The 144,179-nt window shown below is 33.5% G+C and overlaps 1 protein-coding gene across 3 annotated transcripts; it reads right to left on the bottom strand.

Moving 5' to 3' along the window:
* Positions 1 to 37,263: 37,263 nt before the first annotated feature.
* Positions 37,264 to 124,195, bottom strand: Pot1 (protection of telomeres 1). Of its 3 annotated transcripts, XM_005006051.4 has the most exons (18): positions 124,020 to 124,039; positions 121,907 to 122,018; positions 100,697 to 100,791; positions 99,043 to 99,088; positions 93,416 to 93,530; positions 77,165 to 77,295; positions 74,924 to 75,214; positions 71,668 to 71,823; positions 63,876 to 64,042; positions 62,616 to 62,704; positions 58,845 to 58,901; positions 55,478 to 55,634; positions 54,566 to 54,771; positions 50,027 to 50,162; positions 44,430 to 44,515; positions 40,255 to 40,346; positions 39,595 to 39,700; positions 37,264 to 37,679 (listed from the first exon to the last, which is right to left on the bottom strand). In XM_005006051.4, the coding sequence occupies exons 4-18, from the start codon at positions 99,049 to 99,051 to the stop codon at positions 37,567 to 37,569; spliced, it is 1,911 nt and encodes a 636-aa protein (XP_005006108.1). In that variant the 5' UTR covers positions 99,052 to 99,088; positions 100,697 to 100,791; positions 121,907 to 122,018; positions 124,020 to 124,039; the 3' UTR covers positions 37,264 to 37,566. The 3 variants fall into 3 exon arrangements, with proteins under 3 accessions (XP_005006108.1, XP_063097363.1, XP_063097374.1); XM_063241293.1 differs by lacking the exons at positions 99,043 to 99,088; positions 100,697 to 100,791 and having other exon boundaries at positions 124,020 to 124,191; XM_063241304.1 differs by lacking the exons at positions 37,264 to 37,679; positions 39,595 to 39,700; positions 40,255 to 40,346; positions 99,043 to 99,088; positions 100,697 to 100,791 and adding an exon at positions 40,697 to 42,962 and having other exon boundaries at positions 124,020 to 124,195.
* Positions 124,196 to 144,179: the final 19,984 nt, after the last annotated feature.

Below are 144,179 nucleotides of genomic sequence, written 5' to 3'. Positions count from 1 at the left end.
TTGGCTCAAAATGTGAGCCAAAATAATCCTTTCTTCCTTTAACTTATGGGTGCCAGGCATTCTGATCCAGCAACATGGAAAGTAACCAAGACAGTGTCAATGAAGATATAGGTATAGAAGTTTATGCACATACATATACTTTTTTATTTTTGTAATTACTTTATGTGTGAAAATTTATACCTCTGACTTTTATATCTATTATGTCCCATTCTGAACATTTGACAACTCTGTAGATTGAGACTCACAGTGATGAAGAGAAGCACTGTAGAACAGAGCCAATTCACAGTGGGCACACAGTTCAGTTTCCTGCTCTTAGCCTAAGATTTTAGTTGAATATTTTGATATGGTTTTGCCAACAAAGTATCACTTGAGTCTCAGTTTTCTAACTTTCCTTAAAACCATACATACTCCCATCAATTATTTTGTTAAGTATTAGAAACATACTGGAACATGTAATTTCAATAGAATTTATTTATGAGACCAAATTTAACATAAAGTATCAAAATTCATTATCTACATTGCTTTGATTTTTTTTGCATTACTGAAACTAAGAAAAGCCCAGTGATTTGCTAAAAGGAATAGCAAAAGGCTTGTACTTTTGGTATTAATGACAGTGACTGGGATAAGAAGAGCATCCCAAAGCCTGTCTAATACAGAACACATAATACTAATTGACTAGGACAGGACCAAAATGTTAGTTCTTTTAAAAATACATCCATTATGGTCACACTGTAGATACTTAAGGCTGGAGAACATGCAGTGTTCATATGACACTGTTAATTAAACAAATAAATTCTTCCATACAATAGACAATACTTTTAGTAAAGAGGAGAGGCTGACTGTAACCACAGTGTAAATTGTAGAAAAGAATGAGGTGAAATTTAACTACTGAGTTTCACAACCACACAGGCAAACACATCTTTAAGAAGTGCAGAGGCAGTTCAAAGCTTCAGACTTGCAGAGGTCATGCATTTTGATTTTGTGTTTCAGAATTCTTGAACGGTTTGTGAGACAAGGATTTCAGAATCCACAATCAATACCCATCTCTATCAGAGTTGTGGCATCTTCTACTTTAGGCCTTTCCCTAGAAGAAAAGTACCCTAACTCAGCAGCCGAAATTGCGCCCTGGGAACCTGTCAGGGGCCCCTATCCCACTCAGGGGCCCCTCTCCCGGTCAGTGTCATTTGGCCTTGATCATATTTGACACTGAAGGCTGGGAACTGACTTGCACAGATTTACTGAGCTGAAGTCCCTGCTTTTTCAGATATGATTGGACAGGATAACTTTGGTATTTCTCTAAAACTATCTGGAGTCCGATAATCTCTGTCAACTTGAGAAAAGACCTTTCCAGAGACAGAACTAATTGTGTTTCTCGAAGCCTCCAAACTGGCATTTGCCAAAATGCTGCTTGCACTTGCCTTGTGGTTTCTTCAACTGGACTAGATTCTCAAACTTGATTAGTCCAGGATACCGCAGGGAAGAGCTCCCTCGCCTGCCTGGCCTGAGGTACTGCGGGTGTGTACAGTTCCAAGATGCGTTCATTAACTGCTGCTGGCAGGCAAAGTGCTTAACTTGATTGCGTGAAGTTCCCACTTTAGTTTGGCTAGATCTTTTCTATATTTACAATCCTTGATCTGTAAATACAAGTTTCATGTATAAACAAACACACAGTCAAACACCCATTATAGATTACATGTTTAAACAAAAAGTATAATTTGCACATCAACTAGAAATTTTCTTTGGAAAAAGAACGGTTCTTTCTTACGAGCTTCTGGTATGAATAGAAATTTGTTTGATTGCTATTTACTTACACTTCCAGCGCTGACACTGTTACAGAGAAAACTGTGGCATTTAATCAACATGCAAATGTAATTTTTATGTATGATTTAAAGTGAATTTTGATAGATGTGTGAATATCAATTACTAAAATTTAAAGTGTGAGCCTTCCAATTAAAATGAAACTACAGAAAGATCTGCCTGACCAGTAAGAATAATACTTAAACAAAGAATTTTAATTTAATATTTGCCAGATTAATGCATTTTATTTGTTAATACACATTCACTTTATGATGCTATATAAAATATGAATATTCAAAGTACTGGAATATACTTTTCTCAAAAGCTCATTCATTACATTTCTCAACATTTTAATAAGTCCAGTAAATAGAGTCTTAAAACATATCTTCAGAATTAAAATTAGTATGTCTAGGTGGCCATTCTGAGAATTATTTTTTCTGTTCGCAAATATTCACAATTGTGCTATATTTTCTGAGTCTTAAACACAAAGTTCTTTGCACTTTGTTAAGAAATTTACAAGGTTTTGAATAAAAGAAAAGAATTACTATGAAAAACCATGAGATGAAAATACAAATACACTGGTAGTTAAAGAAATTTTCAGTAATGTCACTGGTACTTTATTTAATTCTCATCACTCATTTGTAAATTAATATGAATTAATGTTTATCTTAACATTTACCATGTGCTCTGCAAATGTTAGCTACTATTATGTATTCTGCATTATGCTGATTTTTTTTATACTTTTAATCCTTCTAAACTATGGGATTTCAAGGAAAAAAATAAGAAAAACTGAAGCTAAGGAATTAAATAACTTGATCAAACTCCACCTCCAGGAAGTGGTGGATCTGCTTTCAGTCCAGGTGTGGCTCTCGATCCTGTGACAATAACTACTGCACTGGACATACGAGACTAACTCATTTACTTATGTTTTCTGCCACAATTCTGTGCCAGGTTCTTAGTGCGCTGATAGGGGATTAATAAGGTGTGGAGCCTAAGTAACAGATCCAGGGTGACTCTGACAATGCCTACAAAATGAAAAAGGAAAAATACTACTTTTTGCTGGGAGAGATAACAGAAGTAGAGGGTAAGTAGAAGATCAGTGAATTTAGACAGATCTAGGAATTTGGACTGGTTTTTAGAAAGAACAGAGCTTTAGTGATACAGTACAATGTAAAGAATGGGATCAACATGAGAACATTTAGATGTATAATAAATGTATATTAGAAAATGTAGTTATGAAGTGAAGAAGAAAAATGAAACAGTATTTCTAAAGCAAAGACCCAAATAAGGAAAAGAAGGCAATGAATGAGATGAAGCAACAGAAACTAAAATGAGTTTAGATTGTCCCAAAAGACAGCATTTTTATACATGACACTCCACTTAATTTTCATATTTATAGCTCCAAAAATATAATATCTTAGAATATTTTTCTCATTTTTATAGATGAAAGTAGTAAACAATATTTTGGAGAACATTTAGCTTATATGGTTGGAGATCAAGCCTTAAATCCACATCCTTTGTTCCCACACTTTCTTATGTTTAAACATAAGGAGGGAGGGGGTCTAATAAAGAAATGTTTAAGTTAGTTTAGGAAATAGTGCTGAAAATTAACAAACAGGATCACAGCAAATTACTAAGCTTCTATGCTACAGCAGAACCAACTAACAGCATGAAAAGACAGTCTACAGAATGGGAACAGTTTTTGCCAACTATTCCTCAGACCGAGGACTAATATCTAAAATAAAGAACTCCCAAGTAAAAGATTGTCAGAATAAAATATACTTCACAGAAAAAGGACAAATGACCAGTAAGTTTGTGGGAACATGTTCAGTATCTCTGAACATTAAAGAAATGCAAGTTAAAACAACACTGAAATTCCATTTTAGCCCAAAAGGAATGGCTGTCACAAGAAATGAAATCATAATAAGTGTTGACAAAGCTGCAGGTAAAAAGGATCCTTCCACATTGTTGGTGGAAATGTAAACTAGTACAAGCACTATGGAAATCAATATGGAGATTACTCCAAAAACTAAAAATGCAAGTCCCATTTGAAGAACTATTCCCTTCTAGTTATCATTCTGAACAAGTTAAAGACATCATATATACTGCTGCATGCATACTGGTATTTATAGCAAAGCAACTCATAATAGCTGAATCTTCGAAGTGGCCTATATCATCATCAAGAGATGAATGCATAAAGAAAAAGTTGTATTTATACAAAGTAATACTACTCTTCCATAAAGAAAGATAAACTTAAGTCACTTATAGGAAAATGGATGTACTGTGAGACCACAGTGCTGGATGAAGTGAATTAGATACACAAACTTGAGTATCCTGTGGTTTCACTTGTATAAAAAGCCCAAAATAAGAATAAGATGGAAGATGGTTGGAAAAAGAAAGATGGATATTTTGCAGAGGGCAGAGGGAAAAGAGATGGAGGAAGTAGGGAGGGAGAAGAGGAGAAGGGATGACAAAACATTGAGACATGTTGTCTATCCACCAACTCCCCATGGGGGAGATAATCATGTACTTGCAAACATGCACTGTTCAAAGGACAAAAGCTGTAAAAAAATAAGTCAAAGGCAGGAAAATAAAATAAAATCATGGGCAATGCAAAAGAAATTTCAAAGAGAAATTCACTATATAATGAAAGCACAGCTGAAAGAGAATGATTACATGTGGAGGGAAAAGAAACTATGGAGAATACAAAAATAAGAGTAAAATAACTGAAAGACAGAGTAAGATAAATATGTAATCATTCAAAGTTCTAGAAAGAATACCAGAGCTACTAGGGACTAAAGATTTTCTAGAGCTAGTATGGGACACATTAATATTTAAATTCAGAAGTCTTTGTGAGTTGTAAATAACACTCAAAAGCATTATAATAATATATACAAAGGGTCCCTAAAGGCAGAGCGATAAGCTGTAGTTTTCACCGCCTGTGGACATGAAAAGCTCCTATTTTCTCCATTTTATGGTAGACTTTTGGAATTAAGAGATCCTTGTGGCACCTAATTCTTCTTCTTGTCCCTACCATTGTTAACAGAAAGATCGGTACCTGCAGACTTAAACTTTTAATCTGGATCCAGGGAAATCTTGAGGATCCAGAACAGCAAACATGGTAGATTCTTCAAAACGGAAGGAAGACACTTAACAGCTCCCTCGGTGTTTCTCTTTGTAGGACCCTAGCTTCCTGAGTTATTAATCACCAGTACTCATCAAAGTCCACAGCAGCATCACTTACTTGTGTGGACTTAGCTGACCTCTCTGCACATAACTCACTATTTTTCTCTGTTTTGGATTCAGAGAATCATCATTTCTTTGAGCCAAAAATGAAGCACAGATATCAAATAAGCACAACAACCATTAGCGTCTTTATTGTGCACATAAATACACACAAACACAAAGATACACAGACTCACATGCTTGCAACACATTTCCAAAGAGCTATTAGTGTTAGAGAAAGGAAACCTTTGGAGAAGGACACATGAGACCTGGAGTTCAAAGGCACCATATGACCTGAGCTTAAAAGAGGCCGCATAACCAGAATTCAAATGGGTTATATAACTGGAGTTCAAAGGGACCATGTACCGGTGAATCAGGAGATGCCTTCTGAGGCAGAGCCCTGTCAAGGATGCAGCTACAAAATAAGAGCAGCTACAATGCTAATGAGTTTCCCTGTGGGAGATCTGGCAGGCTGTAGGAAACTGTCACTGAAACAAACTTTCCTCTGCTTATTTCTATGAGTTATACTTACAGGTCCATTTACTATGATAGCATTTAGTTTCTACTAACCTCTCCTCCTTCCCTCTGTTACCACCTGACCTCAGAATTCCCTCTTATTCATTGAAGCCATCAGTATGTGACTTACATTTTCATCTCTGCCTCCATTTCCATTTTAAATTTTTAAAAAATGTAGAGGTCAATCCAATGCTTCACCTTCTGACTCTTTCTGTCTCTAGAGCTCTTCATCTCCATCAGCTCCTGGAGTTGCTTCCCCATGCAGTAGCTTGGGATTTATCACTACCTGACCCTTCTCCACCTCTGCAGTCTTAACTTCAAAGATGCATTTTTTGTGCACAAATTCTTATTCTTCTAGCTTTCTCACTATGTTACTTCCATTAAACATTAATTCTTACTTGAGAGTGATCTCATTCTCTTGAGTATACTTCTAGGGGCGCTTTTTGGTATTCAATTCATTTATACCTCTATTCCAGTCCCAAAGGAAGGAGCTTGTATTCTAAGTTTTATAATACTACCTCTTAAATAGTTCAGAAGCTATGCTCTTGTCTCTATCCTTATTTCCCCGCTTTAGTTTAAGCCTCAATTCTCTTTCACATGGCTTGTTTCTAAAATGTCCTCACTGGTCTTACTGATCCCAAACCCATCCACAATACATTCTGTCATTGCAATCAGAATGAACATTGTGTAATGCAAATCTTACCATGTCATTCTTTTAAAAATGATTCAATGCCTTTTAGTTGCTTTTTGTATAAACTACAAGTTTATAGGTATCATATGTATATTTTCTATGACCAACTATCTATTTTCTCAAAGCCTCTCTCTTAACCTTCTCATACTACCTGACTCTATATTTCAAAGGGGCTGAGTTACTTTGGGCTTATTAAATTTTTCATGTTCTCTGTCCCCTCCACATGTTGATGCTTCTTCCTGAAACATTTGTATGTCATTCTTCCTTTTCTCCCTTTACCTATCATTTGTCATAATTCACTTCTGAGGTCACATCTTTCAGAAAACTTTCCCTAATTCTTGTTTGAATTATTTCAAATATGGTTGAATTTCATGGTCTTAACACAATATGTCATAACTGTCTCTCTAATTGTGTGCAGCCTTCCTTCAAATGACATAGCAAGGACAGCCTGAAACACTGAAGGAGTGGAAAAGAAATCCCCACTCAGAGAGCATAATTCAGAAAAATTAGGCTTAACCTTACATCAGGGCACTAATTAAGAAACTGGAGTATTTTTATCAGATTATATACTTGGAGAATATGATGCTTCACCCAGTATAGAAGTTACCAGGAAATCATCAATGTTTTAAAAATTATTATAGTTTCTTATTCAGATTAAATTGACCATAAGAATTTATAATCTATATAAATCTATGCATTTTTTACATGCTGAGATTTGCACATGTAATCTCCACATTCACAACTTTAATTGTTTTCCTGATTTCAAGTCAGTGTATCTTTGGAATAGTTTCCCTTTGCTTTTTGTCTCAACATAGTGGAAGATGACTTTTTGAGACATAAGAAACACTTTTATATCAAGTCTCCCATAACTTGCTTGACAATGTATTACAAGTCCCATTGGTCTCTCCGGATTTTCTGACAGATCTTCCAGCTTTCACACAGCAGTGGCTTTTACAGTATCCATCACCGACTTCTCTTTAAAACCTCAATGCCAAATTTGCACAGCCCATAAATGTAAGTTGACAGAGACACTGAGATTCCCCTGCAAGCCTACTTTTCCCATACAAATGCAATGTCAGAGTATGATCATTCTGTCTCCATCAAGTGCCAGAGTAGGATCATTCTGTCTCCATCAAGCAGACAGAAGGGAAAGTTAGTGAAAGGTATGTAACAATAAAAGAAAATAGCAAGCTCTTAAACTCTCCAAGTTTCTCATAACTGCTGTCATTTTGATAATGTAGTTTTTGCAGATCATTTGGCCATATCCAGCTCCATCCGGCTGAGCAGTGGGTGTTCCAGCTACTCTTACAGCTGAGTGATGGATCTGGACAAAGGGGAGCATAGTCTCATGAAACATGTAACATGGGAACATTGGTGAGGCTCATCTCCGTCAGTAGTTTCAAACATGAGTGATAATAACAATAAGAGGATTATGTTATAAAATATAAATTCTTGATTCCCATTCTCAATATTCAAGTTCATTTAGTTCTATTTCATTTTGCTTCACATTTTTCTTGCATTTTACTAGGCTAAAGAAATACATGTGTCTCTTTTCTTGCTTTGTTTGGCATTTCCACTTAAGTCTTTAGGTTTTGACTAATAATTGACTAATGATTATTAGTTTTTGAATAATAATTTAGTTTTGACTAAATAATTTGTGGGTAACTACTACATGCATTTTACAGTTTATCACAGTATAGTATTTTCCCATTTGACCTTAATACCACGATTCTATTTACTCTGCTGTTATCACACATCTCAAATTTAAATGCATTTGTTGACAATACAACCCTACAACATTTGCATTAAAATGTAGTTGTCTTTCAGAGAAAGTAAAAAGAAGAGTATATTATTTTAGGTCCATCCACATATTTATCTTTTCTTTTTGCCCTGGAATGCTTCCTGGATATTTGAGTTCCCACATGTTAGCATTCTGAATTTTTAAAAAATCCTTCTGCATTCCTCTTGGCACAGGTTTTCTGGTAACAAACTAACAGCCTTTGTTTATTTGAAAAGTTATTTTGTCTTTCTTTTTGAAAAGTTGCTCTTTCTGGAGATAGAGAAATACGAGTTGAGGAAACTTTCAGAGCTATAAAATGTGTTTCCCTGCCCCTTCGCCCTCCACTATATTTGGTGAGAAATGAACTACCTCTGATCATTGTTTCACTATATATGAAACCTTCCATCACACCCTTCACCCAACACAAATAAGTACCTTCTGATTTTAATTTTTTATATTCTTGGTTATCAAAACTGTGATTTTTTATATTCTTGATTATCAAAAATGTGATTATGATATGTATAATTCTGGTTTTCTATGCATTAAATTCAACTAAAAAATCTTCTGAAGTTTTTGAATGTGAAACATATGATTTTTTGCCAATTTTAAGAATTTAAACTATTATATTATTAATTTATATTTCTCTAATTTAGAAAAAGGGGAGAAACTCTTCTTGTCAGCTGAGATTCCACATATTAGACCGGTGGATATGACCCCACATATCTCTGAATGTTCTGTGTCTGCATTTTTTTCCATGTTCTTCAAATTGGTTAACATTTTTTATTTACCTTTAAGTTCAACTTCAGTTGTCTCCAAAATACTGTTAAGACCATCATATGACATTTTAATTTCAGATATTTTAATTTTTAGCTCAATATTTTGTGATTTTTCTCTTTGATTTTTGAGAAAAGATCTCATTATGTAGTCTAGTCTGGCTTTGAACTCACTATGAAGCCCAAGCTACCTTTGAACTCATAGCAATCCTTTTGCCTCAGCCCCTGGAATGTATATGCCACCATGCTTGGCTCGAATTTTATTATTATTATTATTATTATTTTATTTTGTATTTCTTTGCTGAGGTTCTCTACTCATTTATCCAATCTGATGTTCTTTTCTTCTTGCCCTTAGTGTTATGGTTTGTGTTTGGATCCCCCACCCGCAAGCCTCATGTAGTCATGGAGATGGCTCAGTGTAGCATTTGTGATTGGTTCACTGTCTAGTGTTGGGATTGGTGCTGTCAGTTCTGCATCTGCCCAGGGGTGGGGAGCCAGCATACAACATAAGGGAGGGAAGGAGATGTGCTTTTTGCTCTTGTCACTTGCAGCCATCATGCATAGTTGCCCCTCAGCCATACCAACCTACCTCGAAGTCAGCTGAATATGAATGGACACCTCCAAAACATGTAAGCTAAATAAACCTTTCCTTTCTTCATTTTGGGTGTTAGGTGTTTTGTTCCAGCAATGAGAGAAAAGTAACCAAACAGGACAAAAGTCCATGTGCAAACCAAAAACACTCATTACTTGAAAAATGTTAGGGGGCTTCACCAATAAATGTATCAGCATGTTATCTATTAAGAACAAGAATATTTCCTTGCTTAACACAGCATTATTATCTGAGAAAAAAATTAAATGTTGAAATAGCATTATGTATTAATATATAATTAATTTTCAAATTTCTCATATTATCCTCAAATTTGGCTCTTTTAAGAGTTCCTTATAGAACATTCCCTCCTCATTTCATGACCTATACCCATGTTACTTTTTTCTCATCTGTAGTGTCATTGTCTTTGTCGAGATTCCTTCAAAACCTAGACTAGAGAAAAGGATTTGCATGCAGTGATCTTCTTCTTTGTCCTTTTCTTTTTGTTTGGGAGTATGGTATTACAGATTGCATCCATAGCCTCCTGTGCTGCATTACTGAGCTGCATCCTTAGTGTTTTTTGAAATTTCTGAGATTCTTTTAAAAATACTTTTTAAACAAGTGCTCATTAAACTGACCATGCTGGCCTTGAACCCACAATCCTGCCACCTCAGAATCCTGTATGGGAGTGACTAGACTGCACACAAGCTCACTTCGTCACTGCTTCAGCTCCTGTCCTCAGTGACGATGGTCCATAGCTTGCTGCTTTGATTCTTTGTTTTCCTTTGTGATGCCTATGTTTGGCTTTGGTGTCATAGTGATATGGATATCATTGAGTTCAGAAATGTTTCATTCTTCAGTTTCTCAAATAATTTTTGAAGAAATGCTATTAGTTTTCTTCCATCTTTAGTAAAATTTACAAGCAAAGCTTTCTTAACTGTGACTTTAATGTTTGAAAACTTTCAAACTAAATTCAATTTTAAACATTTTTTAGTAATATTCAGATTTTATAATTCTTGAGTCAATTTGGTAATCTGTACTCTCTAAAGGAATTTTCCTCTTTTACTTAAATTACAAAATTGTCAGAAAAAAAGTTATTTATGACATTCCCTTATGTGATAGTTAACTTTGAGTGCCTACTTGGCTGGGTAAACTCCATAACAGACACTCAGGTAGCTGATAAATACTATTTCTGAGGATATGTTCAAGAGTAGGATCTGAAAATATGAACAGTGAAAAAGAACTTAGATCTAATTGCTCATATGTATAAAGAAATGTTCTCAAATCACTCTGATTTGGAGAATAGATTATGTATTCTATTGGGTAGAGGGATGTAATGATTTCCCCCTAATTCTCCATAAATACATTTGAAATACAGAGGCAGCTACAAGATGTTATCTTGTTACATTGATGTTTCAAAGTATGGTCAAACAGCAGCATCTGCACCCACTTAAGTATCAGTCTCAGGCTTCAGCTCAGAAGTACTTCACCATAATTCTGTTTATGTTGTGTTGGAATTTCTGTTTCCAGCTAATACCTTACTACTTGTTTATGGCTATATCCATCAGAACAGGTTCTCAGGAAGATGCTTCGTTCTATTGATGCCATCCTCCACTTCTAATTTTTTCATCATTCCAGTTTCATAGAGACATATAGTATAAGTAGTCAACAGATGTCATCACATGTTCACTTTCTCCGTGAGTTTGAGATTACCTTTCATAAAAGAATCACAGAAGGTTTTTTTTGTTGTTGTTGTTGCTGTTGTTTGTTTGTTTGTTTTTGGTAACAACGATCAAACTCATGACCTTGAGCATGGCACGGCTGGTGCTTACACCACTGAGCTAAACCCTCAGCCCAGTCACAGAAGTTTTGTATGTATGTATGTATGTATGTATGTATGTATGTATGTGTGCAGTGGAGGGAAGATATGTCTTACTATTAATTGATACCGTGTGGTTCTTCACTATCTCTCCCCTTGCAAAGCCTCCCTCCCATGCCATCCTACCTACCTAGATTCATGTGCAAATCAAAAACAACTGTGGGTAATTTTTTTACTGTACAAGCTGTTTTGGCATTGGTCATTAATAAACTTAGAAGAAAATGTACCAACAGAAAGAAATAGTCCAGTATCTGATTTTAAGATGTATTTAAAAATGAATAATAATATAACTTATAGACATAGTAAATTGAAGACATTTATTTTCAAGAAATATTCTTCTTCCTTGACCCTCAGTGTTAAAATTGTTACTAATTTTCAATAAAGGTAATAAGACATTAACTTTCATGATTTCTTAGTAAAAATTAATAACCAATAAGTAACAAATAACTGTATTATTTGAAAATAAAAATTAGCATTCAATGACTGTAGTAAATATTTGGAAAAATATTTTAGATAACATATTTCTTAAAAAGTTGCCAGCAACTGATAATGTACTAATGTAGTTGTCTATTTCTCTCCTTCCTTCAAATTATTTAAAGCATGTCTTTAAAAACTAAAAATCATTCCAATGAAAGTAAAAATATACATAAGAAAACCAAAATATATCATTTAAATTATTAAAGAGCTACTCTTTAATATTATACCTTAATTTATAGATATTTCATCTGAGTAACTGATTTGTAAAAATTATAAAATGTACAAATAGTAGCAAGCTGAATTTCTGGAATGCTGTATAGTAAAATAATATAACCATCTTTTTATTCTATAACTGCATTTCAACAGAAACAGTTTAAGGATCTGCAGTTGAACTCATCTAATCTTCATATTCTCAAGTGCTCATTCCTGATGACCTGCAATAGTTCACAAATGCTCTCTCCAACTTTTAAGCCAATTGGTTCTTGCCCTCTTTTTGGGATTAGCTCTTTTCTCTGACTTACGTAGTACACAGTGCTTGCTCCCATGGCTCCATTTCATTAAACCAGTATGTATTGAGTGTCTATTATGCACTAATACTGTTAAGACAGATGGAGATTATTATATAGAAAGATATAATTATGCATTTCCTGTCTTTAAAGGAATTTATTGGAAGATACTCATCCATCAAAAATGATTGTCACCAGGTATACCAAGTAGCATGTACACAGTGTTGTTAAGAGAGAGAGGTACTGAGTCTACATTCATGGAGATTTGGTCATGGAAAGTGACCAAAAAAGTGTCATGTGCAATAATCTTTGGTGAGCAAACATTTGCTAAGAGACAGTGGGGTAGAAATGAGAGGCAGAGAGCATAGCATGCTGAGGCATGGCAGCTCAGAGATGGCATGTTGGAATTCAATAGACTGATAATTTTAATGCACAGTAAAGGTCACTGGGAGGGGGTGGATTCACTGTCAAAAACTCAGAAACATCATGTGGTCAGATATTGAAGTTCCTTGTACATTGTCTTACGGAGGCTGAGTTCAGAATCTTCCAATGAAAAATTTTTAGTGTAGAAGGTATGATCTGATTTGTGTTTTCACCTAAATGAGGAATTTCTACAGTATTTAGTGTTTTATACTATTTTTTAGTTACAAATTTCAGTGTTTAATACCTCCTTTCAAAAAATTATAGACATCTTAAGTGAACATTACGATCTTCTACCTACTTGAAGTATCTATACTTATTATAGGTCACTATGAATATTTCTTGGATATTGAATAATAGAGTCCAATACTTACTTAAACATCATATCTTTCTGTACTAAAAATTTTTTTTATTTCTTAGAAATCTAAATAACAAAGAATGTTACTTGATTACAAATCTGTTGTGCTGTGAATTTCTATGGGGTTTACGTGCAGAAAGTGGAAGAAAGTCAAAGAGAAAATATTTCAGGCCAACTCACAAAATGTTTTATGTAAGTGATATCTGCACCACATCCTTTCCCAGACAGTAGCCTTAAGACAGCAGGTCTGTATTATATCCTTGTTAGTATAATTATTGTGCATACTGTTTAGATTCATTTGAGTGTTATTATTCTCACATAGCCATGCAACAACTATAATTTACTGACTATTTTCCTTTGATTTATATCTCACTTTTCAAGTTCTTAACTTTTAGTACCATTAAAGTGCTCTCTACCATTTCACTTTAATTAGTTCAATAATTCTAAAAGCCTAGTATAAGAAAAACTATGCATAAAAGAGTAACTATAACGAGAAATAATAAATAGATAATCTGAATTGTGTTTTGTACAACCTTATAATCCCAAAGAATGAATTCCTCATGGCTATCACTAAAGTTCATAGGGGCGTGCAACACATGTTTTCTGCCAAAAATAAGACATGAAAAATACATAATCTTCTGTATAACCTGGTTTGTTTAAGAGCATGTAATAGTGGGTCAATTGTCATTGATTTAAACCTCTGAAGGCTCTGACATCGTCACTGTATGCCATGATCTTGATGTCTCACAGGAGGATGATATTGAGAGAACAGCTCAGAAATGACGAGATAAATAGGACGGTTCCATGCAAACCTATCACTGCCTCCAGAAACAACCTGAACTGCATGCTCTCATTGTCTTGTCTTTGTCCTCATTTGTTAGTTAGCCATGAGATGCCCTTTCACTATATATTTCCAGTTCCATATACCATCAGTTGTTAAAGAGTATAGGAGGAAAGGAAAAACCAAACTACCATAACTTTTGCATTTGGCAGTAGTTACCAACTCTTTAGAAAAACTCACTCAGAGCCAGGCGTGGTGGCATATCCCTGTAATCCCAGGGCTCAAGAAACTGAGCCAGGACATTGCAAGTTCAAGACCAGCCTGGGCTACAAAGTGAGCTCAAAACCAGCCTGAACTATAGAGCGAGACCCTGTCTCAAAAATACCAAAAGAAAAACAAAAATAACTGGGCTCCAAATGTCATGCAGAATTCCAATGTCATGGTTACTTCTGCTGTTTCTTTGTCATTTATTCTATCTACATGTGGTATGACCTTTTTGTTTTGCAAATTTTGGATAGCTCATTGTCCTATTTTTATTAGCGTCTGAACTTTCTCATTACCCCAAAACCCAATTCCTACATTAAATTCCTTGGTACTCTTTTTTTTTTCTGCATCCCCAAAAGTAACACCTTGCGAATATAGCATCTGTAGCACTGTTGATTAAGGTCAACATACATTGGTCTCCCTGATTTCTGCAACTAGACATATACAAGATGTTTATAAGAAAGTAAGTTGCGAAGTCAGAAACACTGCAGTTGAGAGATGGAATAGATCCAAAGCAAAAAACCAGTAGATGTTCTATAGATTCAAACAGCTCAAACAAACATTTTAGATCTATGGCCACATGCATTCACTTTAACATTAAAAAGGATTTAAATCACAACAAAGCATAACTGCTTCCTTAAGATGACTTGTATGATCCAGAAGTCTGAATACAATTCTTGAATGTTAAGCAGGTGGTTAGTTTACAAGTAATTAAGTACAAAATATCTCCAGAGACAAGCCATAGTTTTTTTCAGTGAATTGGCAATGGAATAATGAAGCATGAAATAACCACACAAACTCCACTCCCGTTTAAAAGAAAATGGGACCATTATATATAATACGGTTAGCCCTCTCCTTCCTAAAATATTATATCCTGTTTGCCTAGATGGATGATGAGATTATGTAGCATTAGCATTTTCATTGCTTTTTGTAATCTATCCCATAATGCTTTTTACGGAAGGATGCTAAAGTAAGCATCTACTACTACATGATTCAATAAATAAACTAATATGAAGTATTAGTTTTTGACTTTTGGCACACAGTAGTAAAAACCTACAATTTAAAAGAGGCAAGGCTTAGTTTGGCTGGAGTATTAGAGGTTTTCAGTCATGGCTGGCTAACTTCAAGCCAGGAACATCATGGTGGAAGAACACAGCAGAGCAAAGTGGTTTAATTCATGGTGTTTGGAAACTAAAGCAGGGACAGTGCCAAAGAGCAAAGGATGAGGAAGCAGATGGAAACCCCCAGGCCACACCACTATAACCCACTCAGACACAGCCAGACATGGCTCCACCGGCCTCTTACAGGCAGGTCCCAAAGCCAATCAAACTGCCACTCTGCCCTAACCACTATATCCCACCTCTTGTTAACTTCATACCAAACATAATTTTAAACCATAACAAAGCCTTTAAATAAAATCATGGAAGAACTATGCATTTCTGAGGCCTAAGAATGATATAAGTATGATAAGATAATGATGGATTATGAAATGTATTATTGATAACTGATTTGTAACTACAAAATGATTTTGTAGGACAAAAAGTAAAACAGTCATGCAGAATGAAAATGGCAACTGACATAAATCAAAGAGAGGATGAAGTTAGGTTCCACTCATAACCACAGAAATGCTTTAGTAGGAAAACGGGAAAGCATGTCACACTGACAATACATTTAAAAAGAATTTTAACCTCATAACAAATCAAATATAAATAAAAATGAACTTGTAATTCATGAAAATTTTCATCATTAAGTACTTTAATGTAACTGACATTATTTGAGTTAGTGTTTCTATTTTCCAGTTATACAAAACTAACATTAACATTTCTGAGCATCTGTTTCTCATTTTATTAATCCATTTAGTCACACAGAGACCCAAACTCCATCTACTGTGTACATCAATACGTTATTTATAATAAACTCTTTTTATGCACTTAATGGATTATATCATTCATATATGTAAAATATTTAGTATAGTCTGGAACAATTAAGCATTCAATTAATGGCAAATCACAAAACGTTTAAAGTTTTAAATTGATTCAGAATAGACTCAACTACAAATAAAAGACAACATAAATAAATATTTAATCCAAGAAGGGTTTATGTTTCATACGGAACAAAGAGCCCAGTGATGGAAGAGGAAGTTAGTTCAGCTCTGTAAAATCCTTAGTAATAAGATTCTCCACTATCTTCATGGTGAAGTTTTCTGTACCCATACATATTGCTTTCTCATGATAAATCGATTTTTAACTATCAGTAATCTGCATTCCAAGGAGGGCAAAAGAAGAAGGAACAATAGTCGTGAAATTTTGAACGAAGTACCAGGCCAGCTTTTTTTTTTCCTCAAGAAAACAAAACTCTTACACAGTGGTTTCAGTATTATAGCTTGTCTTGGTCACTTTTTTCTTGTTCTTGAGAAAAAATATCTGATGCCCAAAGTGATGTAAGAAAGCGTTCCTTTAACTTACAGATTTTTGGAGGTTTCAATTCATACTCAGCTGGTTCCAAGGCACGGCTGAAGAGTAGTTGTTCATGGTAGCCTCAAACAATATGAACCATAAAGACAAAAGAGGGAGAGTGTGCCTCCTCCCCTCCCCTATATTGTATGCTGGCTCCACCCCTGGGTAGGTGCAGCACTCACATGGCCAATCCCAGCGCTAGGCAACAAACCAATCAAATGTTATTCAGCAGCCTCCATGACTGCATGAGGCTTGGGGGACCACCTAGACACAAACCACGACCCAGATCATCACTAGCTGAATTATCACTACAGAGAAGGGAATTGTGGGTGGGTTTGGGGTCAGCCATCTTAAAGTGTTCCCAAGAAATAGTAACAATGAGACAAAATTTAAGAGAACTAGATGTGGCTTTGACATTTACATTCCTACTGAAACTCATTGATTTTTAACAGGAAAAGCTAATTCTTAGTGAAATAAAACTGATACACTGTACTACTCACCATTCTCCTATTTCTTCACATTCAGCTACAGAAGAGGGAGCATGAAGGGAATATGTTACTAGCATAATATCATTGTATAACTCATTTTGGCACTTGCATTCCATAAAATTTTAGTGTCTGTATTTCCTTTAGTGTCTTACTGTATGTGCGTGTAATAAGAAAATGAGAAATTACTACATTGTAACATGTATATTCATCTTTCTTTCCCTTATAAAATTCTACGAGAAAAAAGTAAAATAAATTGCACATTATCAACTGATTTTTTTTACTAAAGTTTCCCTCTTTTACAAATACCCATATAAAGGACAAAAATTTCACCACTAAACACAACAAGAATTGGAAAAGTTTATAGGACTCAGTTTCTCACTGAATATTAAATTGATTTGCTTAAATCAGATAACCTCTCCTGTTTAAGCAAAGATCATGACAGTAAAAAAATTACAGACAGGAGATAACCAGAGATTGAAAGTAAATGCAGTGAGGGACAGAAGAGATTTCTCTGCAAATGTCATCTGTGGTGAGAAAGAGAAACCAAACCAAACAAAAACAAAGACAAAAACAAAAACAGCAACACAGAAAAGAAGCATCAAACTACAATATTTCAGGATTTGCTTATTTAAAATAAAATATGTACCAAAGAAGCCAATCCTCTTGAAACAATTTTTTTATCTGATAGTACACATTCATAAAATATTTATTTTGATGAAATGGCTACTATGGAAGAAAAGCAAAGTTTGCTATTTAACAAAAAATTATAGATGATCATTACTATTGTGGAAGAAATTTAAAGGTCAAATTGTTAATAATGAGGCTTAGCTGTAGATCTGAGGAACAAATGGCATTCAAAATAGCATGCTTTACCAGTTACAGTTAAATGACAACACCAAGATTTTAGTGTATAGTACATTTATCATTATTTGTTAGATCTCAGAGCCAAAATGATCCCATGAGGCATGATGACATTTTAAGGTTTCTTATTATGCATGTTCATTATGCCACAGAGCTGTATATCTCCAGAACAAGCTACATAGCATAGTTGGTTGTCAGAGACTACGGCCCAGTGATGTCAGAAAGGAAACTTTCTTTAAAGACCCTCCCACTTTGGGCTGAGATCTGATTCAGCTTAGAACCATTTTTTTGTAAATATGTTTCCTAAATTTCTTACATGATTAAGGATCCTGTGGAAACACTGACCATCTGCAAAGAAGGAAGACAGTTTGCTATTTCAAAGTAACCACTAAGAAAAATGTTCCTAAGAATTTAGTATTTTTTAAATAAAAGATGATAATCATGGTAGTTACCTGAATCACTGGAGTAAGTCTTTATACATAAAAGATATCCAGATTCCCACTTGTACTTTCATGTGGCACTTCTCTCCTGTAAACTAAGCCTGAGATTGTTTTCCCTTTAAATAGAGTCGCAAATTCCACAGTTCACCACTCACAAGAGCACATAAAACACAAGCCCTGAACCATAATGCATAATGTGACTTTTATTGATTTATTTACTTAGAGACAGTTTCTCTGGGTAATTCAGGCTGGTCTTGAACTTGTGGCTATCCTCTTGCCTCAGTCTCCCTAGTGCTGAGATTATAGGTGTGTACTGTCACATCAGGCAATGTGCCTCTCTTGAGGGCCAGCAGTCTATATTTTCTTTGAGTGTGTACTCCTTTAATTCTTTCTAAATACACCTTGTGAAATGCATCTTACTAATATGTTCTGAAATTGTTTTCTGTGACGTAGTCAGTAAGCTTACAACCTACTCTGTGGGTGTTGTGAGCTGCGGTTCCCAACTCCTCTTTGGGAAATGTCCTTGGACCCAATACGGTTAACATTTTCTATTCTTATTCACAGAGTTGTGAGTATAATCTTGGTAATTATAGTGGCTTATGAGTTATTGTTACATAGAAGCTATTCATGTATGTATGTTGAATAAATGAACAGAAGATCTTCCTAAATGAGCAGTGTAAAGGATTCAGTAAAATCACTGCTGAACAAAATTTTCATGAAGTTTCAACTTTCAGATGAAATTTTCCTAACCTCATCTGAATTTATTTCTGGTTTTCTACTTTTAGAATAAAACTTTCATTGGCTTTCTAACAAATACAGATATTTTAGCCCACTTGTGCTATCAGAGAAAGTCAGGACAAAGACAATGTGGTTTGTATTGCAGGCAAGATTAATCTCATAGAATTTTACTTTTGATAACTACTTAGATTTATCTGATATCAAAAGCCATTGCTCTTTAAACTGATGTGAATTGCGCGCGCTCTCTCTCATAGACACACACACACACACACACACACACACACAAAAAAAAAAAAAAAACAAAAAAACAAAAAACTAGTTAGTTTTCTGAGCTTCCTCCATACAGACAAGACTTGAATGTTATGCACTGGAAACAAAGTCAATATTTTGAGCTGTTGAGGTGTAAAACACAACTTTGCAATAAATTCAGCAAGCTTTCTTAGCACTCACAATCTATTCTTCCTTTCAAAATGAATGTTTTTCCTATTGAGAAAAAATTTCAAATGAATTTCTGATGAAAGGAAAAACAAGTTCAAGTTCAACTACACAAATCAGTGTTGCTTAAAGTGAGTGAAATAGAAAAGTATTGCAGAGAAGATGTACGGATTATTTTCTATCAAATCCAAACTCACTTAGCTGAAGCAGATTCCATATATTAATTAATTTTATGCATCTTACGTGGCCTATTACCAGGAGAAATTTGAATTATCTTGGTTATTTGAAGTGTGTTATTTTTCTGCAGCATGATTTTCATATCGAATAAGGGTATAGATAAATTTGATCATTAAAATCATGGTCTAATTTACAGCTAAGAAAAAAACAGCATCAACTGTCAAATCTTTTAACATTAACTTAAAATTCTTAACATATAAGCTCTTGAAAATTAACCTCTCATCACTAGGGGTATGAGAAATAATGAATTCTGCTTAATATGAGGCTTTTAAAAGAACGTTTGTTGATGTTAATTTAAAATTGGCAATGGTTTTGGTTCTAACTTACGCATTACATCTGAAAAGTGGGTGAAATCAAAACTTTTTCCAATTTTAAATTAATACTTAAATTGCATAAGTGACATCTTTTATTGGAAATTATAGCACAATTAAAAGTGATAGGTTATACACAGTGTTTCCCTTTATTAAATAGGTACTGAATAAATTTGTACAAATTCTAAATAACAGAAGTTTTTATTTATTGTAGCTATAGAAGGAACCTTAAATTTTAGCTTTGAATTGTCCCTGGACACATTTGACTAAGGTGTTAAATTCTTAATTGTAAAATGGAAAGCTAGAAAAGTGTTTCCATTTTACAATTCTCACTTTTCCTCTTTACTCTAGAAACTAATAACTATTATGAGGCTATAACTATTATAAGGCAATTATCATAAATGTATGATACAATGAGATTGATTTTCATGAGCTTGCTTTAATATTTTTTTTCATTTTGATAGGACTTTCATCATCTATGAAGGAGGTGAAATGAGCGATGTACCATTATAAAATTCCACTTCTGCTGTGTCTGAATATCCTCTCAGTACAGTTCTGGAAAATACAGGTGAATCCAAGAGAAGAAGGGTACCAGAGTCTCATCAGTCAAGTCATCACTATCAGCAGTCTGATTGATTCTGTTTGCAAATTTGGTTTGCATGCTATCTTTGATGGAAAGAACTAAATTCTCATTTTAGTGTTCTGAACCAAGTAAAGAGTTCAATGATATCTGATTTTTGAAAGTGTTTTTAAAATCTGATTTTGGACATATGTAAAGACACATATGAAATAGAATCTCCTTGTTATTGTATTTCTTCCTTTTTCAGGTAACAATAAATATAAGAATGTCCCCAGTTCTTACATATTCTTCTAAAATAAGATCTTTGAAGGTTGTATTATATTTTTTTAAAAAATCAATAATTTATTAATCAGTATTTTGGGACAATATGATTATTTCTACTTTTTCTAAACAAGTGTTTGCTTTTTTGTTTGTTTTTCTATTGTGCTGGAGATTAAACCCAGGCAACCATGCTACCATTGAGCTGTGTATAAGTTCTTTCTTTATGAGGCACATCTTGCTATGTTACTCAGGCTGGCTTCAAACTTGGAATCACTCTGCCTCAGCCTTTCAGTTAACTGGTATTGTAGCCACGTGGTAAGAAGTATACTTTGGTATGAAATTATTCTCAATTTTCTCAGTTTGTAAATGAAAAAAATGACACAAAGACAAACAGGTTTTCTGTGGGTTTTTTTTTTTTTTTTGACAGTGTTTACTTGTGCCACTAAATAATTTTTCAGAATAAAAGGCTGCTTTTGTTTTTATTTTTTGTGTATGTTTGCCACATGCAGTGGTTGTAACCCTCTTGATGAATTAGTGCATATACATAATGAATCTGATCAGTTTTATTCCCCTGCCCCTGCCCTTTCTGCTTCCTAACTCCACAGATCCCAATCCCTTTTTCCCTTACCCCCTCCACAAAGTCTGTTTGCTTACACCTCTTTTCAAATTTTCTCATTAAATTGTAGTATTTGTATTTTGGATGTCTCAGATTAGGAAAAACTATATGATATTTAACCTTCCATGTTGATTTATTTCACTTAGCATTATGACTTTTTAAATTCTTTTTTAAATTTTTAAAATATTTTAAATTTAAAACTTGTCCTTATTTCATGTATAAAACAGTATTGTTTTCATTTACAATGGTTAATCATGAAATTGATCATTTGGATTTATTTTTTTGTGAATTATTTTGCTATAACCATTAGTATGTTTTATTAATTACAAAATTTTCATAATGGAGCATTTTCCTTATATTATTGGTATAATGATGTACAAAACATTTTAAATTTAAGAATTGAGCTAAATATAACTTCATCCTCGTATGGTGGCACATGCCTGTAATCCCAGCACTTGAGATGTTGAAGAAAGAAAATCACCTTGAATTCAAGGCCAGTGTGGGCTATGTAAACAACTTCAAGCCAGCCTGCACTACATAGTGACAACTTGCTTCAAAAATAAATAAATAAACTCTAATATATATAGATACATTGTATATAATATAATATACAATATATCTATATATATCTTCAAAAGGAATTTAGTGATTTTTCTGATTCTAAGATTCTGATTAACATTGCAGAATATTTGGTTAGAACAAAAGTATAAATAAAGTTTTTCAATATTACAAAACATAAAGGCACTACTAGTGAAATTCCTTTTAATTATTTTGGCATGCATTTTGAAATATATGAGAAGTTGATAACACATCTTAAATGATAATTATAAGATAGATTGTACTATATTAAAATTAGACATAAATGACATGTACATAAACCAAATAACCCTCGTTTATAACACATTTAAATCAAACCCTAATTTGCATGCTAACACCTCCCAAATGAAAAATCCAGTATTCTGTAGAACTTCTAATGCAGTGTAGACAATTTAAAGATTGGTTCCAACAGTGACATCTTCAAATTAAGAGATGAATTTTTTTATATATTTCTTTCTAAACACACAATAACTTATATTTTTGGAGAAATTCCCCAAGATTATGATGTCTGAAATATAATTCCAGGGTGACTTTACAGCTTAAGATGTTGTCAGGCTTCCCATTAGCTTAGAATAATGCACACCCAACCAAACAAGGTCTACTAGATCTATGCCACATGACCATCCTTTTCAGCCCAACCTAGTTAGAAAATGCATGCTACTATTAGACAGGATGTAGCATCTTTATGTTGAAACTGTAAAGTTTCTTCAGCTAGAAGGCCATGTGGTGACTGACACATGTTGCTTCTCTGGGTAACTGAAGACATCCTGTGTCATTGCTGGGGTATCCTGAGACGGTTCAGCTTTGTGCATTTTGGGACCATGATTGTTTGTAGACAGAAAGAAGTAGAAGGCAGAGGATACAAATAGTTCAATAGCTAAATGCCATTTATTAATTTATGTAAAATTTAAGGAAATGCATAGCTGATAAGTTATTTTAAAAATTAAGATGAACTTTGGGAGGCCTTGACATCATGGAAAATATCACTACCTTTTATCTTTTGCTTTTGATACCAAGAGAGCACATAGAATTTAACAGGGACTTATATTAGTTTAACACAGTAAGTAAATTCAAATGATTGTATTTATTTATTTTGTACCAGGAATTACACTCAGGACCTTGTGCTTACCAGGCAGGGGCTGTACCACTGAGCTATATTCCTGACCTCAAATAATTTTATATGGCTGGACTCAATTCATTTAATAAAACTTTAAGACACAAGCCTTAAGATTAGCCAAACTAGATCACAGATTACTCAGATGAAAGACTTCATATTAAAATGACTCTTTAAAATATAGAAAAATCAAGCTAACAGACTAGTCTTTGCTCTTTGCTCTACTCCATCCCTAATATATTTAATGTCACTACTGATTTTTACAACCAAGTTCATGTACCATTTTTGTGGCTTCATTTCTTTAACTGCTGATTTCTTCAGATTTTCAGTCCAAATACATTGAATACTTTGTTGTTCTTGTTGGAACAGATTTCAGTGACTTTTTATAGATACCAGACCTTTAATAATTTCATGAAAGATATACTAAATTACAATAGTTTTATGTCCCTAAAAATGTCCAGTGAAACAAATGCAAAATGAACAGTTAGTAACATACAATTATTTGTAGATTAGCGTCTGGTTACATCAAAGTTTCATCTTTCGATATATTAATGTGGTCAGGGGATGTGTCAGTCTGAGATTGTCATATATATGATTATTTGTCACATATATATGATTATATGTGATTTAATAGGTAGGCCTACATTGGCTGCCTACAGAACCCAGAGCGGAAGTCCAAAGTCGAAGATTTGGAGCTCAATGCAGATCCCAGGGCGAGTGTATGCCAGAAAGCCAAAGAGTCTGCATTGGAAGGCTGCAGAGTCTGCACGGTTAGCCTGAAGGAACTGGAGACAAAAAGGGATGGCAAAGACTGGAGCTTCCCTGAAGAAGCAAAAGGGCAAGTTTCCTTCTACGTTTAGTTCATCCACGCTGAAAGCTTGTTGGCTGATGCCTCTGGCATCTAGAATGGGCCTTCCCTCCTTATTTTCCTGTTTACCTGTCAATCACCCAGGCAAGCCTAGAATTGTGCCACACTCATCCCCTAAGCATTTCGTTCATGCTTACAATTAATAAGTAATTCATTCAAGTTCACAATTAAGAATTATACAGTTGAATGTGCTACAAATGCCTATGGAGGGTAAAAATCTTCACTCATCTTTCTGATTTTACTAAAAACACTGGAGTCTTCATTTAAAAGACTGTGGATGAGAAGACCACATTAATAATCAATAAAGGTGCTATTGTAAAGGCAGTGACTATTTTAATATGTATTACTAACTTATTTTTTGGTGTTTAAGATAGTTTCCTTAATTGACATTTTTAAATCATTAACAATCCATCTTTAGCCAAAAATATTACAATTCAAGTGTCTCACACAAAAATCTTTTTCTCCACCAATTGTTAGTGTTTTTCTTTTAACATATCAAGAATGAACAAAAGAGCACAGTAGTCTTCATGTACTGTCCTTGAAATGTAACTTAAAAGGTTTTCTCATGATAACCCTCACCAGAAAGCAATAACTTTAGTGTATGTGCTGCTGAAATGAGCAGTGGAGGTAGTAACTTTAAATACAGTGTGATACCATGCTGATCCATTTACCTAAATTCATGTTATACATACAGTCAGCCCTCTCTACCCACAGGTTAAGACATTCACAGGTTAAAACAGCACAGACAAAAAATATAGTATTGAAACATATCTGTACTGAATATATACACTTCTTTCTTGTCATTTACTAAATAGTGCTGTAAAAATACTTACACTGCATTATAGTCATCTAGATACGACTTATGATATGTGAGAATTTTTAGGTTTTATCTAAATACTGTACCACTTCATATGAGGGACTTGAACATGCATAGATGTTGGTATCCATAGGGGATCCTGGACCCAATCCTGAAGAGACACAAAGGAACGACTATATATGGAATTTGTGATCACTCTCTATAAAGATGAAAGTACTCTCTACAAAGATGCCCTATTTCTATCAACAACATAACACTCCTTTAACAGATTCTGAAAGATTTCAATATTAGAATAATTTGTTGGCTAGCACAAAATTGTATTTATTAATGATATTTAATCTTCACAGATTCTTTACGATTTTTCATTCAAAACTGAGTTGTGTGTGAGTATAGGTCAGAAAGTTGATAGTGCACTAAATAACAAGGTCACCTTCATTCAACTATTAAACTCTCCTATATGCATTTTCTATATTCACCTAGCATCATTCTAAAGTGTCTATCTCCAAGTTTATCTGACATTAACCTGGAATTTCTATAACTGTTCTTACATTGTGGGACATAGTCTGCCTTAAGATGATAATGTTAAGTGAAATAACTCAGACACACAAACTTAAATATTGCACGTTTCTTATATTTAAGAAACCCAAACTATAAAAAAATTAGGGAGTAAGATAAAAGACAGATAATAGGAAACAGGAAGATAGATTCTTTGCAAAAGGGGAAGAGACCAAGAGATGGGAGGAGGTGAAAAAAGAATTAAGATGTGTTATGGACATGTACCAACTCTCCACAATGAATGTGAGTGCCGCAAACATTCACTAATAAAAATAAAAATAAATAAGAAAGAGAAAATTAAAAATGAGCTTTGTTTCCCCAAGCAATACAATTTATATGAATATGTGATAGCTTGGAGCTTGAAATTTCGAATCTGTTCTCCTGGAGGAAGTTGAAGAAATATTAGAGGAATCACTGGAAAATCTTTAACACTATACATTAATTTGCACTCTCAACTACAGCAATACCTTGGTTCACAATAACTTTTGTTTGTAAGCAATTCAGTTCGCAGATAAAAGCATTCAGCAAAATTTTGCTTCCACTTGCAAATTCCACATAGGGTGAGAAACACAAGCACAGTGATCTTCCCCCACACACAAACTCAGTCATAAACCCATCACAGCCATTTTACTAAAAATCGTAAAACAAATTAAACTTGTGAACTGTGTACTTCAAGGTGAGAAAAAGAATGTAAGTATTCTAACCGACCCAGAATTTCCAAACTACAATAATAATTTTAAAGAGCCATTCAAATTTATAACCTTTCAGTGGAATTTTCTATTTAAAAATGTCATCTAATTCTTAAACTTCTAGAAATTTAAAGAATATTAATAGTTAATTTTTAAATGATTTATTTTTTTGCCAGTTTTTTAACTTGCTTTGATTTTTTTTTAATTAAAACATTAAGGTTAACATGGGCAATCTAAAGCTCCCTTAAATGAAACTGAAAGGGCTTCTTTCAGATACCAAAGAATTCTTACTTTTGGAAAAAGAAAGAAACCCAACAGGAATAAAATTGTGGGTAAAGGTCAGCAATGATTTTGGACTGGTGGTAGTATTTTGATTCCTTTTTATCTTTATTTTAGGTTGCTAAATTTTGCTTTCTAAAAAATGATATTCAAAAACAGTGTGTAACACAGCTTTCAATCATTTCTTTACTCTTTCCACTGAAAATACTCATTAAATTAAGCCTTTCAGTTACATGGTATAAGACAGTTTGTTACTGAACAACATGCTATTTTAAGGCCATCAATAACAGCTGGACATGAGGGAAATATCTCTGGGCCCAATTAAAGAACTGATCATTAAGTGAAAGTAACTTCAGAAGTAGGGATATTAATAGGTTCACTTGTATATACTCCAAATTTCTAAACTACTGGAGATTTTCAAGGGGTAGTGGGCAAATTCTTTTTAATATATCAACAAGAAAAAAATCAGACCTAACCCTTTCAACCTAATAAGTAGTAAGAACTTGGAGACAAATGATTGTGTTTTACAGGTGAAGGTCCAGATAAGTGACTGCTCAAGATAAACTCCTTTAGTGTGAAGGCTGGTAAAGGAACTGCCAGTAGTGAGGGCTGACACCAACAAACTCAGTTTCTAGCTAGCTTCTATTTCACTTCTTACAGGCTGGTGTCAATCACACTGTTGTCCATGAGGAGTGCTCCCCAGACCTGTGTGATGTAGCCTTCTCACAGGTGGTCCTTTACAGTCTTCAATTAAAAAAAATAATCACCTAAGACTTTATACTCATTTAGTTATTGGTATCAGCAAACATTCTGTATTCTTCCTCATTGATTTCTATTTTATGAAGGCAAAGTCTTAAATCACAGAACTGAATCTCTTGCAAGAGAGATTCACTGCCTCCCTACATGGTCTATAGGCAGGGAATTTGGGGCAGAGAACCAATGACTAGGACACGTATAGAATGGATTTTCTTAGGTCTGGAAAACAATACTGATCTATTTAGAGTGGATCTGGAGAAACTATGTCATAAATGCTTGCAGAGTCTGCTTATACTCTAAAGGAAGTAAAAACATTGTGCTATGTGTTTCAATCTTTTCTGCCATGATCCTGTGGATATGATATTAATCTGAAAGATTTGACCTATCACCATATTAAGATAACCATGTGTAGTATCCTAAAAAATGAGAAATACATTTAAACCAGTTTTCAGTGAATTTTAAATACCTAATATATGTTATTTTCTAAGAATTAAATCATATTTTCCGAAGCAAATGAATTATGATATGTTTCATCTTTTTTTGTGATTTTAGATATAAAGTAATTTAGTAATTATATAAACTCATTATTGGGAAATCAGTGCTTTCAAACAGATGACAGTTATGGTCTGTGGAATCAGCAAATAAGCATTAAAATATCTTACCATATCACAGCATAAAAATTACTCCTAATATGCATTTCAATTCAGATAAAACCATGCAGAAGTAGTAGTATCACATCACGATTCTCTGCAAAAATCTTTATGATAAGAAAAGACAAGTACATTGAATCATCTATGCCTGTTCTGTAATTAGCTCATACTAAATAAGCAGAAAAATAAAATTTCTGACTTTGAAAAAGAAATAGCTAGTCTGGCTTGTCACTGATTTTGCATATAAATGCTTGTGAATGATATAAGCATTTGGAATTCCATACTTATGGCAGGGGAGACTTTTATAAACTAGTTGCATTGCAAAAATAACTCCAAAATAAAACTTTAAATGATTTTCTTCCTTTCTACCATTTTTTCAGAGTTGCAGTTTTAATCAGAAAGCAGTATTTTCATTTTTAATCCTTGTAATCTTTCTTCAGATTCTCCCTTGTAAATTTCTCTAGTCTAACTCTCACCTATTATAAATATCAGCTCTATAAGCACATAATAATTGCTGGTTTTCTTGAGTTTTTCTTGGTTGTATTTTTTTTTCATGATAGGAATGAGATATTGAGAAAATAGAGTTTAAAATCATAAAGCTATCCAAGATAATCATTTCAGGAGCATGTTCTTTGCTCACTTAACCCAATGATATTCAGTTCATTTCACTCTCATTTTTGTAACAGTTTCACTAGATTGGGCCTGAAATGTCCTGAAGTATGTATTTATTTTTCTTTGTCACCAAAGCAGAAGAGCTTGCTAGGATTATAAAAATCAGTAAAATACAGAATGAAAAACATTTTAAATCTTCTATTGATGAAAATAGCAGTAAAAATGACTAGTGTTTGCCACCAAAATTTAATAACATCTGATTCTCTATGAGGTTTCCTTTGCACTAGATCCTAGCTTATTCCAACCTCCCTGCTCCTTGTACCAGTTGGAACTGGGCACTACTATGATTTCAAGTTTTTGTTTGTTTGTTTGGTACAGGGGATCAAACTCATGAGCTCTCGCTTGCCAGGCAGTCACTTGTGTCACTGAGCTAAACCCCTGGTCCAAATTTCAAGTTTTTAAGAGAGTTTAAACAACTTGTTTATTCACACAGTTAGCTATATAGTCAGCAAGTGAATTTGTGCAATTCTGAAGAACAGGGTGTTACCTCAGGATCTGATACTTTGAAAGCTCACGCTTCAGGTGATTGTAATGTGAAGACAAAGTTCAGAACAACTGACTCATCAAGATTCTAACTCAAGGTGCTTCAAATCCAATGTTTTCAGGATCTAGCAGTTCAAAGACGTGAATCAAAAATGAACTCCAAATTCTAATTGCGATGGTTAAGTTTGTCAACTTGATTGACTTGGGAGGCATCAGGAGGATTAGTAGAGCACATTTCTGGGTGTGTCTGGATGGGCCCTCTAAGCATGTGTTTGGGTACTATATATCTGATCATTGACGTCTTCCTCTCTGACCCTAGTCCCAGTTTTCCAAGTCACCATAAATTAAGCACTTTTGTTCCATTATGCTCTCTGCCATGTTCCTGCCTAGGAGCCAATTTGCCATGGACTAAATTCCCTTAAAACATGAGCCAAATTAAATCATTCCTCATTTAAATTGTATATGTTGGAAATGTGTCCCAGAATGGAAAAGCAAACACACTAACTTATAAAAGAGAGTGTCTTAGTCACTTTCTTGTTACAGAGACACAATACCTGACACAATTTAGAGGAGAGATTTATTTTGGCTTACAATCTATAGAGGTTTCAGTTCACAGATTACTGGCTCCAAAGCAGCATGGCAATGCACAGAGGCATGGCATTTGGGAAGCAGAGAGCCAAAGGAGGACCCAGGAATAGAGATACATCTTCCAGGCTGTCTCCAGTGCCCCATTTCCTAGATCCCACCTCCTAATAGCAAGGCGACTATAATGTAACACAACCCAATCACCTTCTAAAAGCGTTATGTGTTGACTGCATGATGCCTTTGAGGGACATGTAGATATAAGCCATAAAGTGGGCCTGAATCTTATACCAGAGGAGAAATCATTTGGGACATTGTTAAAAATGCAAATTACTGGGGGCTGGGGATTTAGCTCAGTGACATAAGCACCTGCTTTGCAAGCAGGCAGTCATGAGTTCGATCCCTGTACCGGTAAAAAGGAAAAAGACAAAAAAAAATGCAAATTACCAAGCATCAGACTTGTGGGATCGTGGTTTAATCTGCATCAAAATTACCAAGTTTTTATTCCTAAATATAGATTTCAGGTCTCAGAATTTGTTGCTCCAAAATGACTTTAGGCGCTAATAGATTCTAATGTTGTTAGATTTTGGAAAAGGGCTCTCAAATATGAGAGGATCATTTTATTCATTCTAGGAATATTTACTGAGCATGTATTATATATCAACAGCTTCAAGACACTAGGAAAGGAACAGCAAATGAAACAAAGTACCTGCCACTACAGAGCTAATGTTCCACTGAGAAAGGAAAACAGAAAGTATGAGCAAACAGATGTATCAGCTGTGGGGAAAGGAGAAAAAATCAGACAGGGGTGAGGAGATGAAGTGTGAGGTGGTAAGGTGACTTTTTATATGGTCCAGGAGATCTTTCCAGTGAAAGCCCTTTGGTAACAAAGATGTCAGGAGTTAATCAAAAACTTAGAAGTAACCAGGATATAATAACAATCTTAAGTACTAAGGCCCTGAGGGAGACTGACTTTATTTGCTTGGCATTTGAACAAAAAAGAGGCTCATGTCTGGAGAGGAGTGAGAGCTGTGGAAGTGACAGCAGAAGACACCAGAGACAGTGAGAGAACTGGACCCCAGTAGTAAGAGTAGAAAGCAGGAGAAATGGCATAACTGCCTTGAATTTTAACAGATCAGCTCTGGTACTGAGCATATAATGTAGGGGGGAATTGTGGAGGCAGGAAGGCATGGATGGTAGGACACAGAGTCCTGGCAAGAGAAGATGACAGAAAGAGCATAGAAATTGGCAAGAAGTAACGGAATTCCAGGCATATTTGCAAGAATAAATCATGATTATTTTTATAATGCATTCAGTATGGGCTACAAAAGAAAAACAGTAATAAGCATGACTAACCTAGGGTTTGGGCACTGAGAGATAAGTTTGATTAGATACAATTTGCAGGTGGGCACCAGTGTGATGCTTGCTTGACATGACCAACAGAACATCTTCTGGGAGAACTGAAGGTGAAAAACTGGAATGCACATCTGAAATGACCTTGACTCATTAAAGTTTGTATTCTTTCTGATATGAAACATGAGATACAAGACATTGATTTCTCTATCTGTAATCAGAAAAGGAAATGAGCTAGTTTTTCTCATTAACATCTGTTCCAGAATGGAATATTAGAAAATATTTAAGATTGCTAATTCATTTTTAATAATTTTTAATATCCAGATATTTTAGACCCTAAAATGAAACAAAACAGTTACTCACTTGAGCCAAAAGATGAATAACTGGGGGAAAATCCCCTGGCCTTATTTCTCCATCTTTAGAACTCATTATTTTGGATTGTTTCTGCATTTTACAAGAACTCCTACTGACTATATGAATAATCTGATAATTAGTGTTTAATATAAAATCTACCTTACTACTCTCCATATAGACAGAAATTTTGTATCTCTCAGAACATAATGCAAGCTTTTTTATGTAAAAGAGGAATATAACCTGTTATATATTCATGTATTTTATTCAAAATCTGTAACATTACTTGTTACAGATTTTTAATTGTTAGTATTTTCCTGTCCTTATTTGGCTTGTTTCCTTTCCTTAGTTGCAAAGATGTGTCCCATGTTTACCTTTTATTGAAAATCATTATCAAATGTTTACTTTTTACTGAAAATCATATCAAATCCTCATTAATATATCAATGATTATAAATTTAAGTTGACTTTTAAATATCCATTTTATACTTTACAGTTTTTATCTTAATTTCCATTTAAGCTTTGTTCTTTGTGCAGAACTATTTGTCAGTAATTTCAAAGTTTAACAATAAGTTTATTTTAAAACCTTACCTAAAAAAAGATTCCTACAAAAAATAAAATTACAAATATGCTTATCTTCTGGAGTTTTCATTTTACTTCTCAGGTAAACAATTTTGTTTTATAATGTCTTGTCTTCCCTCAGAACTATGTAAGAGCTATAGTGACTATGTATGTATGTATGAACTGTGATGGAGACTTGAAGCACTAACTCATTTATGAACCAGGTAAACTTGGCAACAAACTTTATTTTCTAGGAATTTGCCTTCTACTAGAAGACAAAAAATTTGCTGGGGATCAGAAGATTTAAAAAGACCAACTGTCTATTACTTGGGCATTTATATTTCTACAAAAGGAAAGACCACTCTAAAAGTGCAGAAGAAAATAGGGCTGTATATTAAAAGATAATTGCTTAGAAATTTCAACAATATTTGATGAGGTATTTTGTTAAAAGATAAGAAGGTTAAGGGTTTTAACAGACATATGCTCCAAAATTTCAAAATCTTATGGACAAGAGATAAAAGAGAATAAAAGTCAGGACACACACATACACACACACTCACCACACTATGACATTGTGGCTTAGATTTCAAGTGAAAAACAAAAAAGCAGAACAAAACAAAACAGAAACCAGACACTAAGATGTTACTGTAGTCTTGAAAGTAGCAGGGAGTCTCTGAACTATACAGGTTTCACAGCTGACCTTTGGGAGTAAGGGGGCCACAGACACTGATACACTATCCTTATCACGGTAATAGGAGTCTGATGCTTCTCACCCATCAAAAGCAGGGCTGAATGGAAGGCATATTTATCTCCATGTAAGAGGATCGCTTTGAAACTCTAACTGATCTCACATTTCCTAGCAGCTTAAATCACAATACTTCCAGGGAAAAATAATACATAGCATACATTACTATTTTTTTGATCTCCAAAAGAAGATACTACTTTTTAAATTAAGTTCACTGGTACAATTTAGGTACATACATCCATCATAGGGAATTTGCTTCTGCACATGATATGTCTGAATAACTTGCCAATTCCTGCTCTGTAGTTCTGATGCTACTCCTAAGTACTAGAGGAGAAAATCTAGATTTTACAGGCTGGCTAGGTCTCTCTCTCCTACAAGAGTGAAAAAACGAATTTAAAACTATCCAGGGATCCGGTCAGGAAGTAATTTTTTTTTTATTTCCCCTAAAATGATGTTTTAGAACTTCAGTGTGACTCACAGTCTTCAGAATTTGAATTTTCTAATGAAAAGCATTTTAGAATTTGTTTCTTCTATATTAACATTCATCACGAATTTGTCAAAGCATAAAAACAACTGCCAAGACTGGCACAACAAAGTATTTAGACAAAAACAATAGAAAGTGAAAAAACTGCAGAATTACCCAATAAAGTTACTTATACTAATTAAAAGCAATGAATTTGTTCTTCTATGCATACTGACATGAAAAATAACCAAATGCAGAATTATATTTAGAATATATACTCATGTGTGTGTGTATATATATATATATGTATTCATATATATATATATATATATATTTATGTTCATTCATGTTCATAGGAAACACGTGGAAACTTGCATGTCAAACTATTAAAAGTGGTTTTCTTCTGGGCTATGAGCTAGGGTAGGAATGAAACTTTATGTTTGTTTGTTTGTTTTGAGACAGATCTTGCTATGTAGTTTAGGCCGATCTTGGACTCACTATATAGTCTAGATTGGCCTCAAACTGGCAACAACCTTCCTGCCTCAGCCTCCTGAATGCTGAGATTACAGGCATGAGTCACCACACCTGGCTTAAATTTTACACATGCTACACTGGTTAAGATTTTATTGTTATGCATTACTTCTAATGATGAAATGCAAAGCCAAAACTTACAACACTGAAAATAATTTAAAAATTTGGCACTTTTTCCTAGATACAAGGAAAGTACAGAAGAGAGATGGTTAGATTTAGCCACAATTATCAACAAATTCATGGTTTGCCTCTGAAATAGAACTGTGTAGTTGGAAAGGCAGTGGGCAAGGAAGAAATTCTGGCTGGATCCTATGACCAGCAAGTAGCAGATCCATGCCAGCTAGAAACCTGGGATCCAATCCTCCTCTCCTGCATAAATTTGAAAAATGGCTGTTTCACGTGTTTGAGACAGAGTTTTGCTATGTTGTTCAGGCTGGTCTTAGAATTCAGTCTTCTCCCTGCCTTAGGCTTCTGAGTGGGAGATGCGAAGATGGTCTTCTAAGGTAAGTAAGAGATACCTTCAGAATCTTCTGTTACCTCAATATCTGTCTTTCTGGATTCATTAAGAAACAACTTCATTGTGCAGCACAACCAAAGGTAAAAGAAAAAAAAAAAAACAAAGAATATACACACACACAAAAAAAAAAACATTTGACGGGGAATACTGTGTCTTGGCATTTATAGTTCAAATAATGCAGTAAAATTGTGGGTGGCTACAAAAAGCACTTACGAGAAGTACACTTTTACTGTTGCACTTGAAGAATAGAGTGCTCCTGAGTTCTTAAAACCTACATTTTCTTTTTCATATTGAGGAATACAAAAGCAACAAGATAATCTAGCAGTGTCTAAAAACAGATGCTACAGAAATTACAAATTGATGTTTTATGTAATTCTAAATCTAACAGTAAGATTCTACCAGCATTCACTGACAAAGGATAGAGATCAAGTCTGGACATAATGAACTATCATTTTTTTGCTGCTCTAGAAGTAAGATTTTTTTAAATCTCTGGGTTCCTGATTAGCGTATGGTGCATACACTGTCACTGGATAAACACTAGGCGTTAACAGAACTCTTCTTTTTCAATACTGAAAATAAGGAAAGAAAAAAAAAAAACCTCCACAATAAATGAAATAAAATTATGCTGTGGGGATTTAAAACTAGAACAACAACAAAAAATGACCTAGTGCTATGGCTTTTATCTTGATATACCCGCAAAGCTTCAGATGCTCATAGTTGGGGCTTTGGGGAAGTGAACGGATCATGGAGACAAGGTACCTATCAGTGGACTGGTCCTCTGAGGAGTTTATGGTTAAGTATGACCTGTGAGGTGAAGCCTGGTTGGAGGAGATGGGTCACTGGAGGCATTCATTGTCTGCCATTGATGGGTCACTGGAGGCATTCATTGTCTGCCAGGTCTCTCTCCCTCCCTCCTCCTGAGATCTCTCTGCTTTCTCTGCTGTATCATGAACTCTTGCCCACCAAGCCCCTCTGCCATGCTTCATCTGCATTGGTGGCAGCCAACTATGGACAAAAATCTCTGAAATTCTGACCCAAAACAAAGCTTTCTTTTTTTAAGTTGTAGATGTCAGGCATACAGTTGCAGTGAAAAGAAAGTAACTAAAACACTTAGCAACATGAAGACCCACAGGAAGAATTTTTCTTTGAAATACAGAGAGCCTAGAGTGCCTGGTATGAATGCATGACCCTGTGACTATACCTAGACTTCATGCTTCATGAGGGCAGAGCAAATGTCAACCTCACCTTTTCAACTCTACCATATTGTTACTACTAAGGCACATCTGTTCAACTGTACAATTTTACATTTTTTCCCTGAAAATATTTTACTAGACTATTTTAGTTTTTATTTTTTTGGTACCAGGGGGATCGATGTCATGACCTTGTGCTTGCCAGGCAGGCGTTTTGAAACTCCCTGTCCCTCCTGCAAATGTTTTGAACCAAGACTTTATATTCCTGAAACAGCAGCATCAGTCTGTTTCAATCAAGCTGCTAGGTCAGTCAGTAACATGGAAGGTTGGTAGTTCACTGTTGGGATGTGTTACTGTATCCAGGAATTAACAGAAAATCCCATGCTATATTCTATTCCAGATATCCTGAATTCAAGTACCGACTACTATTTCTTATAAAAAAATGAGGTGTGAGGAACAAATACATGTTAAGTAATGAGCATAGAAACTGGTGTGTAGGTAGCCATAAAAATCTGTGTTACCACACTTGCTGTGATTATTTGTTGCACCGTATCACTCCACCACCCAACCTACGGTTCAAGAAGTAACCCTTAGAATCAACAGACGGGATTATAGGCGAGAAAGCCACGTAAAGTTCACCTCAGTGTCACTCAGGCATTGCATCTGTTTACATACGGACTATCTTTAGTGTCACCTGGGCAGTGTCATTTCAACCAGTTCATTGTCCAGTGAATAAACTTTATGAAATTGTCATTTTTCTATTTCCTGTTTATTGTGTAAAAATAAACTAAAACATTCGATTTGGTCATCCTGCATTTAAATAATTGGACTCGTATATTAAAAACTTTCTGCCCAGCAAAGGAAACAGACTATTAGTCTGTTTCATGACATGTCATGTCTCATGACAGTCTATAGAATATGAAAAAAAGTTTCATAGCTACTCCATGGGCAGTGGATTAATACGTAGAATATATAAGGAAATCAAGAAAAGTACACTTCTCAAAGTAAAAGATCCAATCAAAAAATGGGCTATGAAATTAATAGACACTTAGCAGAAGACACAGAAATAGCCAATAAAAACATGAAAAATGTTTAACATCTTTGGTCATTAGAAAAGCAAATGCTGGTGACGTTTTGGGGAAAGGAAACACTTTTTTATTGTAGTTGGGAATATAAACTAGTATAACCACTATGGAAATCAGTATGGAGGTTTCTCAAAAACAAAAAATTGAAATTCCAGTGGATGCAGCTAGAATGACTTCTGGCATCTTCTTGAAGGGGTTAAAAGGCATCATATTATAGAGCATTATGCCTCCCTATGTTTACAGCAGCAAAATTTATAATAACTAAATCTTGGAAATGGCATATATACCCATCAGTATATGAATAGATAAAGAAAGAATGGTAGTTATAAATGTGGTAGTTACAATGGAGTTCTAGTGTTATAAGTTTGAGTTACTTGTAATAAAAAAACACACACTTTCAGGACACAATGCTAAGTGAAAAAAATCAGACACAGAGAATTAATTTCTCTTATATGAGAAGGCAAAAATATAAATAATTTAAAAAGAAAAAACAAAGATGATAGGAAACAGGGAAGGGGGTACTTTGCGGATGAGATGGACATCTGGGATGTGGGGAGAGAGGACAGGCATGGGGAAGAAGAAGCATGAGGATGTGATGTGTGTGTGCACCAACTCTCTACATGAATGTATTCAGTATGTGTTGCAAACAGGTAATCACATAACGATTAAAAAAGGAAAACTAAACAAAATGGAGAGCCACTATTTACTGTGCTCTCAGGAAAAGCTGAGAGATTAAAGTAAGAACACTTTCCAATCCCATACCATGCTAACATCACCACCATGGTAGAGTAAAAATGGGCAGGAAAAAAAGCTCAACCAGGGCTGGTGGGTGACAGAAATCAGTGGCCAACAGATGGACCAACCCATACGACAAGTGACAGCAGTGCAGGATAATAAAATACCTTCTCAGGAAAGATCTCAAAAAGGAAATGAAAACACAATCCTTATTTATTCAATGTACCTTTTTAAAAAAACATTTCTTGAAGTCATCATCTTGGACATTTTGAGCAATCAGAACATTTTAAATGTATTTACAAAAAGGCATTAAAGTAACACAATCTGTTTATTAAAAAAAAACAAAACAAAATATCCTGAGATTGTGTTTAAAATGAAATTATTGGTTTAAAGTGACTGGTATTTAGCTATATCTCTTAGGTGCCTCATGATAATCTAATAGGAAGTAGTAAAATTTCTAAAATTATATTTTCTCATATGCTAAGTTGAATGGCAATATTAAATAACATCTTCTGCAATCATGGTGTCAAAAATCTGATAGCAAATTTGCTGCTCTGTTCCATTTGTGACATTATATGACCTGATAACACATTCCATCCATGGATATGCATCTACAAATCAAAAAGAAAATGGTATTTAGCCATTAAAACTGAATAGCTATTAATCATGACATATTTGAACTTTTCATCAACAATAGACAAACATGATTAGGATTTTCAAAATGCTGACAGCAAAGGTACTGTAACCATCTCATCTCTAACTTGCAGTTATTATTCCCTGTTCATTGCCCGGTACTCTATAGTGGTTCCTCACTTCACGAACTTATTTCTTTCTACATTACTGGTCACAAATCTAACTGGACAAGAACTGAATATAATTTCTCTGTAAGGTCAACATTGAACCTAACCACTGAATTTGATTTGGTTCTTAGAGCCCAAGCAAGCTGGTGGACATAAATGTCATTTCCAGGATTTGATTTTGATCACAGGAAACTTATTTGTTATTTCAAGAAAAGGCGCTTATTATTCTTCAATTCAAGACTGAAAAACATTTAATTTGGCAAAGGTAGAGCTTGATAGACACCTCTCCTACATTGCTGGTATAAGTATAAATAAGCAAAATATTTTTGGAAAAATTATCTGGGAGTACATATCAAAAGCTACCAGCCAAGGAGTTTTATCTCCAGAAATATGCCCCAAATAATTCATATTCCCAACGCAACAAACAACAAACTGACAACAAACAAAGGTATACAAGTAAAATTTGTCATAAAAATTGTTAAAAACAATTTGCAGAACTGTTAATTAAAATGCAGTGACCTAGAGGTTAAAGTAAAGCTCACTGAAAATAATCTATAAAAATTAAACAACAGTTAAACCTGTAGCAGGTAAAATTTGGCACTGATAAAAACTATGAGGAGAAAAACGTGACCTTATGATTAAGAACTGCAAGTCTGAATAGAAAAAGAAATAATGATCTTAGAAGGAAAAATGTGTGGCAGAATTTGATCTGATGAAAGCCTAGATTTTAATCAAATGTCTATACAGAAAACAGCTAAAATACATTAAAAATTATTAACTAAAAACTGTTTCTTGTAAATATTTCATGTCTTTTGGAATAATTCCATCTAAAATGTGCTCTTACATAAACAGTGCCAAACATGTCTGTGATCAAAAGTGCTTCTTTTATTATATAAGGTATTTTTGAAAGTACAGTGAATGATCAGATTTTTTTAAAAAAATACAGTAAAAAGCACAATGCCATTAATCTCTCTCACACTGAATACATCTATGCCATTATTATTGCTGCTCTCTGAAGCACCTTGAGAACTTCTTTCATGTCTTTAATAGCTCTGCTGTAGCTGCTTCCATGTCCCAAACTGATTAAAAATGTTTAACTTTTGTGGTTATATTTTTACTTTAGGGAAGACCCAGAAGTCACATGGTGTCAGATTCCATGATTAAGGCAGAAGAGGACACACTGCACTGTTTTTAATTGATGAACCTGCCCTAAAAATTTTGAATTAATTCAGGATACTGAGGCAGCTATGAAAGTACAACTAAAGACAGTCACAAAAAAGGACTTCCAGAATTGCAGCAGATGGTGGCAAGAACAGTGGGATAAATGTATTGAAAGAGAGCGGGAGTACGTCCAGGGGATCGATGGCAACGTGTCTTTTACTGTAATACACAGTTCCCACCCAAACTGGTACTCAAATTCAGGATCTCGCACTGCCAGGCAGGTGTCTTGTTGCTAAGCTATATCCCGGGCCCTATAATACTTATTTTTAACTTAATCACTCACTACATTTTTTATTATGTCTTCTATTTTGAAAGATTTGTAAAATCTTTTTACTTTTATACCTACTTTTATCTGTCACAGTCCCATCAAAAGGTTGGAAGATTCAATGGATCAATCACTTTGGAGTAAAGCATTTCAGAGTTCTAAAAGTCCACAGATTATATACCTATGCACTGCTATTTTGGGAAACATAGTGGTGGGTATTATTAAAATCAGACTGCCTACCAATTTTTGCTCCTGGAGGACAAAACATATCCATGATCAAATCCATACTTCTCTGAAGGTCATTATCAAGTAGGACTTCTGATGCTGGAATCTGGAAAAATTTGTCCTTCAAAAAATTATAGCAGAAAAAGAAAATGATATTAATTTTTTGAAACTACAATTAATGTAAAAATATTTTAAATCATCTAATTACTAAAATAATGTAGACTATTTTACTTGATTAAGACTGTAGAATCCATAAACTAAGAGTACTGGTGTGAACTCAACTGATTTATACCACTGCCCCAAAACTTTACACAGTATCTATTTGTGTAACAATAACTCTGCTTCTTTAACATGAAATATGGATGTTCTAGAAATTATTGTGAAACAATAATTATAAATAATGCTGACATAGTATAGGTACCTCTTTACTCTTTGGCCATGAAGTAGAATTTGTATCTGCGAGAAAGAATGACTCACTGATCCATTTGTATTTCTATTTTAATTTATAAGATAAAAAGAGATAATACCAAGACAATTTTTGATTTATGTGTTTGTAATTTATTTAGTTTTAAGCTGCTTAAGTTCTTTTAGGAATAAGGTAGGAAGGAGTATTAGTTTTTTAACATATTAATTTATAATTAGAACTATCTTTCACCAGTACTGTTTAAAACTTACAGAATCCATGAGATAAGCTTCTAGCACTCCTGTTCCATCATCAAAAGTAAATGTCATAAGAAACACATGTTGCAGGGGTACAATACCCAATACTAATGAAGAAAGAAAAATCAAACCACATGAGTCTTCATCAAGACAAATCAATTGTATGCACACACAAATTTTGGTTACTAAAAGAATTTAAGAAATAGATAATATCTTACACATATGACTTTTACTCTGTAATATGAGTTTGTTAAACTCATTTAATGGGTTCTTTTTACATAAGGATAATGTCACATGATATTATAAGCAATGGAAGTTTTTGATTAAATATTATTGTATCTTTCACATGAGGTAATATCTTGAAAGAGATCACAAAAGTGATTTATAAAATGCAATTTGCTATATGCTATTCATATGATAGATAAAATTAAGATGATACAATGTTCTAAAAAAAGGATTTTGGTAAATATTTCTTAACATACCTCCACATTGTAAGTATCAGTGATGCCCTATTAGTTTTAAGGGATATCATCTAGTTAAATGGACAAAAATGTCAGAAATAAGGATTTTTTAGTTTTACAAAATGAAGAAAAAAGGAGAAATTTGTTGATACTAAGAACAAAAGAATTCATAGGAGAAGAATACTTAGGAAAAAGATACATCAATAAGTTTATCGAATGCTTTATTAGCTTCCATCTAAGGAAAGTATATATGACCAGGATTAACTAAGCAGGTAAATAATAAATTAGGGCAAACTGACATGAATTTAAGCATACTACATACCACTAATATAAGGGAATTGATGTTTAGTCTTCAAAAGTTCTCAACAGGTTAAACAGTACACTGAAGCTCAGAAGGATAAACTTAAAGCTTATGCTGAGAGACCACACAAACAAACTATGACCAAAAAAATTCTCCTAAGAATATGATGGAAGCTGGATGTGGTGGTGTATTTCTGTAATCTCAGCACCTGGGAGGCTGACGCAGGAGGACCTTTGCAAGTTCAAGACCAGCCTGGGCTGCAAAGTGAGTCCAAGGCTAGCCTGACCTGCATAGTGAGACCCTGTCTCAAAAGGACAAAAAAAGAAAAAGAAAAAAATATGATGGGGAGACAAGCTTGGTATTATGAGGTTTATATAAAAGTTAACAGGAGATTTCACAGGGCCAAACAAAATAGGAGATAACAGAGTAACAGGATTTAACAAGAAGAAAGAAAATACAACAAAGTATACAAGTAATACCCACACAATGGTACTTCAGGCTACTAGAGTCTGATTGGCTAGTGTCAGAAAAATAATTTTCCCCATATTCTGAATTTATCAAACCTCATTGTCATGATTTATGTCTGTGTCCCCCAGGCCTCATGAGTTTGCATTGTGCATTTGTGATGGTTCATTGTCTAGTGCTTGGATTGATGGTGTCAGTGCTCCACCCACATAGGGGTGGAGCCAGGATGTGATGTAATGGCAGGAAGAAGGTGTGTCTTGCTCTTTGCCAGTTCCTCTTTGCTGTTTGCAGCAGCGTTAAAGGCGGGCCAGCCATGCCCGCCTGCCTGGGAGCCAACTGAGAGTAGACTGAAACCTCCAAAAACTGTAAGAAATAAACTTTTCCTTTCCCAACTTGGGCATCAGGTATATTGTCTCAGTGATGAGTAAAAAATAACCAAGACAGAATTTGGTACCCAGGAGTGGAGTCGTTTGCTGTGACTATACCTGACCATGTTTTTCGAGAGGCTTTGGAAATGGCTTGTGGCCAGAGTTTGGAAAGGTTTGGACATGCCACCTGGATGCATAGAGCTGGAGCAGCTTAGGCTGTTCTGTAGAGGAGATTCTGGTCAGAGCTCAGGAGATCAGAAGGCTGATAGAAAGCCTGATGGTAAAGACCAGGCTTGGGAGGTTTCTGCTGGGAAGAAGGACTGTATAGGTTGTTGGGCTCCACATGATGTGTGTTATGGCTTGGCAGAAAGTTTGTCTGCATTTTGCTCCTGCCCAGAGACTTTGCCGGAGACCGAGACAAAGGGCAATGGATTGATTAATCTTGAAAAAGAAATTTAAAAAGCAATCGAAAATTGAGGCTGTGGCATGGCTATTGTTGGGGGCTTTTAGCCAGCTGTATGTTTCAAATCAAGAGCAAAGAGCCCAGCAGGATAATTTAAAATGCTGTGAATTTGGCCAGAAGGAAAATTCCAGGAAGGCTGGAATTTTTAGAGACAGAGTTGAGATTTTGATTCCTGAAGAGAAACAGAGAGATAAGAAAGATGGGCCCAGGGCATCCCAGGAAGTGGGTCCCCACCCTGTGCAGCCTCACAGCAAAGGTAAAAAAAATTGCTCAGAGGGAAAAGCTGCAGAGCGCATAGTTCCAGAATGGCGACAGCAGCTACATGAGATTCCAGAATGGCAGCAACATAGCTTTTTCTCACAATCAAGAAAACAGAGCCCTGCGATCCAGGCAACTGACCCCTACAACCAAGAGAGAGAAAAGCCTGGCTACTGCTTCAGCTAGCAGCAAACCTTGGTGGCATCCACAAGGTGCTGATTTTAGGTGCAAAGAAAATGCACAAATTCTGAGGGTAAGACGGCTTCCACCTCAATTGTAAAGGGCCTGGCTGGCCAAGCAGTGTGCCCCTGAGAGGGCAATTTGTGAAGATGTAAGTGTGAAGCCGAAGGTGCAGTGGAGACCCCAGAAGTTTGGAAAAGCCAGGAATGTGGATGATCCAAGGGAAGCTGCAAAAAGAGAACAGAGAAGATTTAAGAGAAAAGCTGTGGGAATTGAAATCGCTAGAAGTGCCCTGGGGGTGGAATCACCCAAGCCTTTTGGAGCTTGCAACCGGATTGCTTCAGATGCTGAGTGTAGAACTCTAGGACTTAATGTTTGCATGCTGGATGTTGGACTTGCTTTGTTTCCAATACTTTATATTCCCCTGTTTGTAACTTTTGGAATGGTAATGTTTATCTTGTGCCTTTGCATTTCAGAAATGTTTAGCCTTATTTCATTTGTACAGGGGGTTACAGTTAAGAGTTTACCACAGATCTTGGAGGAGTTTTGGGACTTGGACTATTCGGCAATGCTGAAACTGTTAGGACTTTGGCAACTCTTGGAGGTGGACTAGATGTCCTTTGTATAAAGGATGTACATGAGTCCTGGGAGCCAGGGGTGGAATGTCATGGTTTACGTCTGTGTCCCCCAGGCCTCATGAGTTTACACTGTGCATTTGTGATGGTTCATTGTCTAGTGCTTGGATTGATGGTGTCAGTGCTCCACCCACATAGGGGTGGAGCCAGGATGTGATGTAATGGCAGGAAGAAGGTGTGTCTTGCTCTTTGCCAGTTCCTCTTTGCTGTTTGCAGCCGTCATGAAAGGGGGGCCAGCCATGCCCACCTGCCTGGGAGCCAACTGAGTGTGGACTGAAACCTCCAAAAACTGTAAGAAATAAACCTTTCCTTTCCCAACGTGGGCATCAGGTATTTTGTCTGAGAAATGAGTAAAAAGTAACCAAGACACTCATGTACAGCCCTATATTCAGTTTTGAATGCCAAATTTTAAAAACATTAGCAACCTGGAATGTTCACTGCAGAGGAGAAACAAAATAGGAATATGTTACAGTATCAAAGGAAGTCAGGGTACCTGTTTGAAGCAATAAAGATTTGATGGAGGCTGAATAAAAATATCTTCAAGTGAACAAAGTCTGATTGCCACACAGAAGAGGAAACATGTTGTCTGAATAATTAGCACACACTTATACTGAAGTTGCATGTAGGCAGACTTTGCCTCAGTAGTAAGCAACTAAAATTTAAGTGTATATACTACCTTTCAATACGACAAGTGCCAAACCACTGAGTTTTCACCAACGGCTGGGTGATTACAGTTAAAACTGCAATACAAAAAGACTCTTATGGCCCAAGATAGATGGATATTGGGAGAAAAGTGCAGCGGCTCTCAAGAAACTCTGAGCTGCAGAGATCTTTCAGAAACTATTTATGATGGTTAACAGGAAAATAAATGACTAAATACTAAACATCTATTCTAATTGAAAGTACTAGAAGATGAAAAGGAGAATTTGCAACTTTTTAAATATTTATTCTGTTTTTATTACAATCAGTGCAAATAGTTTTACATAAGAAGAGCTACACTTCAGCCTTGTATATCTACAAATCCTGAAACAGAAATCAGACAGAGGAAATTAAGCTTACCTTTTGCCACAGAAGAAGGAATCCATGTCTCACCAGCAAGGAAATTTAAATTTTGTATTGATTTCAAACTAGAACACTGCTTACACCTAAAATTAATAGAATAAATAAATATATGAATTAATTTATTTAAACATTATAACATTTTTGCTGTTTAGGCATCTTTGCTGTTTAAGCAAGTATAGTCATAAAAAGTGAATTATTATATAGAAGAACTCTACCTGTTATACTTGTTTAAAAAGAGAGTTATCAAAAAGTAGGCTTTTTACATAAAACCAATAGTAAGATAATATAGGGATGAAAATGAACAATTTTAAATTGAAAATGAGGGACTGGATTTCACATTTCAATTGAGTAATAAATTAGGGTCTAGTGAATTTCTTAATTTGTTAAAATAAAAACATTGATTTCTAAGAGTTTTTGATTATATGGTTTATGAATATTATCTAATAATCAAAACAGTATCGAGAAACGTAACTATTAGGAGAAAATACAGTCAGGATTAACAAATTTTCAGTAATTAATATGCTAAATAAGCATATAATAAGAGTTTATAGGTTATACTAATACTATAGTTATCATTTGACAAGTAAATATATCTAAAACTATACAACTATTAAAGCTGCACATTCCTGAGTACACATTATTTTATTTATATGACAATATATTTGAAGAATCAGCCATCTAGTTTTTATTATGCATCACCGATGTTTGCAACATGTGATATGTGATAAGAAAATGTTCCTGGAAAATATTATTGAATAAAATTATAAAAATTTAAATTTGAAAAATTTCCTTCATTTACACATTTGGGAAAACAGAGGGTTTAACTTCATCAGATTTAAACTTCATCACCTGATTATCAAGATGGTTTTTCTCTAACAAAAAGAAGAATGAAAGATTATTATTACCTAAAAAAGAACTATGATATAAACTAAAATGAAACACTAGTAAAACAAGTATACTGATTAAAAATTATAGGTAATAGGCCAAAATCAAATAATTTATTACTTTTAAATTAGTAAAAAGTATAAAACGATATATTAGAAAAATTAAATAAATCTAACATAAAGCTGGAAAGAAAAATGTAATTTTTTAAAGAAGGGCAAAATACAGTTAAGAAATGTGGTAAATAGAAAATGACAAAAATCTAGAAATGTATACTAACTAAATATGTCAATAATTAAAAAGTATATTTAAATTCAACTAGAAAAATAACTAAAATATAGCATCTTTTATTTATAAGTAACATTAAGATGACATAAAACCTTGAAAGACATAAGAATAAGATACCACACAATTATCATCATACAAACAAACACAGGCTCAAAAACAAGAAAAATATTAGTAAAAGTAAAGTTCAAGACAGGAAGTCACAATTAGGAATTCTGCCTTTATTTTTTAATTTTTTTTTGGCACCAGGAAGTGAACTCTCAACCTCACGTTTACCAAGCAGGCACTTATGCCGTCGAGCTAAAATCTCGGCCCAGGAATTCTGCCTTTAAATAAGATATACAGAACAATGAATTCACCAAAAGACAAGCAGTTCTGAACCTAAATGCACCAAAACGAATTTCAAAATACATAAAGCAAATGACAGAATAAAAGATTCCAAGCACAAAATCATCACTTATTTTTATTTACACATATTTCTTTAAGCAAGTGACTAATCACAAAAGAAACAGAAGATTTCATTGTGATTCACATGACTAGTCTAACAGCCTCTGTAAAAATTCCTATCTCAACTATTTTAGAATATATATTCCTTTTGTACAGACACGCAAGACACACAGATGTGAAAATGCACATTCCAGAAAAGCACAGTTGAATAAATCTCAAAGGATCATTTTGAGATGCTGCATAGTAATCTGCTAAAATGCAATCTAACTAAAGTAAAAATAAAACATAGTACCCAAAATACACACATGAAAAATTCTGAATACATATGTGAATGACTCATGGGTCAAAAAGGAATTATGAAACATTTAGAACTGAATGGTAGGAAAATGTACTAAACCTTGGAATAAAGCTATGGCAATATTGCTATGACAATTTTAGATTTTAAAAAAGCTAGATGCTTTGGTAAAGAAAAGGCAATGCTGTGTTTGTGGGGAAATGGCACAAAAATAATAAAAGAAACAGTATTAAATAAAATAGTTGAATTTTAAAAACAGAAAATACTATATATCAATAAATTTTAAAAATGCATAAAGTGAAGAGCTTTTAAGAAAAGTCTCAATAGTAAGATATAAAGTCTTAGAATATGTATAACCATTAAATGAACTGAACCATGAGCCTAGTTTTTTGAGACAGAGTCTCATTATGTAGTTCTGGCTAGCCTTGAACTCACTATGAACTTGGAAGCCTTAGCCTCTCAAGTGTTAGGATTACAAGTGTTTACTCTCATGCCCAGCATTTCAACAAAATTTACAGAAAAGATTTATGGTTTTAGAAAGTACTCTGGTAAACATGACTATATTAACAGTTAAAAAGCTATAAAACAAAAGGTGAAAAGGTACAGGATAAACTAGAATTATAGCTACAACTGATGAAAGACTAGTATCTCTAAGACAGCAAGAATTCTTACAATTGCTGATGTGCAAATCTGAACCAAAATAGATTAACCACAAAGAAAAGCAAGTAGATGATGTGCGCATGGAATTAATAGAACAGGATATCAATATAGTTTTTGAGTATGAATATTGCTTAAGTCTAATAATTATCTAGGAATTAAAATCTTCACGAACACTATTTTATGATCCTTAGCCTAAAAAAATTACAACTCAGACAAATCCCAAGTGTTGGTGAATTTGATAGAAAGTGAATTTTTATACACTGTTAAGGGAATCATGAATTGTTAAAACTACGAAAACAACTTTTTGTTTTTTTTCTCTCAAAAAGCAAAAATATTAATATAAAAATATTACTTTATGATTTAATAGTTTCAATTCCAGGTAAATACTGTGGGAGGAACTTTCAAACACTTTTGACAATGACATTAATTTATATCATGCCATAGTGCTTATAGGTAAACATACAAATGAAACAAACTTTCAGGAGTAACACTGAACTTTCTTAAGTAAAATATTCTGTATTACCCATTTTTTCTTGTACCATTTCATAATATAACAACATTGTGACACTGAAAAAAAATAGCGGCCCACTAAACTGACTTTATTATAAAGGAAGTACATAAATAAACAAATTATAGTCCTTTATCATTGTCATCTGTAAATGAAAGAAATTGAAATAATGGATTTGTTCATAAGAAAATGGATTAAAATTATGAGTAATTCATAAAATATCTTGTAGGTATCAAATTAATCTAAATCTAGATGTATCAATATACATTTTGAAAGAAACATTGAATGAAAAGGGAAAATTGCAAAAGAATTATGAGTTTATATAAAATTAGAAAACAAAACAATATGCTATGCTGCTTATGAATTCATATAATAGAAGCACAAAGACACTGATAAGAAGGGTCAACTTTGTGTTTTAGAGGTAGTTAATTCTGAGAATAAAGTGCTAGCAACGAGATGGTATAAAGATATGTTTCTTTTTTGCAAAATTCAATTTCTTAAACATAGAGGTCTGGAAATGTTAAAATATTAACATTTGTTAAATGTAAGCAGTGGATACATTAATTGTATGATGCTATTTTTGATACTTTTGTGTAAGTTAAAATTATTTCATAATTAAAAAGAAAAATTGATTAAGATATGTTAGCTTTTGTGATAAAATACCAGCAAATCAAAACGTATATTAAAAAAAGAAATACAAAATTTATGTCTCAGTTCATAATGAAACTGGTAAAAAGATTAATAACCTTAAAAGAACTTTTCCTTAACAAATTGTAGAAAATGAGTTAAGTTACATTTTGGAATTTATAATTAATATTTTCCTTTTTGCTTTAGACCAGCAAGGTATACTATCCTAGGAAAGTAAGGCAGAAAGAAGATAGAGAAAGCAGAAATAGTAAGACAGTGAAAGACTGAAGATGAGGGAGTTGTTTTTTTAAACGTTAGTGAATTTTTCCAAAGAAACAAACAGAATTGCTAGGTTTTTATTTTTAATTAATTGGTGGTTAAATCTCAAAGAAGATAACTCTGAAGTCATGAGCCCAAAGATATAAAGACACCAGGCATGCCAGAGCAAAAACAGTGATAAACCCAGGGATTCTACTTGGTGGAATATTAGTTCCACTTTTGACCAAAGCTTTTTGATGTGCTATATATGGACAGAACCCACAGCAATATCCACCTAAGGATTCTTAGAGGTCACAGTCAAGGAGACATAGTAATTGCAGTAAGTAATTTTCAATGTAAATTAAAATTTATACATTTTTATGCCTGAGAATTGCTACAAATGTAGGAGTAGGAAAAGGAGAGGGTTAGATAGGATGATATGATGTATCCATCTGTTACGGTTCATACTCAGATGTTCCCCTAAACCTTCAAGTGCTCCTAGATGGGGACTGGGGGTGATTGGATTACAGGGGTGTGTACTCACCAGTGGATTAGTTCGCTCATGAGTTTAAGCTAAATATGATGTTGGGAGGTAAATAATTGTTGGAAAAAGCAAGTCACTGGGCTCAGATTGGCTCCTTTCCTCCTCCTTGGTCACACTCTGCTTTCCGTCACCATGCCATGAACAAGCCTACTCTGCCATGCCACCCTACCTTGAAGCCAGTTAACTATGGACTGATACCTCTATGAACTCTTTGAGCTGAAATAAACATTTCCTATTTTAACTTATGGGTGTTGAGATTTTTTTTCCCAGTGATGAGAGAAGCAACTAAGACACCATCCTATAAGCCAAGTTTTTTTCAAAGCAGACCCCTTCTAGAGGGATTGTTTTATCAAGCAGAAGATGAAAATTTTTTGTACCCCTTTCTGTTCTTTCTACATCTAAAATCTCTTTGTAGGTCATGTTCTAATTTTCAGTGGCAGAAAATCTATAATTTAGTAAGTCAGAAATTCTAGAACTTAATTACTTGTTACTAGGTTTGCAGTTCGGAATTTAGCATCCAAAGTCTTGTCATGCAAGAAAACAAGTATCAGTCTATTTGAGGAACAAAATGATGGTAGTCTTATGTCTCACTCATAGTGTAAATGTGTATGTGATTATCAAAATAACAGATATATATCAGAGAAATGTAGTATAGTCGGTGTTACATCATTATAAACCCATGGTAAATTTAAGATACCTTAAATCAAAATGCATTCAATACACATAGCCCACAAAACATAATATAGCTCAGTAACACAATATACTATAGAACATTAACTCTTTACCCTCATGAGCCCTGGATCACTTAAGAATTTTGGCTTCTTTCTCATAGGAGGAGTATTATACCTCATATCACTAGGCCAGGAAAAGATCAAAAGTCAAAGCATGGTTTCTATAGAATGTGTATCATTTTTGTATCACTGTGACATCAAAAAGTCATAAATCCCATTGTTATAAGTTGGGAGCTGCCTGTACATGTAAGTAGTATTCAATAAATATGATACTATTTTATCTAACATAGTAATCAGTTGGATAAAATGTTAAACATACAGTTTTAATTCTAAAAAATCCCCAAAGTGAAAACATACCCATAGTGATGTAGTCTTCCTTGTATAAGGAATGGTACTGAAAGGTCTAGGAGCTCCAGGTCTTCAGGGCCAGATTTTACAGGAATTATACTGTGAAACTCACTTGAAAGTTTGTAGATTTCACCAAGTGTACCCCCTATGAAAAAAAACAAAACAAAACAAAAAAAAACAAATTCAAGTAGCAAATTTGATGTAGGTAAAATAGAGTACCTATACAGTACACCTGAGATATGGTAATTACTAACGAGATTGATAGATAAAAATAACAAAAGATATAAGCACAGAGATTCAATACACTGATTTTGAAAAATATTGATTTTTAAATTCAAGATACAACACATTAATTAAACAAATCACTGAACAAAAATTTCAAGGCTTGAATAAAATATAAAGTTTGTAAAATCTTAACCATTTCCTTAAATTTAAATAAACTGCTGCCAGGAACACTTTGATTAGAGTAACCAAAAGAGAATAAAATTAAAAGGCAAAGTATAGTGAGATTTTGACTATTAAATTTGCTTTACTGCTAATGCCAAAATAAATTAGGTTTTGACAATGTAATAAATCTTTTAAAGTTTTAGGTTTACATTAAAAACATACAAAGAACACTTCATGTTAATATATATTCATTTGTAGTGTTATTACTCTTGGGAAAGCTTGAACATTCTCCTAAATCTATGATAGAGGAAGCATTAAAATAACCAAGTCAGCTAATAAACAGCATCCCCAAAGGTGTTCCCTTATTAGAAAGTTTGTATGTCTCATTACACTATCACAAACAGCTTCTTTATTGTCCTAAAAACCCTGTACTCTCCCTATTCACCTCTCCTTATCATCTAACATCTGCAACCATATATCTTTTTATTTTCAACAGTTTTAGCTTTCTAAAATGTCACATAGTAGGAATTATTCAGTAGTTAGCCTTTTTAAATTGGCTACTTTCAATTTAATAATATAAATTTAAGTTTTTATCATGTCTTTTCATGACTTTGTTATCCACTTTATAGTGCTGAATATTCAATTGTCTGGATAAATCATAGTTTTTCTGGTGATGTACAAAAGGGCATCTCGTATGCTTTCATGTTTTGGTAATTATATGAATAAAGCTGCTGTAAATATATATCTTTATTCAGATATGGACATGCATTTTTACCTTTTTTCGTGAAAAATATAAAGGAACATGGTTCCTGAACCATATGGAAGAGCATGGCTAACTTTACAAAAACTCCAGATCTGTACCATTCTGCATTCCCATTAGCAATGACTTGACAGTTTCTGTTTTGACCAACATTTGGTGTTGTCAGGGTTTTGGATATCAGCTTTTGTAATAGGCATGTAGTAGTATCTCTCATTATTTTACTTTGCCATCCTCTATTGACACCTAATTACCACCTTTTAAAATCCTTCATTATCATTTGTATGTTGACTCTGGTGAGGTGCCTGTTTAGATCTGTCGCCTGTGTTTTTTTTTGTTTTGTTTTGTTTTGTTTTAATTGGGTTGTATGTTTTCTAACTGTTGAATTTGAAGAGTTTTCTGTATATGCTGCATAAAAGCAACTTATATGCTACTTTTCTTGCAAATACTTTCTCTCAGACAGTGGCTTGTCATCACATTTCCTTAACAGCTGTACTACTCAGAGCAGAAATTTCTGATTTTAACAAAATCTAGTTTATGAATTATTTCTTTGATGGATTATGCCCTGATGCTAAATCTTAAAGCACTGCGATAGCCAAGATCATTCAGATTTTCATGGATACTGTATTACAGGATGTGGGAAACCCTGCAATTGGCCATCATCTTATGTTAAAAAGACAACAGACATCTTAATGTTAAGTTTCTATTTAGTAGTTAAGTTTCTATCTTTCCTCACCCAGCCTGTCACATCTCCCTATGGTAGGCCCCTACAGGGAACATGCTAATGAGCCTAATTTATGGGCCCTTGCACAGGATACTCAAATTACCCTATAGCACGCCCCCCCAGCCCGCCTCATTAAAACTTCCTGCTGTTACTAAATTACCTGCTGACGTGTCAGAACCCAGCCCCTTCCCCAATACACTATATATTTGTAACTTTTTCCTTGAATAAACGAGACTTGATTAGACTCCTGTCTTGTCTCTATTCTTTGTGTCTCTTGTCCCCTCTCATCCCCACTCTCCCTCTAGGGTCTCCATGGACTTATCCGCAGGCCGAGACAATAGGAGTTTCATGTAAATTTTCAATTGATTTTCATTAAGAGTTCTGTAACGTAAGTTGTTACTCTAGATGTACTGATTTAAAATATTTACTGAGAATTAGGTATATAGTATATGCAGATTAAAGTAAATATGTATCCTGCACTTATGGAATTACAATTGAAACAAAATTCTTTTGTTTTATATTTGTTTTATAAAACAAATATAAAACAAAAGAAGTGTGACAGCTGGTAGTTTATAAAATGTGTACTAAGAACACAGAGTAGCAGAATCATTTACATCTGCCTTGTAGGTCAGAAAAGTACTTGTAAACATACATATTTAATGCATATTTGACATGAATTACTAAATAAAGAGAATTACTGAATTTACTTCTGAAGCATTACTACATCTTCTAAGGAAGAGAACAGCAATGGAACAAAAAACAGGCGCAGGTAAATCTACTGGGTTTAGGAAAGTGATAACAAAATGTTGTCTAGAGGGAAGGAAAAGAATGGACAAGACTGCAAGCTTATTTAAGGACAGAACCTGTGCTAAGGAGATTTCCTTTCTCAAACGTGCTACGGACCCCGAAGGACAGCTTGGCTGCTACACAGAATTCTGGTAAAGGAAGTAGAACAGAACAGGCCCCCTAAGGCCTACCTGACATAGTTGTAATTGGTATTGTGAGGAAAGCTCCTGTAGAATCTAAGAGAATCACCATGTATTCCATATTTTAAGGGTATACACAGTCTTATTCTTTCTAGGAGGCACTCTATGTTTTTCTTTTTCCTTTTATATTTATCTCCTAATACAGATTAAAATATTGCTTCGAAAATAAGATACTACCTTTCATCTACCAAGGTGGTTAAGTGTGACAGTTAATTTTATATTTTATGACTGGGCTATTGGGTGTGCTTTCCTTTTTTCTTTTGTACCTGAAATCAAACTCAGGGCCTGAAAATAGTCAAGAAGGTGCTGTGCCACTGAGCTATGTGCTGGGCCCTGGGCCGTGGGGTATCCACATACCTATCTGATAAAACATTATTCTGAGCCCGTCTGTCAGCATTCTTTTGAATGAGACAAAGGAAGAATGAGCAAGGTAGGCTGCCCTCCCTAAAGTTATTGGGTCACATCCAATCAATGGCATATCTATCATAAAAGCCAGTCCTCTGTGTGAGGCAGAATCCCTCCTGCCTGACTGCACCTGATCTGGACATCAGTTCTCTCCGGGTCTCTGGCTAGCCAGTTTTTAGACTAATTATACCACTGAATTGTCAGGGTCGCCAGAGTGCCAAATCAGCCTGCCTATCTCGGGAATTATCAGCTTCTATTATCATGTGATCCAAAAGAATGAAAAGAAATTTCATTCTTTTAAAATTTTAGTAATAAATCTGTTCTACTGGCTCTCTCTTCTTAAAAAAAAAAACTTGATGATCCACTAAGTTTTTAAAAATGCTATAATATGTTGGTAAAGGTAGGGAAATAAGAACTTTTAGAATCTGCTAAAAGTGTGTTTACACTAGAATAATTTTACTCAAATATAATACAGCAACATTTGATGTGATGACTAAATTAACACAGAGTAGTTTCTGACATGCTCATTTAAAGAAAAGGCACATGAAAATGATACCACTGTTTAAGACACCGATCATATGTATTGATATATATATGTGTGTGTGTGTGTGTGTGTGTGTGATTATGTATTCTATGAATAAAAATGTCAGCAATAAAAACAATACAAAAGATAAGCTCATTTATGAAATGAAAGCAAGTATTTGTCTGATACACATTAACATTTTTTTAATTAAGAAAGTTACATAGGAGGAAAAGTTTGAGTAAAAAATATTAAAACTTCAAATTTGTCCTAAGAAAAATGTGTGACATATGTATGTGTGAATATATTAGATGAAAATTAGAAAAAATAGAAACAAAAAAAGAATACATAATCAAATTTCATTCTTTTAAAATTTGTCAAGTAATCTTGTTTGGATAGTCTCTTTCTTGATTTAGATTTCAATATGACTTTCATCCTGGTTCTATGAAACAACAGTGACATCCAGAGGCCAAGACAATAGCAGCTGTACGTAAGCAATCATCACCTCTATTTTTAATAAACATGGACACAACAAGATTATATGCAGAGATCCAAAAATGTGAATAAATGTAAACATTTGAATTTAATGTATAAATTAAAAACATAATTCAGATAAATACGTATGTGTATATATTTGAATATTCACATATTCCACTTTATGAAAATTTTTTATATGCATTAGGTCACCTATAAAAATAAACTATACAGCAATATATTCGAAAAATGTGAAAAACAGAATTCTAAAAAGATGATAACTTAAGTATCTCACCTTCTATCAAAATTAGACATTCATTTGAAAGTGGGAGAATACCATTATGTTTTACAAAATGAATAACTACTTTTCGTCCTCCTTGATCTTCAGTGGTCCAGCACTCTGAATCATATAAGGGTGTATTTTGTAATCTGGTGTCTGGGGTTTTAGTTGCTCCGTCTCTTAAAATTGCATCCAAATTGTTCTCATGTGGAACTTCTTGCCTAAAGTCATTGACATGACATAATACACAATGAATTCCATGTAATATAGAAAATTCCAATTTAGTAAATTATCCAATTTAGAAATATCTGTTATTTTACTTTTTATAAACTAAGGAGATACTTTTGCAAATTCTCTGTAACTAATGAAATTTATCTATTGTAGTTTTTAAGCAGGAAAAAGTATTTCCAACAAGGTTGCTGCATCATTTAATGAGAACACTCAAATACTTAGGATTATTTTCTAAGAAGGCATTTTTGTGACAAGGAAGAAAGTCCCCTCATAAATATTCATACTTCACCATTCCGCATTTGTACTTATTAGATTTACTAACTGAAATTTCAGATCTGAACATACTGTTTTTATTATTATTAAGAATGAATTTATTATTACTAAGATTTATTTATTATTAATTATAATAATAATTTATTATTACTACTACTATTATTAATTTATCATTACTATTATTAATTTATTATTACTATTATTAATTTATTAATTTATTATTACTATAATAATAATAATAATTTATTATTACTAAGATTTACTAAGAATTTAATACTTTTAAAATGTTACCAATCTTCTAAATTATTATACACATGTCACAATTTATTCATTTTTAGGACTTAACACTTTACATATGTAGGTAAATACACAAATACTGTAATATGAAATGAAAACTTCAGTTTTACTTTGAAAAATACTTACAGCGAATGACATTTAGGACAATAAAGTTTAACAGACTGAAAAAGTCTTTTGGGCTTATATGATCTTAGTTTTGCCCGGATTCGGTATTGCTGCGGAGCTTTTTGTTTCAGAACGGCACATAATGGTGTCTTCTTCAAATACTCATGGTCAGTAAGTACTGCAAAGAATTTTTATATTAAATTAGAATAATGTCTACAAGTTTTAAGTATAATCATGACTCATCCCTGTTAACGAAATATATACTACAAATTCTAATTAAGTCCTACTAACTGTTAATTCCACAAAAGCAAAGGTTACATAAGCAAGGCTCACAAATACAAGGTGATGCACACAGTGGGTACCCAACAAATCTACTGAGTACAAGTTGAATAATTTGGGCAAGAAAGAATTAACTGCCTAATTAATGTACAATAAGTATTTTTATATGTGGTGAATAGATATATTTCCTGGCTAACTCAGGGAGTACAGCAAGGTTACTCTCACCAAGTAAACATATGGGTTACTCAAGAAGTATTTTCAAATATTCACTTAGATGCTGATCTCTGAGATATGTCTGTTATGTGCCAGCCTAAATTCTAACCACAATGTGTCCAAAAGAATATAAGAAAATATACTTGCTAACTATTTACCAGCTGACCTATTCTCCCTGATAGTTCAAATGACAGACTTTATTAACTATACATATAATAAACAAACTTTAGAGTGGAATGGGACATTCAGGGTAACCCTAACTGTCATGGTGATGGTACTATAGTATGTGGAGGAAGAAGACTTTTGGGGGAGGAAGCAAAAGAGTTAAAAAGAGGAAACACAGAAGGGGAGAGTGAGAAAGAAGGGGAGGAATTAAACCCCCATCAAAAATACAAGTCAGATAAAAGCACTAAAGGCAACTACTTGGCAAGCAGTTTAGAAGTTTTATTTTGTAGTGGTCACTTATTACTCAGGTTAGTACAAAATCACTGGTAACTTTTAGCTTAAAGTAAGAAACCTACTTTGCTCGTGTAACACTCTTACCATACACAAACTTATGAACCTAAAGTGACCAGGCTGATTCCTTTCTATACCTGGTTTTAATCTAACTACTGAATAAATTTTCCTTTAAGGTAGCAAGTACTCAAGAATTTACAATGCAATTGTAAGAAGAAAATTCTTTTCTTTCCTTTTTTTTTAAATCAAGAGTGCCACATCAGACCCTGTCTGTTTTGTGTAGAATGCAGCACTTGTTTCAACTCAGATTTTAAGATGACCTTTTTACCTCTTATTTTAAAATACTTTCAAACTTACAGAAAAATTGTAAGAATAATAAAAGTAACTCGTACACCTTACCAAGACATGCCAATTGTTAAATTCTGGCACATTTACTCTCAAACCTGGGTGTAGATTTCTCCATACATATCTTTATTATTGAATTACTTAAGAAGCATATTTTCAGACATCGGAGCCCCCTTTTCTTGAGATACTTCACTGTATTTCACAATACAACACATTTCATTGAAATAATTACAATATAATTTTCAATACAAATGTTGATTTAATACTATCATCAGATCAAGAGATATTATTCACATTACAGTTGTCTCAAAATGTTGCTTTTAGCATTTTATTTTTGGATCGGGATCCAACCCTAAACCACAGGTAACATTTACCTTTCATGTCTGTTTGAACTTCATTAACATAGAATGTTTTTTCTTTTTGTTCATATTGTTTGTTTGGTTTTTCTACAACATTGATTTAAGGAGTGTAGGTCATTTATCTTGAACAAACATCAAGCTGGGTGAATGTGTTGTTTCTCCATGTTCAGATTCAAGACATCTATTTTTGGCAAGAGGACTGCAAACATGACCCTGTATGCTTCACAGGACATCACATCAAAAGGCACACATCAGTGCTTCTACTAATGTAGATGGTTAAGGTGGTATCTAACAGCTTTTGTTATTATAAACTCTTTTTCCCCAAGTACTAGGGAGTGAGCTAGGGCCTTCACACAGTTACATCCCTTGCCCTTGTTTTTTTATTTTGAGACAAAGTTACATTAAATTTCTAAGTTTCCCAGGCTAGGCTCAAACTTGCCATCCTCCTGCCTCAGCCTATAGAGTGCTGGGATTCCAAACATGCACCCAAACACCATGATTCTACTTTAAAATGTCTGTTTCCTGCCTTGTAGTTAGTTAGGAGGTACTTGGAAAATGTAAATATCCTATTCTTCATCAAAGACTTAGGATACCAACAGGATAGGCCCCACTGATTCACAACTAAATCAATAATTATGATGATATCAATAGATGATCCATAGATTCACAACCAAATTAAATTAAATACTATCATGGTTGCAAAATGATGATATTGGTCTAATTTCATACACATGGTTACTTTCATACATTAGTTGTCATTCTAATAAGGAAGTTTCCCATTGAACCTAATTAATTTGCTTTTATTTTTAACATGAACTCATATATTCCTATTTTATTCAATAAGTTCTAATCTGTCACTAATATTATTTATTTTGATGCTCAAATGGTCTCAAACTTAATACATTCTATTATTAACTGTGAATTTCCTTACTTTCTGAATGTTACAGATTCATTTTGCAATTCTGCTGTCATAGTCTAAGAATCTGCTATTTCCCCAAGAAATCCTAGGGTGTTATTTGTAAAGCAAGAACTGTGAACCAAGTAGGCTTATTGTTATTAGAGTGGGATTGGGTCTGTGTATTGGCACTGTCATATACAGGTAGGGATATGCACATAGGGGTTTATACTATACATACCTACATATCTGCTCTTACATGTGTATTGATGTGTATGTGTGAATATATAAATATACACATGGGCACATAGTAACTTTAGTTCTAACAGAGGTTTTCATTTACTTTTCTTTCACCTTATACTTACATCTCTTTTGCCAATGTGAAAAACTCACATTGTTACAGTAGTATAATTATTTTAATTAGCTTGTGCTTAAAAATATTTTTCTGAAAAAATGCTTTTAGCTGAAGTAACAATCACTGCTCAGAGTTCTGAGGTGCACACCATTCAATGCATAGTATGAACTGGTTATAAACAATATCATAAGAGTATTTTATATACCCCAACTAAAGATAAGCCCCAAAATACTGTTAAATAGTACAATGCTAATTTTTATAAATCTTAGAGGCACATAACTTGGAGCATGTGTGCAGAACAGACACCTGTATGGGTGTACTTAAGCCAGTACAGGATGAAAGCCAGTGCAGGATGACATAGAGTAATATAAACTAAATGCAGACATATTTTTGCCCTCCTGGGATTAGTTGTTAAGTGTAAAGCACAAACCTTAATAAGTTTATTACTGTACTACGTCTTATCTCAAAAATGATATATGGCCTTACCTGTAGCTGACAGTTGTTGACATCTTTCTACCTCATATAGTGATATTGACCCAGAGCCTAGAGGAAAAAGAAAAAAAAAAAATACACTGTTTTAAAGTCTACCAAAAATTTAACATGGTACTGAGAATGATAAAACACTGAAGAAACCAGATAAAATCTAAATAAACATTGAGATACATGCTATCTTCATGAGTTGGAAGGCCTAACATTGTTAATATGTTCCCCAAAATTAATCTGTTCTGTCATAAAATCATAAGCAAAATAGCATAGGCATTATTACAGAAACCGGCATGTATATTTTATCACATAAGTAAAAATACAAAGAATCTAGAATACTGATAAAAATCTTGAAAAAGAACACCCCAGGAAGACATTACATGACTTACTGTAAAACTACAGTGATCAAAACAATATAGTACTGGTAAAAAGGCTGATTCATAAATCAACAGATTTAAGTAGAGATTCCAGAAATAATCTGGCACTTCATATAGTCTTTTGGTTTCTGAACACAGGCATACAGACAATTCACAAGGAAAACGAACTTCTTTTCAAGTTCTGTAGTTACTGGAAATTAGGTTGAGAAACTGCATAATTTACACTACACTAATCAGTAACAAATGGGAAAACACAGAAAAAAAACATTATTTATATCTACTTGACATTTGAAAAGACACCAAAACAATCTACCTATATCTATGTATCTATCGATCCATCCAGCTTTTATATAGTGCTACAAAACTGGAAATTCTTATCTAAAAGAAAAATATCTTAAAAAAATAGAAAAATTCTACTTTATATTATGTCATGAAACATTAAAAGAAAATAAACTACTGATGTATACAAAAGTACAGATCAATATCAGAAATATAGTCTGTACAAAAGAGAATATATGATTCCATTTATTTGAAATTATGAAACAAGAAAACCTCAAGGGTTCTAGATTACACAAGTTAACGTATTGGCCGAAAGCCATGGAGTGATACATAATATGTAACTTAGTGGTCATTTTACTGCATGTAATTTCACTGTACTTAATTACAGCCATACTATTTAGGAGATGTACTAACATCTTCAACATTTTTGAAATGCAATACAAAGTAATATGGGTTGATGAATGAAAAGAGAAATACAGAGACGGATTTATAAGAAGCTAAACAAAAAGAAAAATCTGAACTGGAGAATCTAGGTGATGCGTATTAGTGTTAAGTGAGCAACTGCTTTTACCTTTTCTGCATGTTTCAACCTTATAATGCTGCAAAAATATACTGTGAATGAACTGAATGCAGAAGAGGAAGCATACTAAGCTTATTAAAAGCAATATAATGACTCAAAGAACAGCGGAATTTTACCTAAGAAAGTAAAAGAGGAAATCAATCATAGCAAAAATTTGCTTTGTAACTTACAAAGTGAAGAATTTAAAACTTAAAAAAAGTGTGTTTTCCATCTGTTTTAGCTTATATTCTATTAAGTATACTAATATATTATTTATATAATTATTTTATGAGATATTATACACACAATGCATGCATCATTAGTTCTTCAGTATCCAGTCACAAATGGTATAAGAGCCCAAAGTAAGAGAACTTGAAAGGAAATCTCAAGCCAAACTAATATGGTACAATTTCAATGAATCTGACTTATTAATAACTATCAACCAATCATGAGGTAGAATCAATATGAAAAGGTAAAGAGTCTAACATAAAATTAGATAAAGGTTTATAGCACATAATTCAAACCAAAAAGAATAAAAATGCTATTAAACATGTAAGATTTTCAAATGTCCAAGTAATACGGAAAATTTGATAAGAAAATACAGTTTAACTGTCAAAAATCTCAAAGTTACACACATTGGTAATCTTGAATTTTACAAGGGTGTCAGTAAAGGTTAATTTACTCTGCTATTCAGAAATAAATTCCTATGGCCTTTTGTTGAAATAATCTGAAAAACACCTATTGAAAGAAAATATATGCCTATACTTGCTACATCAACCCTACTTCTGAGGTTTTTTTAGAAAAATAAAAGCACGGAAATATACAGGTCCAATGATTATTAAAATATTACTCATAAAAGGAACATACTGCTAACAACCTAAATGGTTATTAGTTGGACAATGTCTGAATAATGGTTTGCCTATATTACAAAATATTAAGAAATTTTTTTTTTTTTTTTTAATTTGAGACAGGGTCTTAGTATATAAGTAGTGCAGGCTGGCCTTCAACTCACAATGTAGCTCAGGATGGCCTCTAACTCACGGCAATCTTCTTGCCTCAGCCTCCTGAGTGCTGAGATTACAGGCATGCACCACCATGCCCGGCAAGGAAATATTAAAATCAGGAGTTTGGGCCATATCAATCAGCCTAGAAAGAGGCTTATAATATATTATTAAGGAAAACAACTATTATAATATAATTCCATTTTGTTAAAGAGGAAAAATGTATTTCTATATTTATAGATTATGTCTATAGAAACATGAAGATTTTGAATCACCTTAAACAATTTACCTCACTTCCAAGAATAAGCTGGAGAGTAATATAGGCATAGAGAAAGCTGCTCCATTTGATATAAATTATGACATGGATTATTTTGCAATTTAATGATAAAATAATATTTTTAAAAGGAGAAAACAAATTTTGGAAAACATAATTACAAATTACCATGTCTGGAAATGTCTATTAATTGGACTAAGTTGCTATTCTAGTAGTAATACAAGTCCACATGTTCTATCATCAAGCTATTGTGAAGTGGGAACAGTTTCATGATAGAATGAAGAAATAAATTAAAAATATATATGAAAAGTACCTATATCTGAATTTGACTTGCTTTGTCATCAGTTAGCAGCTAAGTAACCATGGGCAATGAAATGATGCCCATGACTCAAAGTCTGTTTCCTTGCAGTAAAAGGAAGAAAAATAATACATCTTGGGGCTCGGGATTTAACTCAGCGGCATAAGTACCTGCCTTGAAAACAGGTGGTCGTGAGTTCGCTCCTCGGTACCGATTAAAAAAAAAAAAAAAAAACCAGACAAAAAAATAATACATGTTATTGGGACTGTTATTAGAATTAATAGCACATGTAGCCATTTACTGAGTGAGACACATGTTAATTTTTGTGTTTATATTACTGCTATTAGAGAAAAAACCCTAAAAAATAGTTTTTTGGATCACAGAAATGCACAAGTTAAATTGTAAAAAAAAATGAGATTAAAAACATACTTAGATTTAAGGATTCAGAATGTGCAATGAGATTTTAAAATAAGTGTAAAAAGGAAAAAACATTGCAAATTGAGAGTTTTAAAGTTTAGATTTGAATTTCCACTCAAATAAAAATGTATACATGGCACTGTTTGCTAATATCTTTCAATTAGATAGTTTATTAATTCAATAGCTGGGAACTATGTGTCCCTCTCAGCAGTATATGAGTAAATAATACCTGCAATGTTTGAAATATCATGGCACAGACTTTCTCTCTCTTAGAAGCTAATAGAATAGTTATCTAGGATATTAAGAGATTTTTTATGAATATATATGCATTCTATATAATTATAAATGAAGTAAAACTATCATTTTAATTTGAAAATGCAATACATATTTAGAGAGGTACCATGCTCACTTTTGCATAAAATACAGATAAATATTTAAGGCTTTTCTTTACAACATATAGACATAAATTAAAATAGTAAGATTGAAGAAGACATTCAAAAAAGAATTATGCTGAGAAAGACATTTTATTTAGCAGGAACTATACATTCAATTATAGAAACTGTCTTTACTTGAAAGGCTGAGATAGCTGTCCTCCTGGTCTGACTGGCAGGTAACATCTGAATGCTGAGCAGCTGTCAAATCTGCAGCTTCTAAATCTCTAAAAGGGAAAGAAAACAATTTAAAATCATTCAACACTAAGTCAGTACAGTAAGTATCCCCAAATTCAGAAGTTCACTGAAATTGCTGATAAAATTTTCTGTGTATTCTTTAGTATATAATCTATAGTGTTTACCAGATTACATAATAGTTCCAAGGCCCTTATGTTAAAGACTTGAGGTTAAAAGCATACAAGACAATAAAATATTGCAAATAAGAATAAGCTGTGATTTTAATGGGTGAAATTCTGAGTCAGAACAATCTCACAGTAGAAACAAGAAATGAAGTACTCTGTTGCTAAATGTTGCACTGTAAGAAATCAGTAAAAGGAAGCTTCTTTAGTTATTTCATTTCAATTTATGGAAGAGTATTTTATCTGAAGATAATTCAGACACCTCAAGAAAAACAAAGTTAAATATCTAGCAAGTTTTTTTTGTTTTTGTTTTTTGAGACAAGGTCTCACTCTGTAGTTAAGGCTGGCCTTGAATTTGCAGCGATTCCCTTATTCAGTCTCCTGAGTGCTGAGATTATTGATGTGAGCTACCACACCTGTCTCAAGATTTAAGCTATTTAACTTTTAAACACATCTGAAAACTTAAAACATATTGTATAAAAGTTTAATGAAAGTGACATCTTAAAAATATTGCCATTATCTATTTAATCAGAGGCATTTTATAAAATGCTTTTTTTTTTTCATGGTAGGATTAACCATTTTTTGGAATTCAAGGTAGAATTCAAGTTTTCCAAACTTTGGCTAAAATCTAATTACCACTGTGTGTCGGCTATATTTACTGTAACAGTTGATAGAAGACTGGCATGAGTGTGTAAGATTTTAACTGTCGAAAACTGACAAACTTAACAATAGTATGGTTTCATTATGGTTATCTATTACAAAATAATGGTGGGTCAGAGATTTAGTTCATCTGTATAAGTGCCTGTCTGGCAAGCATGAGAGTTTAATCCCCAGTACAAAAACAAAACAAAACAAAACAAAACAAAACAAAACAAACAATCAGAAAAAAACACACAAAAAAAGAACAAACAAGAAAAGGAGAATGGCATAGAAAGCTACTTAGATCAAACAAGAAACTTATTACGGACCTCCAGAACACTATTATCTTGGAAATTAGCTTGGTGAATGCTTTATACAGAAATAGGTTATAAAAGCTTACTTCTTCAGTAGATTCACATCAGAATTACTTTCTGGTAACACTGTGATTCCCCTGCCATAACTGGTACCTCCATGGAGATGAAACTCTAGACTTAATGATGCCTGGATTTCAGAAGACACTGACTGTAGTTTGGTATGAAGGCTGTAGATTCTAAGAAAGCTTCCAATCTGAAAACAGACAATTCATGATTTAGAAAAAAGAAGAAAAGAACAAATTTCTGATATTTGAAATTTACAACCGGGCTGGGGATTTAGCTCAGCGGCATAAGCACCTGCCTTGTAAGCAGGTGGTCGTGAGTTTGATCCCTGGTACTGATAAAAAGTTAAAAAAAAAAAAAAAAAAGAAAGAAATTTACAAGCAATATGGAGCAACGGCCAATTAGGGACACTATCAGAAAAAGATACTAGGATACACCCGTGTGACTGAACAGCAGCTGCAATGATTCTATATCAAAATCAAAACACATGTGTATGTGCACATGCACACACTTATACATACATGCACAGACTGTGAAACACTGTCCAATTTCAGACATATTAAAATGTGCAAATAGCCTTGTCATAGCATAAATTAAATATAGCTGTTGAGAAACCCAATTACTCAAGTGAAATCTAATATTAACTTCTTATAGTTTAAAGTATGGTTAATGAAATATACTCACTAACATACTATAATACAAAGCAAAAAACTTAAATGAATAACTTACCAAAATTATAAATATCTTACAAGTTCATGAAGGAAGCATTAAAAAATTAAAGTACTGAAGCATTTATAGGATGGCACCACACCTGTAATCCCAGCACTGAGAGTGGCTGAGACAGGAAGATCACAAACCCAACTCCTACTTTGACAAACAGCAAGATCATGTCTCCAAATCCAAACATGGAAGAATGACAGTCTCTTTAATAAATGATGTTGGAAAAACTGGCTCTCCATATGCCAAAAACTAAAACTAGACCCATGTCTATCACCATGTACTAAATTAAAATCTAAATGGATCAAAGATCGGAATATTAAAACAGAAACACTAAATCTATTGGAAGACAAATTGGGTGAAAACCGTGAAGAAATAAGGGTAAGTAGAGAATTCATGAACAAGAATCAAACTGCACAGGAAATACTTCCCAGAATCAATAACTGGGATTACATCTTATTAAACAGTTTCTGCATGTCAAAAGAAGTCTCCAGCATAGTGAAAAGAAAACCCACAAACTGGGAAAAAATTTTAGTGAACTGTCCCTCAGACCAAGGACTTCTATCTAAAATATGTAAAGAATTTAAAAAAATCAAACCCTCAAAATTCAAAGATCCAATCCAAAAATGGGATGAATACACAGTTCTCAGATGAAGAAATACAAATGGCAAATAAATACATGAAAAAAATGTTCATCATCATTACTCATTAGAGAAATGCAAATTAAAACCACACTGAGATTCCATCTCACTCTTGAAAGAATGGCCAGGATCAAGAAAACCACCAACAACAAATGCTGGAGAGCCTGTGGGGAAAAGGAACACTCTTCCACTATTGGTGGGAGTGTAGACTGGTGCAACCATTGTGGAGGTCAGTCTAGAGATTTCTCAAAAAGTTGGGATTGGAAGTCCCATTTGTTTCAGCTATTCTACTTCTAGGCATATTCCCAGAACTGAAAAATCATACCACAGTGATAGATGTGCACCCATATTTATAGCAGCACAATTTGTAATAGCCAGATCTTGGAAACAATCTAAGTGTCAATCAACTGAGGAATAGATAAAAAAGTGGTATTTTTATACAATGGAGTACTACTCAGCTATAAAGAATGATCACATTGAGATATTCATAAATAAATGGGAGCAGCTTGAGACCATACTCATAAGTGAAATAAATCAAACTCACATGTATAAATACCGAATAGTTTCCCTAGTGTAAGAAACGGTAAGAATACATAAAAGCATATGGTAATCATGATTCCCCATTATATTGCTTTGAAGTCTTATAATGTTTTCATTCATTAATTGGAATGGTTTTATTCTGGGGTGTTTGATTTTATTGTCTGTGATGGTATGAACAGTTATTTTGAAGAAAACAAGACACTATAATAGCTAGTGCTGACTTAACATCAGCTTGTTTTGAAGTCCCATCAAGCTTTTGTTCTTCTGTCTCCATCAGTTTTATCATGTTATATCTTATTGGATTTTATTATATGTGATAATATAAACAAAAATTTTTATAGACAGGGCCATAATATAGAAACCATTGTTCATTTTCTGTTAGTTGGTTCTAAATACCCTGTAATACTTTCATCCTCTTGAATGGTTTTACACTGTCTTGTTATGTTTGATGCTATCGTATACGAAGGTATACTCAAATATTTTAAGGAAGGAAACACTATAGTTACTAGTGTTATGTCAGGTTATCTTGTGGTGAAACACTATGTTGCTTAAATTGTTCTGTTCTGACCTGTATTGTTATCCTCTTTTATCTTAATCTCCTTTATTTTTTTAAATAAAAAAAAAAGAAATAAAACTAAAAAAAAAAAAAGATTTGGTATTTTTATACAATGAAGTACTACTCAGCTATAAAAATGATCACATTGAGATATTTATAAATAAATGGACACACCCTGAGACCATACTCAGTAAGTGAAATAAATCAAACTCACATGTATAAATACCATATAGTCTCCCTAGTATAAGAAATGGTAAGAGTACATAATAGTTTATGGTAATCATGACTCCTCATTACATTGCTCTGAAGCCTTATAATGTTTACATTCATTGGTTGGGATGGTTTTATCCTGGTTTGTTTGATTTTATTATCTGTGATACCATGAACAGCTATTTTGAAGAAAACAAGACATTATAATAGCCAGTGCTGATTTAATATCATCTTACTTTGAGGTTGTACCATGCTTTTGTTCTTCTGTTTCCATTGGTTCTATCGTATTGTATCTTACTAGGTTTTATTATGTGTGATAGTATAAACAAATTTTCTATGGAAAATGAGATAATACAGTAGCCATTGTTCATTCTCTGTTATTTAGTTCTGAATGCCCTGTAATACTTTCATTTTCTTGAATGGTTTTATACTACTTTGTTATGTTTGATACTGTTGTATATGAAGTTATGCTCAACTATTTCAAAGAAAGAGACATTATGGTAGTTACTGTTAATTAAGGGTTGTCTTGTGAAATACAGTATTGCTTACATTGTTCTGTTCTGATGTCCTCTTTTGTCTTAATCTCTTTAAAATAAAAAAAAAATATGAAAGAATGACCATAAAGAAGGATAAACTTGAGTCATTTGTAGGTAAATAGTATCTACAAGTACCTAAAGACCATAATGTTAATTATAATAAATTGGATACAGAAGCTTAAATATTGCCTGGTTTCTCTTACAGTGAGAAACCTAAATAAAGGAGGAAAATACAAGGCAGAGAAGAGACACAAATGTTTTTGCAAAAGGAAAAGAGACCAAGATATGGAGGGAGGGGGGAGAGAGAAAAGGAGAATGGAATGAAAAAGAATTAAGATGTGTTATGCACATGAACCAACTCCCCAGTGGGATGGAATCAATATATACTGTAAACATGTACTAATAGAAAAATATAAATTGAAAAACAACTAGGCTGGAGCTTTAGCTCAGTGATAGAGGGTCATTCCTAGTACCACAAATTAAAAAAAAAAAAAAAAAAAAGATCACTCTAAATTAAAAAACCAGAATTAGACCAATGTTTTGAATTGAAGTTTTTAGTTTTCTAATACTAGGATGAACCCAGTGGTGCTCTACCACTGAACTACATTTCCTCCACATTGTATTATATTGTATAATATTTTACAGTATTCTATTGTATTATGAGAAAGGATTTTGCCATGAGTGTTCATCTTTTAGTTAATATTCTATAGTTCATCTCAAATGTTTTGCTAAACTGTCTAAAACCTTCCTTAATTATAGAGGATTTGGTATTTTCTTTCATTGAAGATTTCAAATGAGAGATGTAGAATGCTACTCAAATATACTGATATCTATCTAAAGGAAGAAGTAATCTAATGTTTTTATTGTTATAAAGTTTTATGCAGAAGGGGGCTGGGGATTTAGCTCAGCGGCATAAGCACCTGCCTTGCAAGCGGGCGGTCTTGAGTTCGATCTCTGGTACCAATAAAAAGAGAAAAGAAAAAAAAAGTTTTATGCACAAAAGGTCTTAACAAACTGGGATGTTTAATTCATTTGTGCAACAGTACTCCTGACACCTTGATGACTGAGAATAATTTCTCTTTCAATCCTAAAAGTTCAGGGTAGCAGAAGCAAAATCATGTGCAACAGAAAAACAATACAAAAGGGAATACAACAAAAAAGATGAGTAGCAAAGCAACCTTTCACCTCTGCTTATTGTAGAGGAAACACAGAAAAGAAAAAAAAAAGAAAGGAGAGAAGATAAATATTTTTCTGATGGTCTCCAAAGTGACAGACTGGCAGCCAACAAAAAATTTTTCTATTTTTTATCATTTTTGAAGGTTAATTTATTTTCTGGGTCCATATATACATATATATGTGTATATATATGTATATAAAATGCCAGTACAACAGTTTATAAACTCCAAAGAACTTTTAAAAAGGCCTAAACATGTGGAAAAAGAACATATATTCATAGAAAAACAGATTTGATATAATAAACATCACAATTTTAAATTCAGTACAATTTCCATCAAATTTCATACTGTCTTTCATGTAATTTGAAAAACTAATCAAAAAGTGTATATCAAAGAGAATAGCCAAATTAACTCTAAGGACAGGAGGAGTGAGTGCCTTGCACTGTTGAAATGTACATAACGTCCATAGGTATACATAGGAGTACATCCTTGTATGTGCAGAGAGAGCCTTAAGAACAAAAATAACAAAAATGAAGTACGGCAGTGATACAAAGAAGGTTCAATATGTAGACATTTAATTAAAGGTATGTTAAATACATGTGGCAAAACACTTAGAACTGTTTAAATGGTTAGGTAGGTGTTTATTATACTGTCTTCTCTACCGTTACACTAATTTTAAAAAGGTAAAGGCAAGGATAAAATCAATTTGCATGACTAGGAAATAAAGATGATAAATTGTTATAATCAGAAATTCCTTCTGGAGGCAGCATTGCATTTTTTTTAAGCCTGAATATATTATGAACTGTGCTGATGCTCAACTATAAAAAAAAAAAAAAATTGTTGCTTTGTCTTGCCAGTAATGCAACAAAATCCCAAAAATACAAGTGAAGAATGATAATACAAATTATAGTTTAAAATTTTATTAAGATGTTAATTTTAATACAGAAACATTCTCCAAAAAAGGAACAAAAAGGACAGCATGCATGGCCACTAAGAAAGCATTATTCCTATAGAAAAAAATCAAAATATTTCTCTTTCAGTTTAATACTTTCAGTTTCCTGTATGCAACTCAAAATAGCCAAACTATACCTAGTGGATTACTGAAAACCAAAATATTAATTATTACTATGTGCAAAGGTTGATTGAAAAATATACTGAAAAGACATGTTACCAAAAATAATAGTACAAATATCATGGTTTGAAGCAAGGATATGTATTTTGAGAAGGATTTATGATAATGCATGTTGTATTGTAATAAGTTTTATAAAATTTAAACATTCACTATATTTTTAATTACATCATGTGTGTTTCATAATTATTTTGAAAACTTTCAGTATGAGAACAAGGACTTAATATAACTTTAGCTTCTGTTATTTTGTGTCTGCATGTGTGTGAAAAATCTAGGAATGAAATGAAAATAGTACTGAAAAATCAAGATTTAGCAAAGAGTTAAAGGTTAAATAAATTAAATTAGGTTAAAAGGTTTAAATTAGGTTAAAAGTTAAAGGTTAAATAAATAAATTAAAATAAATTGCTGAATAGAAATTGATTGTATGTTTTGTAATTACATTAATTATTCCCTTTATTAAAAGTTTTCCAGTTCTTATGCAACACACATTGACTGGGTCTCAAATATTTTGATATAAGAATATAAATTTGTCTCAAAGTATTGATAAAAAATCATTTGTATCAAAGTCACAGATTTCCTAAAGTAATATCAATGTTAGAGGTGTCAAAAAATGTGACATCCATCTATGTTAACTAACAGTCTAATGTTATATCACAGAAAGTTACACACGCAAGTTATATCTACAAAATTCTTTAGTTTTATATTGTACTACATATAAATAATATGCTAAATTTTTAGAAAAAAACAATGTGTTGCAAATACTTTCTTAATTGTGAATGCTCATAACACCCTCTAGTGGACAGACAATAACAAAAAGGACAACAAAACAAAACAAACAAGCAAAAAAAAAATCCTGGAATTCACAGGACTCTTTCATTCAATCTTTAAGTAGCAGGTATCATTTCATCCTTACTATATGAAAAGCACTCTGCCACATTCTTTTCATGATGGAGGAAAACTGAACGAACAGGGAAACAGACCCATGGAAATCCCATTAGAAAATTTAAAAAGGTCAAAATAGGTAACTCAAGAGTGCAGAACTGTAGTGAGTCTAAGCTATAAATGGGACGTTGTTTGTCTTTTAAAGAATTCCATGTAAAAATAAAACTTTATGATTGGATTTATTATTTTTTCTTTTGAAGTAAACTGATAATGAAAATAGTACTTTCCAGTATTATATTTTGAAAATTTTTCCTTATGTGTCATGTATACACATATATACATGTGCATACATTTACAGAAGACAAAAAAAGTGTAGTTATTATCTTCCTTGGCTCTGGTTTTAGCCTAATTTATTGATTTGAGTTGTTTGAGCTTACATGTCATAAGATGTAGGGTGGAAATATTTTTTTCTTCATGAGCATGTGTTTTATAAAAGAAATGTGGGCTCCAAAATGAAGATTTATACTATTTTTCTTTCAATTATTATTTCTTTTAAGGAGGCCAAAAGATATTTGCAATTCAGAAGATTCTTTCCTTCCAATGAACAAAAGAATCAGCTCTAGAAACTGGCATTGCATAATCATGGTTGGCATCACTCAATACTTGCTGAATCTTGGGACAATTCACTTAACCTCTGAATGCTTCACTTTCTCATTTGTAAAATGGACGAATGACAGGGCTTCTTTGTAAAGTAGTACCTAATAGTTATGATGGTGTGCCTACCAAATGTTATGAACATTTATAGTACCATTATTTACTGAGGTCATTTTCAAATAAAAGATACGACAAATGGCAGAAAAAAATATTCCCTACAATCTTTGTTCCTAATTGAATAGGAACAGCTACACCTAAGTTGTGCACTTTTACCTAAAAATTCTGACCAAATTCTCAAAAACATTAAGAAAATTTCATAAACTATACAGTAACACTCATTTCTCTAATATTATCTTTATGAGAGCCAATTTAACAATTTCTTTAATAGTACAAAGTGATCATATAGTCTATCGAACTAGTTAAAAAACAATTTCACTAGTTGATGTGTCTGTAATTTTGTATCAGTACATCAACATTCCTTTACTGATTTCACAGTAAAACTGCATGAGTATAAAATATTCAGAAAAGATTCAGTTTTAAAAAACTGTCCACTTCATTATATCTTACAACAATCTATTTTGGATACATATTTTATAATTTAATTATTCCAGAAAAAATAAATTTGAAGGAAATTTATAGACTTCAAATATCACCTACAAATATAATCATTAATCACCAAAACTTATTATGACCAGCAACTGCAAAAGTAAAATGTAAAATATTATATACACTTATATATAAAAATAAAGTAGTGAACATTTATGCCACATCTCACCTTCAGGGATTTTGCCACTTGAACATGGTTATCGTAGACTACAATGTCTATTATAAGATTCTGCAGCCGACGGAGGTGATTCAAGTCACCTTCTAGAACCTGATTTTCTATTAAGACTCTCCAAGATGGAAATGGTGTCCTGGTGCCATCCCATACCTGTTACAAAGTAAGAGCAAAGATTATGGATCCTTCTGAAACAAAAGACACTGGGGTAAAAGAATCTTCTCTTAATAGATTAAAAATAACTAAATATATGCTTAAAATATCTGTTAAATATGAATTAAGAGTAATATAGAAATTTAGAAAAATGTAAAGAAAATGGTCACACTCCTATACACCTAGACAAAATATTAACATTTTGTTGACTTCATCTTTTTCTTTTGTTTGCATACAAAATAAATATATTTGAAACACATTATATTCTGCATCTCTCCCTTTAGTTTAATATTGAATTTTTTATCAGGCAATGAGTATTATTCTAAAATATGATTTTCAATATTTTAATAGTTTTATGATATAGAGATATAAATTTATTTGAGCAAACTTTATTAGATGGCTGTTTTAAAATTTTTGCTATTTTAAATAATTCAGGGGTTGGGGATATAAATCAGTGGTAGAGCACTTGGCTAACATGTACAAGGCCCAGGTTTCAATTTCCAAAACTTCAAAACAGCTAGTTAACTCAGGAATTGCCATCTTGTATCTAAATCCATTTCAGTACTCTGCTAAATTTCTTCAACTTTTAGCCTGTGAAAAATGTATTATGACTTTTATAAATTTTCACTTTAAAAAAAGAACATACATGAATACTTTATTTATACTTGATTTTAAGAATAGAAATTCATGAAAATAACAGATGCTGGAAAAGGAAAGGTATGTTAAACTGTTACATAATCCTACACTGAGACGCTGGGAACATAGGCACAGAATAAACATGCACTTGCTTATGGTACAAACCAGCCTTAATTATGCTTGGGGTTTAAGAGATGACATGCTGTTCTATAAAAGGGTATGAGAAAGGACAATGGTGTGAGATAGAAATGTCTCTGCATTTAAGAAAAAGCTTGCATCAACAAGAGCAAATAGCTATTTGAACGAGAAGCACTAGATTTTTATAGAAAAGTTCAGATCAGTGAGAGACCAATGTCAGGTCACAGGGTAAGTATAATCCTGGTAGAGCAAGATGTTTTAATTATGTTATGATCAGTAATGCTTGTCACAAACATTTCTCTCCATTTAGCCTTTATCCTTTGAATACAGCATTTTTTTTTTTTTTTGTCTTTTTTGTTTTTATCGGTACCAGGGATAGAACTCACGACTGCACACTTGCAAGGCAGGCGCTTATGCCGCTGAGCTAAATCCCCAGCCCCAGAATACAGCATTTTTAAGCTTTAACATTTTGGACTTTCCAGAGGGGAGAGGGGACAGAGGGCTACTATACTGCTTTTATGGTCTCATAACTGTCTAGAAATCCTAAACTAATAATGCAAACCATTGATAAAAAATATGACTACTAAAACATGAAAATGAATGTATCATGATTATTAAAAAAGAGAATAATTATTGGCATTCTCATGTTGAGAGAGTAAGTAGTTGTATTATATTGCAGGTAGACCAAACATCATTTAGGTAAAGTCTGCCTCCTTCTGCTTTGAAAAATAATTCAAAAATTATTTCTGATAAAGCATTAAAATCAGAAAATAAATCAGCTATAATTCTAGAGATATCAACAATAAAATATTGTTCATGTTTTTCAATATATTTTTGCTATGCTTATGACTTTTAGTATATAAGTGAAATTATACTACTCACTAGACTATCATGAAAGCCAATTTCAACAAAGATGTCCCCAATGTCATTTTATAATTAGACTATTTTATTATGCATAATTAAACAAGAAATTCTCTACTATATTTGAATCCCCCCCAAATTTTGATACTTTAAGAGAGATAGTTCTTTAAAATGCATTTTGCACACATTTAAAAATTATTCCTTTAAAACAAAATTTATGATAATGATATTTTTATGTTAAAAGATATAGGAAGAATTTTAAGACTTTTTACTTACATACCTATTAATTTATTTCTTAAATTCATTTCTCAATGCTGTAATTTAAAATTACAGTTACTTGAGAGCAGTTATTACTTATCTAAAAAACTGCATTAAAATGTGAGGGAAACAAATCTTGTTTCTTTAGAGAGAAAATGTAGATTCTACATTAGCTAAAATATACCAACTTTTATCTACCATTTAAGAACCTTCTAGTGTCAGGGAAGTTAAAAGATGCTTTACACACACAGAATCTTTGCCACTGGAAGTGCTGGAGGTTAGCAAATGCTTATTTCTTCAGGATGTTACTTTGGCCAGACAGAATCACCAGATAATGTAGGATTCCTTCTAAAACTGGATGGATTTCTATTGCTTTAGTTTTGGCTTTGTCATACTTGCAAATTTAACTTTCCTTATAGTATGCATTTCCTGTGTAGCAGCCCTTATGTATTATACACAGATGTTAGTTTCAATTTCAAAAACTTCGATTTGTACAATTTCCATTTTCACTCATTGTTTCAGAACATGAGGTGGTGCAAATATTATAGCTAAACCAAATGATGTATCCAATCACCATGATACTCTGTTCTTCAGCCTGTTACTACAAACAGATAGCAGAAAAATAAACATAGGACCATTACTGAAGCAGTGCTGTTCAAACGCATCCTCTGTAGGACAGTAACACAAGGAATGTATTAACTATCTTTTCAGTAAAGTTACCGAGATGCAAAACTGGACAACATGCAAATAAAGAATAGACAGTCTTATGTTAACTTTTTACTCACTTATTTAGAAATAAAAAATTAATAACAAATACTTCAAAATTATCCATGACATGCATAAAATACAGAGAAAACATGGGAAGAAACCAGCATTACTAGGCCATCAAAGTAAATGACCTTGACAAGAAAGCAGAAAACTCACATACAAAATTGTAACTTAAAAAATAATAGAAAATAAGTTTATATTTTATTACTAATAATAAAGCACACTACCTTTAAAATACAGATCTCATGATACTATTTTTTCTCTGACAGGAAATTTTTAAAAAAGTACAGAAATAGAGCTGCATGAAAAAAATGGTAAGTTAAAATTTAAGTTCTTAGTATAATATATGGTATGCAAACTTAGTCCATTAGAATACTGTAAGCTCTTTATGGACACACAGGCGGTACTAAATTAAAATTCTAACTATTTAAATGTGTACCTTTAATAGAAATGATGCTCCATCTACTTGTGCTTTGCCCAAGAGCTGGCAGGTCAGGTCAAAATACTGCATTGGCTGAACATCACACAACTGTACTAAGGTTGAAGAAGGTGAAATGTGTGTAGATGCCCAAACTCGCAAAGCTTCTACCATTTTGCTATCTGTAGTAGTGAAGTGAAAACACTTGCTTGAAGTACGAGGTATGATGGGAGCTCCCAAGGTTCCCTCAAATGTCAAAGATGCAAATCCGGAGCTGGTGATACCCTGAGGCTCATTTTTATATACTTGGATCTAAGAAAGTCAATAAAGTAGAAAACAGATACAAACAATGTAACTTACTGACAAAGAACCCAGGAACCAAGGAAACTTGAGAACTTTAAAAATTTCCAGGATAACTAATAGTAAGTGTTACGTTTACTTTTTCATTTAATTAGCATATGAAATTACAAAAATCAATTGGTGCTATACTAAGATACATAAGTATCCTGTAAATTTTAAAACACTATACAAAATTTAAAAGTTAGGTAAGAATCATCCTAATCCTATCAAGCTTGTGTTTTCTCATTGTATTTGATTTTTCCATGAAGCAACAATTTACACAAGGAAAAAAGGAAAGCGATAATCACTTAAGAGTGTTTCAGTATAAACTAACACAGTTAAAATAATAAAGGCACCTGGAAGCTAATGTTTAATCAGCATAACTGAGGGAACTAAGGTGTACTGGGAGGACTTTTTTCTTTCTGAATTTGAGGGTTCATTTAATAGACAAATACTTGTCAATTCTTTTTGATTGTGTGTAGATTACAGGTGTGCACCATTTCACTTGGCTTTGTAGTAAATTTTTAAAATTTAAATGTTTCACCATATTTTACTATGACGCATAGTACATGAGTTCCTGTCTACTTCCTTCTCTAATTTTTTTTACAACTGAATAGCATCCAGGCTGGTTTTCTTTTTGTGTCTCTAGTGCTATACTCATTCCCAATCCAGGGTTTTGAGGGCAAAAAAGAAACCCAAAGAACGGGAAAAGACATTCATTATCTACAAGTCTGACAAAAAACAAAAACAAAACAAATAACAAAACAAAAACAAATTAAAAAAACAGGCCCAAATATATAAATAAATTAATTATTTATATATAAATTATAATTAAGAATGGGAGATAAAATCTCATATAAACTGAGCAAAATATTCAAATAGGTATTTTATACTTCAGGAGATATTTAAATTTGAAAAGGTTCTCGACTTCGTCAATTTTCAGAAAAATTAATGAAAACCACAGTAACACTAATACATGCATATGCAAAAAATGTCTAAAATAGAAAATACTAAGTGTTGGTGAAATGTGGACCAAACAGAATTCTCTGAAATAATTGACCGTAAATTGGTATGAACCACTTTGAAAAATATGCACACATTCTAGGGCCTAGCGACACTTTTTGGTATACAACCACTGAAGTATATATGTATCGCTGAATGTATTTATATTTATATTCCTTAAAAGACATTTACTATATTGCTTGTAGAAGTATTTATAATATCCACAAAGCGAGAAAATACTAAATGTCCAAGAACAGAATAAACATATAAATTATGATGCATTCAATAAAGGAATACCATTTGTACTAAAAATGAGCAAAGTGAAATCATGAAAGCAATATGGCCTAATTGCACAAGCATAAACCAGACACACAAAAAAGAAAACCCAAACTATGTACTGCCTAATCTCATCATAAAGGGAAAATAAAGAGCAAATACAGGTAAAACTAACACAGAAGTCACAGGAGGGAACTGGGTACGTTAGCATACAGCTATATAGGCTTGGGTACTCAAGAAACAGAGACGAAGACTGCTTGAGCTCAAGAGTTTAAGCCAGGTTAGGCAATATATCAAGATCTTTGTCTCAAATAAATAGATAAATAAACAAGAACTCATGATATTGTTTACTACTGTCCTTTATTAGACTCCACATAGAAAACTTTCAGACTATCAATCTGTATTTCACAGTGAGAAGACAGATTCTAATTAGTCTGAATCAGAGCATAGAGTACATTTCTGGGGAAGTCAGTTTACTTAAATAAAGAGTTGTTCCATTGTACACTATTTTGAATATGACACCATTTATATTTCTTAACATATGAAATGCTTGAAGTCATATTCTACAAATAAATCATATAATAAGCACTAATAACACAGAGTTCTCTTCAAATAAATGTAAGTTCCAGAAAGTATGAAATATACCTTCAGTCTGTGAAAGCGAATGATGTCTCCAACTTTGTAAATCTGTGGAAGGGCTTCATAGTTTCCACTAAAGAGTAGGCAAGTTAACTTTACATTTGTTTGGTCCACAATTGTGACAACTGAGCAATAATCTAGAAAACACAAAAATATTTTACTTGATTTAAAGTATTTCAAAACATTTCATAAAATAAGAATTTGTTAGCTTCAAAACACCAAATAAACTTTGTTCCTTCCCTTAATTAACTCTTCTAAGAAAAGGATTATGAGATATTTTCCTGGCTCTCGAGATATTTTCTTGGTACTGCCAAATTAATCCACAAAAGTGTTCCACAAAAATTGATTGTATAAAGTTTGGCAAAACAAAAAAAATACAATTTTATTTTTTGTAAAGGAGTAACTTTTTTATTATTTCAAATATTTTAAATTGTGAAGCAGATGAACATATTCAAATAAAACATAATTCATAAAATAAGCATATTTACTTATTAAACTAAAAGTAACGGATGGAAGTATGCTCAGTATTAGAGTGTTTACCTAGCATACATAAAGCCCTGGGTTCAATGCTAAGCAATGCAAAACAAATAAATAAATTCAGAGAGAAAGCACAACATAAGACATTTGCAGAAACATGATGAAGTCATATTTATATTGTACAAAGATGCAATAAATTTTTTAGAAACATTAGAATTTTATAGTAAATGCATACTACAAACAAATATTTCATAGAAAACTATATAACAAAAAATTCAAAGGGGTAGTTACTTGCTAGACATCTGTAAAAGATTGTATACTAGAATAAAATATTACTTTAAACTGGCAAAATATAATTTGACTTATCATGAAACTGGTAAACATAACTATGTTAATAAAATTTGTAACAGATGGTGCCTTTTAATATGTGTCAGAAAACTGCACATTAAGAAAATGCACTGACTTCTTGTACTTCCCGGGACCAGTGAAGATGGTGAATATAAAAGAACCCAAAATAGTGAAGAAAAGGAGAAGGGCAAGAAAAGAAATGGTTTGGTGAAATCCACAAGACAATATATGATTGCTAGATGAAAACAGGAACCCCTGGGACAGAGCGTAGCAAAAACAAAGCTGAAGCCCGGGGACTAATCAAAGCGTTATGAACAGAGCAAGCGCTCATCAGTCACCACCCACCCCTCACACTCCTTGCTGCTTTCTGTTCCTAGACGCCAAGAAGTTCAGTTTAACATGATCATTTCTACCTTGGAGCCAGCAAACCAGGAGCTAAAACCTCTGAAACCATTAGCCAAAAATAAACTTTTTCTCCTTTAATTTATGAGGTCAGGTATCTTGTCTTAGCAACAGAAAAACTAATACAGGAAAAGAGATGAGTGATCTAGTAAAATTCCCCGTGGACTTGTGTGGAGGACAGCCATGTTGTCCTCCCCCAGACCCAAGTTGTGATTGTGCTTACTTAAGAGTAGTGCAGGCTATACAGAGGTGATGTCTCTAAATTAGCTTTGACTTTAACTAATGAGTATGGTCAAGCGTGTGTGAAGATCTTCATGAAAGCAGGTGGCTGACAATGGACTAAATAGTTCATTATCAAATGTTATTGGTGAGTCCTATAGTGAGCTGTGATACCATAGGGCTAAGATATGAGGTAATGTCTCTGCTGAGTTCTACATGATTCAAGAGGAAAATTCCTTCCTAGAATTGGTGACAAAGCAAGTTGCTTGTAACTAAATGTGGCTGTTCCTGTCCTTTAAGCAAAAATGCTTTTTTCCCTCTGTTACAAACTTTGCCAGCTTTGCCACTTGTCTACACATCCAGTCACAATCCCTGCACCACTTTCCCCAATGAGTAAATCCCCAGGTTCTGGGTGGCTTGAGCCTTTTGTTTCTAAGGAGCAAATGGTCTTCCCAGATCACTGCTATACATCCCCTCTATTTTTGCCTCTAACTCTTTCTTCCCACTGTAGCTTGGGACAGGGGATTGGAGCCCACTGTAAGGGCCTTCAATGACAAACATTATCAGTCTTATTAGGCTTTTATGTGTTTATCGGCACCTTCTATAAACTCCATGGAACCAATTCATTTGTAGCAGAATACTGAAACTCATACCTCATATTTGTATCAGAAAATTATTCACTACTTACAATGCCATTTTAAATTGCAGCATTCTACATTATTACTTTCACTTTAAATGTTTCAAAATGATCCACTTTTGTAAGTTGAAGAGATCATGTAAGAATAAAACTAAAATTTAACTGGCATAAATAGTAGCTGAATTTAAATATTAGCCAAGATGAACTGATAGCCCAGTGCTTGTAGCACTGAGACACTACTGAAGAATGTAATACCTTAAAAAGGCACTGGGATTTTGGTTTCAAAACAGCAGGATTACTCTAAACCTCAAACTGAAAAAGGTTCCATTCCCTGCCTTCACCTGAGAAGTGCCAACTTTCCCAAAAATGACTTGATGCACTGGCAGTCACACGGAGAAACACAGATGCAGCCCATTATTTTTTATAGGGTCACCACTACTTTCCGTTTAATTTTGTGAAATTCAAGACTCTCTTTTCTCAGGTAAAAGTACCACACAATCTAATCAAATGTATAAACTTTACTGAGCTCAGAAAACAGTTTTGGCTATACACCCCCCAACACACACACATGAACATATATGTGCACACACATTCACACATATCCGCATCCCACTGGACCTTGTCATATGCATCCTCACAAACAGAAATATACTGCACATATTTAAAGCTCAGTAAAGCTCCTTGCCTAGTCTCTGTAAGTGACTATGTTACATTCAGAGTTAGCATGGTAAGAGACTGCCAAAAGAAGCAACCTCAGAGGATCCCCAAAATGTAGTTCCAGTAATTGTGCATATCAGGGAGTATATATCTGCACACCCAGCATTCTGTGTGTAAATGACATGACAACATGTGCTGATAAATTTTTATGTGACAGTGTATTCCTCTAAGGCAGGAAGACTTGGCCAAAAGGCCTCAAATCCCATGTCTGTGTGTTGTGTGTCTAAAAGGCTCTATGTCTGAAAAGAATGCTGGACACTGTACATCTACATTGCAAAAATACCAACTCCCTCTTCTTAACTTTCTCTTGACTAACATTTTCTTCTTTGAAAGTACTTCTATCTGTAAATATAAGGAAGTATAAACCAAAACTATTGTATCCCACTGCTTTACAAACTAAGCTTTTGTTAATTCACATACAGGAAAGGACAGAAGCAAGGCAGAGAATGTAGGAACCAAAAAAAAAAAAAAAAAAAAAAAAAAAAAAAGAAGAAGAAGAAGAAGAAGAAGAAGGAAAAAGATCTTTCCATAAAACAAACAAGTGTCTCAGAAAATACACACCAAAAAAATTCTGTATTAAGTAGACAAAATGGTAACTAGAATTCATAGGCATACAAGATCTACTTGATTCAGTGAAGTGGTAAGGGAGAGTACATGCCATGCCACAGAAGCACTGGAAATACCACAGGAGAATGATCTTCATTGAATAATTTGAACAAATCCTCTCTGGAATTTAAATTTCTTGAGGATTTCCCTCCATTAGCCTGCATTGCTAAAATATTTGTTGTGGCCAGTATATTGCATTTAGAAACAAAGATCTTTTATCCTTTGCATTACTATTTTCCAGTTCATTTTTTCAATATTAGTACATAAATGAACCTAAGATTTACTTTTTACTTAGTGCTACATGCAACAACTATAATCTAGTAAAAAATATTAAATGAACAAGGAACAATTCCTTCCCACATGAAGTTCAAGCTTTCCTTACACTGATTCATATTTTTATAAATTAGTGTGATAATCTTATCTCATGTGTTATTTTATGCCAGTATTAGCTAGTATACAGAGTTTATACTTCCTGAACAGGCAATGACTCATCATGATAAAGGCAGAATTAATGATGCATGTGACATTTTCCAGAGTAACTGGAAAGTGACATTTGAGCTTGGCACAGACCAATTTAAGATGGTGTCAAACTACAGTATTACATTAAACATTTACATTTTCAGAATAAATGGCACAAAAACAAAGATTTTGTAAGTTTCAGACCCAAATTAGCAATTCAAAATGTCAAAAATACCTGAAATTAAATTTCTAACAATGACTGAAGTTTAATGAGAGTCTGAAATTAAGTCTACTTATGAAAGATACTTGATGTTGGTAAAAGATATTTTAGAATCATAAATACAGCCCTCAAGGTATCAAATAAAAATTAGTAAAATTGTACTTAGGTACAATTACTTATATTCTATTTTACAGAAGCAGAATAAAGCACTCTACTACTTCTAAGAAAGGAAACAAAATGAAAACGTCTCTTTGAAACAGGCCTTCACTGTGCAATACAGACTATCCTTCATAGCCAAGGCTAGTCTCAGCTCATAGCAATCCTCCTACCACAGGCTCCCAAGGGCTGAGATTACAGTGCTGGGATTCTGAGGGACACGGCTGGCTCTCCAAAAAGGGAAATATACTTTAGTGTGTGATCAGGGTTTAAGATTGTTTGCTAACCTGGTAAATTACACTGTAACTGATCTACATGATGGATTTACTACTGCATATATTTGTAAGATAATTATTGAATAACATATCAGTATACTGAAATTGTAACTACATATTTATTTCATAGAAAGACCTCATGAATATTGTCATAGAAAGAATCTACTAAATTCCAATGAAACAGCATAAATATATGCCATTTTTACATAGTATTAATTAAAATTTATATTTTGGGTTGTAAACTAAATGAATAAAGGAAAATAAGAATAAGTAAAAAAAAGTATATTTCCTGAGATATATAGAATAGTAGTTACATCCTAGGGAAAAAAAAAAAAAACAAAGGTAATCTAAGAAGATGTATGTTCAGGAGGTGTGAGGCTATGTAAAGCGGAGTCAACTGAACAGGTAACAGGAAAAAAGAGAAAACTCTTCATTAGAAATCAGTGGTCAGCAATGTAAGGCTCTGGGTCAAAATAAGCCAACCACTTGTTCATTCTTTCCAAACATTTCAACTTAGTTTTCATAAATACACTGTCTTCATATTAATCAATTTATATAATATTTAAGTTACCAAATTAAAAAAAAAGTAAAAGGTCTGGGAACACACAACATCATAAAAATGAAATTATTATAAGAAAACAATTCTTGTAAGAACACAGCTCCATTAGTGGAAGGAGAAGGGAACAGGTGCATTGATCAATTCCTAGCTGTGAGAGTTCACAGTGATAAAGTATCAGTTATAAGGTTTTACAGATTAGAGGACCATTAAGGGAGTTCTTAATTTAAATAATTTACCTGATAAATATGCCTGCTGTGTAACTTTAAAATTATAATATGATATGTATGATAAATGCTACAAATAATATATTTTTCACAGTACTAACTGAAGATACAAGAGTTAGGAAGAATGCCAGAGGGTGAAGAGATACATTTTAATCAAAAAACACAGACAGGCTTCCAGATTTGTCATTAAGTCTTCTCAATTCATAGCACCTATAACACATCACTGATCCATCATGTTTACAAAATCAACATACATCTTACCTACAGTAAATATATGGTACTTTAACCCCCCAACACACACACTCTGAAGTCTGTGACAATGAAAATTGCCTCAGTTTTCTTTCCTTTCTTTCTTTGTTTTTTGGTACCAGGGATGGGACTTAGGACCTTGCGCTTGTCAGGCAGGCATTTATGCTGCTGAGCTAAATCCCCAGTTTGTCTCAGTTTTCTCATCTGGAAAAATCGGGATAATAATAGTATTCACCTCATAGATTTACCACTAGAATTAAATAAGTGATTACATGTACGTACAGTGCTGTAAACAGCTCCTGCCGTATATTTGCTAGCTGGTTGTAGAGAAAAGTAGCAGCAGTAAGAATTTCCAACACTGTTTAACACGCTTTTCTAATAAACCTGCATATGAACTTAAAAAACGTCTTAACAGGACTTTTAGTATCTGAAAATACTTAAGATACAATGCCAATATAACCAAGGTTGGCATATGCACTTGAAAATATAAAGGATAACAAAGGAATTTCAATTTCTACTGGAATCTCAATTAATTACTTTTATATGTGGCACTATCAACTTTCAGAAAAGCAAATTCTCCTAAAAGTATTTTGGGATATGAAGAAAGAGATTTCCCAAGAAACTGGAGAGTATAAAATAATCATTAATCTAACTTGCCTTATTCATAAATTATTCCTTATTCATAATTTTGATTCATAAATCAAAATTTCAAGAGACAAAACAATGCACAAGTATTATCAAGTCAAAAAGATCTAATATCTTGCTTAAAACTCAAGATAACAAAGCTTACCACAAAAGAAAACAAACTTTCAATTATGTTGTTACAAGACAATAAAATATTCATTTGCACAATGCCATATTTTCATTCTTTACCAAAGGAAGACGTGGAGCTTAAGGTAAGTTAACCTAATTTCTTGATAACTCAAAACACCAGAAAAGGTGAAGAGATTAAAATACTGTGACAGGTCTTACCTAACCTAAGTAGAACAGTTTCTAAACATGTGTCTACAATGCTGATAGAATGCTGACCTTAATACTATAGTAATATTTCATACTGAAAGTGCTGACAATGTATTTTACTACTTTAATTCTTTGTACAGCTTGATAAATATCTGAAGATAACAAATGATAAATTTTGCAACCTTGAGCAATTCACCTAATTCCTAGTATGATTAAGTAAAAACTGTCTTTGAGTTTTATTATAAGGAAAAGCTGGTATTTTATTTAAGCAAGCTCTTTATTCAAAGAAGCACACATGCATAAATTATACCACCCACCAAAAAACCCTCCATAAAAGGTGCTTAATCTCCTTTTTATCTACTATCATAGTGCTGCTCCTAAAGCAATCAGAATTTCAGCCATACTATTCCACTTGTGTAAAAGTGTATTATGGGAACATTTAAGTAAAAGCTATGAAGGAAAGTCACTGATTCAAGGTCACACATATGCTAGGAACTTGTTTCACAAAGTAACCTACTATGCGACATACAAAGAATACTCTCCGTTACACTGGTGTAAGGTAATTTCCCTCCCTTTTTTATTATTATTATACTGTGAAGAAGCATAGATGGAAAGAGAGTATATATATGATATAATAAATAGAAGAAGTATATAGTGACAAAGACTACACAGAAGAGCTGGCATGAGCCCATAAATGTTATTCCAGAGGAGATTTATATTTCATTCTACATACTAAGCAAGTGCAAGTCACCAAGAATATAGACAAGTATAACAAGTCATCCTAAGAGCAGCAAGATTTCCTACTTTCATGCTGTATTTAATTGAAAAATAACTAGAATACTGTATAAGATAACCAGCAATAAAAATAAACACATGCTACAATATGGATGAAAATCAAAAATTATTATGCTAAGTGAAATCCAGAAGCAAAAGTTTACACAACCGGGCTGGGGATTTAGCTCAGTGGCATAAGCACCTACCTTGCAAGCAGGCCATTGTGAGTTCGATCCCCAGTACCGATAAAAAGCAAAAAGACAAAAAAAAAAAAAAAAAAAAAAAAAAAAAAAGTTTACACAACCTAAGATTCTACCTATACGCAATGTCCAGCGTCTGGAGAAACAGATTGAAGATTAGGGCTTGGATCTGGCATGAGAATAAGACGATGAATAGAAGGCAATCTTTTCATGTATTAGTGCATCCATAAAATTAACTCATCTTGGTTAAATCAGCATCAATCTGTCCAAATGCCAGCATCAGAAGTATTCTTGATGTATCCTGTCAGCTAACACCCCCTCTTCCATTTCATTTGATATTCAAAACTATACTGTATTTTGAAAATTAATTCCCTGTACAACATTGAAGACAGCAGATATAATCACGTCTTCCATCATCTAAGTACATCTTAAATTGGAGGACAATTAGAATCATACATATGATCAGAGGTCAGTGAATCATGGTCTGTGATGTAGCTCCCTTTGTTAAAAAGTTTTATGGTAATACATTTATTTACTGTGTCCATGGCTGGTATCATGTTCCAAGGCACACCTAGTATCAATAACTGATTTCATGTTACATTATTAATTCATTTCTTAAAAGATCAGATGGGAAATATTTTAGGTTTTTTAGACATAGAATTTTATCGCAAAATCAAAATTTGTAAGTCAAACCATTTTAAACTGGGATGATATGCACTGACACCTGCTTCAAAATGTATCAGTCATAGGCTGGGAATTTAGCTGAGTAGTACAGTGCCTCTGGCAAGCATGACATACTGCATTCCATCCCCAATACCAAAAAAAAAAAAAAAAAAAAAAAAAAAAAGTATCAATCTTGAAAAATCATGTATTGAATGATTAAATTTATAGGAAATGTCAAAAATAGGGAAGTCTTGCCTTGTACTTCGCAGCACCCAGAACCGGGAGGAGTGAATTTCTGTTGTTTATGAGCTATTCAGTCTGTATTTCAGCAGCCCAAAGAGATACCGTCTGCAGGTGTGAATATGTGCATGCATTGTGTGTGTGTGTGTGTGTGTGTGTGTGTGTGTGTGTGTGTGTGTGTGTGGTGTGTGTACTGCAATTCCTGAACAGGTGCTTCAGTTAAAAAATACAGAAGATCTCTCTTATAATAGCTCAATTTGAACTTTTTTCTACATAGATACCAGTCTTTAAACTTTGTCTTTTCCCAAGCTACTGATCAACAGCAGTGAATCCTGCCTCACAGTCACAGGACTACAAAAATATCTCAGAAAAAACCTGTATCTGTACTGAACATAAGCATATTTTATTGTCATTATTCCTTAAATAGTACCACTGACACTTATTTACATAGCATTTACACTGCATAGGTATCAGGAATCTAGAGATGATTTAAAATATAAGGGAAGATCATGTACTGTATGTACAAATACTATAACATTTTACATAAGGAATTTGAGGATATACATATTTTGGCATTGTTAGGAGTTCTGGAACCAATATCCTATGGATACCAAGAGAAAACTCATAATCCCTTTAGTTTATAATCTCAATTACTCAATTAAATTACATATATATATATATATATATATATAATTCTTTTAGAAGTTGATATCATTTATCATAGCTTTAGAAAAATGAATCAGAACTGAGGGTGCAATTTTTACACAAATCCTAGATCAGTTTAAAATATTTTATGGTCCAGACACTAGTTAAATGTATTGAAAATATACTGCATATATTCTATCAATCCACAAAAATATACTATACTCATAAAGAAACAAGAAACTGAAATTCACAAACAAATAATAGTACTGTAAGGAAAATCAAGTCTGAAATTAAACATCCTGCCAGCCTAAACACTCCCCCAAAAATCCTGAACAAGGTCTATGCTCAATAATTAAAAACTGGATAATATCTAAGCGGCCCTCTTCCAACTGAAAAATGTATCAAAGTTCACACAAGAGGGATAAGGAAAATCCATTTCAGGCTCATTTTAAACAGTCCAGTTACTAACAAAACATTCGATTATTTAATCTAAAAACAAAACAATTGTATTCTATATAAGAAATATTAGTTTTAAAAAACATAAGTGAATTTTAAAGATTTAGGGTCTATACTTTGCAGACGTTTAGGTGCTAAGGCTTCTCCAAAGATACAGCACTTCACCCACAAACTGGAGTTTTAAAAGTATTTTTATTTACAAGTTTTAAAAGCTTTATAAATATTTTAAAACATTATTGGCAGTATATAACAGATTTGACAAGCATCTCTGACATATGACAGAAGACAGGTTACTATTAATATACATAAAGACTAGAAATAACTAAGAAATGGACAACATAATCAAAAAACAAGGAAGAGAAAATATTTGATTTTCATAATGATATAGAATACAAAAAGTATACTAAAGTATAAGGAATGCTCAAATATGCAGATAGGTATCAAAGCAATTGTTAACTAGAGAGTACTTTTTGTAAAACTAATTGTTATTAGAAATTATCTGACCTTAGAATATAACAAAACAAGACTGATGCCACTTAAAATCATCTTCTTTATAATAAGACCCAATGACAAACAGGACAGTTTTATCATATAGATGAGTGGTGGCAATCCTACAGCATTCATGTCATAGTGTGGCTCTGTAAAATTGTCAAAGGTTTGCAGAACTGATATAGATGATTTGAACAAACCAGTCTCTCCATATTTTAAAAATACAAAAAACAAATAGAAAATATTTTTCACTTTGACCCAGAATATAATCCAAAAAGTTCCTTAGCTCTTTTAAATGATCCTAAAAAACACTGCTACAAGAGTATGTTTTGTTTTAATATTTTATGATATTCTATTGTTTAACAATATACTTACAATATATTTCTTCAACATTAGCTTCTGACTCTGAAAAATTCACTGTTTTTCTACAGAAAGCTGACAGCTTTTTCTATTTCTAAAGTTTGGAATACTGGTCTCTTCTTTCTCATTTATCAAAATCCAATTTATTCTTGAAAGTTCAGCTCAAACACCAGATCAGTTAGAAATCTCTCCTCTGTTACCATTAATCTCTCCGTTTCCACTCCCAGAACTCTTAGCTTATTTCTTTAGTTACAGCGTACACCTAAACTTTGTATTAGCTACTTGATAACATTTAGGCCTCCCTTGAAAGCTGAGTCCATCATTTTATCACTATGGACAACGAAATCCACTACAATGCTACAGACTAGAAAAAAAAAAAAATCTTCAATTGAATGAATAAAAGAACTAATCACAAGTTTTAAGAAAACATGAGAAAAGTTTAAATTTTATGATTACCACAATCCAAGCTACAACTAACAAAACAGAGTAATTCCTTAACTCAACATGCTAATAATTAGCCAAAAGAAAAGGTCATAAATTACAAAGTGCCAGAATATACAGAAAGGCAGCAGAAGCCTCCAGCTTCATTGAAGAAGTCATTCTTAAACAGGAGAAAGAAAAAGCAACACAAAGGTGCAGTGAAGGGAAGAAAAAAACATTTCTTCTGCTGCCATTCTTCCAGGTGGAAACAGACAAAAAGCCAGAAAACAGTGAGTCAGACGAAGAGGGAAACTCAGCTCAGCATTTCAAATTATTAAAGAAATCAGTAATGATGAGCGACAGACTCCATGTCTTCCATTTCTGAACTTAAAATAGCCTGGGAAGTTTCACTTCACTCATCTAGAAACACTGTAGTAACTCATTCTAGCTTTTGATAAATGTAAAACACAGTACTGCCTAGCTCACAACTTCCACCATTACAGCAGGTAAGTTACCATTCATCTTTAAATCACACTCAAAAAGCATGGACTAAGCCAGATGTAGTGGCCAGCACTTAACAATCTCAGACTCTGGGAGGCTAGGCAGCAATACCAAAACTTTGAGCCCAGACTATGCAAATCTGCAGGACACTGTCCCAAAATTCCAAAAAAAAAAAAAAAAAAAGTGTTCAAAAGAGCAAGCTAGGCTGTAGGTCAGTACAAAAGTCCTAGGTTCAGTCCCCAGGACAGTACTAAAAATCAAAAACCTTCAAACTCCTAACAAGACAACTGCTTTGCGTTTCTATATGAAGAAGATCATGTTAGGTAACCTTAATGAAACAATTCTCATGATAAAATATTTTAATGTACGGCAATTCTATAATCCTTGAGGAATTCTTTGTTTTCATGGAGAATCTTATTACAATTGAGTAAGAATGTTAGTGTGGTAATAAACATCCCTTAAAAGAACTGAGGCACTTTTGAAAGACTAAAAAACAGTACCATCTCTAAGACTGACTGTAAGGTTTAGGAAATGATGTATCTGCTATAGATGAAGACTGCTTGCCAAAATTAAGATACTGTAGCATGCTGCAGGTCATACACAATGATTAGTATTCAGCATGACAAGAATGTCTTCAGGAAAATTTTTAATCAAGGAGTAAGGATGCCAAATTATATCTAACTGCCTGTTTCACAATGAATTTAGTATTTATGAAATGAACTGTAGTGAAAATTCTAATGATATATAACATAATTCTAATGATATATAACATAACATAAACTTATCTCAATGTATCTACCAGTAAATCTGAGTTGCCTAAGATGATTTTTTTCTACCTAACTAGTTAGATACATCTGGATGTAACTGAGATTGTGGATCTGAATTTGTGATATAATACCGCTTTATGCAGTATTTTAGAAAAGTATAGCTGGTCCTACACATTTACACCAGTATTTTCCTGGGGTAATATTAATGAAGTGGATCATTTCCGGAAAACAAGCATCATTGCTCTCTGACTCTCCTAAAATATTTGCTCCTGTTAAAGGATGAGTTCTGTCAATAAAATAAAAGTGTTACTGTAACTAAAGCTAGAAGATGGATAGTTTTAAAATTTTACTGTCTTGGTAGTAGTCGAAACATCTTGCTGTGTCTGAAACATGGATTTTAAAGCTTTAATGAGTATATTTAGATAAAACTGATCACATTAAATAAATGTAGTACTTCAGAACAAAGAAGCATATTGTCTGTATAATAACAGATGGTTCATTACTAGCCATGAATTTTTTACTTAGATTGGATTCAAGAAAACATATCTGATAATAACATAACAGCTGTATGCATAAACTAATAAATATTAGTTCTGAGGCTTTCATTTTATGCATGATTTAATAACAGAATAAAACATAAATATGTTGTCTAATAAATGAAAACAGTCATCAGTATTTTTAAAACAGCTATCATTTCATTCTGCATTACTATTTTTAGATTGTTTCTGAAAATGTCATATTTGATGAACAACTTATTTTTAAAGTTTCAAAGACAAAAATTAATAACATACTAGGTATTAAAAGAGTTTTTTAATTGTATCATCTACAAAGCTAGATGGAAAATATTAACAGTAATATAGCTTCTCCTAAACTTAGTAGGCTAATCAAAGTCAATCAGGTAAAATGACAATTTGTTCTTATTTTCTTTCTTTTTTTTTTTTTTTAAAGTATCAGAACTGAACTTAGGAGCTTGTGCTTGCCAGGGAGGCACTGTGCCACTGAGCTACATTCCCAGCCCATATCTTTTTTCCTTAAGAAGACAGATCACAGTGATTATACCCACGGTGATTATACTGGGTTTCTACTACCCAGAAAAGACACGTGTAAGATTTGAGGAAAACTTCGAGAGTGAGGAGACTGCCACAATGAAATAAGCAGTCTCTGTTGATGGAGCAGGGGAATGTAAACGTTGAGGAAAAATACAGTTGTAATGAAAAAATCTTTTGAGAAAAACATTTTTTATCTATTTATGTTCATTTCTTGAAACAGGGTCTCACTATGTATTCCAAACTGGTCTTGAACTCTACCTGTAGGCCAAGCTGATCTGGAACTCTCGGTGAATCTCCTGCGTCTGTCTGGGATCACATTTGTGTGCCACCATGCTTGGCTGAGAAAAATATACTTAAACAAAAATTTCTCTGCTTAGTTTTCATGTTTAATGTTTTCCATTCTCCTCTTTACACGTTTTGATGGTTATTTTATTAGTAGATGTTTATAGTACATAATGAAGATTTTCCTATCATAAGGATTTTCCAGACTTAATGTGAAATCCATGTTTATCTCCATAGTAGCTTTCACATTTCACAATGTATCTTTTATACTGTATATTACTAAACGATGTTGACCACATGAAAATGAGATTGCCTCCCAGTCACAACACTGTAGATTTTCAACTTATTCTTCAACAAAATATGCATATATTTATCTTTATAAAAAGGTTATGAGTATGAACTCAATAAGAACATTATTGTATTACCAGCAAGACCATAGCTCCTGGCATGCAATATATAAAGACAGTATTTCATCAGCAGCTATGACTTCACATTTTTACCAGCTCTGAAACATGTTTGTTTTTTGGGTTTTTTTTGTTTTTTTTTTTTTTTTAAAGGTTAACTATCAGTATTTTCTGTTCTTAATAACACATAAAATAGTGCCTTTAACTAATGGAGTTTTATTAAGAGGTGAAATACAGGATTAAATTGAGGTGAAGTGTGTTATCCTGCTTAGTTTTTATCATATCTTGATAAACTAAACTCCATGTTGTTTTGTTTGGTTTTGGTATCAGGAACTGAACTCAGGACCGCACTCTTGCCAGGCAGGCGCTGTGCCCCTGAGCTAAATTCCTGGGCCAAGTCTATAGTTTTTGATGCGCTTTTTTACATGGTTGTCTATAGTCTTACATTGCAAGTTGTAACTTACTTTGAAATCTACCCAGGTGTATCAATCAAAACTCTGGTAGCAGTCCAATCTCAACATTCTAACTGCTTAATTTATCCTTTTTTAGGGAGTGTAGTAAAAAATATGCAACATGAGATCTATAATCTAAATAAACTTTGACATCTACAGCATAGTGTTATAGAATACATTACTAAAACATTTTCATCACGCGTAACAGAAATGTTCTATCTATTGTAGAGTAGCTACCCATTTCTCTCTCCCCTCGGCCCCTGGAAACCACTTTACTTTCTACTTTACGAATCTGATTCCAGTCTCTCATATCTGAATGGCTTATATGGCAGGACTTCTTTCTAGAAGCAGGACCATGTTCAATTCTATGTATATGCCACATCTTTTTCTATTCATCCTTGATTGACATTTAGAATGCTGTCACAAGTTGTTTATTGTGAACAATGCCACAGTGAATATGGGAATGCAATATCTCTTTAAGATCCTAATTGCAATTCTAGGATACATATCTAGAAATGGGACTGCTGCACCAAAAGGTGGCTCTATTTTTAGGGAAACAATTTGCTTTCTATAATAGCTGCATCATTTCAGCCTCAAAACAGTATATAAGGGATCCAATTTCTCTATATCCTAGTCAACAACTGTTGATGGCCATCTTAGTAACTATAAAGGAGATAAATCACTGGGTTTTGATTTCTATTTCTCTAATGATTAGTGACATCCAGCAACTTTGCACATCTTACATTCAATTTCTTCTTTGGAGAAATGTCTATTCAAACTGACAGATTTTGACTAAGTTATCAGGTTTTTGGTTGCTTTTACTTTTTGTTGTTACTGTTGTCTGATTTTTTGTCTGTTTGTGTTTTTTTTTTTTGTTTTTTGTTTTTTGGTTTTTTTTGCTATTTAGTAGTAGAGTTCTTTGTGTTTTTTGGGAGATTAACTTTTATATATATATACATATATATATATATATACATATATATATATATATATGTATATGGTCTGCAAATATTTTCTCTCATTCTTTGTATTGCTTTTTCATTCTTATTATTTCCTTTGCTGAACAGTAGCCTTTTAATTTGATATCTTTCTATCTGTCTACTTTTGCTTTTACTGCTATGCTTTTAGCGATATGTAAGAAACTGTCTCTAGGTGCAATATCAACAAACTATTTCTCTATGTTCTATCCAAGGAGTTTTGTTTGGGAGGTATATGTTTAAATCTTAACCACTCTAAAATCACTTTTCTGCCAAATGATGATCATACTTTATTCTCTGGTATGTGAATATTCAGTATTTTCAGTACCATTCGTTAAAGAGATTATTTTTCCCCCACCATATACTACTGGCATCCTTATTGATAATCAGTTGGCCACATATATGTAGGTTTATTTCTATGCTATTTTGTTCTACTAGTGTGTACATCTGTATGTCCTCTCCTATTCTTTTATGTTTTGTTGAGTTTTTATAATGATAATTGATTTCATTTTAACTTTATGTATTCTCCTATGGTTAGAAGTTTATATGAAATATCTCAGTCATAAAAATGTATCTTAAGCTTATATAAAAACTTTAAGGGCATAAAAATTCTACACTGTTAATTCTCTCTCACTGTACTTTAACTTTTGATGATATAATTTAGATCTCTATTGTGTATCCATTAACATACTTCTATAAAGTTACTTTATATACATTTGTGCTTCAAATTCTGTACCAGACTTAAAAGTGATTTATGGACCATTACTACAATATTTTAGTATTGTACGTACCCACAAACATAGATATAATTACTAGCAAATTTTATACTTTCATAAGCTTTTGTGTTGCTGGTTGGTATCATTTTAATTTTTTTCTTCACGTATTAAACAAGACTCCAGAATCTAAAGACTGTTTATTTTAAAATAAGAACCAGAGAATATGCACAGTTTTGGTAATTATAAATGAGAATTGAGTTTCTGTTCTAGTAAGATTTAGGTATTAAAGGAGCTGTTCTTGAAACCAACAATGCAGTTGTAATCCATAAAAACGGTACCAAAATTAATACCTACCAGTTCCTTTGCTTAGATATGGAGGCTTAAAGAATTTCACAACACCATAGACATTGACAACTGTACCACCTTTAAGTTGATTCAGGGGTGTATATGTATAATGTGTCACTGGAACCTTAAAAAAAAAAAAAACGACAGTGGTTACTTATTAAATATTTAAATTTTAGGATCATACTAGGATGCTTATAAATTAGCAAATCTGTGTAACTGTATTTTATCGTTTTGTGTCTAAAAGAAGACATAGCTTAAAATGCAGTGCAGTGTAATAAGCTCATTTTATAAACCAAATATTTTCTTCAGAAATACCTATTTATAAGTGGTGTAATTAGCACACCAGCCCATAAAAGAATCATAAGCCTATAATTTAACATACATATTGTATACTTCAGTAAGAAACTGGAAAACAGCACATGAAAACATCAGTAATTAATGAATAAACTGACACAATAACAGGAAATGCTTTTAAAATATGTATGTATATCTTCAATGTTTAAGAAAACAGTTTCAATAAAAGGAAATGACTAAGTATACTGAAAGATTTCTGAAAGCCTTGAAAGGGTAACTAGAATTCTGGCCCTATTAATAAAGAATTCCATGTCCTATAATTTCAGGGGAAAAAAATTTATCTAGAATACTCTTAAGGGTACAAAAAGCTCTCAGTATTAAATCAATTTAGCTGTCTTTTAAGTTAGCACTTCCTAGCTTTTCTGGCAAAGAAACAACAGAAGATGACTAATGCTATCAGAAAGAATTCCATAAAAGTTTGAAGGTATTTTGGTTCTGGGTTTTATCTTTAATGTCACTTCAAAACATATATAAAATTTCTTTCTCTTTTTATCAATACTATTACAGAGATTTTACTTAGGCATAAATAAAGCTAGATTCTGATTCATCAAAAGTAATAAGGGGTGTAATGGATTAAAAACTGGTGGGCAAGCAGCTGAATTAAATCACCATGCTGTTAAGCGTAGATGTTTCACCTGAGAAAAGTTGCCAGCATAAAGAGAGACATGGAGAAGGAGAAGCTATGCACTGAGATGCACTGATGCTTTTAGGCATTGAGGCATTGTGGGTTCTCCTATGTAATGCTGTTTGAACCCTTGGTTCTCCTGGAGGAGCTCTGGTCCTCACATCGAGCATTACTTCCAGGTTCCGGAGAGGAGGACACGTGCTGCTTGGTCTCAAGGATGAACTTGTCTGGCTGGCTTCCTGGCATGTACTCAATTATTCTTATCATCCTCACTGAAGCTCGGGACCTCCGTGTAGCTGAGGATGGCTGTGGTGCTTTTCAGGACAGCTCTGGTCTTTGTTGTGAGTGTGACTTCTCGGCTCCAGTATGAAACCCTCAACCTAGCAGCACAGCTCCTTCACTCAGCTGACATAGACTTCCTAGCTTCTGCTGCTGACCTTTGGGCCTTCCCAGCATGGACCCATAAAAGAGACTGGCGTGAGTCCTTCTTGTGTGCTCTAGACCTCCAACTGGACTCGTGGGAGGCATTGTCATGAGCTTTGGGTCCTCATCTGGACTCATGTGGGACATTTGCTGTGGGGTTCAGGCCCTTGGATAAATATTCTGTCTTTGGTGTTGTGGATAGATTTCATGAATTTTCTTATGTTAACTCTGGGTGACCATCATAAAAAATACTATAAAGTCCATGTCCTAATTCTAATTGTTCTCTGTGCAACCCCTGACTACAACAAGGGGAAAGAAAGATCAGTTATTATAATAACTGTACTAAAGTGTGGAAAGATAAGGTTTATAGGACTATCTTAGCATACAGACAGAAACACTACACTGAACCCAAGAAGGCTTCAGTTGAGTGGATTCATCATCACCTACCCATAGCAGGACTTGTGACCAAAGGAACAACTCATGACCAAAGGAACAAGTATAACTATTAATTTGGCTTTCCATGTAAATCTTCCAGTTTTGTGTGTTTGGCAGCTAAATTATATTTTCACTGTACTTTTCATTACAAATTATTTCTGTTTCATAGTCATTCTCTCACAATGTACTCTAGAGCAAGCATACATTCAGGAACATGGCAAATAAACTTAAGTAATTCCCAATAAGGTCATGTTGGGTAGACTTACATAACTCCCAATAATCCTATGTTTGTAGCTAATCGGTCTCTCTTTCTGACACTAAAATAAAACACCATAAAAGAGGAAGGCAGAGGAGCACGCAATCAGTTTTAACCTAAGAGATAAATGTGTGTTGGGAGAATACAGTAGGGGTAATTGTGACAGTTTAAACATGATGTATCCCTTGAACATTTTGTACCTAGGGCAATGCAATAATATTCACAGGTGGAGCCTAGGAAGGTGACTGGATTTTGAGGATGCTAACTTCAACTAGTGATAAGTTGATTAATTTATTGATGAATCCATTAGTCAAGCAGACTGGGGTGTGGTTGGAGCAAGTAGGCTACTACGGGCATCTTTTTGAATAGGGCATCACTTTTTGCATCTTCTTTGCTAGTTATGATTCCCAGGAGATGAGAAGCTTTCCTCAGTCATGCCATCCTGCCAAGATTTTCATTCTATAATGCTTGTAAGAGCCAGAACATAAACAACTGAAAACATGAACTCAACCAGAAAGTGAATCAAAGTAATATTTTTCCCTTTGTTTTTCCTTTCCTTAAAATGTTCCTTTAACTTGTCCTTCTCTTAAATTTGATATTTGGTCACAGAGTCAGAAAGTTGACTAATAATCGGGGGAAAGAAGAGTCATCAAGAAAGACTTTCTGAAGGCAGTAATAAATGTAAATTTGGAAGTTATAAAAAAGAATAGCACTTATGAGGGACTGTATCTAATATGATATAATCAGAAATCTGAAAAGTTTACCAATTCTCATACAAAAGATTCACTTTCTAATATCTATGACAATAAGTATATCTCTGTAACATCTCCACTCCTGATAAAAGAATCCAGAGTTTCTATTATGGCAATACCTGGTGAGGTATTTTGTTACCCTATAAATAATGTTTCAAAACTGTATCACTGTCCAACAGAACTTTCTATGACAATGAAAATATTCTACATTGTGCTGTGGCAATTACGGAATTTAAATAGGACTACTGAAAATGATAAGCTGAATTTTTATTTATAATAATTATACATAAGTAGTTCTACAATAAAACTTATCTCCACAGTATCTGGCATAAGATATTAAAACATGTTCATGAGGAAACTATGAGCTCATGATACTCTGATAATATTTTCATAAACCATGTAGAACACAAGATTCATATAGCACATAGACATGAGTATTTTTTGATGTTCACATAGCTGAAAAGATAGCCCATTATGGAATCAGTAAAGAAATGTGACCAATGAATTAAATGAAATGTGACTTACAGCTTGTACAGGATGTTGACCAATAAACAAAAATCAAGCACAGTGAGCAATACTATGTAAGACTCAGGAGAGAAAATACACTAAGCAGCATAAATTCAAGTAATTGATTTTTTTTTTAGTTTTTCCTTTATTTCTTTAACAATAGACCATGTCTTATACAGGGTGATGAAAACTAAATTTGGGAATAAAACAAAATCAAAATGAAAGGACAGACCAAAAGAGAGACAACATAATAGACTGCCTTAGAAAGTCCCTTTGAGATGCTGGGGTATAAATGAAGTGGTAGAGTATTTTCACAGTCTCTCCTTGAAAAGATAAAGTAGAGAACCAACAGAACAAAGAACGGAAGCTAGAAATGAGATAAACTGCATTGCTCCAAACAGAGAAAACAAATTCAACACTGGAAAGTCCAGAAAAAGGTGTACATGGCCAGAGTACAATAATCAAGGATAATTACAAGATTAGGTTGGGTACAAGTATTGGGCCTTTGGATTATATAACTTGGCAGTGAAATGCTTTTAAATTCTGAAGACAGGACAAGATAAAATTATTGTCCTAAATTGTTTGAAAAGGTAATCTTTTCATTCCTGGAAAATAATTTTCCTAAATTCTCAAAGCACTTCTGGTTCATGGATAGACTAATCACTAATACATTCTGAAGAACAAGAAAAAAATCTTTTGAGGGAAACAATAAGAACCTCATATACAATAACTAAGTGTTTTATTGGTATCAGTCGAAAGGTCCACATTCAGTTTAAAAATGCAAAATGAACATCCAAGAGCCAGAAAAAAAAGTCTAATAAAAATATATCAATTTTATTTAACACAGAATATTAGGACTCTATGAAAAACTACTGTCATTATGAAAAACTATTATGAATTTTCTCATGGTTAATACAAAACATCCAACACCCAAAATTAATGGAGGAAAGGTTTATATTTAGCTCACAGTTTGTAGAGGTTTTAGTCCATAATTACCTGGCTCTAAGGTAGGGTGGCACATGGTAGAAATGCATCACAGACACATGGCAGGCAGAAGTTAATAAAGCAACATGAGCACAGTTCTTTCTATTCCTTGTATCTTATCTAGGCTACCTTAGGGCAGGAAGCACTCACACCCTTAGTCCTAGTGCCCTTGATCCTGGCACTGTACCCTATCAATTCCAGTGTCACAGACTCTAGATTCAGCCACCTCTGAAAAAGCCCCACCTGTGATCTCATGAGGTTTTGGAGGGATATCTAAATATAAGCCATAATAACTATTTTTCTCAAATTCTGAGGTTTCTTTACTTCTGCCTTATTTATAGGTTCACAGATACAACAAGTATTTGAAGTTGATCAATCTACAACAATTTTGGGGAATACTAATGTCCACCATTAGTTCACATTTTTAAAAGTGCATCAACTCTTTTATTAGTTTTCTCAAACATCGAATTTTAATTACAACTCAGCATTTAAAATCTGGGTCTTATAGTAATTGTCAACTACAAAAAACTCCTTGTACTATTTTTTCATTCAAAACCAAAGTTTTAAAAATATAAATAGGTTAAAAAATTATAAACATATCACCTGCTTTATAGTTTAATTCAGCTACAAGTAGCCTAGCTGTAAAAATGGAAACCTATTTACTATCATAACAAAATTTTATAAACATGTAAATAAATTGTTTAAAATAACAAAATGTATCTACCATAAGTATAAAAATATTTTTTGAGACAAGATCTTGCTATGCAGTTCATGCTGGTCTTGAACTCACTATGTAGCCCAGGCTGCCCTCAAACTCACAAATCCTCTTGCCTCATTTCCTAATTATTGGGATTACCAAGCTACATCACTGCACCTGGCTAAATAATTTCTTCCAAAATCTTGCCACATCACAATTTAGCAATTTGATTAAATACAAACTGATGAAACACGAGACTAATTTTTATAAATTTAAAATTAATGAAAATATCAGTCTTCAGGTAGTATACATTTAATTTTTATACACATAGGTTACGCAAAATATCAGCAGATACTTCATCAGAATAATCAGATATTAATTACAGTATTAAGTAAATAAATAACTCAAATATTACATTATCAAATATAAAAAAAAATTAGATTTTTCCAATTGGTGCTACTGGTACTACAGTACTTCAAAGTCAGACTATAAAATAAACTGATTCAAAATCAAAATATAAAGTGGATATAAATGTGTGCACATCTATATGAACATGTATATGTGAGTATAGGAGTAAGTAATCTAAAATAAATACTGTCTTACCAAAGACATTGAACCTGAAGCAAACTCTTACAGATTTAATATAAACCTGCAAAAAATGAGAGAGTTTATTTGTATTTAAACTACATCAAGTATGCTTACAGTGGTAAAATCATATTTAACTATATAACCTTCAAATTCACTACAAAGGCATTGCCTGTTACAGATTACATGTTAAAAGTGACAGGCAAAGTCATCTGGACTACAGTTAAAAATTAAAAGATGTAAATTCAAATGAAACCCTACTTTCAAAAACAGAGAATAATCTTTAAGTATACCAACACTCAATTCTCAAGACAAAATGTATAAGAGGATAAACTTTATAGTCCAAAGTAAGTAGACTTGATGTTCAAAATATGAGTTGATGTTCAAAAATTGTCCTGCATAGAACCCTGGACTTCTTCAAAAGGACAAAGAAAATACAGTAGGTAACACTGTAAATCTCGCCCATACTTAACCTAATGTGTTAAATTTGATATCAAACAGATTGCTCTTATCATTCCTAATGCCTTCATGCATACGAGGAATAAAATATCAGACAGATATGGGGCTGCAAGTTCATAGCTTGGCCTAACACTGATTGAAGGGGTAGTTTTCAAGAGTATATAGCAGAAAAAATAATCATTTTCACAAAGAATAAAAGAGGAGAAAATTCATTTTACTTGTAAAGAGGTACCATTATTAATGTAAAATGAAATCAAGTAAACTATCAAAAGTTCCTGACGGTATTATTACAAAGAATAGGATGAGGTAGTCAATGACTATATAGTTTTGCAAGTTTCATTAATACATAATTATATAATAAGAATATTTCCATCAACACTAAACTGCATATATGATGGCAGTCCCATAACATTATCTCACCTAGAGACATAACAGCTATCCTAATGTCATGTAAGTATACTCTATGATCACATATTTCTTAGAACATTTCACAATCATTACTACATTCATGACTATCATCATTAAGAGATTTATGACTATCTATAGAAAACCTCCCTTTTATATCTTGAGTTATTCTAAAAAAATCAATTTTGAATACAAATTTATTCAACTGCTGGGGCTCAAAAAATGATGCCCTACACCACACTACTTTGGACTTCAAACTGAGGGCACTTAGGGAACTACAAAAAAAGCTTTCTCTAAGGTTCTCTTACCTAATTAAAAGTGTCTCCCAAAGAAGAACATGACTAGCTTCAGATATTCTTACAGTAATTCCATTTACCAAGGATGATTAAACTCTTATCATAAATAAAAAGATTAAAAACCAGGCAACATGCCCAGCATCCTCAAGAACTTAGTATTGGGATAGTCTGACCTCCTGACCCATTCTTGTATTTAAAACTAATGATACCTCTCTTGTTTCTCGTCAAGAGGGTGTTAAGTCTCAACTATCTAGCCTTCTTTGAATGGTTTATTGTGTAGGCTCCTGTGCATATATGCACATTAATAAATTTGTTTGTTCTCCTATTAATCTGAAGATTATCAATTTTTTCAGCAGGTTCAATTATTGAACCTTCAATGTGAAAGTTTGAACTGAATAAAATAATTCAATCAGGCTAAGTAGTTTACATGCAGATTTACAGAAATACTACCCTTTTATCATTTTTAATACACTGAAAGAACAATAAAATGAGAGAATTAAAGTTGCACTTACATAAAGAATTGAAGTCTTCAAATGCTTTCAGTGTTTACCATCTTATAGATGAGAAGCTCTCACAAAATAATAAATTTAGCCACAGTGATAGTATCCTACAAAGAAAGAAGTAAATCAATCACTAAATATCAGTAATTCTGAACATAATATATCCTTACATTATTACTTAAAAATCAGAACTGCTTCTATAAAATGGAAAACTGGTTAATCTAAACTGGTTTAATGCTTTAAAAATATGATTCAGACTATCATCTCTTCTGAAAGAGCTGTCATAATCTACAGTCATAATGTAGCCACAGACACTATAATGTCACACTTCATGGCCCAGTAAAATACTAAGTGAATCACTTAAAATATTTCATTTATTGAGACATCAAAACTCAAATGTTATCCTGGTTTATGTAAAGATGCTATAAGAATTCAGAATACCTCCGTGAAGCTACAGTTCAGAGCCACAGCCTCAATCATTCTTGGATGCATCCTTAAACTGTTCACAGAAACTCTCAATTTTGCAAAACCTGCAAATACCCTCCAGAATTATTTTCTTGGGTGGGAGGTTTGTAAGAAGCCAATCCAAGAGTATTATTTGGTTCTCTTTGCTTCTGATTGGCTGCTGCTCTGGAGCCCATCTCTTGAAGACGCATCAGCATTCCCACATTATAACAGGATGCTGTACCACATACACCTATTTCCAGTATTCTCAGTTTTGTTCTTCTTCGATCCCTAAGATGCCACAAATACGGGCAGGAATTTAGCTCAGGGCTGGGGATTTAGCTCAGCGGCATAAGCGCCGCCTTGTAAGTGTGTGGTCATGAGTTCGATCCCTGGTACTGATAAAAAAGGAAAAAGACAAAAAAAAAAAAAATGCCACGAATACACCCTGTACCTTTTAATGCTTTATAATACAGTATTTTATTCAATTAAATTACATAACTCTAGGACACATAGTATACTTACAGTTTAAACTTTAAAAACAGGCATTTTTCTAACTATATCTGAAATCTGTCATTTTTCACAATTTGCTGGTGCCCCACAAATATTATCCCCACAAATTTGGGAGGCCCCCTCTAAACACATTGTGGAGAAAAACACAAAATCTAACAGTATTAAGAATGGAATTTAAACTGGGCTTGGTGGCACAGCCTGTAACTCTCTAGAAGGGTTAGGCAGGAGGACTGTAAGTTGAAATTGCAACTGGTCATCTTAGAGATTAGATGAGATGCTGTCCCTAAAATTTTAGCGGTGGGGAGAGGACTGAGGATATAGCTCAGTGCAAAGCCCCTGGGTTCAATTACTATCAACCACTTCCCCCTCAAAACAATGGGATTTAACTGAAACTCAATCTTAAGAGTTGAGAGGGTGCGTTGAGAAAAGTACATCATTAATATAAAACCCATGTGTAACTACAAATAAAATGTACATGCATATAAATTCATGGCAAGAAACATAAAAAAGAATTTTTTATTTACTCATCAGTAACAATACAAACTTTTGAAAATTTATGTTCATAAAGTAACAAGAAGCCATTCTTCATTTGTGCTTCTTCCACTATCTAGTTCTGCTTTTTTTGTTTTCCAAATACTGAGATACAGACATTCAAAGATATTTTTCTTTTTGCATTATACAAAATTTATTATCTTATTCTTCTAATTTAACAACAAAAACTTAAAATAAGAAGTCTTGGGTCAATCCCTAGAATTTTCTCTTCAGATTAACTAGGTAGGTTTTAACTGCCCTGAAGACAGAGGTAATGTCATTGTACTCAAGAGTTTGGCACACCATGGTCACTCCATAAACAGTCCATGAAACAAAAAGAATATTTTAAATTGCATTTTCAACAGTCTGTAGCCTTCAAGTATTTTAGCTCTGCAAATTCTTGTATTTTCTTCATGGGAGAATAAAAACATAACTGTGTGTGCTGATAATATCAAATAACCAATACTATAATAAAATCAGAGAAAAATTATCTCATTGAAGCTTTTATTTCTCTACTATGCTTTAGGTGGCTTAAAGGGGAATAAAAGAGGCTTTCAGAATAAATCATTTTTACAAAAAGAAAAGTACACTCTAGCTTCAACTGACCTTGGATCAAAATATCTTCTAATTTAAATGAAAATTAAGATTTTAGTCCAAGATTTAAAGCTAATCAAATACAGTATATCAGTTCTAAACTATTTTCAGCATAAAAACACACAAACAGCAAGTATGTCATGTTATTCTCTACTGCACTTAAAAATGTTTTCATACATACATATATATATGTATGTATGAAAACAAATACACCAAAAGCCAAATATGGGATAAAGAACCTTTGTGTTTCAATTTTTCTGTATTATCTGAAAGCTTTTTAGTTTTTGCTTTGTTTTTGTTTTTGTTTTTTTTAGAATAAAGAAAAAAATTTAAGGACAGAATGACTAAAAGCTAGACATTAACATTCATAAGAGTTTTTCAAAGTTTATATGAATAGAACTTATATTAAAGTTTATAATCTTAAAAGCTACAATTCAGTAAACAGACTGCAATTCTTTCCTTAGAATTCTTATATAAACATTCTTTGAGAAAAATGTTTATTATATTTACACACTGATTGTATTTTAATATACAGCAAGTATAAATAGATAGCTTTGAAGGTCCTTGGTTATTCCAGCTGATTTTTCCTGTTTTATTTCTTTCATTTACTATTAGGCATTTACTTTCATTTACTATTAGACAATTAAGAATAGGCATACAGTGCTTTTCCCCATAAGCTATCAGATTATTCTGAGCCACTACTAATAATAGATGTTTTCCTCATTTTCACGTATCTATATTTCCCTATATTTCAGTCTAGGGTATAAATCATTCTTCATAATAAGGTCTGTCTTGAATTACTCCTCTTTCATAAAAAAATTATTTCTTCCTCTGATCTCTTGTATTCAGAATTTAATATTTAACTCTATGTTACTTACAAATTTTTTAACACATTTGGTATCCTTTAAACCCCTTCAGTTTCTCAGAACTACAAATATTGTAATGTCACATCTGTGAGTACATCCCATAAGCAACTGACAGATGTTTTATTCTATTCATAGTATTCAAAGAACATGCAAGATGAACTGACTGGTAAAAACTGAACTGAAGATCTAAAAGAAACAGGAAAGCTAAAAGGTCTTAGGATACAGTTCCAATTAATTTATACACAATTAGGATTTTTTATTTATCTGAATATACACAGAAAGATGAAAAACTAATATTAATTTGTGGAAATAATAGGTTAAAATGAAAATAAAATTTAATATGTGGTATTCTAAGTCAGTGATAGCAAACCTTTCAGACACCAAGTGCCCAAAATTGCTACCCAAAATCCACTTACTTATTGCAAAGTTCCAGCACTGCAATTAAACCTGAATACTGAGGTTTTAGTTAAGAAAAAAAAAAAAAGTTATACATTAACATCTTTCATCTTAAATGAAATGTTCTATGAATAACATACTGAAGCCATTCAAACAAATACAGGAATTACGCAGCTTAGCACTAAGAGTATATTCTAATGTATCAAAACAGGTGTGCATATCAATGTTTTTTTTTAAAAACAAAAAGTATTAGGAGACCATCTTGTGACTAAAAGTGATATGGCTCCTCAGTGTATGTGTATAATAAAATAAAAATAAGGGTTTTTTTTTTTTTATCTGAAATATAAGTAAGACACCCTGCATTTGTGTCTGTAGTGCCCAGTCATGGTGCCAACAAAGAATGAGTCCTTGACAATGAATAGTTCCCTGTTGGGTCAAGAGACTTATTCACTACAAACCAGTTTTAGGGAAGAGAAGGACTACTTTCAGGAAGGTTACGGAGGGGGAGAAGCAGAAAAGGAAGAGGAATTCAGTACAGGGGTTCCTCATATAAATAGTTTTCAAAATTTAGTTAATTTAAAAGGCAAAAGCAGCTCCCTGTTCCAGCTGTGCTTGGAGAACTGTGGAGTTCTAAGCAAGCAGGCAGGCGCCCACTTTCCCTGGAGCCCAGCTTGTTTGGGACCCTCGCACTGTCTGGGTGCAGTGGAACAGCTCCTTGGGTCCGGGGGTGCCTGCATCCACCTCCCCATGTGTTTGGAGGACTGTAGCATTCTAAGCAAGCAGGTGAGCACCACTGGTTCCAGGCGACCTGGGGTAAGTGCCCCGCACACTTTCCCCAGAGCCTAGCTTGTTTAGGACCCGGGAGCCTTCCGGGTGCAGTGGAACAGCTAGGCGGGTCTGAGGAACCTGCATCCACCTCCCTGTTCTGGCTGTGCTTGGAGAACTGTGGAGTTCTAAGCAAGCAGGCCGGTGCCCACTTTCCCTGGAGCCCAGCCTGGTTGGGATCCTCACAGCCTCTGGGTGCAGTGGAACAGCTAGGCAGGTCTGAGGTGCCTGCATCCACCTCCCTGTTCAGCTGTGCTTGGAGAACTGTGTAGTTCTAAGCAAGCAAGCTAACACCACCAGTTCCAGAGGCCCGGTGGCCTGGGGGAACTGGGTGCCAGAGTCCCAGGAGCTGCGGGCATAGAAATGGATTTCCAACAGACCCTAAGGAAGCTTTCCAATAACACTTGAAACACAGAAATATAGGAAAATGACAAAACGAAAGACCAAATTACAATATCAAACCTCCAGCCGATCCCAAAAAACCTTAGGAGCGATATATAGAAGAAAATATATGCCACACACCTCAAATATTGGGCATAATAGCAACTAAAATAAACAAGCAACTCCAGGAAGCTTTAAAGGAATTCAAACTAGAAATAATCTTCCAGGAAAAAGAAGAAATGATAAAAGAAATGAAAGAGATGCTGAACATATCTAAAGAAAACACAGTTAAAAAATTGGAGGAACTCCACAAAAAGATAGAATTCCTAGATGAGCAATATAAGAAACAACTATAATACATAAAGCAGGTGCATAGAGATATACAGGAAATCAAAAATTCCACTGAAAGCTGTAAAAACCGCCTCAATAAAAGTGAAGATAGAATTTCAGACCATGAAGACAGGATTGCAGCTAGTGAACAGGAAAGGAAAGATCTTTTAAAAATAACAAAGAATCAGGAAATAATTCAACAACTGCAAGATGATGCAAAGAAAAACAGCAAAAGATTGATAGGGATTAATGAAAAAGTCGGGGACGACATAAAGGATATCAAGAGAACATTTAGAGAAGTAATAGCTGAAATTTCCCAAGCATGACATCGGAAACTGACATCAGGTTCAGTGAAGCATATAGAACTCCAAATAGTCATAACCAAAATAAAACTACATCCAAAAATATAATAATCACCATCCCAGAAATCTAACACAAGAATAGAATATTAAAATCTGTCAGAGAGAAAAGACAGATGACATATAAAGGAAAACCTATCAGAATCACAGCAGATTTTTCAGAACAAATAATAAAATCAAGAAGAGCATGGAGTGAAGTATTCCAGATCCTAAAGGCAAATGATTTCCAAACTAGACTGATGTACCTTACAAAACTATCATTCAAAATCAATGTTGAAATAAGATACTTCCATGACAAAGAACAGCTGAAGAACTTTATGATCACCAGGCCAACACTGCAAAAAATATTGAAAGACAGTTTAGATACCCAAAGGAAAAAAAAAAAAACACTAAGCAAAGCAGATAATTAAACAGAACAGAAAGATACAGATGCAACAACAGAAAGATAACATGTCAACAATAAACCAATATTTAACAGGTATAACCATAAATGTAAAAGGTCTCAATGCACCAATTAAAAGAAAGAGACTGGCAGAATGGATCAAGAAACAAAATCCAAACATATGCTGTTTACAGGAAATCCATCTAACTCAAAAGGATACTCACAGACAGAAAGTCAAAGGATGGAAACCAATACTTCATGCAACAGGAATCCAAAAAAAAAAAAAAAAAGCAGGAGTAGCCATTCTGTTTGCAAACAGTGTGAAGTTTAAACCAATAATGATCAGAAGAGACAAGGAAGGTCACTACATACTTGTTAGGGGAAAACTCCAAGAGGAAGAGATAACTATCTTAAATATATATGCACCAAATTCCAGAGCATCCAGTTACATAAAACAACTATTAACAGAAATGAAAAATCAAATTATCCATAACACAATTGTAACGGAGACCTTAACAAACCACCGACACCAAGGGACAGATCAACCAGACAGAAAATCAGCAAAGAAATAACAGAACAGAATCACAACTGTGAACAAATGGACTTGATAGACATATACAGAGCGTTTCATCCAACAACATCAGAATACACATTCTTCTCAGCAATACCTGGGTCATTCTCTAAAACAGACCATCTATTAGCTCACAGAACATATTTAAATAAATGCAAAAGAGTTGAAATTACCCTTGCACGTTATCGGATTAAAGCGCTTTGAAATTAGAAATTAATGATAAAAGACACTCCAAAAATCCCCCAAACACATGGAAACTAATTAACACACTCTTGAGTAATCAGTGGGTCACAGGGACAATTAAAGAAGAAATTAAACAATACCTAGAAGAAAATCAAAATACACATACAACTTAATGGAATCTGTGGGATGCAATGAAAGTCGTCCTCAGAGGAAAATTTATTGCACTGAGTTCCCACATCAGGAAAACAGAATGAATACAAATAAATAACCTGACGCTACACCTCAAACAGCTAGAAAAAGAAGAGCAAGTCAAGCCCAAAGCCAAAAGAAGAAAGGAAATTATAAAAATCAGAGCAGAAATCAACGCAATAGAGACTAAGAAAACAATCCAAAGAATAAATGAAAGAGTTGGTTCTTTGAAAGAATAAATAAAATGTATAAGCCCCTAGCCAACCTTATTAAAAAAAGGGAAGAAAAAGCTCAAATTCATGCAATAAGAAATGAAAAAGGTGAAATCAATACACACTCTATAGAAATACAGAAGATCATCAACACCTATTTCGAAAACCTCTGCTCTCAAAGGTTTGATAACACAGAAGAAATAGACAGATTCCTAGAAACATATGAAGTAACAAAGCTAAATCAAGAGGATGTAAAACTGCTGAATAACCCAATCTCTATTAATGAAATTGAAAATGTAATTAAGTCCTTACCTACAAAGAAGAGCCCAGGCCCCAACGGATTCACTGCAGAATTCTATAAGAATACAAAGAAGACCTAATTCCGACACTCCTCAAACTCTTCAATGAAATTGAAAGGGAAGCAATCCTTCCTAAGTCATTCCTGGAAGCAAATACTATTCTAATACCAAAACCTGAGAAAGACCCAACTAAAAAAGAGAACTATAGACTAATCTCCCTAATGAACACAGATGCAAATATCCTCAATAAAATATTGGCAAATAGGATGCAGCAAATCATCAAGAAGATTACACACCATGACCAGGTGGGATTCATCCCAGGCAGGCAGGGATGGTTCAACATACGTAAATAAATAAATGTAATCCACCATATCAATAAAGCCAAAAGTAAGAATCACATGATCATTTCTATAGATGCAGAAAAAGCCTTCGATAAGGTCCAATATTCACTCATGATAAGAACTTTACAGAAAATTGGAATAGATGGTCTTTACCTCAATATAATAAAGGCCATCTACAACAAACCAACAGTCAGTATCATACTAAATGGCCAAAAATTGAAGGCCTTTACTTAAAATCAGGCACAAGACAAGGATGTCCTTTATCACCACTCCTATTTAATATAGTACTAGAAATACTAGCCAGAGCAATTAGACAAGAGAGAGAAATAAAAGGGGTAAAGATAGGAAAAGAAGAAGTTAAATTATCAGTTTGCAGATGACAAGGTACTCTACATGGAAGACCCACTAAATTCCATTGAAAGACTCTTAGATATAATAAATAAATTCAGTAATGTAGCTGGATACAAAATCAATACTCAAAAATCAATAGCATTCCTATACACTAACAACAAAATCACAGAGAGAGAGAGAAGCCACACCCTTCACACTAACAACCAAAAAAATGAAATATTTAGGAATTACTCTTACAAAAGAAGTGAAAGACCTATACACAAAATTATAATACACTGAAAAAAGAAATTGAAGATGATCTCAGAAAATGGAAAGACATCCCTTGCTCATGGACAAGAAGAATGAGCATTGCAAAAACAGCCATTCTCCCAAAACTCTTATACAGATTCAAAGCAATTCCAATAAAATACCATCAACATACCTCATAAATCTACAGAAATCACTCCTAAAATTCATCTGGAGCGAGAAGAGACCTAGAATAGCAAAGACAATTCTAAGCAGCAAAGGCAAGGCAGGAGGCATCACAATCCCTGACTTGAAGTTATACTACAGAGCAACCATAGTAAAATCAACATGATACTGGAATCAAAACAGAGCCGAAGATCAATGGAATAGATTAGAAGATACAACCACAACTACAAACACACTGAACTACCTTATCTTTGATAAAGGAGCCAAACAGGTTCACTGGAAGAACAACAGTTTCTATAATAAATGGTGTTGGAAAAACTGGCTCTCCATTTGCCGAAAACTAAAACTAGACCCATGCCTATCACCATGTACTAAATTAAAATCTAAATGGATCAAAAATCTGAACATTAACACAGAAACACTAAATCTATTGGAAGACAAATCGGGTAGTAACCTTAAAGATATAGGGGTAGGTAGAGAATTCATGAACAGGACTCAAACCACACAGGAAATGCTTCCCAGAATCAATAACTGGGACCACCTCTTATTCAAAAGTTTCTGCATGTCAAAAGAAATACCCAGCATAATGAAAAGAAAACCCAAAAACTGGGAAGAAACCTTAAGGAACTCTCCCTCAGACAAGGGACTTCTGTCTAAAACATATGAAGAATTAAAAAAAAAAAAATCAGACCCCCAAAATTCAAAGATCCAATCCAAAATTCATCCGAGATGAATACACAATTCGCAGACGAAGAAATACAAATGGAAAATAAATACATGAGAAAATGTTTATCATCATTAGTCATTAGAGAAATGCAAATTAAAACCACACTACGATTAAATCTCACTCCTGAAAGAATGGCAAGGATCAAGAAAGCCAACAACAACAAATGCTGGAGAGGCTGTGGGGAAAAAGGAACTCTCCTGCCCTGTTGGTGGGAGTGTAGCCTGGTACAACCATTGTCGAGGTCAGTTTGGAGATTTCTCAAAAAGCTGGGATTGGAAGTCCCATTTGTTCCAGCTATTCCACCTCTAGGCATATTCCCAGAAGAACTGAAAGCATCATACCTCAGTGATATATGTGCACCTATGTTTATAGCAGCACAATTTATAATCACCAGATCTTGGAAACAACCCAAGTGTCCATTAACTGAGGAATGGATTAAAAAGCTGTGCTATTTTTCTACAACGGAGTACTACTCAGCTATAAAGAAGGATCACATTGAGATATTTATAAATAAATGGGCACAGCTTGAGACCATACTCATAAGTGAAATAAATCAAACTCACATGTATGAATACCGAACAGTTTCCCTAGTGTAAGAAATTATTCAAATATATAAAATATGTGGTAATCATCATTCCCCCATTATGTGGCTTTGAAGCCTTATAACGTTTTCACTAATTAATTGGAATGGCTTTATTCCTGGCTGCTTGATATTATTGCTTGTGATGAAATGAACAGCTATTTTGAAGAAAACAAGACATCATAATAGCTAGTGCTGATTTAATATCATCCTGTTTTGAAGTCCCACCAAACAGTTGCTCTTCTGTCTCCATTGGTTTTATCATGTTGTATCTTACTGGATTTTGTTCTGTTTGATAATATCAAGTTTGAGGGTATAGGCAACTACTTTGAAGGCAATAAGATTCACTATGATGCCCATTCTGATTTGACTATTATCTTCTTTTGAAGTCCTGTAATGTTTCCAATGTTTAGGTTTTACTGGTCTTGTTCTGTACTGTTTTGTTCAATTTTATTATACCTAATGATACTGGCAAGTCTTTTTAAGGAAGCAAGAGGCATTATGGTAACCATTGTTGATAACCTTGTATTGTTTTTATATCATGTGCTATGTCTAACCTTTGTTTTGACTGACTGCTTTGTTTTGTCTTATTTGGTTTTATTCTCTTCCAAAAAAATAATAAGAACTATGGGAGTAATAAAACCTGAAATGTATAAATTTTGCTGTAAAACAGAGAAAAAAAGTGCTCTAAAGGATACAACTGCAAGTGTGTTTAGGTGTGTTAAGATAGATGACCATATTACTGAGTTTTTGTTAGATCATTGAACACAACTGTTTGCAGTCTCACTGTTTGAATGTACACTTTGTATGCTTTAATCCTGTAACTTGAACAACTATATGTAATCTATTAACTAGTGATTTCTTACCTTTTTTTTTTGTAATTCTGTATTACTTGTACCCTTATATTTTTTTTTATTTCTTTAAATAATTTTTTTTAAAGGTAAAAGCAAGTACAAACCGTTTGATTCTATCCATATGATATTTGGGAGAGGCAAAACTCTGGAAACAATAAGATCATCTGTAGTTAACAGTGAATAAGTGAAGGGAAGGATGAATATGTAGAATACAAAGGATTTTGAGAGTTATACATCATACATTTCAACATGCATTTATCCAAACCCATGGAATACACACCACTAAGAGGAAACCTGAATCTAGACTATGGACCAAATGATAATGATGTGTAAATGGAGGATCATCAACAGTAATGAATCTACTGTTCCAGAATGGAAACCCTTAAGGAGGGTCGCAAATGCGCAGAGGAGAGGAGTCATACAGAAAACAGAAAATCTCTTTCTTCCAATTTTGATAGGAACTGAAAACTTATGATTAAAAAGTCTTTTAAAAAATTCTATCCAGCAAGTTATCTGCATAATAAAATTTTTAAATGCTAATACCTGATACATTAACTAATAAAATAAGCAAACCAATATAATGGAATAAGCAAACCAGAAAATGGAAATTGCAAGACTAGACTAGACTATTAAAAATAGATAACACATTGAAAATTCTCTACTAGTTATATTTCTTTAGCAGGAAAAGAAAAAAGGATATATAAACAATTGATAACTCACAAAGAAAAACATTTACATGATTTCCTTAAAATTGTTATTAGTACATACTTGTAGTACAGCTATTTTTGAAGAGTTAGTATATCTTGGTTACTTTTCTCTCATTGTTGAGACAAAATACCTGATACCTAAAGTGAAGCAAGGAAAGGTTTAACTAGCTATAGCTTTTTTAGAGTTTCGGGACATACTCAGCTGACTCCAAGGCAGTGTGATGTGGCTGAGAGGCAGCTGTTCATGGCAGCCACAAATGACAAGAACAAAACGGCAAAAGAAGGGAAAGCATACTTCCTTCCCTCTCTTATAAAGTGTGCCAGCTACGTGCCCCTGGGAAGGTACAGCACTCACACTGCCAATCTCAGTGCTAGACTACGAACCAATCACAAATGCTAAACTCAGCCGCCTCCATGACTGCATGAGGCTTAGGGCCCATTTAAACACAAACTATAACGGTATATGTACATACTACAACTTGCTTCTTTTTCTTTAATCACTTCCCTTCCCTGTCCCTCCCTCTCTCTTCTTCCCTTTTCCCCTTTTCATTCTTGTTGATAATACAAAGCTTAGTTCACATTTATGGCACACAATGTCCACATTCATTGAGGTTACTGGGGCCCTATAAAAGGCGTATCTTCATGCTACTTATTTTCCCAACTCCTCATCTTCACCCCTTGCCTTGCTATCCTGGACTCACTTGCATCTGTAAGAGATCCATTTCTTGTCTCATTCTATCCTCATTTTTCTCTAAGGCTATAATTTGCTTACTCAGATGAGCGATACCATAGTCAAGTCTGTGTGTCTGATTTATTTCATGCAACATTATCAAGTGCAACTATTTTCCCATAGATGTCTCAAATTTGTCCATCTTTATAGCTGAATAGAATTCTATTATGTATAGACACCACATTTTCTTTATCCAACTATCTGGGGATGGGTATACAGTCTGTTTCTAGGATTTTAACATTATGCTACTATAAACCCTGATAAGCATGTATTCCTATAGCATGTTTTAAACTCTTTGCAGAAGATACCTAAAAGAGAGATAGATAGGTCATATGGTATTTTTAAAGTTTCTTTAAGAAATATCTATACTGATGGAGATTTGATATTCATAACAGTTATATTAGCTTGCATTCCCACCAACAATGTGGAAGAGTTTCTTTTTCACCACAGCCACACCAGCATTTGTTATTATTCAATATCTTGCTGTCATTTTTTTTAGAGTAAGATGGAATCTTAGCATTGTTTTAATTTGCATCTTTAATGGTCAGAGATGTTACCTGACTTTAACAAGCATCAATTTTTCTACACTGACACTGCAAATCTTATTGGTTAGATCTTAAAATTGTTGCTTTAATTAGTACGCATTTGCAGTATAGATATTACAGTTGCAGTACACAGAGATTATATTTAGTTAGGGAGTTGGTACATGTACGTAACACATCTTAATCCCTCCTGTCCTGTCCTCTCCTCTCTCTAAAACTCTGTTAAAGAGAGAACAAGTTCAAGGAAAGTCCAGGATGTTTCTCTAGTGCATAAGAAAAAAGTATTTCAAGAATACCCCCATTTATAGCATTGCAGAACAGCAAGTACATAATTAGTGAATATAGATGTTAATGTCAGCATTAAAAATCAAAGCCCTTAAATGGCCTATAAACACTACCTCACTCTACTTCCACCTCTGTCTCCTCAGAAGCCATAGGCTCACTCCAGTATTTGCCTTCTTATATTGTTTTAAACGTTCCAGGATGCTCACTAAAGGCCTTTGCATGCAATACTGTCATATGATCACCTTACAATATTCTTGTAGTCACTTCACCAGTACTTTTCTCAATATGCTACTCAAAATACTTAATTACTATTCAGCCTAGATAAAATAATTGAGGTAAGTGTTTAATTTCACTGTTCTCCACTGGGACACTGTTTTCCATGAAGGCATAATACTACTTTATTCACTGCTTATGTCTAACATTTATAGAAAACAAAAAACATTCAACAACTATTGGAACAACTAAATAATAAAACATGAATACTCACATATAAATATATGCAAACATATATATTCAGTTGTTCAACATAATAAAACATGAATACTCACATATAAATATAAATACATGTTTATGTAGTAAACAAGTAAATTCAATTTTCAGATAAAAAAATAAAAGACAGAAAGGGTAAATAAATGCACTAAGGTTACATATTGCTAGTTATTTATAGAAGACAAGAAGGCAGATCTCCCAGCTGCCAAGACAGGTACTACCTATCTCTACTGCTTGTCTTCAAAAAAAAAAAAATTTTTTTTTTTTTTTTTTGAGAAGTCTTTCCACATAGTTCAGCTTGGCCTTAAAATTACTATGTAATCCAGGCTGGCCTCAAACACATGATGATTCTCTTGTCTCATCCTCTGAGTGCTGGGATTATAGGCATGTGCTACTTTGTATTAAAAACCTAAAACTGAGTCAGGCATGGTGGCACACACCTGTAATTCCAGCACTCAGAAAGCTGAGGCAGGAGAATCCTTGCAAATTTGAGACCAGCCTGTGTCACAAAGTAAGCTCAAGACCAGCCCTCAAAAAGAAAAACAAAAACCTTAAACGGAAGCAAATATCATATGTGAGGGAAGTTCAACTACAACCTGGGTATGTTTATAACTTGTTTCATAGTCTAGCAAAATAAGAATCAAAACTTTATTAGCATTACATAAAGTATTTTAAGATTTGAGTTGTATCAAAATCCTAATTCTTATAATCTTATGGAAACAAGCAAGTGACAAAAAGAAGTAAAGCATAAGAATCAAATTAGAAAAATTCATTCCCTTATGCAGAAAGTTTTATGTTTGCTTTGCAATAATCTTTAATGATACTATAATCTCTAAAGTAAATACACAAAACCCTCAAATGATTAGCATTCATGAATTTTAAGCTTGGAAAGGTTTTGAGTGGTAAACTCAATTTTTCCACCATTATCTTTTAAAAGGAATAAAATCTCATGATTCTTAACATCCTGTTATTTGATAGCTACTGATTAGTCAGTACACTTCCAATTGCATGACCATCTATTTAACATTTATTTCAACAGTAGAAAACATTTTTTACATTCAGTTCAAATGTACCTTATACTGTACATGTTTTATAGAGTGTATTATACATGTTTTACAAATTTATTATAGCCCTCTTACATTGTTTCATAAATAAACATTTGACAAATATAAGAATACTAAAGAAATGTAAAGATAAAAATATTAAAAATATAAGTGAATAGGTTTATAGTATTTAATACCATGCATTTATACTTACATATATACAAACATATATGCAGATATATGTATACACACACAAGTAAGCTGAAAGGATGCAATATAAAATCAGAGCAGTGATTTTAATTACAGAATGGGCTGGGAGATGGCAATAGGTTCAGAGAGGATGAGGACACTTTTGCTTTTTAGATTATATCCTTTCACACTGCTTGAATTGTTTTTAAAATGTAACCACACAAAACAACAAAATCTTCTATGACAATATTTGCAAGATCTTACTCAATTTGATAATTTTCTCCTTGAACTAAGAAAAAAAAAAAAAAACAGTTGTGGAGATAGTTTCTCCACTTACTACAAGTTCTTTAGCAGATCTTAGCCTTACAGTGGTTATCTCAATAATAGAAGTCACAATACAAAATGAAGGGAGTTAATAAAGCTTAAATGAGAAACATATGGAAGCATTTTCTACTTTATAAAATTTCACACAAATGTATCATTTTTAGCAGTAAGATTTATTTTTCATATTCAGTGTAAAAGTTAAATGTTAGATACTAGTTATAATAAATATTCGAAAGAGAGAAGAAAATACATATTCTAATGATTTTCCTGAAATTGATGATGAATAATAATTGTAGCCTCCAAAGACAGATGTTGCACAAATAGCGGTATTTCTCAAATCTACTGATTTATAAATCATCACAATTTCTGCAACTACGGTACGTCAGATGCAGAATTATCAGCTAATGTAATGTTCACTTAACAGTATATTAAATTTCAATCTGGAGACAATCAGTGTTACTCAAGGTCCAATAACTGGAGGAAAATAAGATGAGAAGTCCAACCTCTGAGCTCAGGTGCCCAAATGCTGTTCCTCTGCCCTATTTTTCTTATCTGGCCTGAATCCATTTACAAAAGATTCAATCATCAGCTATCGAGCTGGAGCTCCTACTATATGCCAATAGTAGATATGACTAAAATTGACATAATCCAAAAAGGTATTGTCATAGAAAGCTCAATAACACTAAGGGCTTGGCCCCAGAGATTCAGATACCCTGAGATTTTGAAACTGATCCTGCGCTACCTGAAACACAGACCCACACTTTAGAACCTCTGTACTTGCTAATTCCTGTCTAGGAGACTGTTACTTCACATAGCTGAAGGACCACTTCAATACTTCTTCCAAGTTTCTGGTCAAATGTCACTTCCATCACCAGCTTTAAACATAACTTTCCTCCTCTTTTCAGATACTGTTCTTTTTCTCTTCTACACTGCTTTGTTTTCTACAAAGCACTATTCACCTCCTGAATAAGAATATAACACTTATCTCTTATTATCTATCTTCCATTAAAAAATAAGAAGTATAAACACAACTGTCTGGATCACCAGTAACTGAGGAACAGGGCCTGGATCCAAATAGGCATTAAATGTATTTTGGAATACACACAGGAATGACTGAAAGAAGACTAATTCTCTTACACTCTCTTTTAGAAAACTTAGATGTATTCAGGAATAATATCTAAAATACAGGGCTAGAAAGATGTACTACAGATGATCTAGTTCCTACACAGCTCACAAAGGGTCCCATGGCCTCACAGGACCAGAAACCAAACAGAATGTAAGTACCATCTTCAGAGGTACAATCTCTCCTACCTCATAGGAAAATTCAGGGAAGGGAGCAGGAAAATTATATTGGAGTTCCTGGGTTGAAACAGTAAGGTGGTCTTGCAGAATTCTAAACAGTAGGTATTCACCATTCACTAAAAATTTATTTTAATATATTAACAACCAGTACAGACATACACCTGTGTATACTGGTTAATAGTATGGACATATTCTTCAATCTTAAAATTGTTAACATTTACTTACGTAATTCAACTGGACAGATACTACAACAATTCATCAATTACCAGATATTATCTTGACTTCTGTAATCTTATCAGCTAAGGAATGAATAGGAACAATTTAGAAACAATTTAAAGTGTCTAGAGGGCAATGTTTCATTTTGCCTCAAAAGCATTTAGGAGTTATAAATATTGTGACCTGAGAAAACCAGAGTTCCGAATAATGCCACAAATTTCTGCACAATACACACACACACACACACACACACACACACACACACATTCTGGACTGGCAGCAACAACAACAACAACAAAAAAAAACACTATGATTAAGGATACCTGTGTTTTGGGGCAATCAATTTTTCTAGTACCATTGTCTTTTTTCTAGGTCAGCAACTTGATACAATATTTCAAAACTTAAATAATTCAGAATTCAGAATTTAAATGACATTTCAAAAACCAAAACCAAAAGCCCTTACTGAAGAAGAAAAACACTAAAATATACAGCCTGTACTGATAGGGCATTTCCTTCCAAAAGTTGCAGAGTTTAATACCTTAAGTAATGCATTACATAATTCAAGTAAACACACAGTATGCTACATTAACAAAATTTAGAAAAAACACATAATACCCAAGACCAGTTGTTTCTAGCTAAGTATTTACTTAACACAAAAAAGAATTAGGAAAAATTAATGTTCAGCTTTATAAAGAACTCCAATTTAAAATTGCAGGAACAGTTGTTCTTAGAGACATTTGTATTGCCTCAAACACAGAAAACTAAGCCCCCACCCACCACATATATACATCTGCATACTTAACTAATCTGCATACACAACTAATTAACTGCAGACCAGTTGCACCAATGTTTTAGTTTTGATCATTCAGGATAGTTCTTCAATTACTACCAAACCTTCATTGATTTCCCTATACCATTAAAAAACAATTCATAAAACGATCAAAGAAGAAGAAATACTGACCTGATATTTGATTATATAAATTATTTTTTAAGTGTAAAAATGGAATTGTGCTTGTGTTATATTCAAAGAAATAAGATATATAGATATATATGTATGCACTATTTCATATTTAAAAATTGATGCTAATATTCTGGCAATATCATAATATTGTAACAAGTACTGGCTTGTGTGTGTGTATACATGTAATTTTCTAGCCTTTCAATGTTACATACTGAGATTTTATACATTAAATTTTATAATTCTTGACATTTGACTCAAAATAATCTGTGACATAAAATGAATTGAAGATGAAATAAACTCAATAACTTTTCAAGTTAAAAGTTGGATACACAGACATTCATTAAATAATTTTCAGTACTTTAATCTATTGAAAATTTTCCACAATACAAAGTTTAAAGACTAGTAAATAAAATATTGCACTAAAAAACAAGTCGTCTGCTATTTGATGCTTGGCCCACATTTTCCAAGCAGATTTATAGTTTTCTAAAGCTGCTACCATAGCTATATTATAGATACCACCCTTAAGTGATTTCCCATTAAACTAGAGATAGTAGGTTCCATAGGCCAAGTACTGCATCTTATTAATTTTGGTTTCTCCAGAGTCTAGCACAGCATCCATCAAAATGTCAGTCTTTAATAAATGTTTACTGAGTCTAAATGAATGTAAATGAAGAGGCAAAGCACAGCCAATCTCATTTCTTTTTGTGTTTTTGCAGAAAGCAGAGTTTTTTCCCCCAAATATCATTTACTTGTTAATAACAACTCTAATCATAAGGGATTGAACCCAGGGCCTTGCAAAATCTCTACTATCGAGCTATATCTCCATCTCTGAAAACCTATTTCTAATACTCTTTGTAACACTGTTTTATAAGAAAGGTCTCAGGCTAAATAAGTTATTTGGAGACTAACTGCTGATTTAACAATGTATTTAATAGCTACATGAGCTGACAGACTTATTTGTCAGATCTAGTTTGGTAAATACTTAGATTTCCAATTAACATCAAAGATACTGTACAATTCTTAAATAAATAAAATTTAAATAATTTCAATATAATTTCAGAAAAATATGTAAGGTTGTATATCAGGCAGTGGTTAATCTCTTAAGATGTGCAACCCAATATTTTGTCAACTAGAGACATGTAACTAACTACTTACATTTAAATTGTGTAAGACTTTAAAACTTGGCTACACTAGCCACAGTCCAAAACTTCAGTAGCTACATAGTAGTGTTTACCATATTGGCAGTACAGATACATTACATTTGTATCACTGCAGACAGTTCCATTGGATGTTGCCACATACATGGTTTATATCTAGATGTTTCTCCAAGTCCTCACCTTCTCAAACCCTTGTGGAGTTTTTAGGAGGTGCATAGATCATGGAGGGGTGTTTCCTATCAGGGGATTATTCTACTGATTAGCTTATGGCATATGACTTTGAGAGGTGAAGCCTAGTAGTGCAGTGTGACTGGGAATATGACCTGGAAGCGCCTATCTCCCTTCCTCTTCCCTTGACCTGAGGCTTCCTGAGTACAATGCCATGACCTATTCTTCCTCTGCCAGGTCCCTCTGCCTTGAAACAAGCTGACTCTTGGTTGATTGAGATAGTTCAGGCTAGCCTTGAACTGTGGCTATCCTCCTCCCTCAGCTTGAAGAGTCTTAGTTTCAATTACATATTTATATTGCCCAAATATTGTGTTGCAATCTTTTATTCAAGTAAAATATAAATAACAGGAAACTTGCCATTTACATTCTGGTACAATCTGATTACAAAATATCTATTTGAAATATTTTCAAAACCTTTTGAAAACACCAATCAGTAACTCTGTAACCATTAAATTGGAATTCCCTAGTTTTCGTTTATTATGGGACCTGGGCATCTTTAGTCTGTCCCTATCAGTCTATTTATATTAAGGGCAATAAAAATACTTGTTGTTTTATATCTGGCTTACATATAAAATGTTTCCAAGGTTCACTCATTGTAGCAACAAGCTTATTTTTTATATGTTAAGATTCTATGTTTGTATCTACATTTTTTGTTTACACTCATTTGTTGACATATGGGTTGTAATTACTACTACTTACTACTACTAATTACTACTTCTGGTTATTGTGAATAATGCTGTAATAAAAACTGGCATGCAAGTATGTGTTTTAGCACCTGTTTTAAATCTTCTGGGTATATACACAGGAGTAAGACTGTTGATCATATAATGATTCTATGTTTGATTTTGGAGGAAACACCATTCTATTTACCACTGTGGCTGTACCATATCACATTTCCATGCTCAAAGTATGAATGAGAGTTCCAATTTATTTATTTTTTTTTGTCTTTTTCGTTTTTTATCAGTACCAGGGATCGAACTCACGACTGCCTGCTTGCAAGGCAGGCGCTTATGCCGCTGAGCTATATCTCCAGCCCCGAGGGTTCCAATTTCTTCACTCCTTCATGAATACAGGTCTTGTGGGTCTTGTCAAATAGTCATCCTAGTGGGAATGAAGTGGTATCCCACTGCTGCTTTGATTAGGTGTCTTTAACGATTGACAATAATTAGTATCTTCTTAAGTGGTTACCGGCAATCTGTATATCTTCTTTGGAGGAATACTATGCAAATTATTTGCCTACAATTAACTCAACTTGCTTTAATATTTTACAACAAAAATAACATACAGAATTGTTGGGAGGCATTGAAACTGGAAACTGAACACATGTGCAGTGCTGCTGCATGGTTGAGGCAAAATAAGATAATGGCTCAAGACACCTGGCTCCAACTCCAATTAACTAAATAAAGACTGTAGCCACGCATTTCACCCCTGTAGTGAAATCCAACATGGAGATCTTCTCCTAAAATACTTCTCTTTGTTAACATAATTTGTTAATTGCAAAATACTTAAACCATTCCCAAAGTCTATTCACTTTCCTGTGTTGTTTGAAAAAAAAAAAAAAAAAATGGCTGCCCAGAGGCATTTTCTATCTTAGCCCTCAGAGTCTCCAACTCTGCAGAAGGATTTTGACCTTCCTGGAGCCCTATAATCATACCACTTATGTCATTTATTTTGAGCTTTTGCGGTACACTTGTTTGGCAGATTGGGGATCTAGGCCAGCTCCCTAATATAGAATGATATTACATATTAAAATCAAAAATTTTAACAATCTTAGAACACACATGACACAAACTTTCATAAATGTTACATTAAAAGAACATATTAACCACTTTCTATTTTTTTCCCACTGAAATAACAAAATGAATTGGGTAGATACACTACTAAATATAGAGGTATCTAAGAGATTACACCAAAATATTTCATTTTACTCATGATAAAATTTAAGTAATGTAAAGCTATCACTGCAAAGGGCTTTACATTATTCTTTCTTTATTTTCCCGATTATTTTCTCTATCAGCAATACAGATACAAGGGTCTTTAACAACCAACACTTCACTCATTTACATTCAGTACACAGGTGCTGAGAAAGAAGATGATATTTATCTAAATAAAAGCTTAATAAAATAACTACAAAGAAATTTCACTGACAAGGTTATAACTAGTCCTGTACAAGCACACCAAAGATAAACATTCATATTGCACCGTAGTGCACTTGGGCTTTTTCAAATGTGAATCAACTTGAAATTGAAAATATCAAAACTATAAATACAAAAAAAAAATTCCTTTTATTTAGCACAATCCAAAACTACAAACCCAGGATTTTATTTCAAAATACATGATTTTATTTTTCAAACTGTTTAAACTGTTTAAAATAAATCAACCAAATTGCAGTAAACATTTAGCCAGATAAGGAGATTCCATTAAGCAAGTCTTTAATAATTACGAAAGTATTGAAGATAAGGAAAGCATTTACATTAATGATTCACTCACCACAGACATCTAACAATTGACTCTCAAGTATTTGTAAGGAGAAGGATGAGAGACAAATCTAACTGAAGTGATACTCAGACCTTTTAAACGGCACATCTTAGCAACTCTTTGAAATTGTTTGGAGGAATTGAGTCAAGTTCTATATGGAACCTCATTAAGATATTATACTTTAGAATCAAATCTCCATTCTCCAAATCGTCATTCTCCAAAAGCCACTCACCTTCCTGTAGCAGGACCATATTGTGAAATCCAGTTGTGCCACATGAGAGAGTCTCATTCATATTAGTTGGCGAACATTATTCCAAAAAAATCCCTTATTAGATTTCATGCATCTATTTAAGAAACAAATGCAAGATCTCTTCAAAATCTGCTGTCCTCATTATACAGTTAAAACTCTACTGCAATCCTTTCCTTACCTCTTTAATTGAGCCCTTCAAAGTAAGTCTTGATGAGCATTAAAATAATACTGTTTCTCAAATGCAAAAAAAGTGACTACTTACAAAACCTAACTCTTTAATTCTTAAATTCTTAAATAACCCAGAGAATTTTTTGTTTTAGAAATAATAGATACTGGATTTATTATAAAGCATTAAAACATAATCAAGGGGAAAATAAATGAAACAATTTTCAAACAATAAACAAAAGTAAATGACTTTTTTGAAAAACAAAAGTGATAATCCTAACTTACTCTCTGGATAGTTTGTAGGAAGCAGAAAATGATGATTAAATCCAAGCAGACACATAGCCTCACTGAGAAAAGTTTATAGAGTTTAATAGCTAGAAAGCTAGGAAGCTTGAAAGATTTCCTTATATCTAGCACACTGAATAGAATCCTCAAAAAGATATTTCTGCTGGGCATGGTGGCATACACCTGTAATCCTAGCACTTGGGAGGCTGAAACAGGAGTACCATCATGAGATTGAGGCCAGCCTGGACTACATAATCACCTCAAGGCCAGCCTGTACTGTTTCTCTTTAAGTAAAATTTTTAAAAAAACTAGAAATAGGGAGACCAGCTAGCTATTGTAATAGTCTAAATATGAGAGTACAAGAATAATAAGTAAAACTGAAGAAGCAGGAAAGAGCAAAAAAGGAATACTAGGAGTAAACGAATGAATGAGCAAACAAAGTGGGCCAGCAGACATGTAGGAAGAGCTCTCATGCATGATAACCTTATAGTTACTATCAAAAGGCTGCCAAAACCATAATCTTGCACAAAGTCCATTGGAAATTTACACACAAAATACTTCTGTGGGAACAACTGTCCAGAAACTTCCTGTTCAACCTCAAAGGGCTGGTGTCACCCTTGTTATTAATTTCTACGATCTAGGGTTAATGTCACAAAATGTGTTAGGTCCTCTTCTTCAACTGTGCCATTAAAAATTTCCTCTTGCCTCAATCCCCTTGAATACATTCAGTTTACTACAGCATTCTTTTTCCCAGTATTTAAATTTCTTGCTATAATCACAAACTGGCGGTAAAGATCTGAAAAATATTTTATGTGATTTACTCAACAGTTGAACTTTAGAGAACTCACTGACTTAAGTGACATAGCATTTCTGCTTCAGTGAGGTCCAAAGCAAAGTCAATCAGGAAAGCTGACTGTCTGATACTGAGTGACCAGTGTTTTACCCAAAATGCAGTCACTAATTTGTTTTAAGCTTCTTTGAGTTGGTTTCACTATTTCTTCTTTTAATAAGATAATCACCACCACTAACTTGGGGGAAGAAAGTGGCAGTTAGTTAGTAACTGTATTACAATTATCAATACCTAATATTCTTTTAAACAGAACTGAACTTTAATCCTTTATTTTTCTAAGTATTCTATATGAAAGCCTGTCTTAAGATCTGTGAAAACTTAGACTTTACCACTGTTCTTTAAAATGCAAAAACGATTGGGAAGGAGGGAGTTGAAAAGTTGTGGTTCTGCTTTTGAATCCCTCTGACAAGTACGGTAAGGCCTAAGCAAACCATTTCCCAAAATGTCCCTGCTCCACGGTTTTGTCTGCTGCCTCATCTCTCTAAATAATCTAAGAAAACCATAATTAAGCTGATGTTAACTCCTAAACTGTAGGTTCAATCTTCTCCAACTTTTAGCACATGACATTCCCCTGCGGGCATAAATATGCGAAGGCGTGGACTTGAATTTACAGATAGATACTGCCCCTAAAACGCCGGAAGAATAGTGAACACCGCAGTTTTGTGACAAAGGACCTATGTAGGGTTTCTACAGACAACTGCACTGAACGTTCACGTAAAAATAAATCAAACCCCTTATTATGCACACCCCTGAACCATTTCTACCCAAGCAATGAATTGCTAATTCGACACTCACCCGAACCCGGAAGAGTAGAAAAGAGTTCAGACAGGCGCGCGAGTGACGTCACACAAACGCCAGGGGTTGGGCTCCGCGCATGCGTACATGCTCATTAGTGGTTGCTGCTAGCGGAAGACAAATCGCGCCTTAGTTCCCAAGTCTAACAAGCAAAGAAACTAAGAGCTGTGACGAGCTACGTAGATGTGGCTGCAGCACTGCTCTGCTGGGATCACTTCCACTCAGAATTGAGGCGGCGCCCCCTGACCCCGCCTCTCGTCAATTTTCTGCTTTCTCTGCTGCGAGTTAAAAAACAGCACTGTTAAAACCTGGGCGGGATTCGAAATTCTGAGCCTTGATCTTAAACTTTTGGGGCTTCAGTTTCAGTTAAAAAAAACCCAGCCCCAAGATCTAAAGTTTCCTTCCCTCGGAACCAAGTACTCAAATGCAGTCTTCAAAGAAATATTTACAAGAATAATACTGTTTGATACTTTCGTAGTTTGGCCAGTAGCACAGTTCCACCAATGAGTTAAGCTATTTTCAGCCAAGTTTATATTATAAACTTAGTTTACAAAGCTGACTTTTATATAATCATTAAACCATATTGTTAAATGTGACTCTTCTGCTAATTTGTAATGTGTGTTCAATCATTTGATGTATTTGTAACCACCTCGGTGTGAAACTGTAATAAATTCGTGACAAATGCACTAATATTCGAGGATGATAGTATCAGCTTTAAGTACACATTTTTAGGAAGAAATAGGTATTTGTGAAATAACCTTTCCCAACAGGAGACATTCAATGTTTAGCCCACCTTCCCTGCTCTTCCCCACCTCTGTATTCTTAGGCTCTCTATAAGCCATGGGTGATAATGGATTCTGAGCTTAGGAACTAGCTGTGCATTTGAGCACAACTAGGATGTGAAGGCTTGGGCCATATTTTGCTGCTGCTGTGGACTCATCCAGTCAGGGTAAAAGTACTGAAATATGCAATACTATTTCAATAGTGAAGTACTATTCTTCCTCCCAGTGATACTGATCTCATAGACTTTGGAACCTGACCATTTTATCCTCACCTCCATTAACAGTAATATCTTCTCTCAACACGTTTTAAACTTTTCTTTATCCAATCTTCTCTAACAGCATTGTAATGCTTTCTTCTAAATAGACTAAGATTATTAGGAGAAGAATTTTTCACTATACTATCCATGAATCTTATGCAAATGTCTGAGGTTGTAGGTGCCAAATATTTGAATAAAAAATACTCATCACATACAACCTTCACCATCTTGTTCATCCCTGCTGCATCCTTTTTCACTGAAACTAGACAAAACACTGAGGGATTTTTTGTGACTAAGCCAAAAGTTTTAATCTCACCTTTTGGAAACCAGTTTAATTTTACTGCTACATGGTCCTAGTTTTCTCCTTTTTCTCTGTAATTTAATCTTTTAAAAATTTTGTTTTCTTCCTATAGCCTGTAAATATCTACAGTCTGTAGGGTGGGATGGAAATACATAACAAAAGTGTACACAACTGCTGTTTTAGTTTTCTTTTGATTATAATGTGGGTTCTGAGTTTCTCAAGGATGCAAACCCTTGCCATACATACAGATAACTTCCAGTACCTTACATTAGCAGTCAGTTCCAAAAAATGAAGAAAATTAAACAAGAATATACAGTGTAATTTCAGAAAATGGAGGCAAGGTATAGAATACATCAACTAGAAAATGTACCAAAGACTAACACACAATCTATTGTTTTCCTATACCTGACAAAGTAGCATAAAACAGCTATTCCAAGGAAAACAATGTCATGATCATTACAAGTTACAACTGTAGAGACACAATGAAACTATTTTGATATGAAATCTATCGTTTAAAGATATTCCATGATTTTAAAAGTTAAAACTGAACTTCTTACTAATAAATAATAACCAACAAAAGTGGAGTATATAATATTACTAGTTAATGCATAAATGCAAGAAATCAGTGTAGTTTTAAGTATAAATATAGAACAATTAATATATAAATTTCTAGTGCTTCTCGCTTAGCATTTTTAAATTGTTCTTTACTACTTTTTTAACGTTTGTTAAATGTCATTGCTTGGCAGCCCAACACTTCTAATTCATTTATTTGCATTAACTGTGAGGTGTCATTATCCTATTTTTATTTCGCTTTTGCATGTATCAAACACTATTGTCGTTATTTTGCATCCCTACATATATCACTGTTTACCTCTGAGATTTTTGAGAAATAATAGTCTACATTATTTGGCGTAATTTCCTTACATTTAATACCATTTCAATTTCATTGAACAACTAGAGTGATTTACAAAATCGTATTTCACTATGGCATCATGTTTTTACAGCTGAACCAGGATATAATTCACACATACATTTGTATCAAATTAAAATTTAAATTATAAATTTCAATGATAATACATGCAATCACTCAATGGATATGAAGAAGACAAAGATAAAACATAATATTGTAAATCATAAATTGAGAAAAATCAGATGGTATTTTCGTAACATTTTCAAAGTAACAAGCCATTTTTAAGTTATCTTCAATCTACTCATTTTTAAATTTTTTTCCTAAGAAATCCAAAATATTCCTATTTTAGTTAGAAATTAATTATTTTATATTATAATTTATTTTATAGTATAATTTTATAGTATACTTATTTATAGTATAATTTATTTATTATTTATTATGTAGCATAATTATAGTATATTAATAATAGGTATTTTATAGTACTATTTATATAAGTAAATTATAAAAACGTTCTTTGTCATGTTCAAAGACTAAGAAGTGTATGAGTTTGCAATAAGAAGTAAAATAAATATTTTTATCTATGCTTAATATTTTTAAAGTGTAAAAAACTCAAAATGCATTATGCAAAATTAACACATTCAACAAATGTTCAGAGAATATTGACTAAACATTTCAGATTGAGCAGAACCCGGAAGCAATAAATTGAGCGTACCAAACTTGGCCCTTATCTATTTGGAATTTGCAATAGAAACAGTTTTTTTTTTAAATTCAGACAAATAAAATTAAATTTATATTATAATTTTATGTACAAACAATAGTTTGTATTAATAGAAAACTATATAATGGTAGAAATTGGTATTTTTAATCCATTAATTTGCTTCTTGAAGAATCAAGAATTAATCAGAAGTGATAACAAATATTAGAGAAAAATTGATACTCTAAATTTCAGCCCTATAGTTTCAAGCATAAAAGTACTCTATTAATTAATGCTTTTTTTTTATCTTTTTCCTGTTAATATTCTCTAAACTCTGTTCTCATGTCAAGTTCCTCATCTCTTTTTCTATCTCTAAACTATTGACCAGCACAAATGCAACTATTATATTAGTAATAATTTTATGTGGTAATGCTCAGATATTAAATATGAGAACATAGGATGAGATGCTGGTTTGTTTGGCACACATTAAACCAACAGTCTGATGTAAAAATATAAATGAGTTAAATTCCAACCAAAAGTTTTAAATTATTAACTCTATTTACAGAATAATGTATTATAGAACTACCTAAAAGAAGCCAAATTATAAGCACTCTGAAAAAAAAAAAAGAGAGAGAGAGAGAGAGAGAGAGAGAGAAAAGCACTCTTGTTGAAAGGGGCTAAAATTTCAACCAAGTGAGTCTCTTTTATCATCCCTGGACTAAGGGAGTTGAACCATGTGACTTTGATGTAAGAGTTCACCTCAGGGAATTTGGATGCTCCTATGTTTGGTGCCAGGGCACCATCTCATCTAAATGTTTGGCTCTCAGATGGTATTCATTTAGACACTTAAACAGTTTTCTATTTTCTTTTTTTTTCTCTTTTCTTTCTCAGTGTTTTTTTCTGTGCCTTAATTTGGACTAGAAATAAATTATAAGTATTATCTCTGCATTATTGAGAACTGTCTAGCTGTGCTGTGTCACTTTCCTCAGATTTTCCAGAATTCATAAAATTTAAGACTGTGTAAATCACTATAACCACCTGTTCTCCTGAAAACTTAGTTTGGGCTCTCTTTTTTATCTTCTAATCTAAAGCATGAAATCTAATTTTTCTATATATATGTGCACCTCTTTCAAAGCACAGACAAAGGTCTTCAAGTCCTGCCAGTGAATTTAATGATCTGCCACTGAAAACCAGGCTGAGTTCAATGAGGACTGGGACTTCGTTGTTTCCCTAAGAATACATGAAAGGCTAAGGCTTATCTCAGTCCTGCAACAAGAATGGGTATTTTTTTCTTCCAGTTGCTTTTCTCTTAGCTCAGATAATTCTTACAAGAATTTATGTATCTGTCTTTTGGAGAGGAAAAAAAAATTTATCTGAAGTACAATTAGAGCTTCAATTTCACTTCAATTGTTTTCTCTTTTAATTAGTTCAAAAAAATTAGGTTAGCACTGTTATTTCAGAATATTCTTTGTATAATGATTCTTTTCTTTACATGTTAATTCCGTCCATCTATTCAGGTACATTCATCCTAATTTTATTTATTCATATAGTGTTGTCTAAAATGCTATTAATAAAATATTTATTCATATAGTGTTGTCTAAAATGCTATTAATAAAGTATTTAAAATGGTTATCGATGAGTACAGGACTAGTGACTAGTTGTTCTCTTTTTCAAAATTAAAAAGTTACTGTTTTCAGTATTTAACTAAAAATAACTAAGCCAAAATAATTGACTTTTCAGACTATATTTTTATGTGTTAATTACAGCTAAGATTATCTGATAACCATGTACACAATATTTTGTATGTTTATACAATTGATAAGTCAATTTTTTTTATCAGTACCAGGGATCCAACTCACAACCGCCTGCTTGCAAGGCAGGTGCTTCTTATGCCACTGAGCTAAATGCCCAGACCCAATAAGTCAATTTTTAAAGAGTTGCTCTATCTACACATGAAAATCTAACTTTACAACTGAACCAATATAATATTCATGATCATGTCCTACTTTGACAACAGGGGGAGCCAGAAGATGACTTTATCACTTGACTCACATGTCAGCTAATGTATTACCTGGACAGAGCCAGTGAAAATTTTCTCTTAGGAAGATGGAATAGGTATTTATTCACAATCCAGTGGTCTTGAATTTCAAGGTCTATCAGCAGCAAGTCATTTTCCACAAGTTCATGAAAAAGCAGAGAAAAACAAATTGTAAATAAAGATGAAATATAAATCAAATGTACACAAAGTGAAGCCAAACACCATGAAACCCCAGAGAAAAACCCAGATGGTGTTCTTAGTTGTTAATATCTTTAATACAGTTTTTCATGAAGAGTCAAAGGTCTCACTTACTCTAGAGATTTATGTCATGAATTCAAATTGCACTAGAATTCCAGATAGTTTCTTTTTTTTTTTGTCATCTATTACCAATATGGCCTGAAAAACATCACTTAGAATTAGACTGGCTCTTTTCTTAAAATATACAGAGAACCATTGGGTATCACCTCCACCACTACCCTGAAGATGCAGGTCATCACATTCTCTGTTCAGAGTTTTGCAGTAACATCCTGGAGGAGCTCCATGTTTCTTCATTCCCTACTTCCTGCCTGCAAATGACTGATGCTACTCTGCTCAAAGCACTCCAAAGATTTTGCAGTGCTTTAAAAGTAAAAAAAAAAATTGAAGTCTTTTAAATACTCTAAAAAGCAACATATGATATGATTCTTATGCTATCCCTGTGCATTTAAGTCGTCATGCTCACTCATTTCTGATAAATTAGCTTCCTTGATGTTGATATGGAACTTAGTGCACACAGTATTACAATTCTTTTTCCTTATTCCTTCAACTCTGTCAAGTATTGCTCAAATACATGGTATTCAAAGAAGTCAAATTGACCAATATATTTACTATTTCACACACACCATTTTTTCTAGGACACTAATGACTTTCCAACTTATGATAAGATGCAGTTATTTAATTATATTTTACACTATAATGTAAGTCCACAACAGCTCAGACCTCAGGGTGTTTTGTTTACATATCACTGAACAAAGAAATAAGAACCATATCTAATGATATACTAATAAATTTTCTTTCTAGTGGTGCATTGGCCTAGTAGTCAGCACTTCTAATTATCTCTCCAAATTACCAAATGCTTGAAAATCACCAGTAGAATTCATAGTTAAAAAACCACTGAAGATGGTAGCAAAGTTATATATGACTACAAAAGATAGATAAATTGCTTATCTATGCCAAAGAAGCAGACAAGCTATCTTATAAACACAAACGTTTGTGTGTGTGTGTTAGCCAATGAGTAACAAGCGAAATTCACTGATCTTACCAATAGTTTAAAAACCATAAAAGGGGCCATAAAAAACCATAAAAACGAGGAAGACTTTTGAGTATAATAACTATAATCATATGTTGTTCAAAATTTACATACTGACAGTTCACCTGGGTTAGAATAGATAAGGGACTACCTATTAGAATTAGTACTTAGAATATCTTTATTTTGAGACTAAAACTTGATATGTTGCTCATAGAGACCCCAATCTTCTGAACTCAAGAAATCCTCCTACATCAGTCTTCTCTGTATCTGCAATTAATTACCTGTGTGATTATATGCTAATCATGATGGTTAGCATAAGTTAGAATATTTATAATTGAAATACTTAAATAAGATGTATATTTTCAGTATTCTTTGGAGCTGAAGATTATTCCATTCTACCTACCTTTTCTATCAGCCACATAGAACTGTTTTTCATTAGTTAAGGTCACTCTCTTTTCAGCTTCCACCTCTTTTCCTCTGGTGGGGAGATGAGTGGATGAGAGTAAATTCAGTAAAAAGTCCTATTTAAAGGAACATTGAATGGAGAAGTCATGCTCAAAGGGAAGATGGCTAAGATACGAAAAAAAATTAAGTCAAGATAGCACAGCAGGGGCTCTAAATGTGTGGAGCAAGCACAGAAATTTGCAACATAGAGGAGAGGAATGAGTTATTCTTTGTTTTGGACCATGGCTTGTGACACTGAGGTGACTCAATACATGAAAGACATAGAGATGGAGGGAGTTGTCTCAACTGAGATAACTTTTTACTAAATTACACCAAGGTTATATGTTGATAGGAGCCAGAAAATTAAGTTCAGGAAAACTCTGTTGAGTGATAAATCTTTTGAGTATTGATGCATAAAAAAGTTTCTTTGGGAAACCTCCTTATTATAAAAATCAGGATCCCCATCCTACTTGGGTGTATGTGGGAGAATCTGTTGGGCCTATCTGCAGAAATAGAAAATAAAGAAGAAAAAAAAATAGAACCAAAAAAGTCCAGGGGATTTATATGATTCCCAAAAGAGATGACACTCTTTGATGAACCCCCATTCACAGTCTTAAATTTTTATTAAAATTATTGAGGACACAGAACGTTTGGGAATAAATGAAGTTTTGAGGAAGTTTGGTTTATGTTCAGACTGATACATGAATAATTGAAGCAGCACACACAAAAGCAAACTTGAAGAAAACTTTAAAAAATAGATCTGGTATAAACAGATGCGCAGAGCAGATTATTCAGACAGAATCTTCTCAGTTCTCAACACTGTGGAAGCAGGATTTTGTATCTTGTATTCAAGGTCCCTTTCACTTCCATGTCTCAAGTTTTATGTCATGACCAGATGGCCTGGGGAAAATCCTGCATGTATGCAGTTTCATTTCCATATAACCTACCCTAGAATAATAAGTGTTGTTTATTTTTAAAAATAATGGTTGAGCTCTAAAAGAGTACACAGTACCAGGCAGCAATGTATTTTCCCCAAATTTTCCTCTTTCTTCTTCCTTGTTTTGAATGATAAAAAATTGTGCAATTTTAGAATCTTTATAATGACTGTTTTTTGGAAAATGGACAGTTGATTAAGAGTTTGCATGTTTTCAAAGTTTATAATGTTTGTTCGGAGTAATTTGGAACCATTTGTTTCAGGTTAAAAATATATTTCAAAACAGAATGACATTCTGTACTGCCAGAACTTTTTCTATTAGTTTAAATTAAGTCTGCATCTACTCATTAAGTTCATGTATTTTGATGTGGAATAAAAATATACAGAGACCCGCTGGTGAAAATTGAAGGTAGTTGATTCATTTTTTTTCTCTTTTTGCAAAAATAATGAGACTTTTTAAAGCTAAATCATAAGTCCTTCTTCTCTACTACTGTGTATTATTGGACTGATAGGTTATGTCTATTATATTAATTAGAGGATATAGTATCATTTGGGTTCTTTTATTTAACCCTCAACAGTGAAAATAATTTCATCCAAGATATATTCCCCATGACTCAATAGAATAGAAATGATTGCCATATAATCATTATTGAAACACATCGGTTTAATTAAGGTATAGTCTACCTCGAACTCAGGATCAAAGTTTGGCTCAGCCAAAGGTATAAAGTGGTTGGAATAAAGTAAACAGTAGGTCTTTTCTATTTGCTTTCACATTAACTTAGTGTAAATATGTCTGAAGTCTAAAGGAATGTCTGTACAGTTTACAAGGCTATTAAACTAAAAGAGCCTGTAAAAAGAAAGCATATTTCTTTTGTCTTCTCATTTATATTTGACCATCAAGGATGTTCTACCTACTTTAACTAATCTGTTAATTGTATTTATTTTAGACCACTAAATACTCATAAAAGTAATATTGATCATCCTTTTTCTTTAATTTCCATAAACTACAAATGTTTGCACTTTCCATTCCTTCCTAGGGTCCTTTATACCAAACTATTTGTTCTCTAGCAGAAAAAATATATTTTACATATTTATATAATCAGACTACAGATTTTAGAATAGTTGTTTAACCAAATACAGTCAGAGATGTCACGAAATACTTTCTGGTACTTCTAGATTAATATCTCTTTTGCGATATCATACAAAATTAATCTGCTTTCTTCCTGATGTCAAATGAAGAGACTTGTGTATCTGTTATTCCTGGAAGCATACATGACCCAAAAGAAACCAAATTTAAGATAAAGCCATTCCTATGATTGACTGAGAAAACCATCAGATTAAAATTAAGGTAAAATAAAAAATTGGTAACCTTGATAGTAGTGGTATGCTCCTAACTCACCTTGCAAACATTTTTGCATGCTGTGGATGAATCATTCCTTCCCCATTCTCTGTCAGTTATATGTTTATGGTTTCTTAATTTTGTATCTTTGATTCAAGATTTATATTTCTAATAAATTCTAGACTTGCATTTTCAGCTAGATACATATTTCCACTTGGAGATCTTCAGTCTCAAAATATAACAGTAAAGCAAAACTTTTAATTCTGTGAAATCTAAAATCTCAATCTCTGTCTCCTCTGTCTCTCTGTCTCTGTCTCTCTCTCTCTCTCTCTCTCTCTCTCTCTCTCTCTCTCTCTCTCTTTGTGTGTGTGTGTGTGTGTGTGTGTGTGTGTGTGTGTCTGTCTGTCTGTCTATTTCTTTTCTTTTTGTGATATCTGGGATTGACCCCAGAGCCTTCACATTGAGACAGAGCTTGCTAAATCCCTAATCTGTCCCAGCTAGACTCACTCTTAATCTTCCTGCTTCTGCCTCACAGAGTGCTAGAATTACAAGTATGCTTCACCATACTCAGCTATACACTACTACCTTTTAATGGATCCCATCTCAGTCAATGGCACCTCCTTCATGCAATTACTTAGGCTGCTGTGGACTGAATCTGTCATCTCACCTCACTCTGGTTCCTGTCACCCAAATTCAAATGATGAAGCCCTTGTACCAGAGGACTGCCTACAGCAGTGATATAACCTTCAAGGTGGTGACGCAGCCAGCCTCAGGCCACCCACAGATCCATATTACTTTATATATTTGCCTGCATTCCTCAGTGGCCAACATGGTGTGGAAGGGCAATGATGTGCTATACACATGGCAGCCTCTGCACACAAAGAGCAGGTCAGGAAGAGTGGTGAGAAAGTACATGGGCAAGAAAGGACAAATAAGGGTCTTTCTAGGAGTCTTTATTCTGAATTTTATAGTCTAGTTTATAATGATCTATTTTCAGGACATGGAATTAGGAAGTAAAGCACTACCTCTTAGGAATTACTCAATTAAAAAAAACAAATAGAAGTCTACACAGTGAGTGCCTCTAGGCAATACAAACCTGACCCAAACTGTTTGTTTTTAGAGATAATCTTCACTGAATTATTAATCTGATCCTGGTTTCTCAGAAGCCCTTTGGTAAATATTGCTATATATTACCATAGCTGAGCACTACTTTAAATCCCAAGAAGCCTGTGAAAAACTTAAAATATTAATGCAGGGATGAAATATTAAAATTATAGTACTCATCCCAGAAATTTTATATGGAATATTTTCTGTAGAATCATAAAATTTTCCAATTTATCCTAGAAAGAAATGAATAAAATACTACAGCTAGAGTGATTTTTGTAGGTTGATAGTTTAAACATTTTACTTATAATTGCCTAATTTGATTATATTCCAATAACTTCAGGATTTAATATGACTTTACACATTATCTTTCACAAATTCCATCAATTGTTAATTAAAAGCAAACATAAATACACAGAATGTTAGTAGAGTAATTTAGAGTGCAAATATCATCTGCATTTCATATAGATTCATCTCTGCTCTGCCTATACTCTAATATTTGCACTCACTGTGATGATCACCATAAATAAAAACATCAGCACCACTAAATTCAAAAAATTTTCCAAATGACACATTCATGAGTCAAAAACATTTTAATTAGCGTCACTAGATAATAAATATACAATGATATTTGGATATTTTTACCTTGGATTATTGCATTTTAACATCAATAATATAGGATCATTTCATCTATCATGATAGCCTTAAAATTCTGCTTTTTATCAAACACATAGAGAAATATTTTTCACTTGAAAAAAAAATCCCTCCTCCAAAAAGATAGAAACTAAAAACATTAAAACAAGAGCTTAAACCTCTAAAAGAGACAAATCCACACAAATATAACATTGCTTTCTTAGAAATGTTTAACATAGGTCAGAGAAAAACAAATTCAAACCAGAAATCACAGAAAATTTTAAATAAAGATAAATTGAAAATTTCTGACTGAAAACATATGACCCATCTCCAACCCAAGTTATCTTTCAAATGGCCATATACATTTTACAAAATAAATCTAAAGTGGTTCTTAGAAACCTGGAATTCTTTTTTTTTTTTAAATCAAACAACCATATAATTTGAGAAATTCAGTGATACAGACACAGGGAAAAGGTTCAGATGAACAACAGCCCAAAAGACATAAAGAGACTTATATGGCATGCTACCAATGGATGCTTTAATCCCAGAGCCAGCACACAAACAGTTGGGGAGGCCCCTCAGAAGAAGAATTATCTGCGTGAGTACTTTTGGAATAGGCAGACAGAGCCCGTTCCTTCTCTGGGCATCAGCTGTGTTCCCCCTCAGAGGATACTAGGCAGGGTGAGTGGTTGGATCACTGAAGCCAGACCCAATCAGACAAAAATTTCTGGCACAAGTTACCAGCATTTTGCTCTCACATTTGGGTCTGATGTCAGAACAAACATCCATAGCCATGAAAACATGAATCATCAAACACAACACAAGGAGCTGCAAAAGCATCAACAAAATTTTGAGGAAAAAATACATTCTTTATCTGAGTCACCAGTTGGTCAAGAAACTAATTCCAAGATTTTAGAAGGCCACAGAACACTTCAAAAGAATATAATGAACAACTTCAGAGTAAGTAAAAATCTTACAAAAATAGTAAGAATAATTAAGGGGCCTATTATAGCTACAGATTGTTTAAAAAGTATCAAATAATGGCCTATAAAAGTTCATAACCAATCTAAATGCTTAATAAAATGGAGAATTTTTAGAGAAGTGTTACTTGTTGATTTCAAAGTGTTAGAAAATTTACCAAAAAAAGGATAACCTTGAGTCAGTTGTAGTAAACAGATGCACCTCAAGACCAAACTTTAAGACACATAAATAAACAAGACATACAAGTTTAAATATTGCAATGTTTTTCTCCTGTGATAAACTCTCTGGCAAACAAGGAGCTAAGTAGAGGATAGGTATTGTGAAGGAGGATAATTGTGTTTAACTTGGCAGTGGAGCAAAACGGGGAGGGGTAAGGGAAGGAAGGGAAAATGAATCCTAAAAATAAGAAACAGAAGGGAAAAATGTAAACAAAACTGCAAATGAGGAGGGAAAGGAGGGTTGCAGGGAGGGGAGGGAAATGGGGGAAAGAATTAAGCTGAATTATGTACAGGTACAAATTCCATATGATGAACATCAGGACTATGTATGGCAAACATGTACTAATATAAAATTTTAAAAAATGGAAACCTATATTTGCATAAAAATACATCATGGACATATTCACTTTTAAGCTGGAGAGAGATCAAAACTTTTTCTATTTTAATAAAGAAAATGAGAAGTAGAAGTGGAAATATTATCTTAGATTACATTTAGCACCAATAATCCCAAACTTCAAAACAGTAAGAAAAAATGCTAAAAGTAACTAACACAGAACCATTTTGAGAGCAAGGATTGATTATTAGAAACTGGAGAAAGTGAAAAAACCTGTTAAAGTAGCAGGTTTCCAAAGTGGTTGGCACCACGCAATGGAAAATCTGCTTTTATTTTTGACATCAAGACCATGAGTGAAGGCAGGCTTGAAAAGCTTCCCTGAACTTTCTTTCTCCTCATGGAGTGACAAGCAATTTGAGACTGAACAAAATAAAACTATGTGTGTTCTATTTTTTTTTTATTTAAGAGGAAAAAGAGAAAAACACAAAACAAAACAAAGCAGTGTAAGGTTACACATAATACAGAACTACAAAAAAAAAAAAAAAACATAACAGTAAGAAATCACCTGTTAATAGATTACATAATATCATCTTGGAAATAGTTGCTCAAATCACAGTATCAAACAATACAAAGTAGACATTCAAACGGAGAGACTGCAAACAGCTGTGTTCAATGATCCAAAAACATTAATATAGTCAGCTATTTAACATCCCTAAACACACTTGCTGTTATATCCGTTAGAGCTCTTTTTTTTCCCCTCCCTCTATTTTTTATAACAAAATTTACACATTTTGTATTTCATTACTCCTTAGTTCTTATTACTTTTTTGGGGGGGAGAGAATAAAGTCAAATATGGCAAAACAAAGCTGTAAGTCAAAACCAAGGATAGACATAGCACATGATGTAGAACAGAGTACAAGGTTATCAACAATGGTTATCAACGTTGTCTCTTGTTTCCTTAAAAGGAATTGTCCTTCTCATTAGATATTATAAAGCCGGACAAAACAGTGGAGAACAAGACCAATAAAACTTAGGCATTGTGAACATTACAGGACTTCCAAAGGAGACAATAGTCAAACCAGAATGGGCATCTTTGTGAATCTTATTGCCTTCAAATTAGTTGCCGATACCTTCAAACTTGCTACTATCGCACAGAATGGAACAGAGTCTAATCAATCAAAACAAGATCTTGGGAGTATTACAGGACTTCAAAACAAGTTAATAGGAGATCAAAAAGAGTTACTACTATATATCCTAATTTTTAAAGTTTTTCCCTTAATTAAAATAAACATAAGAAATAGCTAAATAATTTTTTTAAAGAATAGTAGTTACCATAGTGTCTGTCTTTTCCCTTAAAATATTTGGATAAAACTTCATATACTATAGCTTCAAATATTTCCATATCAAAAAGCCCAGAGTAAAGCCTTTCTAATTAATAAGTGAAAATTTTATAAGGCTTCAAGGCCACATAATGGGGAATCATGATTATCACATATTTTTATATATTTGAATCATTACTTACATTAGGGAAACGATTCGGTATTCATACATGCGAGATTGATTTATTTCACTTATGAGTATGGTCTCAAGCTGCGCCCATTTATTGATAAATATCTCAATGCGATCCTTCTTTATAGCTGAATAATACTCCGTTGTATAGAAATACCACAACTTTTTTATCCATTCCTCAGTTGATGGACACTTGGGTTGTTTCAAGATCTGGCGATTACAAATTGTGCTGCTATAAACATAGGTGCACATATATGTCTGTGGTATGATGCTTTCAGTTCTTCTGGGAATATGCCTAGAAGTGGAATAGCTGGAATGAATGGGATTTCCAATCCCAACTTTTTGAGAAACCTCCAGACAGACCTCCACAAAGGCTGTACCAGTCTACACTCCCACCAACAGTGCAGGAGAGTTCCTTTTTCCCCACAGCCTCTCCAGCATTTGTTGTTGTTGGTTTTCTTGATCCTGGCCATTCTTTCAGGAGTGAGATGGTATCTCAGTGTGGTTTTAATTTGCATTTCTCTAATGACCAATGATGATGAGCATTTTTTCATGTATTTATTTGCCATTTGCATTTCTTCATCTGAGAATTGCGTATTCATCTCAGATGCCCATTTTTGGATTGGATCTTTGAATTTTGGAGGTCTGAGTTTTTTTAATTCTTTATATGTTTTAGACAAGAGTCCCTTGTCTGAGAGAGAGTTCACTAAAATCTTTTCCCAGTTTGTGGGTTTTCTTTTCACTATGCTGGAGATTTCTTTTGACATGCAAAAACTTTTTAATAAGAAGTGGTCCCAGTTATTGATTCTGGGAAGTATTTCCCGTGCAGTTTGAGTCCTATTCATGAATTCTCTACCTACTCCTATGTCTCCAAGGTTTCTACCCAATTTGTCTTCCAATAGATTTAGCGTTTCTGTTTTAATATTCAGATCTTTGACCCATTTAGATTTTAATTTAGTACATGGTGATAGACATGGGTCTAGCTTTAGTTTTCGGCAAATGGAGAGCCAGTTTTTCCAGCACCATTTATTAAAGAGACTGTTGTTCTTCCAGTGAACCTGCTTGGCTCCTTTATCAAAGATAAGGTGGTTGAGTGTGTTTGTAGTTGTGGTTGTATCTTCTAATCTATTCCATTGATCTTCAGCTCTGTTTTGATTCCAATACCATGTTGATTTTACTACTGTTGCTTTGTAGTATAATTTCAAGTCTGGGATTGTGATGCCTCCTGCTTTGTCTTTGCTGCTTAGAATTGCTTTTGCGATTCTAGGTCTCTTCTGGTTCCAGATGAAATTTAGGAGTGATTTCTGTAGATCTATAAGGTATGTTGATAGTATTTCTATTGGGATTGCATTGAATCTGTATAAGAGTTTTGGGAGAATGGCCATCTTCACAATGTTTGTTCTTCCTATCCATGAGCAAGGGATGTCTTTCCATTTTCTGAGATCATCTTCAATTTCCTTTTTCAAAGTAATATAGTTTTCACTGTATAAGTCTTTCACTTCTTTCGTAAGAGTAATTCCTAAATATTTCATTTTTTTGCTTGCTAATGTGAATAGTCCAGTTTCCCTTATTTCCCTCTCTGTGGTTTTGTTGTTTGTGTATAGGAATGCTATTGATTTCTGAGTATTGATTTTGTATCCAGCCACATTACTGAATTTATTTATTGTATCTAAGAGTCTTTCAATGGAGCTTAGGGGGTCTTCTATGTAGAGTATCATGTCATCTGCAAACAATGACAACTTAACTTCTTCTTTTCCTATCTTTACCCCTTTTATTTCTCTTTCTTGCCTAATTGCTCTGGCTAGTACTTCCAGTACTATATTAAATAGGAGTGGTGATAAAGGACATCCTTGTCTTGTGCCTGATTTTAAAGTAAAGGCTTTCAATTTTTGGCCATTTAGTATGATGCTGGCTGTTGGTTTGTCATAAATGGCCTTTATTATGTTGAGGTAAAGACCATCTATTCCAATTTTCTGTAGAGTTTTTATCATGAATAAATGTTGGACCTTATCGAAGGCTTTTTCTGCATCTATAGAAATGATCATGTGATTCTTATTTTTGGCTTTATTGATATGGTGGATTACATTTATTGATTTGCGTATGTTGAACCATCCTTGCATTCCTGGGATGAATCCCACTTGGTCATGGTGTATAATCTTCTTGATGATTTGCTGGATCCTATTTGCCAATATTTTATTGAGGATTTTTGCATCTGTGTTCATTAGGGAGATCGGTCTATAGTTCTCTTTTTTAGTTGGGTCTTTCTCAGGTTTTTGGTACTAGAGTGATATTTGCTTCCAGGAATGACTTAGAAGGATTGCTTCCCTTTCAATTTCATTGAATAGTTTGAGGAGTGTTGGCATTAGGTCTTCTTTGTATTTCTTGTAGAATTCTGCAGTGAATCCATCTGGGCCTGGGCTCTTCTTGGTGGGTAAGGACTTAATTACATTTTCAATTTCAGTAACCGAGATTGGGTTATTCAACAGTTTTATATCCTCTTGATCTAGCTTTGGCACTTCATATGCTTCTAAGAAACTGTCTATTTCTTCTGTGTTATCAAAATTTTGAGAGTAGAGGTTTTCAAAATAGGTGTTGATGATCTTCTGTATTTCTATTGGGTCTGTAGTGACTTCTCCTTTTTCATTTCTTATTGCATGAATTTGAGCTTTTTCTTCCCTTTTTTTAATAAGGTTGGCTAGGGGCTTATCGATTTTATTTATTCTTTCAAAGAACCAACTCTTTGATTTGTTGATCCTTTGGATTGTTTTCTTAGTCTCTATTGCATTGATTTCTGCTCTGATTTTTATAATTTCCTCTCTTCTTTTGGCTTTGGGCTTGACTTGCTCTTCTTTTTCTAGCTGTTTGAGGTGTAGCTTCAAGTTATTTATTTGTATTCGTTCTGTTTTCCTGATGTGGGAACTCAGTGCAATAAATTTTCCTCTCAGGACGGCTTTCATTGCATCCCACAGATTCCGGTAAGTTGTATCTGCATTTTCATTTTCTTTTAGGTATTGTTTGATTTCTTCTTTAATTTCTTCTGTGACCCACTGATTACTCAAGAGTGTGTTATTCAGTTTCCATGTGTTTGTGGGATTTTTGCAGTATCTTTTATCATTAATTTCTAATTTTAGAGCGCTGTGATCCGATAACATGCAAGGGATGATTTCAGCTCTTTTGCACTTGGTTAAATATATTCTATGAGCTAATATATGGTCTATTTTAGAAAATGATCCATGTACTGCTGAGAAGAATGTGTATTCTGATGTTGTTGGGTGGAACATTCTGTATATGTCTATCAAACCCATTTGTTCACAGGTATGATTCAGTTCTGTTATTTCTTTACTCATTTTCTGTCTGGTCGATCTGTCCCTTGGTGTCAATGGCGTATTAAGGTCTCCCGTTACAATTGTGTTACTGATAATTTGAGTTTTCATTTCTGTTAATAATTGTTTTATATAACTGGGTGCTCTGGAGTTTGGTGCATATATATTTAAGTTAGTTATCTCTTCCTCTTGGAGTTTTCCCCTTACGAGTATGTAGTGACCTTCTTTATCCTTTATGGTCATTGTTGGTTTAAAGTTCACGTTGTCTGCAAACAGAATGGCTACTCCTGCCTTTTTTTGGATTCCTGCTGCATGAAGAATTGTTTTCCATCCTTTGACTTTCAGTCTGTGAGTATCCTTCTGGGTTAGATGGGTTTCCTGTAAACAGCATATGGTTGGATTTTGTTTCTTGATCCATTCTGCTAGTCTGTTTCTTTTGATTGGTGCATTGAGACCATTTACATTAATGGTTATTACTGTTAAATGTTGTTTAATTGTAGGATTCTTATCTCTCTGCTGTTGCATCTTTATCTTTCTGTTCTGTTTAATTATTTGCTTTGCTTAGTGGTTTTTTCCTTTGTGTATCTAAACTGTCTTTCAATATTTTTTGCAAGTTTGGTTTGGTGTTCATGAAGTTCTTCAGCTGTTCTTTGTCATGGAAGTATCGTATTTCACCATCTATTTTAAATGATAGTTTTGCAGGATATATCAGTCTAGGTTGGAAATCATTTTGCTTTAGGAACTGGAATACTTCACCCCATGCTCTTCTTGACTTTATTGTTTGTGATGAGAAGTCTGCTGTGATTCTGATAGGTTTTCCTTTATAAGTGATCTGTCTTTTCTCTCTGACAGCTTTTAATAATCTATTCTTGTGTTGGATTTCTGGGATGGTGATTATTATATGTCTGGGTGTAGTTTTATTTTGGTTATGACTATTTGGAGTTCTATATGCTTCACTGATCCTGATGTCAGTTTCTGATCTCATGCTTGGGAAGTTTTCAGCTATTGCTTCTCTAAATATCCTCTTGATATCCTTTATGTTGTCTCCTTCTTTTTCATTAATCCCTATCATTCTTATGTTATTCTTCTTTGCATCATCTTGCAGTTGTTGAATTGTTGTTTCCTGATTCCTTGTTATTTTTAAAAGATCTTTCCTTTCCTGTTCACTAGCTGCAATCCTGTCTTCAAGGTCTGAAATTCTATCTTCACTTTCATTAAGGCGGCTTTTACAACTTTCAGTGGAGTTTTTTATTTCCTGTATATCTCTGTGCATCTGCATTATGTATTCTGTTTGTTTCTTATATTGCTCTTCTAGGGATTCTATCTTTTTGTTTAGTTCCTCCAATTTTTTATCTGTGTTTTCTTTAGATATATTTAGAATCTCTTTCATTTCTTTTATCATTTCTTCTTTTATCTGGGATATTATTTCGAGTTTGAATTTCTTTAAAGCTTCCTGGAGTTGCTTGTCAACTTCAGTAGCTATTGTGTCTGTTATATGAGGAGGATGGGATATATTTTCTTCTAAATACACTTCTCCTAGGGTTTCCTGAGATGGGCTAGAGGTTTGAGGTTGTAATTTGGTCTTTCGTTTTGTCATTTTCCTATATTTCTGTGTTTCAAGTGTCATTTGCAAGCCTCCTCAGGATCTGTTGAAAATCCCCTTCTATGTTTGCAGCTACTGAGACTCTGGCACCACTCTACCCCAGGCCATTGGGCCTGCAGAACCAATGGCCCTTCTCTGCTTGTTCAGAACTCCGCGGTTCCAGACAAGCTGGGCCTCAGGGACACTGTGCGCCCACCTGCCCCTTGGTAGATCCACAGCTCTTGGATCGCAGCCGGGTTAGGGTACTCACCACAGACCGCAGTGCCTCAGGAGCCTGTGATCCCCCCCTGCTTGCAGAGATATCCACAGACCTCCAGACAAAGGAAGGGCCTCCTGCGGGCACTCCAGATCTACCCAGCTCCTCCTCTGCACGCAGATGGCTATGCGCGGCTGGGCACAGGCAGAGGTGCCTCAGGAACCCGGGACCCCTCCTCCGTGTGTTCTATTTTTGAGAACTATGTTCTGTTTTTGAAAGCTGTTTACCGTCCAGTTCTTCATGTCAGCCTGATGAAGTTTTCTGTCTCTTTCCACATCAGATTCTTTAAATAACGGATGAGGAAGCATTTTCCACATTTAAAAATGTGCAACAATGTAAGCAAAAATGACATTAGGAAATAAAGGTAGCAGAGGAATATTAAAAGGTAAAACAAAGGTAGCAAGCAAAATGTTCTGGTGCAGAGTAGATAAAAACAGTGATGATTTATTTTCCTATAGAATCAAATGGTTTGGTGGGGAAAAATGGGCATTTGTGTTAGTGTTCTGTTAACTATAACAAATACCTCAGATGATTAGCTTATAAAGAGAAACTGTTTATTTTGACTTACAGTTTCGGAAGCCGGTTTGTAATCAGTAGGCTCCATTGGTTTTGGATTATGGTGAGACAGCATATCATGGTAGGGAGTCCACAGTGAACCATAGGCACTCATTTCATATTTGGCAAGCAGAAAAGAGAAAGAGGAAGAGACAGTCCAACAGTGGCCTTCAAGGGTACATTTTCAATAATCTGCAGATCTCCCACTAGGCCTCAACATTAACATTTCACTATCTTCCCATAACCACATACTGTGGATCCAACTTAGCATATGGACCCGTGAGAGACATTCTGGAGCCAAACTAAAGGAATTCTCATTGCTGAAGAGGTCATGACAGAAGTGCAGGAGCTCTGGGAAGAAATGAAACAAAAGAAGTGTGATATAACAATTGAAGCTGCATGCTACTGAAAACTAATCTGTCTACATTAAGGAGTGATTTAGAATTCTGAATTAAATGTAATGCAGAAAATTTTAAATAATTAGAAAAAAAAGATAAATATGGAATATATATATAATATGACATACATTATAAATATATAACTATAGATAATATACATATATGTATATATCTTATTTATATAGCTTACTTTTCTGGTTGCTGAGACAAAATACCTGTCATCCAAAGTTAAAGGAGGAAAGGTTTATTTAGCTCACAG

Source organism: Cavia porcellus, unplaced genomic scaffold, assembly GCF_034190915.1.
Source record: "Cavia porcellus strain 051 isolate PalLab524CR breed Dunkin Hartley unplaced genomic scaffold, mCavPor4.1 scaffold_2, whole genome shotgun sequence".
NCBI lineage: Eukaryota > Metazoa > Chordata > Mammalia > Rodentia > Caviidae > Cavia > Cavia porcellus.
Note: the sequence above shows the minus strand (reverse complement) of the source record. Positions and strands in the feature narration are given on the sequence as shown.

Bases quoted from the DNA above. Each gene is read 5' to 3' on its own strand.
- Pot1 (XM_063241293.1), bottom strand. From the start codon at position 121,963: ATGAGACTCTCTCATGTGGCACAACTGGATTTCACAATATGGTCCTGC. The intron at 62,705-63,875 runs GTAAGCTTTTAT...TTTCCCTTTTAG, and splicing joins GATGTGAATCTACTGAAGAA to AGATTTAGAAGCTGCAGATT. The intron at 58,902-62,615 runs GTAAAGACAGTT...TTTTTCCTCTAG, and splicing joins CAGCTATCTCAGCCTTTCAA to GCTCTGGGTCAATATCACTA.